Genomic DNA, 144179 nt, shown 5'->3' with positions numbered 1-144179 from the left:
CTAACGGTCCTCAACATGATCCCTGCCTGGGGAGGTGCGCTCACGCGCGCACACACACACACACACACAGACACACACACACACACAGACACACACACACACACACACACAGACACACACACACAGACACACACACACACACAGACACACACACACAGACACACACACACAGACACACACACACACACACACACACACACACACACACACACACACACACACACACACACACACACACACACACACACACACACACAGCTAAAGATGCAGGACTAATTGCTCTCTAATTTAAATAGTATGGTCCAAAGCTGACTGTTATAAAAATCCACACTTCCATGACATCAAACGTGGCACAGCATCAACCATGGAAAAAAACAACATTGCAGACTTGACCATTTTCCCCATGATTGGTTGTTGTGTCATATTCATTTCATGCTTAGATGATACTAACATTCCAAGGGTGGAGATTGGATATGCATGGGAGGGGAGGGGTGCTGCTGTAACTTCTAGAAAGGACCTTGTGGGAGTGGAAGGTTCTGTGACCTGAGTATTAGGAGCGCTGGGGTCCAGTGTGGCTGCACAGAGTGGCCAAGTGTAGTCCACTGTGGTCTAGGGGACAGTATGTAGTCCACTGTGGTCTAGGGGACAGTATGTAGTCCACTGTGGTCTAGGGGACAGTATGTAGTCCACTGTGGTCTAGGGGACAGTATGTAGTCCACTGTGGTCTAGGGGACAGTATGTAGTCCACTGTGGTCTAGGGGACAGTATGTAGTCCACTGTGGTCTAGGGGACAGTATGTAGTCCACTGTGGTCTAGGGGACAGTATGTAGTCCACTGTGGTCTAGGGGACAGTATGTAGTCCACTGTGGTCTAGGGGACAGTATGATGATGGGTTTCCTCCCAGAGCTGATTTCAGCTCAATTTGGGTTGAAAGTATTTTATTCAGCAGCCTGGCTGGCATGCTGCAATGGCCACTCTGCTTCAAAGCCTAATGGGGCTGGAGCTGATATACTCATGCAAATAGAGGGCTTCTGTGTGTGTGTGTGTGTGTGTGTGTGTGTGTGTGTGTGTACTTGCTTGTATGTGTGTATGTGCTTGTGTGTGTGTGTTTATGTGTCCCATTCTAGTGCTAATTACAGAGCAAAGACTTATATCTCTCTCTGGGGGGGAACCGAAAACTGCACACAGTTGGGGGAGGGGTGTCAAATCTGTGTGTATGCAATAACAGCTTATCTTCTGCAACGGAAAGTTACAAAGTCGTTTTCCATAAGCTTGGCTATTTGCCGGATGCATTTCATACTGGAGGGGGTGTGGAAAAGCAGCCAGTCAGCCAGGACCATAGAATCTATTTTGTCTTTATGGTGTGTGTGTGTGTGTGTGGGTGTGTGATCCTCTGCATCCCTCATCACAAAGTTCCTAGCCTCCTACCTCTCTAAAGTGAAAGCCCAGGCGGTTTGAAGAGGGAGGATTGTGTTGACTGACCCTAGTTCCTGGCCCATAGCTCAGGCTCCCTCTCTCTGCTCAGGACACAGTGTCCTGCCAGTGCTATCTTCTCCAAGCAGGCGCCTCTATGGTGCTTTGGTAACCCACGTTAGATGGCCCAGCTTATTGTGTTGACGGTGTCTTTGTATGTGTAATGTAACCCCCCCCCCCCCCGACACTGTGTTCCACCGCTGCCCCCGAGACCCCAATATCACCCTTTCTATTTACTGAGCCCTCTCCAGTGAATGTGATGTTCGCTAGAGAGGCTACTGCTCTGTCTCGCTCTCTGTCTCGCTCTCTGTCTCGCTCTCTGTCTCGCTCTCTGTCTCGTGCTCTGTCTCGCTCTCTGTCTCGTGCTCTGTCTCGCTCTCTGTCTCGCTCTCTGTCTCGCTCTCTGTCTCGTGCTCTGTCTCGCTCTCTGTCTCGCTCTCTGTCTCGCTCTCTGTCTCGCTCTCTGTCTCGCTCTCTGTCTCGCTCTCTGTCTCGCTCTCTGTCTCGCTCTCTGTCTCGCTCTCTGTCTTGCTCTCTGTCTCGCTCTCTGTCTCGCTCTCTCTTCCCTTTTCTCTCTCTCTCCCTACTCTCTTGATCGCTCTTTCCCTCTCTCTCATTTGTACTGTCTTGTCTCTCTCTTTTGATAGTGAGATATCCCCTGTGTAAGTCTGCCACCGTGAAACAGCCAGGTCCCAGCTGTTTCTCACAATGTTAAACCTGCCATCTCTTTCACACATAAACAAGGGAGGCGGTTCTGAGAGGAGAGGAGAGGAGTCTGAGGCCCATGTGGAAAATGTGATCAGATTCCCCCAGCCGTTGCCCCCCAGCCGTTGCCCCCCAAAAGACACCCCCACTCCCCCTCCCCCAGCCCCATAGAGCCCTGCTCTTTTCCACATGATCTGTTCTCCGGGCCTGTCCAGCAGGCTCCCGGCCAGGCGTTACGTCTCTGTCTCTCTCCCAGGCTTCTGCTATGCTGCCTGGAGCCCGCGCTCCTCCACTTCTCTCCGCTCGCCTCATTGTTATGACCAGCACAGGCAGGAAACGCTGGGAACTCGGCGAGGGGCTCTCGGAGCAAACTGGGGAGAGAAATGTTCCAGGATCAGCGTAAAGCTCCGACAATTGTTGTCGTGCCATTCAAATGTATCGCTAATAATGTTTTATGATGTAGTGCCTCTCTAGTTTGTGTATGTGTGTGTGCACGTGCGTGAGTGTGTGTGTACGTGTACGTGCATGCATATGTGTGACAGCGTCTCCAATTCACTGTCTAGTTCACTCTGAAGTCACAGTGAGTTTCCCTTATTGGGGACCGAGGCAGGCTGCCTAGTAATTTAAAGGCTCATCAGAGATTTCAGCTCAGTGGATTGCATTATAATCTAACTGGTTTAATGTAACAGAGCTCAGGGTGGGTCCACTGTAAAATGTATCATTTTCTAAATCGTTCGTCAGTTGTTACACTCGTATAACGAGACAGTGTTTTTCTTCCTGTTCAGTGCTCAATCAGACCCAGTTATTTATCGGTGGCCCCTTGGCCCCTGTGTTGTTTAAAGGCCCCGGAGTCTAGGAACCTGGGAACCGGGCTCTGTCGTTATTAACTAAATAACCACCCGTATCGGACGAGGGTTGCTCTGACTCTGTGAATATTTAAGTTGATTTTTATCTTTCATGGCGGCACAATTGATTCCACATTGGGCCACTCGAACCAAGACCCATTCTCTTCCCCAGATTATCCTCCCCTCCCCCACATTCTATCCCAGAGGCCAGACTTCCCAAGATCAGTCATCCCGATTGGCTCCTGCACGGCTATCAGTCAATTAGCTCCGGCCCCCCCACAGTTAGCACTAAAATGAACAGCGTGACTGCCAGTGCCATTTAAAGGAGAATCAAAGAAAACAATGTCCTTGAATCCAACTTTTCTCAAAGCTCCTCTAAACAAGCGAGGAGTTTGTATTAAAGGCAGAGAGCTGGTCTGAGATCAGTGTAAAAGAACATATTAGGGAATGACAGGCTGATTGATTAATTTATCTTGGGCGGAACGTTGGAGTCTAATGAAATAATGTTTGTTTAGGGGATGTTTTGAATAGAGCTGCCCAGTTAGCTTATGTTTTGGTAGGGTTAGCTGCTGCTCCTAACACTGAAGTGCCTGAGTCTAGCTCTTCTCTCGATTACATTGGTCTGTTCTCCCTGAACACATACTGGGTGGGAAAAGAAAGTGACTGTCACTCATTTGTTTGCTGTTTCCAAATGAGATATTTCATTAAAGCTAGTGTTACATCGACAAATGTTCATACGACATGGGACGGGATCCAATCCAAAACAGATTAACAACCTGCACACAGCGAAATACGTTTAAATGCAATTTGCCTGACGTTCACATTGATCATGTTCAACTCAAGCAGAAATCAACTTCAATGGCAGTCCACAGGCCTTTTGTCTGTGTTGGTTTCATCATGGTCTGTGCCCGGTTAGAGACAAGGTGCGGTTAATTACATAGCTCATACAGCTGAGCCCCCTTGTAACATTTGCCTTACGGAAATACTTTGGCCTGTATCTAACCATGCTGTATCTCTCTGTCCTCAGAGCTCCAGAGATCATCCTGGGCCTGCCGTTCTGTGAGGCCATCGACATGTGGTCCCTGGGCTGTGTCATCGCTGAGCTCTTCCTGGGCTGGCCCCTCTACCCAGGGGCCTCCGAGTACGACCAGGTAGGTCTGAGGGTCTGCCCATGGGGGGGGGGCATGGGTGGGTGACAACCAGGAATATAATGACTGATGCCTAAATGAGAGAAAGCCTCCAAGACAAGAGCTAGAAGAAGTTTCTGAATGCTACTATAAACAGGAAATGTAAAAGAGTTCTCAATTCAAAACACAATTTCAATCTATCAATGTGTGCATTCTACAATAGTGGCATACGAAGAGTCACTAGTCCACTTCTGGACGAGGACTGATAAATCACTACAAGTCATGCTTCCACTGTAGTAGTGTCAGAGAGGAGGGGAGAGGATCAATTTGAGAGCGTTGCAAATTAGACTAACTCTTAGATATGTTTCAGGACAGGAGGAAAATAACTGCTTGGTTTGTTCTGAGAGACAGAGCAATACTCGCTCAAGGCTTTCCCATAGAGCCTAATCTGAGTTTGTTAAAGAGAGAGAGAGAGAGAGAGAGAGAGAGAGAGAGAGAGAGAGAGAGCAACACAATTAGACCCAACCAAATCATGAGAAAACAAAAAGAGAATTACTTTACACATTGGAAAGAATTAATAAAAAAACAGAGCAAACTAGAATGCTATTTGGCCCTAAACAGAGAGTACACAGTGGCAGAATACCTGACCACTGTGACTGACCCAAATTTAAGGAAAGCTTTGACTATGTACAGACTCAGTGAGCATAGCCTTGCTATTGAGAAAGGCCGCCGTAGGCAGACCTGGCTCTCAAGAGAAGACAGGCTATGTGCACACTGCCCACAAAATGAGGTGGAAACTGAGCTGCACTTCCTAACCTCCTGCCAAATGTATGACCATATTAGAGACACATATTTCCCTCAGATTACACAGATCCACAAAAATTCGAAAACAAACCAAATGTTGATAAACTCCCTTATCTACTGGGTGAAATATCACAGTGTGCCATCACAGCACAAGTGAAGAACAAACACCATTGTAAATACAACCCTTATTTATGTTTATTTATTTTCCCATTTGTACATTAACTGTTTGCACATTGTTACGACACTGTATATAGACATAATATGACTTGAAATGTATTTATTCTTTTGGAACTTCTGAGTGTAATATTTACTGTTAATATTTATTGTTTATTTCACTTGTGTATACTATCTACTTCACTTGCTTTGGCAATGTTAACACGTTTCCCATGCCAATAAAGTCCTTAAATTGAATTGAAATGAGAGAGAGAGAGAGAGAGAGAGCGAGAGAGAGAGAGAGAGAGAGAGAGAGAGAGAGAGAGAGAGAGAGAGAGAGAGAGAGAGAGAGAGAGAGAGAGAGAGAGAGAGAGAGAGAAGAGGAGGAACAGAGAGAGAGCGAGAGAGAGAGAGAGAGAGAGAGAGAGAGAGAGAAGAGGAGGAACAGAGAGAGAGAGAGAGAGAGAGAGAGAGAGAGAGAAGAGGAGGAACAGAGAGAGAGAGAGAGAGAGAGAGAGAGAGAGAAGAGGAGGAACAGAGAGAGAGAGAGAGAGAGAGAGAGAGAGAGAGAGAAGAGGAGGAACAGAGAGAGAGAGAGAGAGAGAGAGAAATGAGAGGAACAGAGAGAAGTGTAGCTCTGGAGCACCGGTGCGCTGCTAATTGGTGCAAGTGGTTCAGTGGCATCTGCTGGAATAAGCAGGGATCAGGAGCTGCCTGTCTGTCAGGAGGAGACGAGACACCCCTACACACACACACACACACACACATGCATGCACACGCACACTCACACACACACACAACCAAGTAAGCATTTCACTGTTAGTCTACACCTGTTGTTTACGAAGCATATGACAAATACATTTGATTTGAACCACACACACACACACACATACATACACACATACACACACACACTCAAGCCTCATCCCCATTACTCACAGAACTAACTAAATCAAATACATTTCTATTAGTCACATGCTTTGTAAACAACAGGTGTAGACTAACAGTGAAATACTTAGTTATGGGCCCTTCCCAACAATGCAGAGAGAAAGAAAATAGAGAGATAATAGAACATTAAAACACGTAATAATACAAGTTATAATAAATACACAATGAGTAATGATAACTTGGCTATATACACGGGGCACCAGACACAAACACACCGACTCAGAGTTACATACAGGGTTTTTTACTGGGTAGGTCACATGGTGGGTAAACTTCATGACCATAGTCGTGAATCATAGCTAGGGCCAAGAGTTTTTCCTGACGATATGACCTTACCAGGATGACCCTGCCGTGAAAATGTGTCACAACTAAGGCATAATGGATTATACTGAATCTGGGTCTAGGCATATTCCCTCTGCAGTGAACATATTTAGGAGATGTGATTATTTTAGTCTTATCACCCTAAATATTTGTGCCAGCAATGATTTTCCAAGTCTGACTGAGTAACATTTTCAGTCAAATTAATTTGCGCCTAAAGGGCAAAACTCACAATATCCAATTAAGCGTGCCTTATTTTGCGTGTCTGCATTTGAATGCTGTTTGGCTGATTGTGTTTGAAACTCTGAATGAAAAGTTGATGTGTTATTTGATATTTTGTCCTGGTCCTCCTTTAGATCCGGTACATCTCTCAGACACAGGGGCTGCCAGCAGAGTACCTCCTGAGTGCAGGGACAAAGACTACTAGGTTCTTCAACCGAGTCACAGACTCTACCAACTATCCTCTGTGGAGACTGAAGGTAGGCCTCTATCACACACACACACACACACACACACACACACACACACACACACACACACACACACACACATTTGAGAAACACTAATTACGATTGCCCTTTTGTTGCATCAAAACTTTCCATACACATCAAAAGAGGAGTTGGGTTTCAGTGGAGTCGATAATGTAGAACTATATTTGCCCACCAAGTGACCTACCCAGTATGTCAATGATGTATTAAGTGCCTTGCAAAAAATGTATGTAAAGAAATCCACAGGAGCTGATTCGCTTGATCTGTTTCTACTGCAGCTTTCTGCCCCCCTCATTGTAGAACCTTTGACCCACATTTTTTATTTAACAATTGCTTCTGGTGCTATCCATAAGATCTGGAAGGGGCCGCATGTCCTCCCCCTTTACAAAGGTGGAGATCCTTCTGACCTAGATAACTACCCCCCAATTTCTAAACTATCTTGCCTTGCAAAAATATTAGAATCACTGGCAAACTCTCAGCTAATAACTTTTTTTGTACTTTGAATTTTACTCTTAATGTGTACCAGTCTGGTTTTATAGCACCGTTTCAGCATCTACACTTAAATTATACACTGCTCAAAAAAATAAAGGGAACACTAAAATAACACATCCTAGATCTGAATGAATGAAATAATCTACATAGTTGAATGTGCTGACAACAAAATCACACAAAAATTGGATTTGGAGTCACCCTCAAAATTAAAGTGGAAAACCACACTATAGGCTGATCCAACTTTGATGTAATGTCCTTAAAACAAGTCAAAATGAGGCTCAGTAGTGTGTGTGGCCTCCACGTGCCTGTATGACCTCCCTACAACGCCTGGGCATGCTCCTGATGAGGTGGCGGATGGTCTCCTGAGGGATCTCCTCCCAGACCTGGACTAAAGCATCCGCCAACTCCTGGACAGTCTGTGGTGCAACGTGGCGTTGGTGGATGGAGCGAGACATGATGTCCCAGATGTGCTCAATTGGATTCAGGTCTGTGGAACTGGCGGGCCAGTCCATAGCATCAATGCCTTCCTCTTGCAGGAACTGCTGACACACTCCAGCCATATGAGGTCTAGCATTGTCTTGCATTAGGAGGAACCCAGGGCCAACCGCACCAGCATATGGTCTCACAAGGGGTCTGAGGATCTCATCTCGGTACCTAATGGCAGTCAGGGGCTGTGCGGCCCCCCAAAGAAATGCCACCCCACACCATGACTGACCCACCGCCAAACCGGTCATGCTGGAGGATGTTGCAGGCAGCAGAACGTTCTCCACGGCGTCTCCAGACTCTGTCACGTCTGTCACATGTGCTCAGTGTGAACCTGCTTTCATCTGTGAAGAGCACAGGGCGCCAGTGGCGAATTTGCCAATCTTGGTGTTCTCTGGCAAATGCCAAACGTCCTGCACGGTGTTGGGCTGTAAGCACAACCCCCACCTGTGGACGTCGGGCCCTCATACCACCCTCATGGAGTCTGTTTCTGACCGTTTGAGCAGACACATGCACATTTGTGGCCTGCTGGAGGTCATTTTGCAGGGCTCTGGCAGTGCTCTTCCTGCTCCTCCTTGCACAAAGGCGGAGGTAGCAGTCCTGCTGCTGGGTTGTTGCCCTCCTACAGCCTCCTCCACGTCTCCTGATGTATTGGCCTGTCTCCTGGTAGCGCCTCCATGCTCTGGACACTACGCTGACAGACACAGCAAACCTTCTTGCCACAGCTCGCATTGATGTGCCATCCTGGATGAGCTGCACTACCTTAGCCACTTGTGTGGGTTGTAGACTCCGTCTCATGCTACCACTAGAGTGAAAGCACCGCCAGCTTTCAAATGTGACCAAAACATCAGCCAGGAAGCATAGGAACTGAGAAGTGGTCTGTGGTCACCACCTGCAAAACCAGTCCTTTATTGGGGGTGTCTTGCTAATTGCCTATAATTTCCACCTGTTGTCTATTCCATTTGCACAACAGCATGTAACATTTATTGTCAATCAGTGTTGCTTCCTAAGTGGACAGTTTGATTTCACAGAAGTGTGATTGACTTGGAGTTACATTGTGTTGTTTAAGTGTTCCCTTTATTTTTTTGAGCAGTGTATATTAAATTGCTTAGATCATAGGAATCACTGTACTGCCATATTTATAGACATTTTCAAGGCTTTTGAGACTGTCGACCATCCCCTACTCATTCAAAGGTTGTCTGAAATGGGCCTCGACCAGGCGTCGTGCAAGTGGTTTGGGAACTATCTGTCAAGTTACCTCGATATTACTAAAGGTGTCCTCTTTACTATTTATACTGTATAAATAATATTGGTCTCTCTGCAAAAACCTGTAACATTCATCTGAATGCAGATGAGCCTGTTATGTACGCTATTGCCCCTACGGCTGACCAGGCTATGTTGGAGCTGCAATCTGATTTTGTCGCCTTGCAGAAAGTCCTTTTTGATTTAAAATTACTTGCATGAAAAACTAAATGTATGCTGTTTTTTAATTCTCGTAAAAATAATTCAGATGGTCTACATATTTATGCATTGGATGGTTCTTTCATCGAGCAGGTTCCCGCATATAAATATCTGGGCTTTTGGATTGAGAATAATTTGACGTTTAAAAACCATACGTATGAGCTAGTTAAAAAGCTGTGATTTAATGCCTCTGCCTAAACAGCAGGAAGCAGATTGTACAGTCAACTTTCCTGCCAGTTCTTGACTATGGTGACACCATTTACCAGAATGCAGCAGCCACTACTCTTAAACCTTTGGATGCCGTCTACCATAGCACCCTTCGTTTTATCACAGGTGACAGTTTTAATACTCATCACTACATCCTGTATTAAAAGGTTGGCTGCTCCTCATTAAAGTCCCATAGATCACTTCACTATTCCCTTTTTGTTTACAAAGCTCTACTACACAAGCTTCCGACCTGCCTCACTTCACTGTTAAAATTAAAAAATATGAGACAGCAAACCCGTTCACAGGGATGGTTAACTCTCAAGGTTCCACAAGGACGTAACGATCTAGGTAAATCCGCCTTCGGTTTCAGTGCCCCCCATTTTTGGAAAAGCCTACAAAACTCTTGACTCTCTGGTGCCTCTAGAGCAGTTCAGGACTTTAATGTTGAATGAATTTAATGATAATTGCAACTGTTTGGATTGAATGTAAATAATTGTATGTGTGGTTTTTGAAGCTGTAGTGCTGATTCTGTAAATTATAGTTTATTTTATTTGTATTAATCATTTGTAATTTGTTGTATTGTTGTCCTTAGGGCACCATTGTAAATGAGATCCTGGTCTCAATGGGTTCCCCTGAATAAGTATGTTTTTAAAAAACGAGCTAGAGAAGTCCAGTGTGAGGCGTTGACAGGATAGACTCAACGCTGGCTCCAAAATAAAGTTGCTCTATGCTGGCCACTCAATAAGGTGCTGGACTGTTCAAGCACCAGCATTTTGTCCCCTTTGGGAGTATTTTGGAGTCATGCAGTGAATCTGCAGACATAGTTTTACTGTATTGAACATCCTGACTCCACAATACCAATATCTCAGCTGGATATGGCTATATTTACACCCTCACCGCTCTACTGCACTTAGCGATATTCTCTCCCAAGATTGATCAGGTCTCCTTGGAGACTCCCCACGAGTGCGTCCCAAATGGCTCCCTATAAATTGCCCAACCTTTGACCAGGGCCCATAGCTCTGGTTAAAAAGTAGTGCAATTTATAGGGATTAGGGAATAGGGTGCCATTTCTGACACACTCCATGTCTTTGTTCTTATCCATACAAAATGACACACAACAACATACCACATTGACATCCAATAATGTAGCTCCTTGCAACGTTGACCTTTCAGTAAGGATAGCTGATAACACCCTGTCTGTTGTGTATGTGTGTGTGTGTGTGTGTGCTCTTAAGTTATACAAGAGACTGTTACTGTGACATGGCTACAACTTCACATTTGTTCATGGTTGTTGGCAATGGAAAATCAGATAGCTAGTAACTGACAACTTTTTCCCTTTCGCTGAGACAGAAACAGGGACAGGCCTGTCAGAGGGATTGCTGAGCTTCGCTTCGACCTTGTCGTGTCTTTCCATTTTACAGCAGCCGTGATAATGATGATACTGTAATTAAAATGACTACAGCATGTTTGGTCAGAGAGTTTTCCTCTGCTAATAGGTCTGTAAGATTGGTGTGTGTGTGTGTGTGTGTGCATGCATACTGCATGTGTGTATGTGTGTTTCTATGCGTACACCTGTGTCCCTGATTGTGTTTGTGTCCATACACACATTTGTGTGTGTGTCTGCGCAGGTCTGTCTATTTCACCCTCCCCAGGCCTGCTCCCAGACATGGCTGTTAGATAAGTGTTTGTGTGTTACCTCAGGGTTGCTCAAAGGGCAAGTTCAGTCCTGCTAGCCAGCTCAGTCCTGTTGCCGTTAAACAAGTGTCTGTAATGAGGTACATGTAAATAGAGTATTTTCAGAGACTAGAGGAAGTCTTATGGGAACGGAATGGAACATCTGCTTCTTGTCTTCTCTCCACAGACACCCGAGGATCATGAAGGAGAGACAGCGATCAAGTCGAAGGAGGCCCGGAAGTACATCTTCAACTGCCTGGATGATATGGCGCAGGTTCAGAGCACTGTATATACAATACACACACATGCACGCATGCACACACACACAAACACAAACACACACACAGCGGAGCCCCTTGCATATGCAGTTGCACAGGGGAAATGAAACCGGCTGTGCTCTGACCGAAACCCTTCTTCATTTCAGATTATTTTCTTTTTTCTTCTTCTTCTCTAAAACCACCACTTAATAAATGACAGGCCGACAACGTAGACGAGCATTTGGTCAACTCGGTCACAGTATTTAATGTGTGTAGTTTGCTTTCTTATTTAAGCTGGGTGAATGTTGTGGCCATCACCTAACTGGATGCGTTTGTGTAGGACATGTACACAACAAGACAGAGAAGGCTAGAGGAGTTGCAGCGTGGGAACTAAGACAATAGCCTTTAGCCCTTAGCTAGGTCGTATTCATTAGGAAATCGTTTTAAAACATTTCGCAACGGAAAATGAAAATGATGGTTTCTTATTGGACAAGTCAAGGTAGTCCCTGCCTGTTTCAGTCCGTTTTCTTCCGTTTGGTGCCTAATGAACATGACCCTGTGGGAACCCATTTGTTTGGTAAAACAAAGAAAGGATGCATTACCATGTTACATAACCAGGAAGTGACTCATACAACTAAACCCTGGTGTAGAAAAGCACTGTCGCCAAACGGCTTATATCTTATGTGACTCTTCTCATAACATGTCTCCTCTCCCCAACTCTCATTCCGATTGCGGTGGGAAAGTTGACACAGACCTATGACATTTTTCAGATGATGATACGATAGTGTCTCTGCCCATATTTTGTTCTCACTGTCACCCGCCCAAACATACTAGTTTTAACAGCACAGATACTGTAGAGTACATACCGGTAATAATGGAAACGGTGATACATTTCCCAGGCATCTAAAATGTCTTGTTTCTTAAGGGGAGGATAAAGAGCTGTCAAGGTACATGACAGATAAAATCAGGTAAAATATGACTTGAGGTCTGCAATCTGATTGCAGTTTGCTCCGTACACCACACACGCACACACACACACACAAATCGCACATTAAGCCCTTGGGGTCGTCTACCTCATGCAGACCTACATGTGTTCACTTCACTGATTTCCCGTCTGGACTATTAGAGTTGACCAGTGCCCAGCCAGAGTGCTCCAGGTCTGGCATTATGTGCAGCCCCAGCGGAAGTGGTGCTTGGTGAACTTAGTGCCTCTGCCTGGGCTAGTTTAGGAGGCCATACTTCCAAGCTGCTCCTACTCCCATACACACAACACTGGTCTAATGAAATCAACATGCACAGGCCAGGTCCCTAAGGTCAGCACTTGCTCTGAGCCTCTCCCCATCCAACACACACACAAACACACGCCAGGTAGGCAGGTAGGCAGGCAGGCAGGCACACACACACACACACACACACACACAAGGTTACTAAAGGAAACAGAAAGTAGAAAGAGAAGCTCAGTCCTAATTGGGAGAAGAGCTCAGACCGACTCAGAATCTAGGGCCAGATAAATAAATTAGCAGTGTGGACATCTGTCTTCATTTCTATAATGGATAATATCTGAAGGCATAGAGGGACTGGAGAGAGAGACTTGGGTTGATTACCGGGACGTCTGCCAATGGTGACATTCTTGTTGCCTCCACACTGTCTTGGGAAATGTGGGGAGAGCTTAAAGTTCTGGAGGACCCATCTCCATTTGATCTCTAGTTAAGATCAGCTAAACTGGCTGCAGCCTGAATGGAGAACTAGATAGAGGGAGGCCAAGATATATTTAGGCGTGGGTATGTTTTCACCACACACAACTCTGAGACCCAGCATGACTTTACAATAATTGCTATCAGCGAAGCAATGGCCGAAATACATTCTCCTCGCATTCAGTTTCACTACTACTAACTACTCTCCCTTTCCTCTAAGTAATATTACTGACCTCAACTCAAATTAGATGCTGTTAGTTGTCCAACGTTAAACCTGATATTCTAAACTAGGGTTTTGAGGTTGTTCTGTACACATCATAGTCTTGCATGGTTAACTCCACCTCTCCTCAGGCACAGGCAGCCAGATGTGTCCCAGTGCTGCTTGGACATCTGCTGTCCTGTCCTCATGTTCTCTAGTGCCATGTCATGTCACAGCTCCTCAGCATAGAAACAGAAGCACTAGATTCTATTTCATATAATAACATCTGCTGTCCTGTCCTCGTGTTCTGGAGTGCCATGTCATAGGTCCTCAGGAGTTACTAGATTCTAGATTATATTTCTATGATAGCAGATTTGTCTCTGAGGCCATAAATATCCATTGACATGCGTATACAGACACTGCACTCGTCATGTAATATACACTGAACAAAAATATGAATGCAACATGCAACAATTTCAAAGATTTTACTGAGTTACAGTTTATATAAGGAAATCAGTCAATTGAAATACATTCATTTGGCCCTAATCTATGGATTTCACATGACTGGGAATACAGATATGCATCTGTTGGTCACTGATAACAAAATAAAAAAGGTAGGGGCGTGGATCAGAAAACCAGTCAGTATCTGGTGACCACCATTTGCCTCATGCAGCGCGACACATCTCCTTCACATAGAGTTGATCAAGCTGTTGATTGTGGCTTGTGGAATATTGTCCCACACCTCTTCAATGGCTGTGCGAAGTTGCTGGATATTGGCGGGAACTGGAACACGCTGTCATACACGTCGATCCAGAGTCAATGGGTAACATGTTTGGTGAGAATGCAGGCCGTGGAAGAACTGGGACATTTTCAGCTTCCAGGAATTGTGTACAGATCCTTGCGACACGGGGCCGTGCATTATCATGCTGAAACATGAGGTGATGGCGGCGGATGAATGGCACGACAATGGGCCTCAGGATCTCGTCACGGTATCTCTGTGCATTCAAATTGCCATCGATAAAATGAAATTGTGTTTGTTGTCCATAGCTTATGCCTGCCCATACCATAATCCCACCACCACCATGGGGCACTCTGTTCACAGCGTTGACATCAGCAAAACGCTCACCCACACGACGCCATACACGCTGTCTGCCATCTGCCTGGTACAGTTGAAACCAGGATTCACCCGTGAAGAGCACATTTCTCCAGCATGCCAGTGGCCATCGAAGGTGAACATTTGTCCACTGAAGTCGGTTACGACGCCGAACTGCAGTCAGGTCAAGACCCTGGTGAGGATGACGAGCACACAGATGAGCATCCCTCAGACGGTTTCTGACAGTTTGTGTAGAAATTCTTCGGTTGTGCAAACCCCAGTCTCATCAGCTGTCCGGGTGGCTGGTCTCAGATGATCTCGCAGGTGAAGAAGCCGGATGTGGAGGTCCTGGGCTGGCCTGGTTACACGTGGTCTGCGGTTGTGAGGCCTGTTGGACGTACTGACATATTCTCGATAAAAACAACATTGGAGGCGGCTTATGGTAGAGAAATTTAATTTAAATTCTCTGGCAACAACTCTGGTGGACATTCATGCAGTCAGCATGCCAATTGCAGGCTCCCTCAAAACATGAGACATCTGTGACAAAACTGCACATTTTAGAGTGACCTTTTATTGTATCCCAACACAAGGTGCACCTATGTAATGATCATGCTGTTTAATCAGCTTCTTGATATGCCACACCTGTCAGGTGGATGGATTATCTTGGCAAAATATAAATGCTCACTAACTGGGATGTGAACACATTTGTGCACAACATTTGAGAGAAATAAGCTTTTTGTGTGTATTGAACATTTCTGGGATCTTTTATTTCAGCTCATGAAACATGGGACCAACAGTCTACATATTTTTGGTTCAGTGTATAGGACTATGCTAAATTTCAGAGCTTTTTGTGTTGTGGCAGAATAAAGAGAAGTGATGATTATACTAAAAGTTTTCTACTGCCTTGCTGCTCTTTGACTTTATGATCTAGCACACTCATAGGGAGGCCTTGCTCCATCTCCGCATTTAATCAATACACTACAATAGAATGCATGGTATTCACCGTAACATTAACATATATACTGTACATTTCTGCTGTGCTACAGTGTTAGTATGGCGTTAGATTGCCTCGGCACACATACATAGGCAAGGCGACACATTTGCAATTCAACTGAGTGCATTTCCCAAAGTAATCTTTCCCTCTCGCAGAGGACAGCGTGATTATTCTCCCCACCTCATTCCAGAGATTATTCCTTTATGACGGCGAGTGGAGATGTGCGAAGCAGGGAGGGGTTAGGGACGAAGCCTGAATAACTTGCATAGGAACGAGAACTCAATTATATTGTTTGCCGTTGACTGGCAGTACATCAGATAGCCCCTGAAGCAGTGCTACAGGTAAGCTGTATCTTTTTGAAAATGGGCCCGCTATCTCGGCATAGCTATCGCAATAAACAAGCACGCCTGTCCCTGTCCCCCAAACTCAGACATGCCACTGAAGGCTGTGGGATGCTTCAGAGCGGCCTCAGCTTCTACCTCTACCTCTACCTCCCCCTCTACCTCCCCCTCTACCTCCCCCTCTACCTCTCCTTCTACCTCTACCTCCCCCTACCCCTCTACCTCTACCTCTACCTCTACCTCTACCTTCCCCTCTACCTCTACCTCTACCTCCCCCTCTACCTCTACCTCTACCACTACCTTCCCCTCTACCTCTACCTCTACCTCCCCCTCTACCTCTACCTCTACCACTACCTCTACCTCTACCTCTACCTCTACCTCTACCTCCCCCTCTACCTCTACCTCTACCTCTACCTCCCCCTCTACCTCTACCTCTACCTCCCCCTCTACCTCTTCCTCCCCCTCTACCTCTACCTCTACCTCCCCCTCTACCTCTACGTCCCCCTCTACCTCTACCTCTTCCTCCCCCTCTACCTCTACCTCTACCTCCCCCTCTACCTTCCCCTCTACCTCCCCCTCTGCCTCTACCTCCCCCTCTACCTCCCCCTCTACCTTCCCCTCTACCTCTACCTCTACCTTCCCCTCTACCTCTACCTCTACCTCTACCTCTACCTCTACCTCCCCTCTACCTCCCCCTCTACCTCTACCTCTACCTCTACCTCCCCCTCTACCTCCCCCTCTACCTCTACCTCTACCTCTACCTCTACCTCTACCTCCCCCTCTACCACCCCTCTACCTCTACCCCTACCTCTACCTCCCCCTCTACCTCTACCTCTACCTCTACCTCCCCCTCTACCTCTACCTCTACCTCTACCTCCCCCTCTACCTCTACCTTCCCCTCTACCTTCCCCTCTACCTCTACCTCTACCTCTACCGCTACCTCCCCCTCTACCTCTACCTCTACCTTCCCCTCTACCTTCCCCTCTACCTCTACCTCTACCTCTACCTCTACCTCCCCCTCTACCTCTACCTTCCCCTCTACCTCTACCTTCCCCTCTGCCTCTACCTCCCCCTCTACCTCTACCTCTACCTCCACCTCTACCTCTACCTCTACCCCCCCTACCTCTCCCTCTACCTCTACCCCCCCTCTACCTCTACCCCTTCCCCTCTAACTCTACCTCTCCCCCTCTACCTCCCCTCCCCCCTTCCCCTCTTTTAATAAGCAAACAGCAACATGTATCGGGTTAATTTTTCGTTTATTTTCGCTTCTCGGCAGTAGATCAAAATCTCAGCGACGGCGCCAGTGGAGTTTTCAAGCGGCTCCGCTCTTTGCTATGAATACCAGTGTAAATGTTTGTAATGTCAGTAAGGTGAAAGGGTATCACTATGCGCTGTGACACTGATGTTGACACCCTAACTTAACTGATGAAGCCTTCATGTGTGTTTATTAATAGTTCTATCCATGGGAAAGACTTCCTGTAGTTCGCAGCAATAGTATAGCCCTTGAACACTCAGGCTGCCTCTAAAATGGCACAGTATTCCCATAGGGCTCTTGTCAAAAGTAGCGCACTATATACAGAATAGGGTGCCAAAAGTAGTGCAGTATTTAGAGATTATAGGGTGCCATTTCAGACACAGCCTCAATAAACCCTTTAAGGTCAGGGGCAATCTGTGATTGCTACATCTGTTTTTGTACTTTTAAATGTATGATATATACCCATTGATTCTTGAAGACTATAACTTATAAATGCTCATGAGCTTAGTTAAATTATCTTACCCCATTTTATGGTTGCAATATGGTTAAAACTGTCATTTTTATCTCATGGATGGTTAGTCCTTGCATTCATAGCTCTGTCTATGAATTTAAGAGTGGTTAGATTTCTCCAGCATAATCCTTCAGCTATTTACCAATTCAGTGTTTGGGTGAGGCTTTGTTATTGTTTGAACTGCAGATTGCCCCTTTAAGGTCTGAGAATGGCCCTCTGAAATGCTAATCGCTAATGCTTATTCTGTATGCTGTCTGTCTGCAGGTGAATATGATGACAGATCTGGAGGGTAGCGACATGCTCGCGGAGAAGGCAGACAGGAGAGAGTTCATCGACTTGTTGACCAAGATGCTGACAATCGACGCGGACAAAAGGATCACCCCCATCGAAACCCTCAATCACCCCTTCATAACCATGACCCACCTCCTCCCCCACAGTACACAGTACGTCTATTCTAGAGATTCCACCCCATATCTCATGGAGATAGTTAGATAGGTAAAAGATAACTGGGCAAAATCACAATGAGGCAGTCTCATACTCACCTCTCTCCCTCCCTCTCTCTCACTCCAGTGTCAAGTCCTGCTTCCAGAACATGGACATCTGTAAGCGTCGTGTGGGCATGTACGACACGGTCAACCAGAGCAAGACCCCCTTCATCACCCACGTGGCCCCCAGCACCTCCACCAACCTCACCATGACCTTCAACAACCAGCTCAACACTGTGCACAGCCAGGTACCTACTGTACACAGTGTGGATGATTTTACTTAACATACTCATCACCATTCATACACAGGACGTACAATCAGCTACTGTTGGGGGTGACCAGCACTAACCATAACCAGGACATGTAACAAGCTAATACAGTACTAGAGACAGATCAGTACGTAGCGTATGCACCACTACCAGTGTGTAATACATCCTGCAAAAAATTATGTGTAATTAGGAAGTCCCCGGGATGCCACGAAATGGTCGCTTAAAGTCATCAGTACATTGTGTCACGTCCCCTGGAGGTTTTGTCTACTTCCCAGTTGGTCCCGGGGATGTCCCAGAGGACATTCTTTGGGACATTCTGTCATGGTCCCCTGGAGGTTTTGTCTACTTCCCAGTTGGTCCCGGGGATGTCCCAGAGGACATTCTTTGGGACGTTCTGTCATGGTCCCCTGGAGGTTTTGTCTAGTCCCCAGTCTGTCTCTTTTTGTCTGTGTGCTTTTCTCCTGTAAACTGCAAGATTAACTTCAAGCAAACCATTAGGAAATGTAGCTGGCGACATTCTTTCTATGATAAACATTAGAAATATGATGGCCATGCATTATTTTTGCAAAAAAGACGTGGTAAGCTAATTTACTTATGTGTGGCTGCTAGCCAAATAGCGTTACACTTTTCTGATGAAAATTAAGCTATTTTTGCCGAATGTGTTGCACTGATGTATTTTGAGTGAAGGAAAAATATAGTTTCACGCCACTGATCACTACTGAAGAAAAAAAAAACACTATTGACTTTCAATATAAAACGCAGGTTGAATGGTTTATAATGCAGATTTTAGTAAAATAAAAGTCCTGAGAATGTCCTAAAAAGGTCCTGACATGGTCCTCAGTGACGTCATGGGAACTTACAGGGAACTAGACAAAAGGTTCCCCAAAGAATGTTCCCTTGGGACCATCACGCTACGTCCTAAGGACTAGTAAAATGGACGTCCTGAGAACGTCCTTATAAGGTCCTGACATGGTCCTCAGTGACGCCAGAGGGGTAACGTTGCGCCGAAACCCTTAATGTACCTAATGGGAACGTCACCTAATGTCCTCAGGACGTCCCCTGTTTTCTGGGCAACCACTAGATTACTTGGTTAGTGTGTTTTTTCAGGCTAACACTTTACACAGCACAGTACGCACAATCAGCCCACCACTTTATTTGAAAGCAATGCATTGACCACTTGCAAGAAAACACTCCCTATAGTAGAATGCTAAAGGAGCCTATTAAGGCCAAGACAGCCAAGCTAGGTGTCTTTCTGTGCCTAAGGCCCATTGGGGACTGTCACAAACTGCTGAAGAGATACATGACAAACTTACACTTCCTGCTTGGCTTGCAGTTTAGTGCTTTTCAGGCCTTAAAAATCCCACCAGCCGGCTTCCTCCTCTTCCTCCTCTCCTCCTCCTGTTTCTCTCAATTTTTCCTTTGGTTCTTCAGCACTTCAGGCTTTGTGGGCTGTATGTGACTCTAAACTGCTGACTTTTGCTTCTGCTGGAATCATGAAATGGCTGCATACTTAAGTTTTTCCGATTGTGCTGAATTAGATTTGCAGCTCTCATTTTTCTGGTAAACAGTGTTCTTTATCACCAACAATATTGACAGGCACAGAACCCACTCTGTGCAGAACGAGGTCAAACCTAGACTGCGCTGTAATAAATAGCTTAACGTACATTTTTCTACTTCGTCATCAGAGCGACTTGGTTCAGTGTGATATGAGCAGCGCTAAGTAAGTGATTTATTTAGCCAGGGAACATTGAAATGTCTTCGAGTTTTTTATTTGCAGGCTCTCTCATTGTTGTGTATGATGAATTCCACACTTGCATATTGATTAACTTCTCTCCCCCGGTGTTCATCGAGCTCGCTAAGAAGTGCAAAATGAAAAATTAGCGTGCTGTTTCTGAATTCTTAACCACTCAGGCTTAATGAAAAGAGCTAATTAATCCGGGTGTTGTCGAACAAATAGTATTTCAGTTCAGATCTGAGCGCACTGCATGTCTTTAAAAGCATTTGTTCCTATCAAAGCTATCTTTAAGCCTTACTTAGGCCTCATTGATGGTCTCCCCATGTCCAAGGTCGTATTGATTAGGCACCAAACGGAAGAAAACAGACTAAAACAGGGAGGGACTACCTGAACTTGTCCATTAAGAACCCTCGTTTTCCGTTGCAAACTGTTTTGATACGGTATGCCCTAATGAATACGACCCAGGTTTACAACAGTTTACGCAATTAGCAAGTGCCTGACATCTTCGAAATATGGCTGCTCAAGGATAGAGATGTGGAGTCAAGGTAGTGAAGCCGAGAGACTAAATGTCAGTTTGCCCTGCAACTACTCTGCTCATTATTAGACTTTGTTAAGCAACATTACAATTTTAAGAGCATTGCATAAGCCTTGATTCTTTCACTTAGGAATCCAGTTGGCTCTTTCAATGTTGACCCTTCACAGAGATAATTGCGTGTCTTGAGTACTGGGTCCAGGATGATTTGGGTGCGTTGAGACATATTGTTGTGTAGCCAGGGCGAGGACAAAGACACTGAAGGGAGAAAGGATCTGTCATTTGGTCTCGTCTCTATATCACAGTCTCCTTTAACCTGGGTTTTATTCATTAGGCTCACTGTAGCAAAATGTAGCAAAACGTTTTGCAACGGAAAACAAAAACAAGTGTTTCTTATTGGACAAGCTCAGGTAGTCCCTCTTTGTTTCAGTCCAGTTTCATCTGTTTGGTGCCTTATGAATACATCCCAGATCAGAGTGTTTCTGTGTGGTTCCTACAGTGCTTCATTAAAGCCTCTGAGTGTGTATGTACATGTATGTGGATATTTAGTTGTGTACACAATACATTGAGAGAATCTCTATTGACATGCATACTTGTGGCAGCTCTAACAGTATATGTGTATGTATATGTGCAGTATGGACAAATAAGCCTCTGTGGCTCAATGTACTGTTTATGTACAGTAATTACAGCACTATCAAATAATAGGTTGGTGATGGAAGTGATTTGTAACATTGAGTGTTGACTCTTTGGCGAAGGTATTGATCACCAGCATTCTCTCTCTTTCCATCACATACTCTATTTCTCTCTTTCTCTCAGTTCTCTCACTCTATTCACTGAAATGCAGCATGTACAGTACGTTAAAGCTGTAGACATATTCTGAGAAATATCACACTAATATTTATAGTATTCTGAGAGATATTACAAAGCCCTAATTTTGTCCTTTGATGATAGTATCCCCCCCGCCCCCACCAACCTTCATAACCTTTTGACCTTACCACCACCACCCAACATTTCCTCAAGGCTTTTTGTTTCGATCGCATTGTTCCTTTAGGCCACCAACCTGGCTCCCTCCACCACCAGTGCCACCCTTTCCCTTGCCAACCCCGAAGTCTCCATACTAAACTACCAATCTGCACTCTACCAGCCCTCCGCGGCCTCTATGGCTGCCGTGGCCCAAAGGAGCATGCCTCTGCAGCCCGGGGCCCCTCAGCTCTGTGCTGCCCGGCCTGACCCCTTCCAGCAGGCCCTCATCGTCTGTCCACCAGGCTTCCAAGGTAAGAGATTAAACCAACACAGTGTATGCTGGTTAAAAAGGCCACAGTTCTAGAATCAGCTTACTCTATCCCTGATCTTAACCTTAACCATTGGGGGGTGAACAAATATCTGATCCTGTATCAGTGGTTAGGTGTCTGTAATGAGTGATTGTTTGCTGCCATCTTGGAACAGGTTTACTTTGAAAAAACATCAGATAAAAGATTTCAACAGGATTACCTCTATACATAAATGCTAAATGAGTGTATAAAAAATAGCCCCTATAGGCCTTTCTATAGTCAACAGTGCTTGACTTGGGCAGGAGCTCACCGGAGCTGAGTACCGGCACCTCAAATGTTCTACTGCTTGAGCTCCTGTTCGTCTTATAGAATATTAGCTCAAAAGTAAATATAAACAGTACCTGCACCCAAAATGAGTAACGACACCTATTTCAGTCCAAGTCAAGCACTGCCTGTCAAAGGCTCAGTCAGTTTCAGTAGAGTAGATCAGCACTGTCTGGCAACAGGGAGTTTTGTTTTCTCCTGAGGAGAGAAGGGCTTATCAAGCTGTGAGCAGGCACTGCACTACACTGGCTGTGTAGACCTTTTGTTCTGTAACTTCCACTGACCCCCCAAGGCAACGGCAGTCTTCATGTTTAAAAGAGATGCTATGATACATTTATGAGCTAATTAGTCATATAAAAATGCATTTATCTGTGATTTATGTTTTTGCACCACCACTCTGGTCTAACCTCTGTTTGTGAGGTTAAGACTGAAATAAACATTATTTTTGTTTGGTTTCTGTGGAACGGCGGATAAGAATTTCCATTTCCTGTTTGCGGCACTCAACCAACGGTTATACAGATGTAATTTATGTTGCCATTACTACCTTTTTGTTTTCAAGGTGAATCAGTAATTGAGTACAGTATCACTATAAACTAAAAAACTGTTTTAAAATGAGTATTTCTTAATTAACAATTTTGCCATCATTGTTTCTCCCAAGGTGCAGGCCTTTTTGTGTGACACGTAGAGTATTGTTGTTGTTATTGTTGTTGTTGACCTCATCTATGTTGTTGTGTGTGTCCTCAGGGCTGCAGGCCTCCCCGTCCAAACACACAGGCTACTCTGTGCGGATGGAGAACGCCGTTCCCATAGTGACGCAGGCCCCCGGCGCTCAGCCGCTGCAGATCCAGCCAGGCCTGTTGACACAGGTAGGGAGTAGTGACTCAGCCCGTCATCGTGGAGATCAGGGGGCCCACATATAGTCCCTTAATCCCAGCTAACAAGGAACGTAACTGAGACATTTGTAACATTCCCCTTACGTCTTCCAGAGGTACTGAATGTCAAAGCCCATTTGGTACATTATAGGCACATTCATAACATTTCTAATAAGTATTATAGAGGTTATAAATATCAGGTCGCTATACAGACATCATGGGAACATTAAAAACGTTACTTGGTAGTCCATGAAAGGTTCTGAATATCATGTTATTTTGGAGATATCCTAGGAACATTTCATAACGTTACATTTAGAGCTATGGTTTGTCTTCATATGACGTTACAATCGGAATGGTCCTCTGTAGCTCAGCTGATAGAGCACAGCGCTTGTAATGCCAGGGTAGTGGGTTTGATCCCCGGGACCACCCATACACAAAAATGTATGCACGCATGACTGTAAGTCGCTTTGGATAAAAGCGTCTGCTAAATGGTATATTATTATTAAATACATTTTTGAACATCGTCTGTAAGTTTCACTATAACGTTATTATGACTTATGTGGGGACTAAAATAACTTTGTGGTCACGTCCTGGAACTTAATTTTGTTAGCTGGGATTGCATCTCTGAACTCATAATGATAGCTCATCTTTGTTTCCCTGGTGCACAATACACCGAACCTATTCTATTTATTGGGAGACATGAATGTCTCCCTAAACACACATATGTCTATGGCTAAAAGGGTCTTTTGTATGCTTTTGTTGATGAAAGCTACTTTGGAAATGTTAGGTCGTACCTCTGTATCCTTTACCTATATCAGTGTAACAGGCTAGCCTTTGATCGAGGCAGGGAGTCAGTCTATGTGTTCTTGTGACCATTCTGCACCTGCTGGTAGCTGCTTTGCCTGAGTGAGTTAAATCCCACCCTCCCTTTCTCCTGGAGGCAGAGGCTGCCATGGTTTGATGAACAAGACAGAGAATTAGTTTGTTCGCATTCAGAGTTCTTACTAAAAGCCTTAGCAATGGAGCTGTAGTAGGCTTACCAGCTAATGTACAGTCGTTTGAAAGAACATACATAGCAATGCATTATTCCTACAGTAGACTATAAATTAGTAAAGTAGAGTAGTAGACCACCTCCCCCTCTGGTTTCTGGAAATTTCCATAAGCGCTTTAAAGTCCTAGGGGTAAGAAGGCTTCCCTTATCTCTTGTTAATCAAGCGGTAGCCAGCTAGCGAGGCTCTCTGTGCTGTGTGGAAGACTAATCTGTCAGATACCAAATGATGATTAGCTTTAGGGCTGCTTCCAAGTCAGGCGCTCTGAAATTATTGGCCTCAGAAGAGAGGGACAGATTAAGAAACGCTTGAGGGTTTTGAGGGGTTTGCTCAACTCCAAAAGGCTGCTAAGGTCACCCTATACCCTATAGCATTAACTTAATTTATAGCATGAATTCTGAAAGACTGCCTCAAAAGAAGCTTTCATAAAATATTTCACAGTATATTAAATTCTACAGTACAAAGCATGTGGTTTATACAGACCAGTAGCACATCCAATACGTGGAAGTACTGGATCTAAATCCCTCATTCTCTTTGCTCTGGGAGGTCTCTAGTGGGCGTGGGTGAGTTTAGCCTTCAGGCCTTTCTGCAGCCGCAGCCCACCCTCGGCCCAGGTTGGGATCACTCTCCCTGGGTGTCTGTAGAGCAGAGCTCAGGCTGGGTGGTGGAGCTGTAGAGGAGGGCCCCAGGCAGCCAGCCCAGGCAGCCAGGCAGGACCTTTATCTGGATCAGGAATGCAGAAAATTTGGAAACAATTGGGGAGTGAGAGCCAGGGCTTTCAGAGCCCTGAGGTGACAAAGGTTTTTTTCCTCGGGGAGAAGACGTTGGTGGTGGGAGGTGGGGAACTAGCTAGTACCGCTGCTGCTGGGGTGATGTGCCTGAGAGGAAAATAAAAAGGCCTCTTAACCGGGTTAGGGGTAGACAGGCCGATTACACAACACAGACGCCCGGCGAGAGAGGAATGCAGAGTGCCAGGAATGGAGGGAGCAGGATGGATGAAGAGATAGAGGGAGGAGAGAAGGCGATGGAAGTATTAGTGGCTCTTAATGGGTTCTGGCATGTTGATAAAAAGACTTGAGACGTGAATATAACAATGGGAGATGTAAAGGGAGTCTGTAAGTGGCTTAGGTTGTCTTCTATTGGCCAGTTTTCATGCTTTTCCATTGGCTGTGCCTGTGTCCTTTATCCATCCACAGCCCGGTCATGTTTTGTTGACCGAAAGATGCCTCCCTCCCCCTTCACCCACTGACTGTTTTTGTTTGAAGTTAATCATCTCTCACAACGTACCTCAGACAAAACAATTCCACTCCCACAAACTAGCGGTCATACACTGTTAAACCCTACAATCATTTTTTTACAGTAGAGTATAGCAGTTACATTGTGCCAAGAAATGCAGACAAAACCAGAAGAAAACATCTTGAGATGTATGCTTTGCACTCTGTATGAGCCCAGCCCAGATATAAGCCTAAGCATTGAGTGCTTTGTCCTCAGTGTGTGCTGTGCTGTGTGCTGCAACACATACTGATGCTGCCGAGGTAAATAGAATGTGCAAATGCTATTAAAGGAACATTTCATTAGAACTCCACATTAAAGTGCTAATCAATAGAGCTGCATTAAACTATTAGGGCTGCAGACACACACTCACACTCACACACACACATACACAGCTCCATCTCTGGAAACTCTCTGCATGTTGCACCAGTAATACAAAGCAGCTCCTTTCACAGCAACAATGTGAATATAATTAAAACCGGAACTGATTTGGATAATGCCAAACACTTCAGCACACACACAGGGACCAGGAAGGGAGAGGCAACACATATTTATCAAACATCCAAAGTCTTATCTATGCTCTGTTGATGTGTGCTGTCTGCAAGGCCAGAGAATTCAACTGGCTTTGTTTAACTAGCCAAACACTGGGCAGTTGTTCTGCTTGTATCTGCACCCCATTGGCTGTTTTGTGTTTTTACAGGGATTCCTTATCTTTTGTTACACTTTAGCGCATTCAATTATTTTCTCTTGTTTTCCCTGTTGCTTTAATCTCTGGAATTAAAACAATGGGAGATAAAACAAAACATATTTTTAGGATGTGTTCTTCCTACCTAAGACTGATTATAAACTGGGTGGTTCGAGCCCTGAATGCTGATTGGCTGACAGCCATGGTATATCAGACCGTATACCATGGGTATGACAAAACATTTATTTTTACTGCTCTAATTACGTTGGTAACCAGTTTATAATAGCAATAAGGCACCTCGGGGGTTTGTGATATATGGCCAATATACCACGGCTAAGGGTGTTGCGTCGTGCGTAAGAACAGCCCTTAGCAGTGGTATATTGGCCATATACCACACCTCTGGCCTTATTGCTTAATTATACCTCACATGATTGAAGCGCAGGGTTGTTTAGAGATATGATAGAATATGATAGAATATAGATAGTGTTCTATTTAATTCTGTGGCTGTCCAGAATTCTTCTTCTTCTCCTCCTAACTCTCCCCTCTTTCCCCCTGTCTCCCCCCCAGCAGGCCTGGCCCAGTGGCACCCAGCAGATACTCCTACCCCCGGCCTGGCAGCAGCTTACCCACACCTCGGTCCAGCACGCCACCGTCATCCCAGACTCCATGATGGCCTCACAGCCCCTGGCTAACTGGAGGTAAGGAACATGCCTCCTCCTTATGTAGCACAATGTAAATTGTATAATTTTTGGAAATCCAGTGGGCATCTGAAAAAATGCAAGACACTACCATAACAAATAAATAAATCAAAACCTATAGGACCAGAATAGACATTAAAGATTAGACTTGGTCTCACATACCAGTTGTGTACAGTATAAGCCTGGCATATCTATAAGTGAAGCCAAATGACAACGGTACAGCAGTTTCATTGTAGCCTGCAATCCTATTTTATATCCTCAATTTCACCACGATGAGACAGAGCGTATCACTTTGGATTCCAGGCTAGTTTCATTGACCAACTGTGTATAAAAGCCTGGTCAACAGCGGAAGTTTGGATGTATACAAAGTGCAGAGAGGATCAGCACAGCAGTGTCCTGATTGACAGAGGAGCAGGGCCTTGTGACAGGCTCTCAAAGGGCTGCTATGAATCACAGTCTATAAGTGAACAACGAGGCTTTTATAAGGGCACATTTACCTCAGGGAGATGAGATGTATGCACATAAAAGGACATCATCCCACGCATGGCGTGTCACATGGATCACATGTTAGATGGATGGTGCCTGCAGGAAGATAAGCAGGATGCAGGTATATGAGTGTGTTTGCGTGCGTGTGGAATTTAGCAGTGCCCGTCTAAGGACAGAGTGGTGGCCAGACACGTCTCTCAATTTCTCTCTATCCCTCCCCCTCTCACAATTAAATTAAATTCAATTTAAGGGCTTTATTGGCATGGGAAACGTATGTTAACATTGCCTCTCTCTCCGCCCACAGCTCCATTGTCCTCACAAAGATGATTGTGAAAGTGTCACACTTCTCTGCAGAGCTATCCCTCTACAGCTTCTGCTGTCAGCTCCCCATGCCCTCCCCTCTCTTCCTCTCTCTTTATCCCTCTCTCTCTTTTCTCCCCTCTGTCTCATGCGGTGACTGCTGCCACCCACAGGCTCCTCTGAGAAATACACATGCTTTGTCTAAACTCTAGTCCCTTATATGAAGCAGTGTGTGTGTATGTGCAGTTATAGAGATTAAAGTGGGGCAAGTTCACAATGACGGTGTTTCTCCAGATATAATATTCATATTTAAACTTAAACACATACACATAGAATACAGGTTCAGAGTAGTGATGGGACATTCTGTTGTGTTCCAGGAATTCTCACCAGCACAGCGGCCATTACAATCCCATCATGCAACAGCCGGCACTGCTGACTGGCCACGTCACCCTACCATCCAACCAGAACCAGCCTCTCAATGTGGGCGTGGCCCATGTGATGAGGCAACCGTTGACCAATAACAACAACTCTTCTTCCAAAAAGAACAAGCAGCATCAGATGACTGCCAGGTAAGCACAACTAGGATCTCCTACACAACTAGGACCTCCTACACAGCTAGGATCTCCTACACAACTCGTTTTCTCAACTAGGATCTCTTAAGGTCTGAACACAAAACAGTCAGTGACCGGCCATCACCTGCAGTTGACCGGTGCTTCTGACTTTCAACCTTCAACCAATCAGAACACAAGGTTGCTTTCCCCATGCGAAGACGAAAGAAATGCAAATAATCTGTTGGCTGTTGCCTGGCCAGTGTCTTAAGTATTGTTATTATGTACATACACAGGACCTTTTAATTATGTAAGAAGTATATAGTAGATGCCATCTGCTATTAGGCTGTAGTTGTTGCCAGAGCAACCTAACCTAATAATGGCTCATCCCTCTCTCATCTCTCTCCCGCCAGGAATGTGTCTGCCTACGAAGTGTCCTCCTCCCAGGCTGTACTATCCCCACAGCGCTCCAAGCGGGTGAAGGAGAACACCCCTCCACGCTGTGCTGTGCTCCAGAACAACGGCCCCTCCTCCGGCTCCGGCTGTGGACCCCCCCAGGGCTGCGGAGGGTGGGGAGCGGGCGAAGCAGAGCAGGCCTCCAGCACCACCCAGGACCACCACCAGCACCACAACAGGCCGCGTCAGACCATCATCATCCCTGATACACCCAGCCCCGCCGTCAGTATAATCACCATCAGCAGTGACACGGACGAGGAGGATGATCACAAGCAGAGCAACACCAACCATACCAGGTACAGGTCAGACATTTTGGGTCAGACATGACACACAAGCAGAGCAACACCAACCATACCAGGTACAGGTCAGACATTTTGGGTCAGACATGACACACAAGCAGAGCTCTGGGAGCTAGGGTTTAGTACACAACAGGAGGCCATTTTTAGTGCATGTTTAGTGTCAGTATTGACAGAGTTGGGTTTGATTTCATTTCAGTTCCAGCCAATTCCACCCGGCACAGCCAGAAGTGGACTGGCCACACCTCAGAACCTGGTTCCTCTCTAGGTTTCTTCCTAGGTTCCTGCCTTTCTAGGGAGTTTTTCCTAGCCACCGTGCTTCTACATCTGCATTGCTGCTCTTTGGGGTTTTGGGATGGGTATCTGTATAAGCACTTTGTGACAACTGCTGATGTAAAAAGGGCTTTATAAATGCATTTGATTGATTGATTGAATTCAGTAATAAGATTGGACATGATTGGCATAAGGGAATTTATCATTGAATTGATCTGAATTCACAAGTTATTATGGAATCGACACAAACATTGGTCAGTAGGTTAGTAGGCTGATGAGTACTATATGTAGCATTAAATAGAGTGCATCCTCCTCATTGCAGCTTGTCCAAGCATAGGAAGAACGTCATCAGCTGTGTCACGGTACACGACTCCCCCGACTCGGACTTGTCCAGTAACAACAGTCCCTACGCTGTAGAGTCCAGGCTGCCCAACAACAACGGCTACCATGACTCCAAGACCACCCTACTGGACAACTACAGCAACGGCAACAACCCTCGCACCATCATCATCCCCCCTCTGAAGAGCCAGTCCAGCGAGGTGCTGAGTGAGTGTGAGCGCCTGATGCCAGGTATCTACACAGATATCTACACAGGTACCTACAGAGATCCACACACCCACGTAGACAAGGAGGGATGGTTGATACTCATCTAGAGTATAGGAAATACTATATATAGATAGCTTTTTATTTTAGTTGAATATGATCATTATTTGAAACAAATTGTTTCAAATGTATCAATTATTATCATTGTCGGTACTCCAGTTGACCCTTCGCTAAGCCCCGCCCCATTGGTTACTGTTGCTACCTCGGTCAACGATTGGTGTTTTGTGTTTGTATACTGTACTCATATGTTATTTTCTTGACCTGGTTTGACCTTTTGATCTTGTACCATTTTATGCTTCAGATGCAATGAATCATCAGAATTCGGCGTACAAGTTCAAAACCTCCAATGGCGTGGGTATGATGTCTGGCAACAACCACCTTTCGGGGGGCATGGCTTACCGACAGCAGCGCTTGGGGCCACACCCCTTCCAGCAGCAGCAGCCTCTCAATCTCAGCCAGGTATGGAGAGAGAGCCAAGTAAGAACCCATCTAAATTATCTCTATCATTTACTGTGTGGAAAGTTTGTCTCTGTGAGACTGGAATTTGGATTTCACTGACTCCATCCTCGTGTCTCTCCCTCTCAAGGCCCAGCAGCACATGGTAGCTGAGAGGAACGGAGGCCACCGGCGCCAGCAGGCTTACATCACCCCCACCATCGCAGCCCAGGCCCCCTACTCCTTCCACCACCACAACAGCCCCTCTCACACTGCCAATGTGCACACCCACCTGGCTGCCACCCACCTGCCCGGCCAGCCCCACCTTTATACCTACACCGCTGCGCCCGTCGCCCTGGGCTCCACAGGCACCGTGGCCCACCTGGTGGCAACTCAGGGCTCGGCCCGCCACACGGTCCAGCACGCCACGTACCACACACCGGGCATCGTCCACCAGGTGCCCGTCAGCATGGGGCATGGCGTGCTGCCCTCGCCCACCCTCCACCACAGCCAGTACCAGGCCCAGTTTGCTCACCAGACGTACATCAGCGCCTCGCCTGCCTCCACTGTCTACACTGGATATCCGTTGAGCCCCACCAAGGTGAACCAGTACCCTTACCTCTAGAGCCAAGCCAACACACTGGAGACCCAGACCTCCCCAGACCACAGCACTGCTGATGCTGCTCACCCCATGTCCTCCCTCCCTATCCCCACTCCACGGACAGAGAGATAGAGAGAGAGACATGCATTCTTTATGAAACTGTCACGTTTAACTTGAAGATATAACGACAGAGAGGAAAAGGGAAATAAACTGCCCCTCTAAGGGAAAGGAGGGGTGGATTCTTTCTCCAAAAGGGCCAGTTTTGCTTTGTTTTCTCTCTAGGTGTATTTCTTTTTCTCATTCTTTTACAGCAAGGTCTTCATAACGGGCCTTTGGGAGAGATGGAGGGTTTCTGTTCTTCTAAAACAGCTTTCTGTTTTGTTTTTCTTTCTTGAATTGGGAACTGACTGTTTTAACAAGGGGCCCCTTTCTGGATGTTGGAATTCCCAATGTGAGAATTCCCATGAGAATTCCCGTGAGGAGTTGGGAATGAAGGTGAAATACGGAAACCTGCTGCTCTTCAAAGAAGAAGAAAAATAACGATGGCCTTGAACTGTCTTAAACATTTCCAAATCATTCAATGTGTGGGGGAGAGAGAACAAAGCACCCCTCCGCCCCCACCCCTCCTTCTCCAACAGACAACCGGAGTCAGGAGTCTTCTGGAAATATAACCAACGAAAGACAAAAAAACATTCTAATGTATTTATAGGTATTTTCCCTTAGTTTTTTCGTTCTCACCTTTTTGAGGAGACTTATGTTTTTGGTATAGGAGTCTTAGCTGGGCCCTGTTTTTAGAATGTAGCAGTCTGCACCCATATTATTTTATGAAGAGCTTTTTCTGATACCAATAGAATTGATTTGTTTCTCGTTTTTCAATGTGATTTCACAAAGTGGTTAGAATAACATAGGCATGTACAACGTGATTGTCTGTGTGTGCGTGTGCTACTGTCAGCCATGTGTGTGTAGTCCATCTCCTCTTGCACCTTTGTGCTATAATTTTCTGAATCCTCCGCAGTCTTAGGTTTGACCATTGTTCCCTTGTAGTGCCTTACAGATATAACGACACAGTTTATGTCGCTGGAACCTTGAGAACTAACAGACTAGCTGGAACTGGTTCCTTGGTTTGACATGTTATTGTCGGGGCAGTTTTGATTTCTTTTCCAGGTGTAGGCTTATTTCCTAGCTCTGTTTCCTATCCTTATGACAGTATACTACAGAGTTCAGAGGTCAGAGTTCATATTTGCCTGACCTTTGGCTTTTTTGTTAAGTGTGCATGAGTTTAACTTGCTTAGGGTACTGAACCAAAGTCGTTAGATCAATCCTCGTTATGTTGTGTGCTGGATATTAATGTTAATATGTGTACAGTATAGCTGTAAGCCTTTATCACCGTGGGATCCATACATACGATGGCTTAAGTTTGAGATGTGTTACTTTGTTTTTATATCACACAAGGTAATTGGTTCACAGGAATGATAGAACAGAGAAGTATTAGCACAAGGATTCATTTTGGGGTCATGGAAAATGCAGAAATACAAGAATGTGACTGTCAAAAACATTTATGTGATGAGTTCAACATAGGGCGAGGGTGACAGTCCAGAGTTCGACAAAAAATAGGAATCTAAGGTTAAAAGCTAAGCCAGTAGAAAGGCCTGATGGGAAGTTGTGGTTGCTATGGCTGAGATCTTGAGAAGGCCAGTGAGAGAGAGTCTGGTTGGTTGCAGTGAGGAAGCAGAGTATTGAAGGCTGGTGAGATGGGTTGCTTGGTAGGAGTCAGACCTGGGTTGAAATAATATTTGAAATCTTTCAAATACTTTGAACATTTGTTATAGCCTGCCTGGATTGCCAGATGGGCTGGGTTTCCAGTTTAGCAACTATTCCATTGCACCAGGCAAACACAATCAAGCCCAACTAAAGTGTTTGAAATGATTTATAATAGGATTTAAACCCAGGTCTGAGTAAGTGAGGGGCTAGTAGAAAGCATTGGGTTGGTATGGGTAGGAACTGAGGATGGCAGAGTGCTAGGGTGGCATTCCTCATGTTAATGGGACTAAAAGAATAGCATGTTGGCACTGAGCAGGTTGGTAGCAACAGTGAGCCCGGTGGGCAGGAGTTACAGGGGCACTACATGAATGCACACCTAACTCTGATACAAGTTGTTGTGTTGTTGTTGTTGTTGTTGTTGTCTTGCAAAGATAAATGGAAGTTATTTAGTATTTTCTGCTCTGAGGATTGTGTAGCACCTCTCAGCAGAGAGGGAGAGACGTGAACGGAACAGTGTACACCTGGAAGGTCTTCCTATGAAACGAGCTTCATTTGTTAACACTATCTCCTTTCTGTCTTGGGAATCATGTGTTCACAGACATCACACCACCAGAAAGGGATACCTGATATGTACTAAGAGAACTGATTGGCCTATTGCTTCTATGTGTTTGCTACTTAATTTAACATCCATTTTATTTCTCGTAGCCAATGATATATTAATAATCTCTCTTGTTATACTGTCCTCGTGAAGTGGGCACATCAGAACTGCTTGTGGTTTTAGCAAGAGCCTTCCTCCTTATCCAGTCATATCATGCCATAGTACTTGCATTTGAAGTGATTATTTTACTTTTACGTTACTATTGAACTTTTTTAATGGCTGTAGGTACAGTATATATTGTGTTATTTTACAGATAGTTGCAATCATTCTTCTGGATGTCTTTATCAGTGCAAGTGTTTTTATGATTTATTAGGCTAATTTCTATTTTGATTTGTAACTGGGAGTTGCTGTACATTGATGTTAAGTGTTCCTAGGAGGGTGTGTATACCTGTGTAAAGTGTTCAGGCACCGTTGACAATAATAAGGTTGTAAAGTTGATGATAATCCATTGGGGCCCTTATAGGTACTGTAGGTAATTTAGGCTTGAGTGTGTCAGACCCAGGTTTGCTCCCCAAACCAAACCTAAAACAACAACATCTTGGTGTATAGACACAGTACAGTAGGTATACATTTCTGGTTACATCGTTTTCTTTCTGTTATGTGTTGTACCTTTGTTTGTACGTTTTTTGTTGATTTCCATAAGGCCTGTGGGCCTAAGCACACACATAAGAGAGATGCTTTTCCACACAAGAGTTTGGCTCCTCCATAAAGAGGCAGACTACTGAAACATTCCACTGCAGGGAGAATCCAGAATCCATACTGCACACCCGACAGCCCCTATAGCTCTCTGATCACTTGTCATTTGGGGACTTTTCTTTCTTCCCACCAAAGAAATTCAACATGTTGATGATGTACAGTACAAACACAAACAATCCCCTATGTGGTCTGGCAATAACTTCTGGTCAGAACATGTACCTTTAATGCATTTAAGTGTGCTTTGAGGGCTATTGAGGAGTTCTTAGCAAATGTTTGTTTGTGTGTGAGACGTGCACATATAGTACTGTAGAAAGACATACAGTATGTGCACAACACACACATATGAATGATTAGAGTTGCCACAATATCTGCTTATGGTTGAGCTATTTTGAAGGAGTTTACTGCCAATTGCAGTCCACCATTCTCAAACATCTATGATTTGAAAAATGTTTTATTTGATATCTGTCACTCATTGCCCCCTAAATGTACCAATTGAATCCTATAACTTCTCCGAATTGTTTTATATCAGTGTTTTTTACGTTGTTAAAGTTGTATTTTAGCTTTATTAATGTTGTCAGCAAATGAATAATAAAAAATAAAAAAAAACATGTTATAAGTTAGTGTGCCATGGAATGACCTATAGAGTGAAATGAATAAAAATAATTACCAATAATACCTTTAAAGTAATGGTCCCTAGCACAAAATGAATGTAATATGTGACCTGCTTCATCTGAAATGCTTTAGATATTTCTGCTTGAGCGACCATTAGTTAAAGTAAATATTTGATTTCTACATTATTTGTTGCCATGCAAGATGCAATAAGTCTGTGATTCCAGCAAAAACAAATTGACTCAACATAAATTCATTAAAAAAAGTCAACATTTGTATTCCGATATGGGTTTTTCAAATATGAGGTATTCGATTTCATTCTATTTTTTTCCTGTATAATCTAGCCCTTTGAACCCTACACTCAATTTTTTTCAATGGACTTGCTATATTTTGAATGCGATAACATTTATTTTAATGTGTAAAATATGTTAGTATCGTACTATTTTGTTTAACATGTGTTATGTGTTTTTTTAAGGAAAATAAGAATCCGAAATGTGAGCATCAACATAGATCCAGTGACCTTACAATTACCAAAATGTGCTTCTTTAGAGTGTCAAGAAATTATTGTGGTAATGAAGTTGGTTTACTTTTGAACATTGTCTCTCCCCTGCTACAGTAGCCATTTCAATGTTAGAATACTGCCTTCCAAATAACTTAACGATACCCTCAGAGCTTTAATATGTGGTTTCAATTAAAGAGAGCTGTGTAAAGCGGCCTCTTTGTGAAGCCTGTTATTTTTACGGCTTTGTTCTTGAAATACTCAAGCTACACAAGAAGTGTTCAGCTTCAAACTTTTCCCACAGTGTGTTTGCGAGTACTCTTCCTGGAGCTTTGTTTGAAATATTGTGAAACATTCCTGAAGGCATGGCACACATTGCCAGTTAGTCTTCTCAGGCCAAACCCATCTGAAATGACTTGAATCATTTTAACACCTTACTAGAAGAGAATAACAATCTTACAACCTCTCCACCCCTTTGAAAAATTTTGCAATCATTTCATGAGAGCTTTGCATAGCACATTCTCCCAAAGAAGCAGGGAGGTGGGAAAAGTACTTGTTTTAGGATGATTTATGTTATATATGTGACAGAAACTCCATAAACCAGTAATAACACATTCTTAAAGCCCTTCTGTAGTAGAGTTGTTCTGTATGTGTTTGTATGTTTGTCAAGGGAATCACCTCCTTCATTGTTTTTTTCTTTGGGGATTCAGGCTGAATTGGATAAGGGTTTGATGCTGTCAGTAATGGAATATGTCAAGTGTTGTTATCATTTGGCCCGTTTTTGTACACATGTACTTAAGAACCAAAATGTATTTTATGATCATTTTTTTCTTTTCTCAACTCTTGCTAAAGACATGTTAGAGGTCTCTTTTTTGATTATGCACTAACAGTTTGAAACAATTTGGTTTAAAAGTTTATTCTTTAGCTATTTCTTTCCAGCTCAAATTGGAAATGAGCATTGTAGTAATGTCCTTGAGAGGAAGGGTTCTTGCCTAATGAATTCCCATAGACAAAGCCCAACACAAACCTTCACAGATGACAGAGGGACGAGATGAGATTTAGCAGTAAACCGCTGTAACTGTCATAATGTAGCCATTTTGCAGTCCTCTTGATCGTGATTTAGATTTTGTACTTGCACAACAGCATTCACAAAGTCTGAAGACCTAAAAAAGCATCAAACCCTGACCCCGTTGTGTGTCCATTGTTGTATGGTTTGTTAATGATGTTAAAATCTCATAAGTTGTTATTCAGGCTATTGTGTGCTGCAGTATTTCCTAGTATACTTCTTTGCTAATTGTCTCTCATTTACGTTTATTGGGGATTTTTTGAGAAGTGTTTGTTGTCTCCTTATTTCAATCTGTTAATGTAGTGTTATATGTACCCTATTCCTTAGACTAATATTACTGAGTATGTTATGAGAATGGATATTTTACTGGCTTTATAGAATGTTTAAATATAATAATGAGAATAAGAAGAATGACTAATTAAACTCCTAACAAGTTGAGTAATTGGCTATTAAGCGCTTGTGTTACCATTAAGATGTTGTGTGCTTCTCTTAATCATTTTCGTTGTAGAAAAATTGAGTGAATTTATAATAGGCTTCGAAAAACTAATGATAGCATTGTACATTTACAGGAGGATTTTAACCGACAACTTGGTCATAGAAAAAAATAATTATTTTAATTGTCCTCTTTACTAACTGTAGGGTGAGAAGGGGCTTGCGTTGTGGTGAACTATGTTATAGCTTGTTATTCACTGTTACTTTTGATCATTTTTTCGGTCTCCGAGGTGAATCGAGTTATTAATGAGAATTTGTATGCTCACATATGCATATTGTATATGTGTAGAAATGTAATCACACTTTGTCTTGGATTTACATTAAACTGTTAAGTCACGGCACCAGTCTCCTGTGTCATACAATGATCATTATTTGTATCTGTCGTGTGTGTGTGTGTGTGTGTGTGTGCGTGTGTGTGTGTGCATGGGTGTGCGTGCGTGCGTGTGTGTTATACACTGCGGGGTGCATTGGTGGTGGTGTGTGTGGGGGGTTGTGAAGAAATTAAATGCAATAGGGATATTCCACATAAATAGGAAAGGGATATTCCACATAATAGTAAAGAGATATTCCACATAAATAATACTTTTCATAAAATGTTTATACACATTTGCTATTGCAGTGAGAAATACAGTTTATCAATTTGGCAAATTGATGGATGGTTTTGACAGACAAAAGGATGCACCTGACGTAACCTGAAAGACACTTCACTGAATGAGAAGTCCAATGAGTTGATGGTTGATGTTTCACTGCAATTGGAGTAAAATACATAAATGAATCACCAATTTCAGCCATCGATCTATTTTGAGCCAAATGTCTCTGTATTTTTTAAAACTAGTTCAGTGAGTGCAATGAACTTTACCCTAGAAACCCTATTACCCTAGCCTAGAAAATATATAACTAGCTCAGTAGATTACTTCAGTATCAGAGGTACAGTAGCCAGACTGAGCTCAAGTTTCAAATCCATCCTTGATGTAAATGTTCTACTGAACATTGTATGCCACTAGATGGCAATGATGAACCATATATTCTTGCTGTGCTACTTGATTATGGTCAAATCAAGTGTTTTCCTATATTTGCATAGTTAAATCAAAATGTTTAATAGTCTTGTCTATATTTGTTGACATGCGCTGTTTATTCTAATATCACAATATCCCAGCCCATAAGTTGGCTATTGATTTTGCGAACAAATATTTGAAATAGGGGAGAAAAAAAAAATGGTATACATTTACATTTGAGTAATTTAGCTCTTACCTTCCCTGACGATGCTTTAAGGAAAATAAAAGTTCAACATTTTCTGTATGATATAGTTCATAATTTATCCTTCAGTCTGTTTCTGTCTGCCTATTTAATTTGATCCCATAAAGATCGCTCAAGGGTTTGGGTGCATCGCGACGTTGCCGTGAAACCACAGACGCCGACAGATATTGACAACCCAATAGGACCATTGAATGGGACAACCTAACACCCTATTTGAAGGATTGCATCTGCAGCCAATGACCGTGGGACCTGAGAAAATAAATATCTAATAAGGGTTCTGGGGGAGGAGTTATAGCAATCCTCATTCCTCTGAACGAGTGGTCACTGAAAGAGCGAGAGATGCCTAATGAAAACGGAAAGGAAAATTATATTTTTCCATGATCTTAAACTAACTATCTAGCTATTTCAAGTGGTATTTAGCTAGATATTCCGGTTCATGTTATTGTTTTTATGGATATGAAAACGTCCTGACAAAGAGAAACAGAGAACGTGAAGCTCGGTTTTGGTAAGAGGATGTGCTCTGCTATGTGATTGGGACACTGTAAATGCATGGGATAGATTGGCACAGGATTCCCGTTATCTCTTTGAACTACGAGCCCTAGCAAGCTAGCTAGCTAAACTGTTTTAAAACATGTCCATGGTTTGTTTCAGTTGTTGAATATTGACTCAAGATTGTTTATGAGAAAAACAAAGTATAACTTGTTTTATTTAATCATAAGATATATGACATTCATGTAGGAAACGGGTCGGGATAGGACGGAGGATAAGGAGACAACCTCATGACGAGACAGCCAGCCAGGCAGCAGGCTAGCTAACTAACGTTAGTGAAGTGAACCAGAATAAACTCCCATTGAGACCCGTTAGGCATAGCCGCTGGAAGTAGTTTGTTGGTGGGGGTGATGCGATTTTTGACTGGGGGAGCAGAATATTTTTTGTTGTTGCCTGAAGTCTATATCAGTCAGTTAATACAGGACTAGTAAAGGCCCAGTGCAATACTTTTGTGAAATTACTCAATTACTGTATTGTGCATTGTTTTTCTTCATGGTGATGGATAGTCTACAGGTACCCTAGATGACCAGCCTATGTACAATACACAAATGTACATTTACATTAAGTGGTTTGTAAGGATGGTACATTAATACTGCACAAAAAAGGGGTTGTTTTCCATGTTATTTGATCAAGAAAAATATTTAATTTGATGTGGATGTTTTGTATCTTTGTCCATAACTTTGCACCTTTTGATGGACAGGGTTTTGTTCTTTCTGGATTCCATTAGAATGAAAAATCGCAGAGAAAGGGACAGGGCAACAACTCTTACAATTCCAGCTATTGAATCCAAGCAACTGAACTTACTGTCTGAATAGCTTGCTAGCTAGCTACCTAGTAAATAAGAATATTAGTATTTACTAGTGCTGCCAGTCAGACACACATATTCACAATTGTTATGTTACATTGTAAGTGGTTTTGGCACGTGCTGGTGAATTCCCCAACACTTTCAATTTACTGTAGCTAATCCCTGACTTGCGCTTACATCACCTTTGCCAAGTGCCTGGCCTGTTAGAGCAGATGGGTGTCTTCTTAATGAGTTGCAAGTGCAAGTCCCCAATATAAAAGGTTAACGCAGGAGAGAACAAAGGACCTAGCCAGGCAGCTGAACTCTTTCCCTCCAGCCAGGGTTGACCTAACTAGCATGCCTGCATCCAGCCTAGCTCCTGTAAGTCGCTCTGGTTAAGAGCGTCTGCTAAATGACTAAAATGTAAATGTAAATGTAGCACACCGTCAGGTCAGGGTCGTTAAGATGGAGTGATTTTCCGATAAACAGAAAGCTTTTAGCCTAATGTGTATTGTCTTTCTGAATTGTGTGTTCATATTTTTTGGGCTGCATATTTTTTGCCTATATTCTTTGCTTTGTTATGTCCTCAGAATGGTAGACAGACTGACATCTGTATATGCTCACATAATGTTTGGAATTTTTCTGACATAATTGTTTATTTTTGCACACAGCTCAATCACCCCTCTCTTACCGAAAGCAGATAGATAATATGGAAGAAGGGGCACATTGAGGGAGATCACACAAGCAAGACCTGCATTCTCAAGCTCGCTGTATCTACTGGGATGAATATTCTCTTCATAAGTGGATAAAATGCCCTGACTTCCATGCAATGGAGGGTTTAAGCTTCTCTATGGGTTCAATGGTGATTCCCAAGACCTTGCTGCGCATGCAAGGCTTTGGTGCAGCGGTCCTGGGGCTGATGGTGTTGGTTACGATGATCACAGCAGGTTCACCTGCAGCAGGTAAGCAGGCACCTCTCTCACAGACAGCATGTACCACCAATTTGTACTGTGCTGATGTCATGTAACAACCCTATACAGTCATGATGTAACAACCATGGACCAATAAGCCCCATTTCAATGGGTTTTGATGGTCATATGAGGAAGGCAAGTCAATCTTGACTATAGATAGCCCATCTACTGTGTGTTATTACCCACATAGCATGTTACTTTCCAGTAGTATGTACAGTTATATTAATGTTTGATAACTTCACATAGGACAGGCAAGTATCTTATGGCTGGTAACAAACCGGTGGCAAATCAACAGGTGGGAAATGCTATGGAATGTTAAGTGAAAATGTCAGTGTAATAACCCTCAGTTTAATAACGTTTAACAGCTTACTCAAAGTTGGTGAAATATCACATTATATGAGGCTGTCATTTAGCCTGTGTCAATACAAACAGAAAAGCAATTGTGAGCTTGGGGGCATTGTTTTAATTGTGCTGAGTAACAAGAGGAGTAGGACAAGGCCACTGCTCGTTGGAGTCACATTATGGTCTGAATCAGGCAGTAGCATTCTTAAGTGGCTGTCACACACAAGAGTAATTCAGAGATAGATAGTGCACACTCACATTTTAATGGCGCTATTGTCAATGCCTAACAAAAAGAGTGACAGGCATTTTACTGTCCTGTTTTGCTTGACTTGCTCTTCTATATGACCCTTTTTTCCATAATGTATCTATATCTAGGCTAATACAATATTGTTACTATTAGTAATTACAGCATTACTATACAGGTATAACATTATTGAATGATGTCCTTTGCAAGGTAGCCTATTGCCTGATCTTAAAGCCGCAATATGTAACCTTTTGGGCGACCCAACCAAATTCACATAGTGTTATAGATCTGTCATTCCCATTGAAAGCAAGTCTAAGAAGCGGTAGATCTGTTCTATGTGCGCTATTTCTATGCTTCCCATACTTAAGTTTCATTTTTGTGTCTTTTACTTTCGGTTTTGTACACCAGCTTCAAAACAGCTGAAAATACAATATTTTTGGTTTTGGAAAATATATTTCACAGCGGTTTAGATGGTACAATGAATCTATACACTATACTTGGTTGTTTTGTCACATAAACTGACATTTAGCGAACTATTAGAATTCTAGCAACCAGGAAATGGCAGAGCAATTTCTGCATAGTGCATCTTTAAGCCTGAATTTAAGCAAACATTATTATTATATTTCTGTGGCCTGAAGATGCACATTGAAATGCCTGTCTTTGTGTTTATTTAAAAGACCTAGGCAAGTAGCTGTTATTCTTGGCTATTTCCATCAGATATACAGTACCAGTCAAAACTTTGGACACACCTACTCATTCCAGGGTTTTTCTAGATTTTTTACTATTTTCTACATTGTAGAATAATAGTGAAGACATCAAAACTATGAAATAACACATATGGAATCATGTAGTAACCAAAAAAGTGTTAAACAAATAAAAATATATTTTATATTTGAGATTCTTCAAAGTAGCCATCCTTTGCCTTGATGACAGCTTTGCACACTCTTGGCATTCTCTCAACCAGCTTAATGAGGTAGTCACCTGGAATGCATTTAAATTAACAGGTGTGCTTTCTTAAAAGTTAATTTGTGGAATTTCTTTCCTTCTTAATGAGTTTGAGCCAATCAGTTGTGTTGTGACAAGGTAGGGGTGGTATCCAGAAGATAGCCCTATTTGGTAAAATACCAAGTCCATATTATGGCAAGAACATGTCAATTAAGCAAAGAGAAACGACAGTCCATCATTACTTTAAGACATGAAGGTCAGTCAATCCGGAAAATTTCAAGAACCATCAAGCGCTATGATGAAACTGGCTCTCATGAGGACCACCACAGGAAAGGAAGACCCAGAGTTACCTCTGCTGCAGAGGATAAGTTCCTTAGAGTTACGAGCTTCAGAAATCGGCAATTAACAGCACCTCACGGAGTTCAAGTAACAGACACATCTCAACATCCACTGTTCAGAGGAGACTGCGTGAATCAGGCCTTCATGGTTGAATTGCTGCAAAGAAACCATTACTAAAGGACACCAATAATAAGAAGAGACTTGCTTGTGCCAAGAAACACGAGCAATGGACATTAGACCGGTGGAAATCTGTCCTTTGGTCTGATGAGTCCAAATTTGAGATTTTTGGATCCAACTGCCATGTCTTTGTGAGACGCAGAGTAGGTGAACGGATGATCTCCGCATGTGTGGTTCCCACCGTGATGCATTGAGGAGGAGGTGTGATGGTGCTTTGCTGGTGACACTGTTGGTGATTTATTTAGAATTCAAGGCACACTTAACCACCATGGCTACCACAGCATTCTGCAGCGATACACCATCCCATCTGGTTTGCGCTTAGTGGGACTATGATTTGTTTTTCAACAGGACAATGACCTAAAACACACCTCCAGGCTGTGTAAGGGGCTATTTGACCAAGAAGGAGAGTGATGGAGGGCTGCATCAGATGACCTGGCCTCCACAATCACCCGACCTTAACCCAATTGAGATGGTTTGGGATGAGATGGACCGCAGAGTGAAGGAAAAGCAGCCAACAAGTGCTCAGCATATGTGGGAACTCCTTCAAGACTGTTGGAAAAGCATTCCAGGTGACTACCTCATGAAGCTGGTTGAGAGAATGCAAAGCTGTCATCAAGGCAAAGGGTGGCTACTTTGAAGAATCTCAATTATAAAATATATTTTGATTTGTTTAACACTTTTTTGGTTACTACATGATTCCATATGTCTTATTTCATAGTGTTGATGTCTTCACTATTATTCTACAATGTAGAAAATAGTAAAAATAAAGAAAAACCCTGGAATGAGTAGGTATGTCCAAACTTTTGATTGGTCCTGTAAATATAACAGATTTCCTAGCATTTTCTTTGAAATGAAGAATAATGCATCCCTAGTGCAAACTAGGGAGTAGGCCTACATTCTCTTTGTGTTCACTCTTAGAAAAAAAGGTGCTATCTAGAACCTAAAAGGGTTCTTTGGCTGTCCCAATAGGAGAACCATTTGAAGAACCATTTTTGGTTCCAGGTAGAACCCTTTTGGTTCCAGGTAGAACCTTTTTGGGTTCCACATAGGGTTCAGCATGGAACCCTAAAGGGTTCTACCTGGAACCAAAAAAGGTTATCCTATGGGGGCAGCCGAAGAACCATTTTGGAACCTTTTTTCTAAGAGTGTAGCCTAGGTTAGACTAATAGCCTACATGAGTTAGGCTATAGCCTAGTTGGAACGAGGGGCTTTGAAGATGTAATGATGGAAAAGACTGCAGTTAACACACAAGAATCAGAAGTGTGCATTTAGAAGACTGATTTCATTAGCTTATATGATTATCATATGACTGCTCATAACTTCTGATTTCAAAGCAATGAGGTTAGCCTATCCATAATGACTTGATTTGGCTGTGAAACAGTCTGCATCATTTATGCTAACTTGCGCAGTTTATTTGATATGAAAGTGATGTCATTTCAAGATCCAAAACGGAATGGATTAGTTTTCCCTCAAGGCTTCAACAATGACAGCTTTTATGAATTCTCTGATCCTATTTTAGGGTTGCACTGGCTTTTTTTAATGATTCTATTATTATACCTACTGTGTTAGAAATATATACAATACATTATTGATATTCCAGTTAGACCTACTCTTAGCAGTTTGCTTTTAGTTCTTGGTCTTGTCTTGGTGTTATGATGCGATTAGGCTATTACTTCATTTATAGGCTAGTTATATCTGTAGCATGTTATGCGATCTTTCTATTTGACTGTATGACAAATATTTTTTGTTGAGTGTTGCGCAGCTTTTCCTACTAACAAAAGCTCATTAAGAACTGCTACCCTGGAGGTTCTGGAGCTTCTCATTCATATTTAAGTGGGTTTGTTAAAGTTGGCCCGTGGCATATCTCAGAGGATTGGATTCGGGTCACTTACCGAAAATAACACAATCATCGTTATTTTGTCCTATTCTGCTTGTACACTCACAATATCAGCAACAAAATCAAGACCGACCAAGAATAGATAAGCTACTATTTTTGTAACTTGTCAGACCTTGATCAATGTTGGGGCTCAGACAATCTTTGCTGAGTAGGCCTACCTGCCTATTTAGGAAATTAAGGACATTTTGCAGATTTGAACACAGTTTCTCTGTATTTCACTGAATGACAAACCTTTGGCAAACCATTGTCAATAGTTCATTTCGTTAGTGTCTTCTGATGAGTGATGTGACTCCACCACCCTGTATTTAGTGGATCCAGGGGCACCGCCTGCATGATGGTGTGATTTACATAGTGTGGACAGAGGGCTTGTTTGATGCTGGTCCTCCTAATAAAGAGACGATTCAGAGATGAGGGTTGGCATGGTCCCTAAGTAGAATCTTGACTTAAACCAATTTCCTGTCATGAGTAGAAAGAGAGAAAGGACCCAATCCTCCCATGTAATAGGCTGTTTACTCTAGGCTACTTTATAGATCATGTCCTGAGCTACCCTCCCCTCCTCTCCATCTATCATGTGCCATGAAAAAGGCTTTTTAAAGAGCTGTCAAAAACAAATGAAACTATGGTAATAGGATTTAATTTGGAACGCCTGAGGGAAGCCTTCCCCCCAGGAAATCAGGAATTATAAAATCTCATTCAGCTCTAATCATGGCCACACTTCCCCGGCCATTGGCCAGTCACAACAACTCACTTATTTTCCAACTGTCAACTAATAGCGGTTTGAACCATTAAACACCTGTTAAACATATTGTTCACTGGCAGACAGAGGGGTATCCTATTCCCCTTGCCTCCCATTGCAGTAGTGTTGGACTGTGATGAGAGAGAGAGAGAGAGAGAGAGAGAGAGAGAGAGAGAGAGAGAGAGAGAGAGAGAGAGAGAGAATGGGAAGAGGGAGAGAGAGAGAGAGAGAGAGAGAGAGAGAATGGGAAGAGGGAGAGAGAGAGAGAGAGAGAGAGAGAGAGACTAGCTGCCTGTAGTGAGTGTGTTGAGGATGGTCTGACGACAATGTTTAGCCTAAACAATTCTCCCGGGACACAGAGAAAGAGCTTTTGGGTAAATCCAAAAGATTCACTTGAGCTTTGCCCAGTGCTGGTTCTGATCTCCTATTATTAGTTCCTACTCTTTTTCTGCTCAATACCTCCCTAACAATCGACAAGTGCCTCGTTTTGATTGCTTTGTAGTTATGAAATTGTTTAACGCTGCTAGGTGCCAAGCAAGCTGTGTTAAAACTACAGTATTGGCTATCCAACAGTGTTTGTCTCGCCTTCTTGACATCCAAGAGGCCCTCAGAAACATACCCATCTGCACTAAAGAGGTTATCAGAGGTGTGAGGAGATGGGAGGTCTTTAAATAATAATAATATGCCATTTAGCAGACGCTTTTATCCAAAGCGACTTACAGTCATGCGTGCATACATTTATTTGTGTATGGGTGGTCCCGGGGATCTAGATGTGCCTCAGATGTGTCTATAGATGTGTGCCATAGCCCAGATATAGCCTATACAGTGGGGAGAACAAGTATTTGATACACTGCCGATTTTGCAGGTTTTCCTACTTACAAAGCATGTAGAGGTCTGTAATTTTTATCATAGGTACACTTCAATATTGAGAGATGGAATCTAAAAAAAAAATCCAGAAAATCACATTGTATGATTTTTAAGGAATGAATTTGCATTTCATTGCATGACATAAGTATTTGATCACCTACCAACCAGTAAGAATTCCGGCTCTCACAGACCTGTTCGTTTTTCTTTAAGAAGCCCTCCTGTTCTCCACTCATTACCTGTATTAACTGCACCTGTTTGAACTCGTTACCTGTATAAAAGACACCTGTCCACACACTCAATCAAACAGACTCCAACCTCTCCACAATGGCCAAGACCAGAGAGCTGTGTAAGGACATCAGTGATAAAATTGTAGACCTGCACAAGGCTGAGATGGGCTACAGGACAATAGGCAATCAGCTTGGTGAGAAGGCAACAACTGTTGGCGCAATTATTCGAAAATGGAGGAAGTTCAAGATGACGGTCAATCACTCCATGCAAGATCTCACCTCGTGGGGCATCAATGATCATGAGGAAGGTGAGGGATCAGCCCAGAACTACACGGCAGGACCTGGTCAATGACCTGAAGAGAGCTGGGACCACAGTCTCAAAGAAAACCATTTGTAACACACTACGCCATCATGGTTTAAAATCCTGCAGCGCACGCAAGGTCCCCCTGCTCAAGCCAGCGCATGTCCAGGCCCGTCTGAAGTTTGCCAATGACCATCTGGATGATCCAGAGGAGGAATGGGAGAAGGTCATGTGGTCTGATGAGACACAAATAGAGCTTTTTGGTTTAAACTCCACTCGCCGTGTTTGGAGGAAGAAGAAGGATGAGTACAACCCCAAGAACACCATCCCAACCGTGAAGCATGGAGGTGGAAACATCATTATTTGGGGATGCTTTTCTGCAAAGGGGACAGGATGACTGCACCGTATTGAGGGGAGGATGGATGGGGCCAGGTATCGTGAGATCTTGGCCAACAACCTCCATCCCTCAGTAAGAGCATTGAAGATGGGTCGTGGCTGGGTCTTCCAGCATGACAACGACCCGAAACACACAGCCAGGGCAACTAAGGAGTGGCTCCGTAAGAAGCATCTCAAGGTCCTGGAGTGGCCTAGCCAGTCTCCAGACCTGAACCCAATAGATCATCTTTGGAGGGAGCTGAAAGTCCGTATTGCCCAGCGACAGCCCCGAAACCTGAAGGATCTGGAGAAGGTCTGTATGGAGGAGTGGGCCAAAATCCCTGCTGCAGTGTGTGCAAACCAGGTCAAGACCTACAGGAAACGTATGATCTCTGTAATTGCAAACAAAGGTTTCTGTACCAAATATTAAGTTCTGCTTTTCTGATGTATCAAATACTTATGTCATGCAATAAAATGCAAAGATTTACTTAAAAATCATACAATGTGATTTTCTGGATTTTTGTTTTAGATTCCGTCTCTCACAGTTGAAGTGTACCTATAATACAAATTACAGACCTCTACATGCTTTGTAAGTAGGAAAACCTGCAAAATCGGCAGTGTATCAAATACTTGTTCTCCCCACTGTATATACAGTTGAAGTCAGAAGTTTACATACACCTTAGCCAAATACATTTAAACTCAGTTTTTCACAATTCCTGACATTTAATCCTAGTAGAAATTCCCTGTTTTAGGTCAGTTAGGATCACCACTATATTTTAAGAATGTGAAATATCAGAATAATTGTCAAGAGTGCTGTAGGTGGGTGTAGTGGTGGAATCAAGCGCAGGACACCGAAGTATAGTCCAAAAGACTTTAGTAATATTTCCAACAAGGAAAATAAGAACACACTTGCCCGAAGGCGAAATTACGCACGAAGGCGACAAAATAACGGCGCACCAAACATGTGCGAAAGATGCTCCAACGTAGTGGAGAGAAGCTCAACCGAGCGAGAAATGCAACAAACAAGCAACACTACGACAGCAAGTAATACAATAACACACAACACTAGACAAACACAACGAGAAACTTATAGGACACTAATTACGCTAAACGAGAAACAGGTGTCACAACAAACAGACAAAAGCAAACGAACATGAAACATACAACGGTGGCAGCTAGTATTCCGGAGACAACGAACGCCGAAGCCTGCCCGAACAAGGAAGAGAGGCAGCCTCGGCCGAAACCGTGACAGTACCCCCCCCTTGACGCGCGGCTCCAGACGTGCGCCGACTCCGGCCTCGGGGACGACCAGGAGGACGCGGAGCAGGGTGCGTCGGGTGCCCACGATGGAATTCCGTCAGGAGAGACGGGTCCAAAATGTCTCTCCTCGGCACCCAGCACCGTTCCTCCGGACCGTACCCCTCCCACTCCACTAGATATTGGAGACCCCCCATCCGACGTCTCGAATCCAAGATGGACTTCACGGAGTACGCCGGTGCCCCCTCGATGTCCAATGGGGGCGGAGGAGTCTCCCTGATCTCACTTTCTTGGAGTGGGCCAGCTACCACCGGCCTGAGAAGAGACACATGGAACGAGGGGTTAATACTTTTATATTCAACAGGTAGTTGTAATTTGTAACACACCTCGTTCAACCTTCTCAGGACTTTAAATGGCCCTACAAACCGCCGACCCAGTTTCCGACAGGGCAGGCGGAGGGGCAGGTTTCTGGTAGAGAGCCAGACTCGATCACCAGGTGCGTACACCGGTCCCTCACTGCGGTGGAGATCGGCGCTCGCCTTATGACGTCGGAGGGCCCGCTGCAGGTGGACGTGTGCAGCGTTCCATGTCTCCTCCGAGCGCCGTGCCCACTCATCCACCGCAGGAGCCTCGATCTGGCTCTGCTGCCAAGGTGCCAGAACCGGCTGGTAACCTAACACACATTGGAAAGGGGTTAGGTTAGTGGAGGAATGGCGTAGGGAATTCTGGGCCATCTCGGCCCAGGGAACGGAGCTTGCCCACTCCTCCGGCCGGTCCTGGCAGTATGTTCTAAGAAACCTACCCACATCCTGGTTCACGCGTTCCACCTGCCCATTACTCTCCGGGTGGTAACCCGAGGTGAGACTCACCGAGACCCCCAACCGCTCCATAAAGGCTCTCCAGACCCTGGAGGTAAATTGGGGACCTCGATCAGACACAATATCCTCGGGTACCCCGTAGTGCCGGAACACATGGGTGAATAGTGCCTCGGCAGTTTGCAGGGCGGTAGGAAGGCCCGGCATGGGGAGCAAACGACAGGCCTTAGAAAACCGGTCCACAACGACCAGTATAGTGGTATTCCCCTGAGAAGGAGGAAGGTCAGTAAGGAAATCCACCGAGAGGTGAGACCATGGTCGTTGTGGAACGGGCAGGGGTAGTAACTTACCCCTAGGCAGATGTCTAGGCGCCTTACACTGGGCGCACACCGAGCAGGAGGAAACATAAACCCTCACATCCCTTGCCAACGTGGGCCACCAGTACTTGGCACTAAGACAGTGCACTGTCCGGCCGATACCAGGGTGTCCAGAGGAGGGTGACGTGTGAGCCCAATAGATCAATCGATCCCGAACCTCGAGCGGAACGTACTTCCGACCCTCCGGGCATTGTGGTGGACTAGGGTCGGTGCGTAACGCCCGCTCGAGCTCAGCATCGACCTCCCACACTACCGGTGCCACCAGACACGACTCCGGCAGTATGGGAGTGGGCTCCACGGACCTCTCCTCCGTGTCATACCGCCGAGACAGTGCATCTGCCTTACCGTTCTGTGACCCAGGGATGTACGTGATCTTAAATGTAAACCGGGTCAAAAACATATTCCATCTCGCCTGGCGAGGGTTCAGCCTCCTCGCTGCCCGGATGTACTCCAGGTTACGGTGGTCCGTCAAAATGAGGAAAGGGTGTTGAGCCCCCTCAAGCCAGTGCCTCCACACCTTTAGGGCCTGTACCACGGCTAACAGCTCCCTGTCCCCTACGTCATAGTTTCGCTCCGCCGGACTGAGCTTCTTGGAATAAAAAGCACAGGGGCGGAGTTTAGGTGGCGCGCCTGACCGTTGTGAAAGCACGGCTCCTATACCGGCCTCAGACGCGTCCACCTCTACCTGAAATGGCAAAGAGGGATCCGGATGCGCCAGCACCGGGGCCGAGGTAAACAGGTCCTTCAGCCTCCCAAACGCCCTGTCCGCCTCGGCAGACCACTGCAGACGCACCGGACCCCCCTTCAAAAGAGACGTGATGGGAGCTGCCACCTGTCCAAAACCCCGGATAAACCTCCGGTAGTAATTCGCAAACCCCAAAAACTGCTGCACCTCCTTCACAGTGGTTGGTGTTTGCCAATTACGCACGGCTGACACCCGGTCTACCTCCATCTTCACCCCTGACGCAGACAACTGATAAACCAAAAAGGAGACCGACTCCTGGAAAAACAGACACTTCTCTGCCTTAACATACAGGTCGTGCTCCACCAGCCTCCGCAACACTCTGCGCACCAGGGCCACATGCTCGACACAGGTAGGCGAGTACACGAGAATGTCATCTATGTACACAACCACCCCCTGCCCCTGCATGTCCCTGAAGATCTCATCCACGAATGATTGGAAAACTGACGGAGCGTTCATCAACCCGTATGGCATGACAAGATACTCGTAATGGCCCGAGGTGGTACTAAAGGCTGTCTTCCATTCATCGCCCTCCCTGATGCGCACCAAGTTGTACGCGCTCCTGAGATCTAATTTAGTGAAGAAACGCGCCCCATGCAATGACTCAGTCATGGTCGCAATCAGCGGGAGTGGATAACTGTACTTCACCGTGATCTGATTGAGACCACGATAATCGATGCACGGGCGTAAACCACCATCCTTTTTCTTCACAAAAAAGAAACTCGAGGACGCAGGGGAAGTGGAAGGCCGTATGTATCCTTGTCTCAGAGATTCGTCTATGTAAGTCTCCATAGCTTTCTTCTCCTCCTGAGACAGAGGATACACATGGCTCCGTGGGAGCGCAGCTCCTGCCTGGAGGTCTATCGCACAATCTCCCTGCCTATGGGGCGGCAACTGCGTCGCCCTCGACTTACTAAACGCAATAGCCAAATCCCCATACTCAGGGGGAACGTGCAATGCGGGCACCTGGTTTGGACTCTCCACCGAGGTAGCCCCTACGGAAACGCCCAAACATCGACCCACACACTGGGCAGACCACTCCATCAGAGCCCTCTCCTGCCACGAAATAAATGGGTTATGGGTACTCAACCAGGGCATGCCCAGCACCACCGGATACGCAGGCGAGTCAATCAGAAATAGCTGAATCATCTCCTGATGACCCCCCTGCGCACACATCCTAAGTGGCGCCGTGACTTCCCTGATCAAGCCCGCACCCAACGGACGGCTATCTAGGGCATGAACGGGGAAAGGGACATCAACAGGAAGAAGGGGAATCCCTAACGCTAAACAAAACTTCTTATCAACAAAATTCCCAGCCGCGCCTGAATCTACCAGCGCCTTATGCTGGGAATGAGGTGCTACCTGTGGAAAACTCACAGGTATACAGAAATGTGCAACAGAGAGCTCTGGGTGAGTGGGGCGCCTACTCACCTGGAAGGAATCCCCAGTGCGGGACCTGTCGTCCTCTCCCCTAGGAGGCCATCCCCAGCACCTAGCCGCGGTGTGTCCTCCCCGACCACAGTTGGTGCAGGAGATAGACCCCCTAGAAAGCCGACCCCTCCTCTCTCTAGCGCCAGCGCCCCCGAGCTCCATGGGGCACGGCTCGGAGGCGCTGGAGGGTGAAATGGACGGACCCCCCTCGGGACGTCCGCGGGTAGCTAGCAGGTTATCCAGCCTGATGGACATGTCGACCAACTGATCGAACGAGAGGCTGGTGTCCCTACAGGCCAGCTCCCGACGGACGTCCTCTCGTAGACTACATCTGTAGTGATCGACGAGAGCCCGCTCATTCCACCCTGCATCTGCCGCTAGAGTACGGAATTCTAGAGCGAACTCCTGGGCACTCCTCCTCTCCTGCCGGAGGAAGACCAGACGCTCCCCCGCCGCTCTCCCCTCCGGGGGATGGTCAAACACCGCCCTGAAGCGGCGGGAGAACTCGTCGTATGTGATGGTGTCCGCGTCGATCCTCCTCCACTCCGCGTTGGCCCATTCCAACGCCTTCCCGGAAAGGCAGGAGATCAGGGCGGACACGCTCTCATGTCCCGAGGGCGCCGGGTGCACGGTGGCCAGGTACAGCTCCACCTGGAGAAGGAATCCCTGACACCCGGCCGCGGTCCCATCGTAGGCCCTCGGGAGCGAGAGTCGGACTCCTCGGGGTTCCGGTGCGGGAATGGGCTGACTGGCCGATGGTGCTGGCAGGGAGGATGGCGGTGGAGGCGTCCCCCAGCTCGGATGGTGGTGATCACCTCCTGCAGTGCGGTCCCCATCTGCAGGATCTGGTCACTTGGTTCCCGGACCTTGTCCTCCAGCGTCGCCTGGGCTGCTGCGGCTCCTGCTGATTCCATTCTTACGGTGTGTTATTCTGTCAAGAGTGCTGTAGGTGGGTGTAGTGGTGGAATCAAGCGCAGGACACCGAAGTATAGTCCAAAAGACTTTAGTAATATTTCCAACAAGGAAAATAAGAACACACTTGCCCGAAGGCGAAATTACGCACGAAGGCGACAAAATAACGGCGCACCAAACATGTGCGAAAGATGCTCCAACGTAGTGGAGAGAAGCTCAACCGAGCGAGAAATGCAACAAACAAGCAACACTACGACAGCAAGTAATACAATAACACACAACACTAGACAAACACAACGAGAAACTTATAGGACACTAATTACGCTAAACGAGAAACAGGTGTCACAACAAACAGACAAAAGCAAACGAACATGAAACATACAACGGTGGCAGCTAGTATTCCGGAGACAACGAACGCCGAAGCCTGCCCGAACAAGGAAGAGAGGCAGCCTCGGCCGAAACCGTGACAATAATAGTAGAGAGAATGATTTATTTCAGTTTTTATTTATTTCATCACATTCCCAGTGGGTCAGAAGTTTACATACACTCAATTAGTATTTGGTAGCATTGCCTTTAAATTGTTTAACTTGGGTCAAACGTTTCGGGTAGCCTTCCACAAGCTTCCCACAATAAGTTGGGTGAATTTTGGCCCATTCCTCCTGACAGAGCTGGTGTAACTGAGTCATGTTTGTAGGCCTCCTTGCTCGCACACGCTTTTTCAATTCTGCCAACAAATGTTCTATAGGATTGAGGTAAGGGCTTTGTGATGGTCACTCCAATACCTTGACTTTGTTATCCTTAAGCCATTTTGCCACAACTTTGGAAGTATGCTTGGGGTCCATGGGGCGGCGCACAATTGGCCCAGCGTCGTCCAGGGTAGGGGAGGGAATGGCCGGCAGGGGATGTAGCTCAGTTGGTAGAGCATGGCGTTTGCAACGCCAGGGTTGTGGGTTCGATAAAATAATGTATGTGCTCTGGATAAGAGCGTCTGCTAAATGACTAAAATGTAAATGTATGTCATTGTCCATTTGGAAGACCCATTTTTCTTGAGATGTTGCTTCAATATATCCACATAATTTTCCTTCCTCATGATGCCATCTATTTTGTGAAATGCACCAGTCCCTCCTGCAGCAAAGCACCACCACAGCATGATGCTGCCACTCCTGTGCTTCACGGTTGGGATGGTGTTTTTCGGCTTACAAGACCTCCAAACATAACGATGGTCATTATGGCCAAACAGTTCTATTTTTGTTTCATCAGACCAGAGGACATTTCTCCAAAAAGTACGATCTTTGTCCCCATGTGCAGTTGCAAACCGTAGTCTGGCTTTTTTATGGCGGTTTTGGAGCAGTGGCTTCTTCCTTGCTGAGCGGCCTTTCAGGTTATGTCGATATAGGACTCGTTTTACTGTGGATATAGATACTTTTGTACCTGTTTCCTTCAGCATCTTCACAAGGTCCTTTGCTGTTGTTCTGGGATTGATTTGCACTTTTCGCACCAAAGTACGTTCATCTCTAGGAGACAGAACGCGTCTTCTTCCTGAGCGGTATGACGGCTGCGTGGTCCCATGGTGTTTATACTTGCGTACTATTGTTTGTACAGATGAACGTGGTACCTCCAGGCGTTTGGAAATTGCTCCCAAGGTTGAACCAGACTTGTGGAGGTCTACAATGTATTTTCTGAGGTCTTGGCTGATTTCTTTTGATTTTCCCATGATGTCAAGCAAAGAGGCACTGAGTTTGAAGGTAGGCCTTGAAATACATCCACAGTTACACCTCCAATTAACTCAAATTATGTCAATTAGCCTATCAGAAGCTTCTAAAGCCATGACATCATTTTCTGGAATTTTCTAAGCTGTTTAAAGGCACAGTCAACTTAGTGACCCACTTCTGACCCACTGGAATTGTGATACAGTGAATTATAAGTGAAATAATCTGTCTGTAAACAATTGTTGGAAAAATTACTTGTGTCATGCACAAAGTAGATGTCCTAACCGACTTGCCAAAACTATATTTTGTTAACAAGACATTTGTGGAGTGGTTGAAAAACGAGTTTTAATGATTCTGACCTAAGTGTATGTAAACTTACGACTTCAGCGGTAGCTAGTTCCTGTCTGCAGATAAGGGGACCCCGACTCTAGCTGATAACTGTGATAACTGATTCTGGCCCTCTGGATCTCTGCAGATGATGCAAACCCAGGCCCAGGCTTATTCCCATGAGGGGGAAATTACATTGGTGGAAGAAGGGGTTGTGCTGTGCAGAGAGAGATTCATCAAAGTGGTTTCCTCTCCTGCTGCAAGTGAGCTGTAGGAAGAGAGATGCTGGTTTTATAATCAAGGCCCGTGGAGGGAAATTAATATGTGCCTATCTTCGCTCATTTGCTGATTTCAGCAAGCAAACCACTTTACACTTAGGATCTGCCGACATGGAGCAAGGCTTCGCTAGGGCTGGGATGATTCCCCTTGGCAGGGAGAGCAGAGAATCACTGTAAGTGCATATTTATCATCCATGCCTTGGACTGCCTTCAGACAAACGAAAGCTCTGGTCTGCGTTTTTTTGCCTGTGTTCTGAATGTAACTCTCTTTGCGTGGCCTTCTGAAAATGAACAATGTAAGAGGGGGCCTTGGTCTTTGAGTCTGATGTAGAAGGTAGGGCCCTATAAAATCTGTTACGTTTAGTTTTTCCCCAAATTCTGTTTCTCCCATTCTTTTCAGGTTTTTGCTCTCAAAGTCACACTTTTTAAATAGAAAAACAACAACATTGGATGTTGTAAGTCCACAACAATACTTTAACCAAATCAGGAGTACACTTTTGAGGTCTGGGAAAAATCTAATACATTTAAATTTTTGGGTGTAGTTACCCTTTAAGTCAACTATGCACCAGCCAGAGACCATTGTTTGGTTAGCAATGTTTCTGTAGCGCTCATGTGATTGCAGAGTTTGCTAAACAAATGGCCACTGGATTGATGCAAATAATCATGATATCATTCTGCATAGGCTTCTTTGTAGTTAACATTTAATTGAGAAGGTTTTTGGGAACCTTTCCATCTACCAGAAGACGGTTGTCATTACATTAGCATCATCACTAACGGCTACACAAAATGGTAGACAAACGTGCACACCTGGACAAGGGCATTCCTGTGCCGTTGCCTCTTCAGAAAGTTGAAGGAAAATACGAATCACTGATGCATTTTGTTTATGTTTTATGATAATCTTGTGCAAATTAATTATATTTTTTATTTTAATGAATGACTTTTCTAATAAGTTCAATACATTTAGTTGATTTCCTGCTAAGTTCAATACATTTGTTAATATTGTTGAATTCAGTTTTAATATCTGGATTCCGTGATTCCATCCGCCAACTCCACAATGCGGATTTTATAGACCCTAATGGTAGAACTAGGCAATTTACAGTAATATCATATGCATAGGCTATTTACTCACCCATCACTATTATCATAAAGTAAAGACATGGTTGAATGATCCTTCAAGACAGCAACATGCAGCATTGCTATTATCCTAACTCATAAACAAGCTAGCCTCAGCCAGTACTTAGCTAGGCTAGTTGTTTCAGTTTACCCTGCCTTTGACATCTTTGAAGCTTGGATGTTACTGTAATCTGTGTTCTTGGTAGGAAGAAAGAATATAACACAAACTCATCTTCTTCCGTCAAGGGCTAGTCCCTCTGGGACTGGCAGAGCAGAGCAGCACTCTTATAAATAAGTATTCTTTATCATGCTGCTGCTTTGCTTTCCACTTGACCAGCTCCTGCTTGGCTGTAGGTCAAATCAAATCAAATCAAAGGTTATTGGTCACATACACATGTTTAGCAGATGTTATTGCGGGTGTAGCGAAATGCTTGTGTTTCTAGCTCCAACAGTGCACTAATATCTAACAATTCACAACAATACACATAACCTAAAAGTAAAATAATGGAATTAAGAAATATATAAATATTAGGATGAGCAATGTCGGAGTGGCATAGACTAAAATACAGTAGAATAGAATACAGTATATACATATGAGATGAGTAAAGCAAAAATATGTAAACATTATTAAAGTGACTAGTGTTCCATTATTAAAGTGGCCAGCCTCTAAGGTGGAGGGTTACGTAACCGGGTGGAAGCCGCCTAGTGATGGCTACTTAACAGTCTGATGGCCTTGAGATAGAAGCTGTTTTTCAGTCTCTCTGTCCCAGCTTTGATGCACCTGTACTGACCTCACCTTCTGGATGATAGCGGGGTGAACAGGTAGTGGCTCGGGTGGTTGTTATCCTTGATGATCTTTTTGGCCTTCCTGTGACATCGGGTGCTGAAGGTGTCCTGGAGAGCAGGTAATTTGCCCCCGGTGATGTGTTGGGCAGACCGCACCACCCTCTGGAGAGCCTTGCGGTTGCGGGCGGTGCAGTTGCCGTACCAGGCGGTGATACAGCCCGACAGGATGCTCTTAATTGTGCATCTGTAAAAGTTTGTGAGGGTTTTAGGTGTATCCCCTTCTTCGCCACACTGTCTGTGTGGGTGGACCATTTCAGATCGTCAATGATGTGTACGCTGAGGAACTTTAAGCTTTCCACCTTCTCCACTGCGATCCCGTCGATGTGGATAGGGGCGTGCGCCCTCTGCTGTTTCCTAAAGTCCACGATCAGCTCGTTTGTTTTGTTGACGTTGAATGAGAGATTATTTTCCTGGCACCACACCTCCTTCCTGTAGGCTGTCTCGTCATCGTTGGTAATCAGGCCTACTACTGTTGTGTCGTCTGCAAACTTGATGATTGAGTTGGAGGCGTGCGTGGCCACGCAGTCATGGGTGAACAGGGAGTACAGGAGGGGGCTGAGCACACACCCTTGTGGGGCCCCTGTGTTGAGGATCAGTAAAGTGGAGGTGTTGTTTCCTACCTTCACCACCTGGGGGTGGCCCGTCAGGAAGTCCAGGATCCAATTGCACAGGGCGGGGTTCAGACCCAGGGCCCTGAGCTTAATGATGAGCTTGGAGGGTACTATGGTGTTGAATGCTGAGCTATAGTCAATGAACAGCATTCTTACATAGGTATTCCTCTTGTCCAGATGGGATAGGGCAGTGTGCAGTACGATGGCGATTGCATCGTCTTTGGATCTATTGGAGCGGTAAGCAAATTGAAGTGGGTCTAGGGTGTCAGGTAAGGTAGAGGTGATATGATCCTTAACTAGCCTCTCAAAGCACTTCATGATGACAGAAGTGAGTGCTACGGGGCGATAGTCATTTAGTTACCTTTGCTTTCTTTGGTACAGGAACGATGGTGGACATCTTGACGCAAGTGGGGACAGAAGACTGGGATAGGGAGAGATTGAATATGTCCGTAAACACTCCAGCCAGCTGTTCTGCGCATGCTCTGAGGACGCAGTTAGGGATGCGTCTGGGCCAGCAGCCTTGCGAGGGTTAACACGCTTAAATGTCTTACTCACATTGGTCACGGAGAAGGAGAGCCCACAGTCCTTGGTAGCGGGCCGCATCGGTGGCACTGTGTTATCCTTAAAGCGGGCGAAGAAGGTGTTTAGCTTGTCCGGAAGCAAGACGTCGGTGTCCGCGACCTGGCAAGTTTCCCCTTTGCAGTCCATGATTGTCTTTAGACCTTTACACATACGTCTCGTGTCTGAGCCGTTGAATTGCGACTCCACTTTGTCTTTATACTGACGTTTTGCCTGTTTGATTGCCTTACGGAGGGAATAACTATACTGTTTGTGTTCGCCCATATTCCCAGTCACCTTGCCATCGTTAAATGCAGTGGTTCGCACTTTCAGTTTTGCGCAAATGCTGCCATCTATCCACGGTTTCTGGTTTGGGTAGGTTTTAATAGTCATAGTGGGTACAACATCTCCTATACACTTCCTGATGAACTCAGTCACCGTATCCGTGTATTCGTCAATGTTATTCTCAGAGGCTACCTGGAACATATCCCAGTCCGCGTGATCAAAACAATCTTGAAGCATGGATTACGATTGGTCAGACCAGAGTTGAATAGTCCTTAGCACGGGTACTTCCTGTTTGAGTTTCTGCCTATAGGAAGGTAGGAGCAAAATGGAGTCATGATCAGATTTGCTGAAGGGAGGGCAGGGGAGGGCCTTGTAGGCATTTCGAAAAGCTGAGTAGCAGTGGTCTAATGTTTTCTCAGAGCGAGTGCTACAGTCAATGTGTTGGTAGAACTTCGGTAGCGTTTTCCACAAATTTGCTTTGTTAAAATCCCCAGCTACAATAAATGAGGCCTCAGGATATGTGGTTTCCAGTTTGCATAATGTCCAGTGTAGTTCTTTGAGGGCCGTAGTGGTATCGGCTTGAGGGGGAATATACACAGCTGTGACTATAACCGACGAGAATTCTCTTGGGAGGTAGTGCCTTTATTGTGGAGCAGTCTTAACAGTGACAACTTGAATCACATCGTCCCAGAGTCTGGCAAGTAGAAGTAGAACCAGTAGTGAGCGAATGAGCCCCTGCTATCTCCTGCCTTCTCCCCAGCGGCTGATGGGGACCACAGATGTACATCACCATCATATTCAGATCACCATCGTATTCAGCAGACTCATTTTCTACCCTCACTGCTGAAAGACACAGTAGATTCAGCAGCAGCAGTGCCACTTTGAATTAGGCGTTAATGAAGTGGTTTTGATGATGAAATCACCATACTGAGTAGTCTACCCCAGACTAATTTTCCCTCTGGTGTTATCATTTTACAGCCACACAGAGCAGCTCAGCTCCCTCAGACTTCTTCATATCAGTTTTCTGCACACTGGCAACATTGTTTCCCCCCCACTGAAACAGATGGTTAAAGTGACAATGAACTGACCTTGAACTGGCTATCCTTTAGGCTAACTCTGAATCAGTATTTTCTTAGTATACTTAGTATTTCAAGACCATTAGCAGTATAGGGTGGAATATTGGCTACAGTGCTCTATTTCAGCTATCTGTGGGTCTGGCCTCCCTTTGTGTGGAGACCTGCACATCATCCTTACTAGTAGTTATCACAATACAGTTCACGTCAGCACAGTGAAAAGTGATGACAACAGTTCCATGCTCTGTTTCTGCAGTCAGCTATCAGCCCACAGCTTTTCCTCCTTCAGGCTCAGAGAAAAAAGTTTCTAGGTCAAATGGACCATGGTGACTCTGGTATAATTGTTCCCCCAGACACAGCAGAATAATTGTTCTACTTAGCTTCATTTTTTACATTTTAGTCAGTTAGCAGACGCTCTCATCTTTTTAAGTGGGAGAACTTGCACAATTGGTGGCTGACTAAATACTTTTTTTCCCCACTGTAGGTCCTAGTTCTGCTCTTTCCTTGTCTCTGTGAATGAAATCTGGGCTGTACGTTCTCCAGCAGCATCACACTATAGGCTACCCAGGCAACAACAAAACGGTCCAAACTAGACTAAGCTCTGGCTAATTATGAGTAGCGTCCATTGCCATGTGAAATGTGATCTGTGCGGGATGACAATGGAGACATTCATTATTCATGAGAGCAGGGAGCCAGAGACAGATCAATGGCAGCAGCCATCAAAAGCCAAACATTGGGGTGCTGATGCTGTCGCCAGGCCCCGTAGCACAACCAAACAGTTCTATTGAACCACAACCCCAGTATGGCTATCTTTTTCTGCCCTTTGAAGCTGTGCTGCATTCTATGGCATAGGGATCGCTTTTGAGGAGAGAGGTCTGTTTTGGTTTGGTCAAGGACAGGTCAATGCAATGTAATGGGATTTAGAAGTATGCCACAATTCACAAGATGATATTACAATAATCTATAGGCCTAGGCTATAAACAAATTACATGTATTTGTTATGAATATGAATACTGTAAGTAGGTAGGCATCATTTTATATTTTTGTGAAAATGTTCCCTAAATCTATGGCCTACCTCTTAAGCCTGTCACATGCTTCATAGTCGAAACAGTCAGCTCTTATATTATGACAACATTTTGTGACGTTTTTTGTTTGTTTTGGTGTTCGGCAGGGGTCTACGCCCCTTCGTCAGTGATTGGTCAACAGTACTACTCCTAGTAGGAGTGGGAACCATGGACGGGATTCTTCAATTAAGTGTTTGTTGTCATTCAACGAGAGACGACTAGTTTTCATGCAAATGTTTTCACTTGTGAAGTACTGCACCTAACATCTTAATTAGATGTAAAATAGTGTGACTAAGACCTCCTCTGCAAAAGCGTCTAAATTAATTACAGATTTCTTGATTTATCTTAATTGAATTATTAATTCAGACTATTTTGAGGAAGTGTATACTGGCTATGTTGTTGCTACAGCGTCTCAATAGTAATATTGACGCTTTTTTCTCGTTTTTCAAGCGAAGGTCTTTTAAGGGAGTATGCGAGGCACAGACGTTCGCTTCGCCAGCCAAGTTCTGCTAGGAGCAAACCAAACCTAGTATGCGGGTGCGTTTAGTTGTGTTATGGACGGTATAACACTGCCCCTCAAGCTACAGTAAGAGCATGAAAGCTTATTACCAGGACATTTTCAGCCATATTACCTGCAATATAACTAGCAGTATATAGCATAGGTAACAGGCTGAAGCTGGTGTGTGAAGGTACCACAGTGTCTTTGGACCTCTGCTAGTGATTGGTGAGCACCATTTGTCTCTATTTGTAACGAGGCAATTTTCCACTGCAGTTCTTCAGTCCCACAAAATGTTCACCTCTAAATATTGTTTATTGTACTTACGATGATTGACAGTGATCCAGGGCAATCAAGGACTCACAGGTGGGTGGTCTTTGGCTGGACATGGGCGTGTAGTAGGTTACAATGTTTTAAATGTCATGTAACAAATGAAAGGGACATTTATATTTTATTTTTATGTTTTATATATAGACGTTGGTGGGTAATATCAGTAGACCTACTGTATATGTCCAGGTCTGAACTGCGTGGTCCTGGCCTTTGTTTCCTGTTGTATTTCTGCTACAGTGTATTCCACAGTGAAAGTCTCTCTCTCTCTCTCTCTCTCTCTCTCTCTCTCTCTCTCTCTCTCTCTCTCTCTCTCTCTCTCTCTCTCTCTCTCTCTCTCTCTCTCTCTCTCTCTCTCTCTCTCTCTCTCTCTCTCTCAATTCAATTTCAATTCAATTTCAATTTAAGGGCTTTATTGGCATGGGAAGCATACGTTAACATTGCCAAAGCAAGTGAAGTAGATAGTAAACAAAAGTGAAATAAACAATAAATATTAACAGTAAACATTACACTCAGAAGTTCCAAAATAATAAAGACATTTCAAATGTCATATTATGTATATATACAGTGTTGTTTCTCGCTCTGCAGATAAGACCATAATGTCTCAGTTTGTAATCAAACCTGAAAACAAACTGACTACTCCACGTCTCCAACACCATCATTAAGTTTGCCGACGACACAACAGTGGTAGGCCTGATCACCGACAACGATGAGACAGCCTATAGGGAGGAGGTCAGAGATCTGGCCGTGTGGTGCCAGGACAACAACCTCTCCCTCAACGTGACCAAGACAAAGGAGATGATTGTGGACTACAGGAAAAAAAAGAGGACTGAGCACGCCCCCATTCTCATCGACGGGGCTGTAGTGGAACAGGTTGAGAGCTTCAAGTTCCTTGGTGTCCACATCACCAACGAACTATCATGGTCCAAACACACCAAGACAGTCGTGAAGAGGGCACGACAAAGCCTATTCCCCCTCAGGAGACTAAAAAGATTTGGCATGGGTCCTCAGATCCTCAAAAAATTATACAGCTGCACCATCGAGAGCATCCTGACTGGTTGCATCACTGCCTGGTATGGCAACTGCTTGGCCTCCGACCGCAAGGCACTACAGAGGGTAGTGCGTACGGCCCAGTACATCACTGGGGCAAAGCTTCCTGCCATCCAGGACCTCTATACCAGGCGGTGTCAGAGGAAGGCCCTCAAAATTGTCAAAGACTCCAGCCACCCTAGTCATAGACTGTTCTCTCTGCTACCGCACGGCAAGCGGTACCGGAGTGCCAAGTCTAGGTCCAAAAGACTTCTCAACAGCTTCTACCCCCAAGCCATAAGACTCCTGAACAGCTAATCATGGCTATCCGGACTATTTGCACTGCCCCCCCATCCCATCCTTTTTACGCTGCTGCTACTCTGTTAAGTATTTATGCATAGTCACTTTAACTCTACCCACATGTACATATTACCTCAACTACCTCAACTAGCCGGTGCCCCCGCACATTGACTCTGCAACGGTACCCCCCTGTATATATAGCCTCCCTACTGTCACTTTATTTTACTTCTGCTCTTTTTTTTCTCAACACTTTTTTTTGTTGTTGTTTTATTTTTACTTTTTTTGTTTAAAATAAATGCACTGTTGGTTAAGGGCTGTAAGTAAGCATTTCACTGTAATGTCTGCACCTGTTGTATTCGGCGCATGTGACCAATAAAATTTGATTTGATTTGATTTACTCCGAATGGAAGCCTGGCTTTGTCAGTCAGATAACAGAGAGATTGTGATGTCATTGGTGTAAGTAGGGTAAAGAACAACATTTGAGAACTCTAACTTCAACCTTTCAGATCAGTTGAACATAGACTTTGAAATGCACAGGGTGTCTTTTGTTTTTCATTAACACAATCATAGTTTTACGCTCCTGTTATCACACAGGCATAGAGAAATACCCCAAATAAATGTGGTTGCTTTCAATGGGGTGTGAAAAGAAACAAACCACTGTTGTGAACTTTGTGTGAGGCAAAGTTCCAAATTTGGCAGAAGGCTACACTAAGGCCATATTGCTCTGGGTGCAAATCATTCTACGCTTCAATGAACGGCCACAAATTATTTATATATTTCTCTCAGCAGATGGTGCCGCTCGGTCCGGCCTCTTTTGAGATACTATGGGGTAAATTGTACAATGTTGTTTTGGTTCCTCATCCACCCTGGCCTGCACCCTTAAGTAGCCAGACTCACACAGCCGCCCAACATAGCAATAAACCACCCTCTCAGGCTTATATAGCCGACTTCATTGATTAAGAATGATTTCCTTTATGAGGTAATGTGTTTTTCTGTCCCAGTAAGTGTTTGCTCTCTTAGGAGCAGGTCTGAGAATCCCCAGTCTTATCCAGGGCCAGGCTGAGGCAGAGGAGAGGAGAGGAGAGTGCAATGACACAGTCCTCAGGGCTTCTCTAGTTACAAGCCTCCCTTTGCCTTTCTGTCTTTCGAAGAAAATCTGGGCCGGGGAGAGTGGAGGGGAAGGAGGGGATGGAGGGGGGTGGGGAGTGGGAGAAGACGCATGGGGAACTTCAGTGTTCTCCAATGAATTACACGATACTCCGGCAATGGAAAAGTCTGCTTCTCTGGAGAAAACCACTAGGAAATAATTTGGTTGCTAACTAAACTAACTCCTCTACCTCCCTCTTTTTCTTCCTCCTCTCTCTCTCCCACTTTCTGTATCTCTCTTCCTCTCTCCCGGTCTCCCTCTCACACAGACTCCCCTCCCCCTCTTCCTCTCTCTCTGTCTTATCTTAAAATGGATTCCCAGAGGATAAAACACAAGGGCTCCATGAATATTTGATGAAATGCAGGCATGACCTCAGTCAGGTCTACACTCATGCTCCATCCGGCAGGGCAGCCCAGACGGGAGCACTTGGCTGGACTAGGGTTGCAAAGGGAGGGTATATTACTGGAAACTTTTGAAGTTTACCAGTAAACTACCAGAATTGTGGTATCTTTCAAGGATTTTATGTAATCTATCACAAGACATCTAGTGGCCCTTTTGGGTACTTCAGATTATCACAGGCATCTGTAATTATCTCTGGTCCTCTGTGAGGCCTTATCACATGAATATACAATATGAAATAATTACATAAGATGATTTGTTTTAAAAAATTGAATGACAAAGCTGTTAAACATTATCCTAAATACAAACCATCAACTTAGTGAATACCATTGGTGTTTCAGCATGAAATATCCTTTGTATTTGTTTTTCACACTGTTATTTATTTGACTGTCAATATGTATTTGTTGTCAATGTTTTTGCATCAAACTGGTGGCAGTTGTGAAAAAAGTTAATAGTTGGACGAGTTGCAGAGGTAATTGAAAATAATGCCATTGTTGATTAGATGCTTTTTAAATTAATTTGGCTATTTTCTCTTGAACCATATGGTCTATCCTAAATATGAATACATTTTTTAAAAGTTATTCAAGTATAAATTACAAAAGTTACGATAGATTGCCATAGATTTTCTGTTAATTACCAAAATTACTGAAGATTCCTTTAACTTTAGTAAATTACTGGTAGCTTTGCAATCCTACATTTACATTTACATCATTTAGCAGATCCTAGCCAATCCTAGGCTGGACTATGAAAACGACTCTGTAACTGCAAAGCTATGTGGTCATCTGTCACGGACCCTAGCTAGCTGTCATTTTCAGTGATGTAATTCACCATGGCCTGTTAAACTGTTGATAGTGCCAAGCTAATTGTCATTGATAGTGTTTTATTGTAGACCTTCTACTGCCAGAGGTATGAGGTGCTTTAAGGATAGAAACTTCATTTTTGTCTGTAAAGGACATCACTTATTTTTACTCCTCTTTTGTTGCTTATAAAAAGGGATGTATATAAGTGATTTGTTACAACACTGCCGAGAAGACTAACCAGCAGTACTATTTTATCTCACTTGTTCACGTTCTTCGCTCCTCTAGAAAAGGCTTGAACTGTTTTCTATTCTAATTTCAACCTTGTCATGAGGACTTGAATCAGCATACAATCTTGGTTTTATCGTTACATCCATAAGCTAAGCAAATGTGAGCAGTGAGTGAGCATGTGGGAAAGCAATTGACCAACGATAACGGCGATCCTATAACATGAAACTATTGACTTTTAGTGGGGGTCTGCTCAGTGCTCAGCTGTTTCTCCCTGGGCTCTAGATCTAATGAAAGCCAACTAATAAAAACAATGGAATCTTTCCCACCTCAAAAGCTCCCCAGATAAAGCAAACGTGAACACAGACATGTCTTGATTGTTCTATTGCACTCTGGGTTTGTAGCCGACTGCCAGCCTCGGAAGAGCCAGTCACGCAAGGGGCTCTGCTCAAAACAGAACCATGTGTGGGCTTGTAGTTAGCATTAATACGAAAATACCGCTTCCTTCTCCCACCCCTTCCTTTTTTCAAATTGCACAACCCATTAAATGACTTATTTTTTGCTATAAGGAGCCTGGCAAACAAAGGATATGATTTCATTGGGGGGGGGGGGACCTGTAATTGGTATCTCAGCTTTCCCAGCAGCTCATATAAGCTAGGACCATGTCTATGTCTTTGTGTGTTTCATAGCTGCTTGGCTGAAACTGAATTTGTAATCTGACTCTGATAATGAAAGGTGGGGTGCCCCATATGTTGGTACTGGATGGTTCAGTGGTATTCTGCTCGGAGCTGTGTGTATATGTGTGTGTGTGTGTGTGTGTGTGTGTGTGTGTGTGTGTGTGCGTACTTGTGTGTGTGTGTTTATTTAGTGAGTTTTGTTATTGCCTCAAACCCAGGCTCACACTGGTTGCCTTTGGCTCCGCAGTACCAGTCTCCCTGTCTGAGCTACATCATGTTCTCAGCTTAGGGAAGCCTGATGAAGACAATTTAGAGTTGCGAATGCTACACTCATTTTGTGAAAATAGATTATTAGTCTCATCTAAAAACATATGTTCCCACACAGACTTGGCTGTAGATATACAATACCTGCTTTCACAGACACCAAAACTATTTCTGCTCAATGTTCTTAGCATAGGAAAGCCTGATGAAGACAACGTAGAGTTGTGAATGCAATTATATAGATCTAAAAGGCACCATTTATCGTCCTTTGCGTTTCACAAATATTGAGAAGTTTTTTTATATTGTCCTGCAAATGGCAGAACAGAAAAACACTGCATAACTGGGAATAGTGTTGCTTTTTCCATCTAGCCTACAGCAGTGGGCAACTGGGTATGGGTGTGTAGAGAGAATGGGATGGGTTGTGATTGAATCACTGACATCACAGACATCAGAGATAGGCTTTCTGCAGACAGGCCTTATCAGGTTAGTTCTATTTTGGATCTTGGATCGGTAGGACGTGTGGGAGGGGTAAATTACATTTTGGTTCGCTCGAATGATTCATATTGATTTGATCTCAACACAGCATCTTGGTTTGTGCCCAAGAAAGAAACTCTAGTAAAGGGGAGCACTGTATGAAAAGCCATCTGTGTAAAAAGTATAGCCCACCCACTGGGCACACTAAGTCATGTCAGATGTCAGATCTTTTGTTTATTTATACAACAGATTAATGTGTTATCACTGTGCTTCATCTAATAGCATAACCAAATTATCTGGATTGCAGCTGAGTAGAAAAGTATATGGTGAAAGTGATCAATGCTGTTCGAGATTCTGCACAGATTATTTCAGCAATTGTGAAGATCTCCACAGACCTGCAACGACCTATGCATGCTATTTTGATTTTTTTTTTTGCCATGGATGTGTTACTCATTTTAAGTTTCAACGTTACATTAGTTTGTAAGGCTATTTACTGTATTACAAAAGTAATTTTTAATTGTGTTTGGTTGACAACGCAAACAAATATCAACATTTAAAGGAGATGTATTTGCTGCTTGGATAGTTCCATCTGAGCCAATGGCTAAATCCCATTCGTTAACTTTTATTTTTGGTTAAGTTGGAGACATGAATCCAAGATATAATTTGTTAACTTGTCGACAAGTTAATATGCTATTTATTCTATTTCAAAAGTGAGATTGAATTGTGTTTGTTTGTCAACACAACCAAATATAAACATTTGAACAAGATTTATCTTCTGCTTAGAGAGTTCCATCTGTGCCACTGACTTATTCTGGCTTTAATTCCAGTTTGTCTACAAATTAATAATTGATAATTGATATGTTGGATTCACATCTCCATCTCAACCAAATAGGACTGAATCAAATCAAATCAAACTTTAAATTAACTTTAAAGAAAGTTTGATTTGATTTAGTCCTATTCTTTAACTTTGATTTTTGGTTTAGATCGAGATGTGAATCCAGCGTATAAATTATTAATTTGAATACAAACTGGAATTAAAGCCAGACTAATTAGTGGCACAGATGGAACTAACTCCTTAAAATGTTTATTATTTGGTTGTGTTGACAACCATACACAATTCAATATCACTAAATATCATAATATTTGATATCAACCAGAGTTTAAAAACCTAGGCCTATTGTATTGTCTATTTTTTGTTGAATTGAAACAATAGCTGTTGATGACTTTACAAATGCTATATGCCAAAATACACTGAACAAAATTATATACGCAACATGCAACAATTTCTAAGATTTTACTGAGTTACAGTTCATTTAAGGAAATTAATTAATTTAAGGAAATTAATTAATTAGGCCCTAATCTATGGATTTCACATGACTGGGAATACAGATATGCATCTGTTGGTCTCAGATACCTTTAAAAAAAGGTAAGGGCGTGGATTAGAAAACCAGTCGGTATCTGGTGACACCACCATTTGCCTCATGCAGCGTGACAAATCTCCTTCGCATAGAGTTGATCAAGCTGTTGATTGTGGCCTGTGGAATGTTGTCCCATTCCTCTTCAATGGCTGGACATTGGCGGGAACTGGAAAATGCTGTCGTAAACGTTGATCCAGAGCATTCCAAACATGATCAATGGGTGACATGTCTGGTGAGTATGCAGGCCATGGAGGAACTGGGACATTTTCAGCTTCCAGGAATTGTGTACAGATCCTTGCGTCAGGATCTTGTCACGACATCTCTGCATTCAAATTGCCATTGATAAAATGCAATTGTGTTCGTTGTCCATAGTTTATGCCTGCCCATACCATAACCCCACCGCCACCATGGGGCACTCTGTTCACAACGTTGACCTCAGCAAACCGCTCGCCCACACGATGCCATACACACTGTCTGCCATCTGCAGTTGAAACCAGGATTCATCCATGAAGAGCACCCTTCTCCAGTGTGTCAGTGGCCATCGACGGTAAGCATTTGACCACTGAAGTCGGTTACGATGCCGAACTGCAGTCAAGGTCAAGACCCTGGTGAGGACGACGAGCACGCAGATGAGCTTCCCTGAGACGATTTCTGACAGTTTGTGCACAAATTCTTCGGTTGTGCAAACCCACAGTTTCATCAGCTGTCCGGGTGGCTGGTCTCATACGATCCCCCAGGTGAAGAAGCCGGATGTGGAGGTGCTGGGCTGGCGTGGTTACACGTGGTCTGCGGTTGTGAGGCCGGTTGGACGTACTGCCAAATTCTGTAAAACGACGTTGGAGACAGTTTATGGTAGAGAAATTAACATTACATTCTCTGGCAACAGCTCTGGTGGACATTCCTGCAGTCAGCATGCCAATTGCAATCTCCCTCAAATCTTGAGACATCTGTGGCATTGTGTTTACAAAACTGCACATTTCAGAGTGGCCTTTTATTGTCCCCAGCACAAGGTGCACCTGATCCTGCTGTTTAATCAGCTTATTGATATGCCACACCTGTCAGGTGGATGGATTATCTTGGCAAAGGAGAAAATGCTCACTAACATGGATGTAAACAAATTTGTGAATTAAATAAGCTTTTTTACATGTTCTGTTCATATTTTTGTTCAGTGTAGATTTGGATAGAATTTTGATTAACCACATGACAATGATTTTGAGATACGAAGACGTTATAATACATCTAATGAAAATGTTCCACGGAAATGTGCATATGAAAATCATAACTGGTACGCAACGCAGATCGGTAGAAATTGTAAGATAAATTGTCATTCCACATGAGAAAGTTTGCCGAGTCCTCGTGTAGCCTATTACTGGCAACTTCAGGAGAGTAACGGCAGAATCTGTGAAAGCCAGTAGGAGCGGGTGGAGGATGGTCAGGACAGGTTAATGTTTTTTTCTTCTGGTTATCTTGATTTCTGGCTCCCTCTTGAGTCATTTGTGTATTATTTCATCAAACAGTTAGCTTAAAGCATCAGACAAGCTCAATGCATATATTTATTAAAACACATAGGATGTGTCTATAAATGGAAAAATACACAACTTTTTGTTGAACAAGATTTGTTTTAGTTGGGGACAGCCCTATAAAGGATTCCCATATGGGTATAAATTACTGCTAAAGGACAATAGGACACACAAGCGAGTATAAATTAGTTAACAGTTGAGTCATCTACTTTATGAAATTACGGCCTGATATGCTCGCGTCGGTGAATTCAAAGTCAATTGCGCTGCTTTCATGTGTCACATTTACAGTGCAGAGGAGGCCTATTACAGCAATATTTGAGCAGTAGCTTAGGCTGGCTACTCAACTACAAGACATTTTGAGTGCACCATACAGCAATGCTGCATTCATCCGCATTACATGTTTTAAGTTTAAATGTTACAACCTAGCTACGTTTTTGATATTTGGAGTTATTAAATACTTTTTGATTAGGGTCGCAGCATATTATGCACATCTGCAAGCATAGCAGCAAAGGCTGGACAAATATTATTTATCTCTTCTTTTGTTTTAATATGTTAAAATGCTATATACAGCATCCTATGTAGATAAGTGGACATTATAAAGGGCCATATTTTTTTCTAATAAAACAATGGCCAGTTTGAGTCGCAATTGTAGGCCTATGCACGTTTTTTTGTTAAGTTGACAGTCCCCGAAATCGGGCACTAGAATTACTTTTAAAAAATATGTACACTACAGGTCAAAAGTTTTAGAACACCTACTCATTCAAGGGTTTTTCTTGATTTTTTACTATTTTCTACATTGTAGAATAATAGTGAAGACATCAAAACTATGAAATAACACATATGGAATCATGTAGTAACCAAAAAAGTGTTAAACAAATCAAAATATATTTTATATTTGAGATTCTTCAAATAGCCACCCTTTACCTTGATGACAGCTTTGCACACTCTTGTCATTCTCTCAACCAGGTTCACCTGGAATGCTTTTCCAACAGTCTTGAAGGAGTTCCCACATATGCTGAGCACTTGTTGGCTGCTTTTACTTCACTCTGCGGTCCGACTCATCCCAAACCATCTCAATTTGGTTGAGGTCAGGGGATTGTGGAGGCCAGGTCATCTGATGGAGCACTCCATCACTCTCCTTCTTGGTAAAATAGTCCTTAAACAGACTGGAGGTGTGTTGGGTCATTGTCCTGTTGAAAAACAAATGATAGTCCCACTAAGCCCAAACCAGATAGGATGGCGTATCGCTGCAGAATGCTGTGGTAGCCATGCTGGTTAAGTGTGCCTTGAATTCTAAATAAATCACAGACAGTGTCACCAGCAAAGCAACCCCACACCATAACACCTCCTCCTCCATGCTTTACGGTGGGAAATACACATGCGGAGATAATCCGTTCACCCACACCGCGTCTCACAAAGACACTGCGGTTGGAACCAAAAATCTCCAATGTGGATTCCAGACCAAAGGACACATTTCCACCAGTCTAATGTCCATTGCTCGTGTTTCTTGGCCCAAGCAAGTCTCTTCTTCTTATTGGTGTCCTTTAGTAGTGGTTTCTTTGCAGCAATTCGACCATGAAGACCTGATTCACACAGTTTCCTCTGAACAGTTGATGTTGAGATGTGTCTGTTACTTGAACTCTGTGAAGCATTTATTTGGGCTACAATTTCTGAGGCTGGTAACTCTAATGAACCTATCCTCTGCAGCAGAGGTAACTCTGGGTCTTCCATTCATGTGGCGGTCCTCATGAGAGCCAGTTTCATCATAGCGCTTGATGTTTTCGCCTAACAGATATGGGAGTTTATCAATGTTTGATTTGTTTTCAAATTCTTTATGAGTCTGTGTGATCTGTGGGAAATATGTGTCTCTAGTGTGGTCATACATTTGTCAGGAGGTTAGGAAGTGTAGCTCAGTTTCCACCTTTTGTGGGCAGTGGGCACATAGCCTGTCATCTCTCGAGAGCCAGGTCTGCCAATGGCGGCCTCTCTCAGTAGCAAGGCTATGCTCACTGAGTCTGTACATAGTCAAGGATTTTATTAATTTAGGGTCAGTCACAGTGGTCAGGTATTCTGCCACTGTGTACTCTCGGTTTAGTGCCAGAGAGCATTCCAATGTGCTCTGTTTTTCCAGTGTGTCAAATAGTTATCATTTTGCTTTCTCATAATGTGGTTGGGTCTAAATGTGTTTCTGTCCTGTGGTTCTGGCTGGCTGGGTAGACTCTTCTCTAGGCTCATCTCTCTGCAGGTGAGGGCTTTGTGGTGGAATGTGTGGGCATCACTTCCTTTTAGGTGGTTGTAGAATTTAACAGCTCTTTTCTGGATTTTGATAACTAGCGGGTATAGTCCTAATTCTGCTCTGCGTGCATTGTTTTGGGTTTTGCGTTGTACACAAAGTATATTTTTGAAGAATTCTGCATGCAGAGTCTCAATTGGGTGTTTGTCCCATTTTGTGTCCCACTTTCTCTCTCTCTCTCTCTCTCTCTGGCTGTGTGTATCTCTTGTTATGTTATTAAGATGACAAGAAATAGTAGGATAAGCCATCGGCAGCACTGATAATCCTCCTGTTGTGCAGGCCACCTGCCAGCTACTCCGATGCTCAAATTGATTGAGTAATTCTGTCATATGAATGGACCTGTGTTGCTAGTAGACGCGTTATGATCAAATCAGCTACTCTTTCATCCACAAAGTCTTTAGAAGGAGTGAGGAGGCAGACCAATATTTGTTATGAAGACAATTTGTGCCAGTGTGTAGATGTCGTGTGTTGATGCAAATGAGACACCTCAAGGCCCCACCACGTGTAGTCTCCCGAGTGGCGCAATGGTCTAAGGCACTGCATAACAGTGCTAGCTGTGCCACTAGAGATCCTGGTTTGAATCCAGGCTCTGTCATAGCCGGCCGTGACCGGGAGACCCTTGGGGCGGCGCACAATTGGCCCAGCGTCGTCCAGGGTAGGGGAGGGAATGGCTGGCAGGGATGTAGCTCAGTTGGTAGAGCATGGCGTTTGCCGTGGGTTCGTTTCCCATGGGGGGGCAGTATGAAGAATAATGTATGCGCTCACTAACTGTAAGTCGCTCTGGATAAGAGCGTCTGCTAAATGACTAAAATGTAAAAATGTGCAGCAGGAATCTCATTATTATTATGATTTTTCATGTAATTAATAAATGAACCTCCCACCACATTAATTCAAGAATGCTGTCAGCCTCTAATGAAATTGGGCTTATTTTGTGGATGACGAAACAAATATAGGCCTAGACGTTTTAATTATTTGATTATTTATCAATAGTATTTAGCCAAACCGTTACCATACAATTGTCCTTGTACAGTATAATAGTCTACATTCCTTGTTGACCTTCCGTTTGAACATTATGTTAATTTCACCACAAGTTACACAAAGAAACATGCGTCATTGGCATCATTGATGTCGTATTTTGATAAAAACAGGACATTTCTTTATCAAATGCTACTTTGAGAGCATGACTCATCATGATTAGGCTTATTTCACAAATGAAGTGTACTTCATCAAGCCTGTCCTATGGCACACTTCTCTTGCCAGTTCACAAACTTGACATTTGTGCTGTGATGATGGGATATTTGAAGGTGTCCGTCACTCCAAGGGGGCCTCTGTGTGTGCGTTCCATGCCTGTTAAATTGATGAAACCCAGTGGTGCGCAACACGCTCGTGTTTCAGCAAGCAGGTGGCAGCGGTACTCTGTCCAGCAAGCCTTTGTCCAGCCGTACCTACTGTAATGTCAACCCAGGTCACCTGTCCGTCTGCTGGCTGTTGCGTTGACATCTGCTTGTGACCCCCTCGGTCAAATTACCCACAGGGCACAGACGTCAGTTCAACATCTAGTTTTGATTTACATTTGGTTGAGTTGTCAACTAACGTGAATTCAACATGAAATGAAGAAAAAAAATCACCATGTCATTGGATTTAGGTTAAAAGTTGGGTGAAGAAAACACTAAATGTTGATTAATTTTACGTTGATTAATTTGTGCAAATACAATTAGTTTTCCACATTGATTCAACGTCATCACATAGATTTTTTGGGGTAGAAATGACATGGAAACAATGTTGATTCAACCAGTTTTTGCTCAGTGGGTAAAACATTGCCTTGTTAATTATTAACATCAGCAAAATTGGGCATCAAAATTCTGTTGTTTGCTGGGCTATTGACCCGCCACTGTGTTGAACCAACTCATTTAATTTTTATATTTTGGGGATCATTTGTGAGAAGGAGGCAGTGAGACTTTAAAGAAAGTATCACTGCCTCCTCACAAATGATCCAAAAAATATAAAAATTAAATAAAGTTGGTTCAACACAGTGGCGGGTCATTTTGACCCTAGGACAACGGGAGAGTTAAAAAAAAATCCCTTGTCCTTGGCGATAACAAGCATACCCATAACATGATGCAGCCACCACCATGCTTGAAAATATAAAGAGTGGTACTCAGTGATTGTTGGATTTGTCCCAAACATAACGCTTTGTATTCAGGACATAAAGTTCATTTCTTTGCCACGTTTTGCAGTTTGACTTTAGTGCTTTATTGCAAACAGGATGCATGTTTTGGAATATTTTTTATTCTGTCCAGGCATCCTTCTTTTCACTCTGTCATTGAGGTTAGTATTGTGGAGTAACAACAATGTTGTTGATCCATCCTCAGTTTTCTCCTATCACAGACATTAAACTCTGTAACTGTTTTAAAGTCACCATTGGCCTCATGGTGAAATCCGACAACTTAGTTAGGAAGGACGCCTGTATCTTTGTTGTGACTGGGTGTATTGATACACCATCTAAAGTGTAATGAATAACTTCACCATGCTCAAAGGGATATTCAATGTCTGCTTTTTTTATTTTCTTACCCATCTACCAATAGGTGCACTTCTTTGGAAAGCATTGGAAAACCTGCCTGATCTTTGTGGCTGAATCTGGATTTGAAATTCACTGCTCGACTCAGGGGCCTTACAGATAATTGTATGTTTTTTTTATTTATTTCACCTTTATTTAACCAGGTAAGCCAGTTGAGAACAAGTTCTCATTTACAACTGCGACCTGGCCAAGATAAAGCAAAGCAGAGCGATAAAAACAACAACAACACAGAGTTACACATGGAATAAACAAAACATACAGTCAATAACACAATAGAAAATCTATATACAGTGTGTGCAAATGTAGTAAGTTATGGAGGTAAGGCAATAAATAGGCCATAGTGCAAAATAATTACTATTTAGTATTAACACTGGAGTGATAGATGTGCAGAAGATGATGTGCAAATAGAGGTACTGGGGTGCAAATGAGCAAAATAAATAACCATGTAAATAACAATATGGGGATGAGGTAGTTGGGTGGGCTAATTACAGATGGGCTGTGTACAGGTGCAGTGATCGGTAAGCTGCTCTGACAACTGATGCTTAATGTTAGTGAGGGAGGTAAGTGTCTCCAGCATTAGATATTTTTGCAGTTCGTTCCAGTCATTTGCAGCAGAGAACTGGAAGGAATGGCGGCCAAAGGAGGTGTTGGCTTTGGGGATGACCAGTGAGATATACAGTTGAAGTCAGAAGTTTACATACACCTTAGCCAAATAAATTAAACTCAGTTTTTCACAATTCCTGACATGTAATCCTAGTAAACATTCCCTGTCTTAGGTCAGTTAGGATCACCACTTTATTTTAAGAATGTGAAATGTCAGAATAATAGTAGAGAGAATGATTTATTTCAGCTTTTATTTCTTTCATCACATTCCCAGTGGGTCAGAAGTTTACATACACTCAATTAGTATTTGGTAGCGTTCCCTTTAAATTATTTAACGTGGGTCAAACGTTTCGGGTAGCCTTCCACAAGCTTCCCACAATAAGTTGGGTGAATTTTGGCCCATTCCTCCTGACAGAGCTGGTGTAACTGAGTCAGGTTTGTAGGACTCCTTGCTCGCACACGCTTTTTAGGTTCTGCCCACAAATGTTCTATAGGAATGAGGTCAGGGCTTTGTGATGGCCACTCCAATACCTTGACTTTGTTGTCCTTAAGCCATTTTGCCACAACTTTGGAAGTATGCGTGGGGTCATTGTCCATTTGGAAGACCCATTTGCGACCAAGCTTTAACTTCCTGACTGATGTCTTGACATGTTGCTTCCATATATCCACATAATTTTCCTTCATCATGATGCCATCTATTTTGTGAAGTGCACCAGTCCCTCCTGCAGCAAAGCACCCCCACAGCATGATGTTGCCACCCCCGTGCTTCACGGTTGGGATGGTGTTCTTCGGCTTGCAAGCTACCCCCTTTTTCCTCCAAACATAACGATGGTCATTATGGCCAAACAGTTCTATTTTTGTTTCATCAGACCAGAGGACATTTCTCCAAAAAGTATGATCTTTGTCCCCATGTGCAGTACCTGTTTCCTCCAGCATCCTCACAAGGTCCTTTGCTGTTGTTCTGGGATTGATTTGCACTTTTCGCACCAAAGTACGTTCATCTCTAGGAGACAGAACGCGTCTCCTTCCTGAGCAGTATGACGGCTACGTGGTCCCATGGTGTTTATACTTGCGTACTATTGTTTGTACAGATGAACGTGGTACCTTCAGGCATTTGGAAATTGCTCCCAAGGATGAACCAGACTTGTGGAGGTCTACACATTTTCCCTGAGGTCTTGGCTGATTTCTTTTGATTTTCCCATGATGTCAAGCAAAGAGGCACTGAGTTTGAAGGTAGGCCTTGAAATAAAAAATGTTTTGTGCCATTCTAAGTAAACAATTATTCCACCCATAGGCTATATGTAAAGACCAGATTAAATTAAGAATAGTCTGATGGGTGAGAATATTATCAAGTGCTTGTCAAATTATGAATGAGAGACTGATGAAGTGTCTGCAGCCTGCGCAAGAAACAGAGCAGAACTCATGCCTTTCATGTTACATTTTTCAAATCATAATTAGAGTCGCATCATGCAGCCTTAGAATGTATTAGAAATCAAAACATATAGCCTAACATTTGTATCACAACTAAAGTTGCATGAATAACTCTAAATTAAGCATAAAGGAGGACCTGTTTCTTTGTTAACTGCTCAACACAGAATAGCTCCACTTGGAGAAACCATCCTTTCTATTTTATTCAGCTATGTTCAATATTCTTCATACTATAAAATAGTTCCACGGAATTCTAAGCAAATCTCGTCTGCTAAATGAACTAGTGTAGCCCACAGCCATATGGCATAGCCAGATCAGGGCCTAACATAAGGAAAACTCAGAATATGTTATTGTAAGGGATGGTGTGAGGTATGTCCCAGGTGCGGTGCAGGATAGACAGTAGGCAGTAGGCAAGGATGGTGAAACAAGGATCTTTCCTGGTGGTCCAAAAGCCAGGATACAAAACAACGGACTATACACGAAACAAATGAGGAGCACATAGGTCTCCAAAAAACAGGCTGACAGCAAACAATACGAAACACTAACTCTGACTGGAAAAACACAATGACACAGGGAGAACACTTCTCGAGTACCTGTAACTCCGTCACGTGATCAGACACTGATACGTACTGCTTGACATCAAGGAACTAGCAGAGAAAACTGAGCAAGGGAACACAGGGAAGTGAGGGCATAAATACACAAGTGAATCAGATAGCCACAGGTGACACCAATAGGCATATAATTAGTCCCGACTGTGAGTGAGGAGGTGGCTATGGTTGTCGGAGGATGACACCTAGTGGGTCGCTCCGGAACTGCGACCCACTCCAGTAACAGTGCCCCCCCGACGAACATCCCCAGCTGTTCACCTCGGCGCCTCTGGGTGGAGGCGACGGAATGCTGTATCAACCCTGGGTCCAGAATGTCCCTCCTGGGCACCACGGACCGCTCCCCCAGCCCATAACCCTCCCAGTCCAACAGAAATAGGAGACCCCTCCCCACCCGCCGGCAGTCCAGGATCCGGTCCACCGTAAAAGCTGGCTGTCCTTTGACAAGGCGCTGCGGGGGAACAGGACGAGGAGGGGGAGCCAGGGGACAGGTGGCGACAGGCTTGAGGAGGGACACATGGAATGTGGGATGCACCCGCATGGTGGGGGGAAGTTGCAGGCGGTAGGTCACTGGGTTGACTTGCCGGACCACTCTGAATGGCCCGACGGGACGGCCGCCTCCTTCTTTTCTCGGGGAATAGGGGCGCTTGGGGATAGGCAGGGGTCGGAGCGGTTTGTAGGCTATGTGTTGAAGCCCGGAGATGCTCAACATGTTTATGTTAATTAACAGTCAATTACCGTGAGACCGGCAGTTATTTGCATGACAATCACTGGCTGACAAAAGTTAATGACCGCCACAGCCCTATGCCCTAGGATAGCATTTAGCATGTTTTCCTCTTAGGTGAGCCAGCCACTGTCTAGATCTAACATATTGACTGAATGTGAGCAATGAAGGAAAACAGAGATGAGTTCCAAAAGAGCGCCTTGATTGAGTTCAAGTTCATCTCCACAAACAAAGTTCAGATGCATCTTAGTCCCGTGTAGCTCAGTTGGTAGAGCATGGCGTTTGCAACGCCAGGGTTGTGGGTTCGTTTCCCACGGGGGACCAGTATGAAAAAAAAATGTATGCACTCACTAACTGTAAGTCGTTCTGGATAAGAGCGTCTGCTAAATGACTAAAATGTAAAAATGTAGATGTCTAAGCAGCTGTGGTTATTTGGCTGGATCTCTCAGTGGTCGTTGCTAGTTTGGGCTGTATGTGTTTAAGAGTTTTCCTCTGTCTTTCTTTTGTATAAATAGATGTCAGCTGGTACTGTGGTTGTTTTGATGTGTAGAGACCTCGTACAGAGAGCAGAGACATGGCAGGCGGTTGCTGAGTCACTCCATATGATGAGTCTGGTTGTGTGCTGCTAGCGATGCTTAGTCAGGGTCTGAACTGTGAAGTCCCTCTAATGGACGCTCAAGCATGAGTCACACAGACAGTATAAAACATTTACAGTAGAACAGCATACTGAAGCCCATAGCCCAATCAAGCTCACTTCACTACTTTAACACCCAACAGAATAGATGAAGATTCCTGTTAAGTTTACATTAGATAGGCCTACATTACAGAAGTATTACAGAAAGTCAGACCTTTTTTCGAACATACTTTGCTTTCTTTATTGTGTCCTCTACCTAGTCATCTCAAATGAAACTGTGGACAACTCAACGTTTCTCCATCTCTCCCATAAAATCAATAAGATCTCTAGGCTACACTTTCTGAAAGGGGATATTTGGAGAGGATGGATGCCTACTAGAAGTCAGCTGGGTCTACCACAGACAGCTACAGAATTGTGCTCCCTACCATCCATTGCCAAATTTCACTCTGTTGAATATCTACCATCTCACTTGTCATTCTTCACAGAGCCAGATAGTCACCATGCTGCTCGAAGGGCACGTTACCTGCACAGGATGTTGGTGGCACCTTAACTGTGGAGAACAGGCTCGTGGTAATGGCTAGAGCGGTTGAGTTGAATGGTATCAAATTCATCAAACACATGGTTTCCAGGTGTTTGATGCTGTTCCATTCCGCTCCGTTCCGGACATTATTATGAGCCATTCCCTCAGCAGCCTCCTGTGGTTACCTGCCATGAGTTCACCTCTGTGTAAATAAAACCTGATACTCACACACTCACAGTATTCCTCCAGAAGGCTCATGTTGACAATCTACTTTCTTCAACATACCATCTCAGTTACCATTAGGAGACCACCTCAACTCAGCTGTCTGATCTGCCTAGTAGTCTAACTCTGATGACATAAAGTACATCTCTTGTCTGACTGCAGGGAAATACAGCTTTCTGGTTCTCAAAGATCCCTGATGCAACATCACAAGCCTCTGTTTGGACTTTAAGCGCGATGCTAATGGAAAATGTATAGAACACGTTTTAGAATATAAACTAGGCAAACTGATACAGCTCTTTGGAAAGCCTACTACTATGAATTATTCAAAGTGTTGTAGCGTTGCACCCGTGGCTTCCTGGCAGCACACACACAGATTCTGCCCCGGAAACACACGCACACACATACACAACACATAATACACGTCACACACGTGTATTAGACTGTGACTTGTGTAATCACGGCAGTTCCCAATTAAATCATGCATGATGCTTAAGTTATGCATGAAGCAAATTACTGAATGAAGGCCATTGGCACTCTCTAGTCTGGCAAATTCGTCAGAAACGTACTCAGTGCATCAGCAAAGACATATTGTCCGTTACAGCACTGCAGTGCCCAACAAAACCCCACTCTACAAAATCACTAGACTTTGTCCTTGTAGGTTTGTGATGGCTTTTAAATAAAATATACACTTGCTTGTGATGAAGGAGAACAGGGACATTCGAAGGTCAAGCACCAGCAAATGTTATGGTAACTAGCTACTAGTGTGCTTCAGTAAGTAGCTCACTTTGAACCCTTAAGCTAGAATGACCTGAGGTTTTTACTATGGAACATATGGTCCCCATACATCATCAAATCAAATCAAATCAAATTTTATTGGTCACATGCGCCGAATACAACAGGTGCAGACATTACAGTGAAATGCTTACTTACAGCCCTTAACCAACAGTGCATTTATTTTAAACAAAAAAGTAAGAATAAAACAACAACAAAAAAGTGTTGAGAAAAAAAGAGCAGAAGTAAAAATATAGTGACAGTAGGGAAGCTATATATACAATAGAATAAAGTGACAGTAGGGAGGCTATATATACAGGGGGGTACCGTTGCATAGTCAATGTGCGGGGGCACCGGCTAGTTGAGGTAGTTGAGGTAATATGTACATGTGGGTAGAGTTAAAGTGACTATGCATAAATACTTAACAGAGTAGCAGCAGCGTAAAAAGTATGGGGTGGGGGGGCAGTGCAAATAGTCCGGGTAGCCATGATTAGCTGTTCAGGAGTCTTATGGCTTGGGGGTAGAAGCTGTTGAGAAGTCTTTTGGACCTAGACTTGGCACTCCGGTACCGCTTGCCGTGCGGTAGCAGAGAGAACAGTCTATGACTAGGGTGACTGGAGTCTTTGACAATTTTGAGGGCCTTCCTCTGACACCGCCTGGTATAGAGGTCCTGGATGGCAGGGAGCTTTGCCCCTGTGATGTACTGGGCCGTACGCACTACCCTCTGTAGTGCCTTGCGGTCAGAGGCCAAGCAGTTGCCATACCAGGCGGTGATGCAACCAGTCAGGATGCTCTCGATGGTGCAGCTGTAGAATTTTTTGAGGATCTGAGGACCCATGCCAAATCTTTTTAGTCTCCTGAGGGGGAATAGGCTTTGTCGTGCCCTCTTCACGACTGTCTTGGTGTGTTTGGACCATGATAGTTCGTTGGTGATGTGGACACCAAGGAACTTGAAGCTCTCAACCTGTTCCACTACAGCCCCGTCGATGAGAATGGGGGCGTGCTCAGTCCTCTTTTTTTTCCTGTAGTCCACAATCATCTCCTTTGTCTTGGTCACGTTGAGGGAGAGGTTGTTGTCCTGGCACCACACGGCCAGATCTCTGACCTCCTCCCTATAGGCTGTCTCATCGTTGTCGGTGATCAGGCCTACCACTGTTGTGTCGTCGGCAAACTTAATGATGGTGTTGGAGTTGTGCCTGGCCATGCAGTCATGGGTGAACAGAGAGTACAGGAGGGGACTGAGCACGCACCCCTGAGGGGCCCCCGTGTTGAGGATCAGTGTGGCAGATGTGTTGTTACCTACCCTTACCACCTGGGGGCGGCCCGTCAGGAAGTCCAGGATCCAGTTGCAGAGGGAGGTGTTTAGTCCCAGGATCCTTAGCTTAGTGATGAGCTTTGAGGGCACTATGGTGTTGAATGCTGAGCTGTAGTCAATGAATAGCATTCTCACGTAGGTGTTCCTCTTGTCCAGGTGGGAAAGGGCAGTGTGGAGTGCGATAGAGATTGCATCATCTGTGGATCTGTTGGGGCGGTATGCAAATTGGAGTGGGTCTAGGGTTTCTGGGATTATGCTGTTGATGTGAGCCATGACCAGTCTTTTTCATCATCCACACACAACATTAATTAGGCTATACAAGCAAATTGTATGATCATACACACAAATGGCATTATAGTACACCGTCACAAAATGTGCACTGAGAGATAACCTAACCCATTGTTCACTGCTGTGGATTACACTAAAGCTGTTCCATGAGGGTTCTGGGGATAACTTTTTTGTCATTGTTGTGTGCATCCATCCACACTGACTGTATCAATGGTTTGTTGATCTGAATTGATTTTTCCATTTTATAGCCACTTTGGCAAATGGTACTGCGTTAGTTAGACTAGTGATTAGCCTGACACCTAAGGCACTGTAGTGATTTTGTAGAAGTGCACACAATGTCGCAGCCTGTAATTGGTATTGTACATTTTATGTAACGTTGTTGGTTGGAGTCTTTTTGCACATAGCCTACTTTGAGTAGGCCGGTCTATCAGGCTTACAGTAAGTTGACATTTCATTATTTTCTAAATGCAATCCGTTACAGTTACTAGGTGCCTGTCCAGAATTGTAGCATAAGCCTAATCAGCAGTGTAACGTTTGGATTACCCAAAATCAGTAATGTAATTTGATTACTTTCAGTTACTTTTGGATTACTTCCCCCTTAAGAGGCATTAGAAGAAGACCAAAAGAATCCATCAAACACATTTGGTGTTTGGTGTGTCATCATAGTGGTCTCTGATTGGTGGTCATCATAGTGGTCTCTGACTTGTGGTCAGACTCGCTCAGGTGGAACAAACTTAAACTTGCGCCTTTTTTCCGATGCTAAATTGAATGTCATTGAGAAAACAGAAAGGTGTCGTAATGTATTTTTATTTCAGCACACATCCTTTCTGAATGTAATAGTAATCCAAGAAGTAATCATCTAGTTTTTCCAAAAGTATCTGTAATCTGATTACCATATCTTTGCTGTTAACGTAACTGATTACACTCAGTTTTTTGTAATCTGATTACATGTAACTGATTAGGCCTACTCCCCAACCCTGACCACAACAGATGAAGAATAGATGTTGTGCCTTTAGTGTCCATTAATCATCCCATAACCTTTGCTCTAGAGGTGAGGATCAGGTTAGGCCCATATGGAGCCCTCCGATGAAAAATGGTAATCCTATATTATGTCCTTGGGACCATTCATGATTCGTCTCATTAATTTGTATGTTAATTATTGTCAGTCACAGATCAATGTTTATTCTAGGGAGAAAAGTAGCCTACTAATTAAGGCTAAAGAGCGTGACAGAACATATTTGAGACCATAGCTGTCCTATTGATGTGATGTAGGAAATGTCTATAATTATATGCCTGTGTGGAAATACCACCGTCGTTTTTCATCTTTGAGTCACTAGGCTAAATCTGTTGACTTTATCCAGTGTTGTTTGATTTGATCCTGCAATTTTGTTCAACATTTATAGCGTACTTTGTTCTCTGAAGAGTGATGGATGGCTTCCTTCCTGGTCATTTCCAAAGGTTGTTGTTGCCAAAACTCACTGGGCAAGAAAATGAAATGAAAAAGGTTCACTGTGTATCAACAACAAGTCTTCAATGAGAATGAGATCATATCGCTCTCTTAGTCAATTTGAAGAGCATGCTATTTTCCACAGTACTTTATGTGTCTCAATGATCATCAAATATTTCAGTGCAGTCTTAGTTAGGCTACTCAGTTTCTACAGATAACTTATCTGATCTATAATTTGCCATTATCAATGTTCATGTTTGATGTTGTTGTTTATTTTTCAGTAAACTGGTCTTCATTGGATCCCACCATGTTGGAAGAGTTTCAGGAAAAAGCATCAAGCTGGACTGAATCACCCTCAGCCTTATTAGTTTCACACACTGAGGCCTCTGAGCACCCAGACGAGACTACAACTACAGCGCTGCCTTCACCTGGTCACCTACCACCTGAATCTACACTAACACTTACTCAATGGGGTCTTTCAGCTTTTCAGAACTCCAAATCATTGACTTCTAGAGATCCCCTGCCCATTGGTCCAGACCCTCTCTCCACTCCCCCTTTAAGCTCCTCAGAGCATGTGATTGGCCTTCAGCAACAACCTAAAGGCCCTACCAGACTCTCAAGGGAGCTGAAGCTCTCTGGTCCTAACTCAACCATGGCAGTTGTCTCTCCAACCCTTGTTAAAGTACCACACCAGAAGCCTCTCGGACCACAGTCCAATACATCCACAACACCCTTGTATTTCTCTACAGCCACCAGTTGGACTACATCGGTACAGTTAATTGTCCCAAACTCTAATGAGAGAGCTCCAGATGAACCTCCATTATTATCCCCCAGCAACCAGCAAGACCCATCAAAACAGACAACTCCTGCATTTATGACTTCACTTCCTGTTGGACCCCTCGACCAGCCTAGACTGCCTGTTGACGATCTGGTAGATGTAGAAGCCCAGTCAGACCAAGCCAGGCCAGAGTCTAAACCTAATCCAGACGTGTCCCAGAGATTAGGAGATCTCTTGCTGGATTCCAAACTGCCCCTAGATCCCTCAAGTAGATTAATCTATCTGGATCACCTTCGCCCCAGCAGTGAGCTCATGCAGAAGGACAATGCTGTTCAAGATATCCACATGCTCCCGAAACCATCGCCTGAGATGCAGCTGGCTCCCAGTTACGTGCCTTTTCTGAGCCCTCACACCACGTCCTCCTCGGCCGAGCCCACCATGGTCCCTCCTGAGGACATCTTTCCCACCAACACCATGGAGGTGGACTGGGGCTCCGGAGACTTCATGGAGACCATGTCCTTCATGGGCTCGGAAGGGGATGACTTCTTCTTGGTCACCAACCTGCCCACGGACATGTACGACCTGGAGGACTCCAACGTGGAAAGCTACGACACCTCCTTCCCCTCCAGGGTCGGCGTGTCCTTCTCCTCGATGCGTCACATGACGTCTTCACCTAGTCTCACAACAACAGTTTACAGCTCTAGTGTTAGAAGTGTGGCACCCACGTCCGTTCCTCTCTCCATCCATCCCTCTCCCAGTCACCCCACGCTCGCCTCAAGACAAACACCAACACCTCAAGGTGGTTTACCAGAAGGTTCTGACGTTGACTGGACAGATAACTTCACAGTTGAACCAACAGACCTTCTCTTACCGGACATGAACAGCCTGGAGTACTACACCATCCAGCTGACCAAGGATGACTCAGAAGAACACAGAGGCACTAACGTGACCACCACCTCCAGGCATTTCTCCCTGATGTCCATCAGCACCACACACATCATGGCCACCAGCACCTTCACTGTGGACCTCAGCCACATGCTCACAGCCTTCTATGGAGTGGATGGAGTGGAGGTCCAGCCTTCTGACAACACTACCTGGATCGAAGAGTCCTCCACTGATATCTCCAGCTCAGAGCCACTCAATACGACCACAGCAGACACCACAGAGATGACTCCTCTGAATGTCTCAGTGCCATTCCTGGAGCCTTCTGTAGCGCCAACCCCCTCCATGGACCTCTCGTCCTCTCTGTGGGGTGTCACTGGTCAGGTGTCCTCCGGTGAATGGACAAGCCCCGTGACCACCTCCAGTGTCGGACTGGACAGCAGCTCTGTCTTAGTGTCTGTGCAGCCTAGTGTTACGGCCTCTGAGACAGACATCCAGTGGTACGTCTCTCCCACCACCACAGAGACGGCCCTCCTCAGCACCTCTCTCGTAACTCCTGTGATGACCACCTCTATCGCCTTCTCCCCAGTTCCCGGCCAGACAGAATTACCACCAAATATCACTTCAGGCCCCACAGAACCAGCCACCAACGCCACCACCATCCCCCCGGTGTCAGTCATGGCTGACCAAGCCGTTGATACTGATAGTCCTGTCACAGCAGTGACCAACGACAGCCAGACTACAGTTAGCAGTGTAGACATCTCCACAACTGATCCTGCCACCACCACCACCACTACTACTACAACCATCACCACTGAGGCCTCTACAACCACCTCTCTGGCCACTACCACCACCACCACCCTCTTAAACAGAACTACTACTAAGAGCCCTCCTACAACCATAGGTCGCCAGTACCTCTGTAACGTCACCAAGCCTGTGTACTTTGTTAAAGTCGGTAAGTTGTATTACCTCTTTGTCGTATTAATATACTTTTTTAATGCAGAAACATTATGTGGAATGTCAACTTTATCAATGTTACTAAGATATAATTAACAACTCTGAAGTGTTATTCTTTCCCTTTTAGTATGAAAGTCATGGTTTGTGATGTAATGTTTTGACAATATTGTACACTAAATTAATCTAAAACAGCATTTATCAATGAGATGTACTACCTATGTGTGGTTCCACCCTCCTCTGCAGGTTTTCCGGCTGGGGCCACTGTTGGATATGCCAAATCCCAAATCCGAGATGTCCTGAAGACTGAATTCAATAAGTCAATTGAACTGCAGGTAGATTATCATGAAGCAGCATGGGGCATTTTTTACATTTTAGTCATTTAGCAGATGCTCTTATCCAGAGCTACTTACAGTTAGTGAGTGCATACATTTTTTATACTGGCCCCCCGTGGGAAACGAACCCACAACCCTGGCGTTGCAAACGCCATGCTCTACCAACTGAGCTACACGGGACTATACATTTTTTTTCTGTTTGGTTTTACTGCAGTATTTTCTGGATCATTGGTAAATACATGTCCAAAGAATATCTCTCAGATATAGGACAGATAAATACATGTCTAAAAAATATCTCTCCGATATAGTACAGATAAATACATGTCCTAAAAATATCTCTCAGATATAGGACAAACACTTAGAACAAACTTCCTTTGGATTTGTTTTGGGGACTATCTGTTGTTCCATGTAGTGAATCTGTTATTCAATGCGTTTGTATTGGCTAATAGCAGTAAGGCCAAATGCAATGCTTAATCAATATATATATATAAATGTAAAAAATATATATATTTCAAGGGGTTTTAAAATTAAAAATCAAATAGCTAAATGTTCTTTGGTATGACCTTCTTAAAACAATTCCATATGTTAGCTTAGTAGACCTCCCCCCCCTTAGACAGGGCTTAGACTGTAGAGGGTTAATACAGTACTGCTGTATTTTTATTGGGGTTTATTCTTCACTTCAATACCTCAAATAAGAGTGAACTGAAAAAGCAGCCATTTTCTTCAGTCTTTACAGAGGTAAAGTTATGTTAGGCTATACAGTGCCTTCGGAAAGTATTCAGACCCCTTGACTTTTTTCCACATTTTGTTACGTTATAGCCTTATTCTTATTAATTTTTTTATAACCCATAATGACAAAGCGAAAACAGTTTTTTAGAAATTTTGGCAAATGTATTAAATATTAAAAACAGAAATACCTTATTTACATAAGTATTCAGACCCTTTGCTATGAGCTCAGGTGCATCCTGTTTCCATTGATAATCCTTGAGATGTTTCTACAACTTGATTGGAGTCCACCTGTGGTAAATTCAATTGATTGGACATGATCTGGAAAGGCACAGACCTGTCTATCTAAGGTCCCACAGTTAACAGTGCATGTCAGAGCAAAAACCAAGCCATGAGGTCGAAGGAATTGTCTGTAGAGCTCTGGGACAGGATTGTGTCGAGGCACAGATCTGGGGAAGGGTACCAAAACATTTCTGCAGCATTGAAGGTCCCCAAGAACACAGTGGCCTCCATCATTCTTAAATGGAAGAAGTTTGGAACCACCAGTTTGGCTGCCCGGCCAAACTGAGCAATCGGGGGAGAAGGGCTTTGGTCAGGGCGGTGGCCAAGAACCTGATGGTCACTCTGACAGAGCTCTAGAGTTCCTCTGTGGAGATGGGAGAACCTTCCAGAAGGACAACCATCTCTGCAGCACTCCACCAATCAGGCCTTTATGGTAGAGTGGCCAGACGGAAGCCACTCCTCAGTGAAAGGCACATTACAGCCCGCTTGGAGTTTGGCAAAAGGCACCTAAAGACTCTCAGACCATGAGAAACAAGATTCTCTGGTCTGATGAAACCAAGATTGAACTCTTTGGCCTGAATGCCAAACGTCACCTCTGGAGTAAACCTGGCACCATCCCTACGGTGAAGCATGGTGATGGCAGCATCATGCTGTTGGGATGTTTTTCAGCGGCAGGGACTGGGAGACTAGTCAGGATCGAGGCAAAGAAGAAGTACAGAGAGATCCTTGATGAAAACCTGCTCCAGAGCGCTCCGCACCTCAGACTGGGGCGAAGGTTCACCTTCCAACAGGACAACGACCCTAAGCACACAGCCAAGACAACGCAGGAGAGCCTTCGGGACAAGTCTCTGAATGTCCTTGAGTGGCCCAGCCAGAGCCCGGACTTGAACCTGATCGGACATCTCTGGAGAGACCTGAAAATAGCTGTGCCGCAACACTCCCCATCCAACCTGACAGAGCTTGAGAGGATTTGCAGAGAAGAATGGGAGAAACTCCCCAAATATAGGTGTGCCAAGCTTGTAGCGTCATACCCAATAATACTCAATGCTGTAATCGCTGCCAAAGGTGCTTCAACAAAGTACTGAGTAAAGGGTCTGAATTCTTATGTAAATGTAATATTTCCATTTTTTTGTTGTAATACATTTGCAAAAATTTATAAAAACCGTTTTTTGCTTTGTCATTATGGGGTATTGTGTGTAGATTGGTGAGCGAAAAAAACAATTTCATCAATTTTAGAATAAGGCTGTAACGTAACAAAATGTGGAAAAAGTCAAGGGGTCTGAAAACTTTCCTAAGGCACTGTAAATGAGCCCATAGACTTAGTCTGACAGAGCTAACCTCAAAGTGCTGGCACTGTTGTTAGCTTTTCATTAGAAAGCGCAGGCTCCCTAAGAAACCGCCTAACAGCTGCAACATGCTCTGAGTTTTAATCAAGCGCTAGGGAACTGCAGCTGTGGGTATGAGGCTGTTATGTTGTGTAATGGCACTGGTCATGTGTGTGGGGGTATTGGGATGGGACACACCAGGAAGGACAGCCCACTTCCTATGGACTCTTTATCTCCAGGCTCTTTGATAAACAAACAAGACTAATGACTAACTACACACCCAACACTTCATGGCCCAGCAGAGAGGCAGTGACCTTAAGACACTGTCTCTACCTTTAACGATTTAAATGTTGTACAGTGCAAAAGGAAAAAGTAGTGTGCATACAGTACCTCGTAGTTCAACCAAGGTGCCAGAATTGAGGAACAAACTGAATGTATAAGATATATTCATTTGTAGTCCTGTGTAGCTCAGTTGGTTCCCATGGGAGACCAGTACAAAAAAAAATGTATAAAAATGTATGCACTCACTACTGTAAGTTGCTCTGGATAAGTGTGTCTGCTCAATGAAGTGAAAATAAATAAGCACTTGGAGGATGGTAGAAATTGACAGAAAGACTGAATTTAAATGCATCTAAGCTCCATCATTGAAAGTGAATGAATAACTCTAGGAGATAAATTATAATGATGTTTTTTCTGTGTCTTGTTAAAGGTTGCTAAGAATCCTCCAGACTTTGTGTTCCGGGCAGTGTCGGGTCCTGTGGTGTACACGGCCATATCAATCATCAACGCCCTGCGCCAGTCAAGTCGACGCTTCCTGTCCATCTCACACTACTGGAAGGTACCAGACCACCAGTACCAGGTACACTCAGGTAAGAGCACTATTTTGTATCGAACTATACAAGCTACTTTTGAAATGGAGATTTGAATAGTGCATATCCAGTATGTACTATGTTGTTAGGGTGTGTCTGAATGTAGACATAAATCTTCTCTTCTGTTTCCCCATCCAGTGCTGCAGTTTGTGCCCAGGCACATTGACGTGCGCGTCTGCAACTTCAGCGAGCGCATTGAGAAAGGCCTGACAATGGCGTACGCCGAAGTGCGCCGGCGCTCGCAGGAGTCCACGAACTTCACTGTGGATGTAAGTAGAGACTGACTGAATACAGTGTAGCACTCCAGTCAACTAGAACAGAGTTGAGCTTCCTCCTGGTCAACTAGAACAGAGTTGAGCTTCCTCCAGGCAACTAGAACAGAGTTGAGCTTCCTCCAGGCAACTAGAACAGAGTTGAGCTTCCTCCGGTCAACTAGAACAGAGTTGAGCTTCTTCTAATGCTCTGTTTTCATTAGCAGTCACGTACTCCTTCCTGGGTTTTCACCCCCAGTCCCAACTCCTTGGCACTGATCGTCTGGAATCACCTCTAATCGCAACCCATTTCTGTCAGGAACCCTTAGCTCACACATTTGTTATTACTAAAGACCACTGGCCGTGTACTTTAGCTATGCTCTTACTGCTAGAGCTCTCTAAGAGCAGCGTCTGCTGAAATAAATCTGGAAGTGGAAAGGAAAAGAGAGAAAAGCTCTGGTTTTCCAAGAGAGTCAATTGGCTGAGGCCAAGAAATTAGAAAGAAAGTTAGAAACGAATTGGGTTACTGTATGCAAATGTAGGACATAGGCCCCTGAAACTCAACTCTGGACCCTGAAGCCAGTTCCACTGATTGTTTTCATTGTCCTCCTCTAATCAGGGACTGATTTAGACTTGGGTGCAATTAATTATCAGGCAGAACAGAAAACCAGCAGGCTCCGGACCACGTAGGTAAGAGTTGAAACCCCTGGTCTAGGCTATCTCTGCAGTCTTAATTGGCGCTGCTTGTTTGCTGACTTCGACAAACATAGACTGGGACTGCCTCTAACGATCGTTGCACCAGCAGTACGCTGATTGCAGCAGCAGTAGTGGCTTGCTTTGGATTGGAGAGAGAGAGAGGCAGGAGCTGCTTGACTTAAAGCTTGTGAAGCGACAGGGAGTAATGGCTGAAATGTATGGTTGCGTGACTGTGTGTTCTGCAGTAACACAACCTAAGTGCCAATCTCAGTCTCCAGCACACAAGTCTTTTGATCAGTGGTCACCCATTCAAGACCAAAATTACTAGCTTAGGTTTATTGATTCAGGTTTTTGCAGAGGTTGTCCACTATTCAAGTATACAGACGGTTGAGAAAGTGCTTATTTGGCTGTTCACGTTTGCCATTCTTGAATGTAGCAAGCCAAAAGGTTATGGAAAGTTTTCAGACACATAGGTTTCATACTCAGTAAATTAACAGATTACACTGGATAATAAATTCATATCTGGAGAATGCCATTTTAATTATGTCTGGTCATTTAATTTTCAATTCCCTTTCTATTTCAATTCCGCAAATGAAATGAGATCCATCTGACCCAAGCTCTTCTGCTGTATATTCACACTGGTTGAATCAAAGTTGTTTCCACGTCATTTCACTGAAGTTACGTTAAAGGGTAACTCTCAACCCCAATTTCAGCCTTTGCCTAACCTCTTCAAATGTTAAAAAAATGCATTCAGGTGAGACGTTGTTGGTGGGGGGAATTGCTCATACATATTCATTGTGGGGGTGGGTAAACGTAGTTCTACCTGATCAACACTCTCACTAAATCGTACTTACCAGAAGTCCACTGGCACGCTCTGATAATAAAATGATGTGCATCGCGAGCAAGTACAGCTCTGGACAGTTAGCTTTCAGTTGTAAAGCACTGTGTTCTTGACATCTATTGACGCTTGCGGTTTAAGTTTGAATCCCCTATGGAGCGGCAAAATGTTTTGGTTGTAATGTAGACTCAGATTTATTGTGTTGGGAAGAAAATTGCAATCATCACCTTGAAAATGAAAATTAGGGGCTCAATTAAATCCGACCCGCATTTCAGTATTTACGCTGTAACTATTTTTCCAATAGTCAAATTAACTCACAGATTGGTCTTGGGTACTGTATAAAAACCTACAACTACTACCAGGGCGACCCCTCTAACAGGTATGATTTCACTTTTCAGAATTAGAAGTGTGTGGGCAGGGGATAAATATTGTAAAAAAAGTAAAAGACAACTGTCTCATTTGGGATTAGAACTCACAACCTTTGAATTATAAGGCAACTGTTTTAGCAGAATGTGCCACCAATCAGTCAGAAGTTATGGAAAAATACAACTAGTTGATATGACCACCATTGTGATCTAGTTCTTGTTACAATGGATGTAGCTACGAATATAAATGTTAATTCCCAATGGCCTACATGTTTTTTCCTTCGTAAAAGCACATAGATGTGTATGAAACGATAAGCTTTTTTTATTTATTTTGTGTAAAGTCAGTAGTCTAGTCAAAGAAGCATCATTAACATTTAACATTTAAGTCATTTAGCAGATGCTCTTATCCAGAGCGATTTACAAATTGGTGCGTTCAACTTAGGATAGCCAGTGGGACAACCACCCTTTTTTCCCTTCTTTTTTAAAATTGTTAAATGGGGAGGGGGGGGGGGGGATTACTGTTATACTATTCCAGGTATTCCTTAAAGAGGTAGGGTTTCAAGTGTCTCCGGAAGGTGGTCAGTGACTCCGCTGTCCTGGCATCGTGGGGGAGCTTGTTCCACCATTGGGGTGCCAGAGCAGCGAATAGCTTTGACTGGGCTGAGCGGGAACTGTGCTTCCGTAGAGGTAGGGGGGCTAGCAGGCCAGAGGTGGATAAACGTAGTGTCCTCGTTTGGGTGTAGGGTCTGATCAGCTCCGTAGGCAAGCACCATGGTTTTGTAGTAGATGCGAGCTTCAACTGGAAGCCAGTGGAGTGTGCGGAGGAGCGGGGTGACATGAGAGAACTTGGGAAGGTTTAACACCAGACGGGCTGCAGCGTTCTGGATAAATTGTAGGGGTTTAATGGCACAGGCAGGGAGCCCAGCCGACAGCGAGTTGCAGTAATCCAGACGGGAGATGACAAGTGCCTGGATTAGGACCTGTGCCGCTTTCTGTGTAAGGTAGGGTCGTACTCTGCGAAAGTTGTAGAGCATGAACCTGCAGGATCGGGTCGCCGCTTTGATGTTAGTGGAGAACGACAGGGTGTTGTCCAGGGTCACGCCAAGGTTCCTTGCACTCTGGGTGGAGGACACATTTACATTACATTTTAGTCATTTAGCAGACGCTCTTATCCAGACAATGGAGTTGTCAACCGTGATGGCGAGATCATGGAGCGGGCAGTCCTTCCCCGGGAGGAAGAGCAGCTCCGTCTTGCCGAGGTTCAGCTTGAGGTGGTGATCCGACATCCACACTGATATGTCCGCCAGACATGCAGAGATGCGATTTGCCACCTGGTTATCAGAAGGGGGAAAGGAGAAAATTAATTGTGTGTCGTCTGCGTAGCAATGATAGGAGAGACAATGTGAGGATATGACAGAGCCAAGTGACTTGGTGTATAGACAGAGAATAGGAGAGGGCCTAGAACTGAGCCCTGGGGGACACCAGTGGTGAGAGCACGTGGTGCGGAGACAGATTCTCGTCACGCCACCTGGTAGGAGCGACCTGTCAGGTAGGACGCAATCCAAGAGTGAGCAGCGCCGGAGATGCCCAACTCGGAAATGGTGGAGAGGAGGATCTGATGGTTCACAGTATCAAAGGCAGCAGATAGGTCTAGAAGGATAAGAGCAGAGGAGAGAGAGTTAGCTGTAGCAGTGCGGAGAGCCTCCGTGACACAGAGAAGAGCAGTCTCAGTTGAATGACCAGTCTTGAAACCTGACTGGTTTGGATCAAGAAGGTCATTCTGAGAGAGATAGCAAGAGAGTTGGCTAAAGACGGCACGCTCAATAGTTTTGGAGAGAAAAGAAAGAAGGGATACTGGTCTGTAGTTGTTGACATCAGAGGGATCGAGTGTTGGTTTTTTGAGAAGGGGTGCAACTCTCGCTCTCTTGAAGACGGAAGGGACATAGCCAGCGGTCAAGGATGAGTTGATGAGCGAGGTGAGGTAAGGGAGAAGGTCACTGGAGATGGTCTGGAGAAGAGAGGGTAGCATAGGCTGAGATTAACTCTGCCTTGTTGGCCGCAGAACGGCAGTTCCAGAGGCTGCCGGAGACCTGGAACTCCACATGGGTCGTGCGCGCAGGGACCACCAGATTAGAGTGGCAGCAGCCACGCGGTGTGAACCGTTTGTATGGCCTGTGCAGAGAGGAGAGAACAGGGATAGACAGACACATAGTTGACAGGCTACAGAAAAGACTACAATAATGCAAAAGAGATTGGAATAAAATTAACTAAACATCTGGGGAAGCGAGAGAGCGGGGCCTCCCTCACTTACCTTTCACTGAAACACTCAAATATAACTCTCCCAACTTCCACTTTAGAAATTATAATTGTTGTAAACTACAGCGGTTCAATGTTTTCTAGGAATAGACTCTAACTTAGTTTATTCAGCTAGCTAACTTGGTACAGTATTCTTCCATGAAAACCGCCCAGGGCACCGTATCCTATGACGCTATAGCTAACTAGAATGCTAGTATCCAATAACACACGGTTTAGCACCAATAATTGGTTACAACAAACTATCAATAGTGTGTTAACACACTAAACAGATCATTCGTGTCCGTGTCTAGTTCCTTTCATAACGCAGAAATAATTAAACGTTGGCTAGCTAGCACAAAGTCAGTCATGCTAGCTACACAAGTGGACTACACATCTCGGATGTTCAGAAAGTGAAGCTTTACGTTGCAAAATTCTCATTGACTAAAATGATATTGTATTTAGTTGCTACTGTACTGCTAGCTGGTAGTGTTGGTTAGCTAGCGATGGCTGCGGTGTTGACTTTGTTTGAAAAACAGCGTCGCTGCGAACGAATGTAGCTGGCTAGCTAACCTCGATAGTTTCTCTATACTACACCTTTATCTTTGATACAAAGACAACTATGTAGCTAGCTAACATTACACTAATCAAATCGTTCCATTGTAATTTAATGTGTGTCATATTACCTGCGGAGCGAAGTACAGCATGACTACTCACTCCAACTCCATCTCCACAGAGTATATTGGTCACACTCTACTTACCAAGACCATTGCTAAATAAGGCGCGCTGTCACTTGCTTTTATAGTAAGCCTTGAGGTGGTACCTCAAGCCTTGAGGTGGTATTTCACACCAAACCCCTCCCTTGAGATGATGTAGAGGCACTTTCTCAAGGTGCCTCTACATCATGATTTATATGGTGGAGTTGAACCGCTAGGGGCAAAGAGAGCTAGATTTACTACTAAAAGACCAAAATATATAACTTTTGCAACAAACTGTCAAAATGAAGACCAGAATTGATGTGTTTCACTAGAACTAAGCCTAAAACATCTGGTTTTCGGAAAAAAAAATTGTTTCCATGAAAGTTACTCTTTAAAACAAGGTGGTATAGACGTTAAATTGACGAACATCACTCTGCAGTGTGTGCTCAATAAACGTGGTTTATTGGTGACAAGGTTTGTTGTGCAGAGTCTCTTTTTTACCATTTACTGAACTTTTGATATCCATCACCAGCTCAAAGACGTGTGCATATGTAATATTTTCCTAGATTGTGAACATCACCATGAACCAGCCAAGTAGTCAGCAGAGGGAGCCGGTGGACGTGACCTTCGCGGTGCGTGGCGCCATTGGCTACCTGAAGGGGTCAGAGGTCAGCAACCACCTGAGGCTGCTCAACATGGTGGAGTTCAGCTACTACCTGGGCTTCCCTGTGCTGCAGATCGCAGAGCGTGAGTCTATTATCATACTGTAGATTGGGATTTTATGCAAAACGACACTCCTGTGAAGTTCCCTTAGGGAAAAATAAAGGTATTCTAATCAAATGTATTCTATTAGTCAATCTGCTTCACCTTCTATACACCTATTTATACCTCAATATAGAGTATTTTCAGGTTGTCTGTACTTGCCTGATTTCCCTCTCTTCTTTCCCAATAGCTTTCCACTACCCGGAGTTGAACACCACCCAGTTGCTTCGCTCGTCTTGGGTTAGAACAGGTATGCTTGCCAACACCTCTAACATTAAATCAGCATTTCCCAAACTCTGTCCTGGGGACCCAACGGGATGCACGTTTTGGTTGTTGGAATTATTAGTTCATTATTTGAATCAGCTGTGTGGTGCTAGGGAAAATACCAAAACGTGCACCCCTTGGGGTCCCCATGACTGACTTTGGGAAACGCTGCTTTTAAGTATTCCATCCAATCTAAATCTCAACTGCAGCGAGTGGATGGATTGAAAGACATACACATGCAGGGCCTATGTTATGGCTGTGTGATTGGCTCTGTATTGCCTGTCCTGTGAGTGATATCATAACTCTCTGTTTCTTGTCCTTGACCAGTGTTGCTTGGTGTGCTGGACCAGGGGGTGGACGAGCGGACCTTCCGGGCCAAGATGGAACGTGGTGTGGCCCTGCTGCTAGGAGAGGTGCTGGGGGCGGCTAGGCGCACCAAGAGGGCCACCAGCGTGGGTAACCACAGTGTTCAGGTAACCACATCAGAGCAACTATACCCCTCAAATTCAAATTTTGGCCTTCCACTCCTTCTTTCATTGTTCCCCTCTAATCATGGACTGATTTAGACCTGGGACACCAGGTAGGTGCAATTCATTATCAGGTAGAACAGATAACCAGTAGTATTCCGGACCTCATAGGGAAAGTTTTGAATACCCCTGTACTATACTATACACAGGTAGATGTGTGTGTACAGTTTATCTGAGGTAAGGGTGACCTGAGTGTGTACTACACTCTTAGAAAAAAGGGTTCCAAAAGGGTTCTTCGGCTGTCTCCATAGGAGAACCCTTTTTGGTTCCAGGTAGAACCCTTTTTGGTTTCAGTTAGATCCCTTTTGGGTTCCATGTAGAACCCTCTGTGGAAAGGGTTCTACTTGGAATCCAAAAGGGTTCTACCTGGAACCCAAAATAGTTCTCCTATGGGGACAGCTGAAGAACCCTTTTAGGTTCTAGATAACACCTTTTTTTCTAAAAGTGTACTGCTACTCAGAGACATATACAGTATAAGTCATAAACACACACACACACACGCGTCTACACATGTCCGTGCACGCACACACACGCACACACTATGCATTACATTTGAGAATCAAATTACAGTTATCTCGTGCTGTGCTTGACCATAGCTCTAAGTACAGCAAGTACAGCTCTCACTCTGCGGTAATAACCCCTAGTCTAGGCTGCCCTAGGCACTGTGTTACTGAAGAGAGTAAGTCTGGGTCGTGTGTGATCTGACACAGAAAAACAACCTGGGTTCCCTCAGCCAGCCTCTAAACCACATCCAGTCTCCAAGTTTTTTAGAGTGGAATGATGAACAGTGTGTGGCACCACCTGAACCACCCCCTTCTAAAACACACACACACATACACACATGGGTTTATAATAACTCCAGCTGCCAGGCAGCGAGAGAGAGATAATTAATAATTTATCTGCTATTAGCAACTGGTGCACACAGCATTCGAGTAACGGGTCTTGAAAGAAAAACAATTTGACTTGGTGGTTGGTCTTTGAGTGGCTGGCGCTGTGATGAAAACTGTAGGTGGGGTTGCCATGGATACTTTGGCCTATCCTGTCCTCTGAATGTTGTTGTGAAGAGAGGGGAGAGAGGGGAGTAGAGCAGGTGCTGTGGAGCGCCACAAAAGGCAGAGCTTGATTAGTAAAGCAGTGGTGCTCTGGGTAGAAAAGACTACAAGCCCTTGATAATGAGTCTCGCTGTTCCGATTCATAGAGAGCTCACCACAAGGAATAATATCAACTGAATTAGTAGGACGGAAGCTTTCACCAGTTGATGTGACTAACACTGTACTAGTCCACTCTGTTTGCAACCACATGCACCAATACCCCTTCTACAGACTACTGCTACATTATTATTGGGTAATGGTGAAAGAAAAGTAGAGGCAGAATGTAAACCACCTATTCCACATTTAAACCACTGGAAGCTAGTACCAGGCATTGTCACAGCAGAGCTACAGTGCCTTGCCAAAGTATTCAGACCCCTTGGATTTCTTCACCTTTTATTGTGTTACAAAGTGGGATTAAAATTGACTTAATTGACATTTTTTGGTCTACAATTTACAAAAAATACTCTATAATGTCGAAGTGGAAGAAAAATTCTAACATTTTTAAAAAGATTAATTTAAAATATAGTCTTTGAAAAAGTGTTCCGCTCCCTGAGTCAATACATTTTAGAAACACCTTTGGAATCGATTACAGCTGTGAGTCTTCTTGGGTAAGTCTATAAGAGCTTTGCACACCTGGATTGCGCAATATTTGCCCATTATTCCTAAAAACAAAAAGGTCAGCCAAACATAAGGCTTTGCATTCAGGCCCAAAAGTTTTGCACTATTACTTTAATGCCTTGTTGCATGTTTTGGAATATTTATATTCTGTATATTTGTGTTCTTCTTTTCATTATTGTAGAGTCACTACAATGTTGTTGATCCATCCTCCATTTCTCCCATCACAGCCATTGAACTCTGTAGCTGTTTTAAAATCACCAATGGCCTCATGGTGAAATCCCTGAGCAGTCTCATTCCGGTCCTGCAGCTCAGTTCAGAAGGACGACTGTATCTTTGATGTGTCTGGATGGTTTAATACATAATAGACAGCATAATTATTAACTAGACCATGCTTAAAGATATATTCAATTTCTGATTTGTTATTGTAACCCATCTACCAATCACTGCCCTTCTTTATGAGGCTTTCGAAAGCTCCCTGGTCTTTGTAGTTGAATCTGTCCTTGATATTTAATACTTGACTGAGGGACCATACATATGTTATATGTATGGGGGAAAGAGGAAGGGTTAGTCATTCAAAAATCATGTCAACCCCTATTATTTCACACAGTGATCCATGTGTAGCCCCGTGTAGCTCAGTTGGTAGAGCATGGTGCTTGCAACGCCAGGGTTGTGGGTTCGTTTCCCACGGGGGGCCAGTATGAAAAAATGTATGCACTCACTAACTGTAAGTCGCTCTGGATAAGAGCATCTGCTAAATGACTAAAATGTAAATGTAACTTATTATATGATTTGTTAAGCCAGATGTTATTCCTGAACTAATTTAGGCTTGCCTAAACAAAGGGGCTGAATACTTATGCAACAACTATATTTTAGTTTTGATGTATCTTTGACATTACAGAGTATTATGTGTAGATTGGTCACAAAAAAATACAATTATCAATTTTAATCCCACTTTGTAACACAATACAATTGGAAGGAATCTAAGGGGTCTGAATACTTTTGCAAGGCACTGTATATAGTCTACAACTGCTGATATTAACAGTAACACACATCTTCTTCCCTCCAGATTGTGAGTACGACCATGCTGGTGGGAGCGGACCACCCCCTGGAAATTGTGTACTTTGTGGAGGGTCCCAGCGGGGAGCGGCAGCCTGCCATCACTACAGCCAACATGCTGAACCGCCTTGACGTGCAGAGGGCAGCCATCATACTGGGATACAGAGTGCAGGGCATCCTGGCTACACGTGAGTTTGAGTCTGCCATAGCCTGGTCCCAGATCACTTTATGCTGTCTTGACAACTCCTATGGTCTTGACATAGGAGTTAGCAAGACAGCACAAACTCATCTGGGACCAGGCTAAGTCTGCCTGCCCAGGCAGGGCTCACCTTTAATGGAGTTAAAATGAGCTGAGCTCAGTTGAATTATAATATGTATGAAGGATTTTTATTTATTTTTATTTTTTTACCTTTATTTAACCAGGTAAGCCAGTTGAGAACAAGTTCTTATTTACAACTGCGACCTGGCCAAGATAAAGCAAAAGCAGTGCGATAAAAACAACAACACAGAGTTACATATGGGGTAAACAAAACATAAAGTCAAAAATACAACAGAAAAAATATATACAGTGTGTGCGAATGTAGTAACTTATGGAGGTAAGGCAATAAATAGGCCATAGTGCAAAATAGTTACAATTTCGTATTAACACTGGAATGATAGATGTGCAAAAGATGATGTGCAAATAGAGATACTGGGGTGCAAATTAGCAAAATAAATAACAATATGGGGATGAGGTAGTTGGGTGGGCTAATTTCAGAAAGGCTGTGTACAGGTGCAGTGATCGGTAAGCTGCTCTGACAACTGACGCTTAAAGTTAGTGAGGGAAATAAGAGTCTCCAGCTTCAGAGATTTTTGCAGTTCGTTCCAGTCATTGGCAGCAGAGAACTGGAAGGAATGGCGGAGCACCTAATCATAGTACAGTAAATCTGCAAAATAAAGAATTATACTAACTAATTGCTTTCTCAGTATATGTTGGTGTGTATTTATAGCAGTGTTTCAACTAATTACTAATTACAATATTGCATGCTTTCTCAAACAGCTGTAACTGTATATGCATTCGTATATATGCATTCCTTTCTTGAGTTGGGCTCTGGGATGTAACAACCGTTGAGCATCTGAGCTTATGGTTGATTGTGGAGGAAAGGGGTTGAGTGTGTTAGAGTATGTGCGTGTGTGTGTATCCCACATCTGCTGCAAGGGGGAAAGGATGTTAGGGAGAATATAGGATGATCCACAATAATTGTTTGCTAAAATAATAATTGCTTGACAAAAATGTAATGTAATACAATGGCAATCCGGGTTATAGGTAACAATCCTACGCATGAACTGCTGACATTATTACGCATATTAATTGTTAATTGAAGATCCAAGATGGCATAGCAGTGCGGTCGAGTTCTTTGTTGTGTGTCTGGACCTCAGGGGGTGCCACAGGGTTCAATTCTCGGGCCGACTCTATTCTCTGTGTATATCAATGATGTTGCTCTTGCTGCTGGTGAAGCTCGGATCCACCTCTATGCGGACGAAACCATTTTGTATACATCTGGCCCTTCATTGGACACTGTGTTAACAAACCTCCAAACGAGCTTCAACGCCATACAACACTCCTTCCGTAGCCTCCAACTACTCTTAAACACTAGTAAAACTAAATGCATGCTCTTCAACCGAACGCTGCTTGCACCCGCCCACCCGACTAGAATCACTACTCTCAGCGGGTCTGACCTAGAGTATGTGGACAACTACAAATACCTAGGTGTCTGGTTAGACTGTAAACTCTCCTTCCAGACTCACATTAAGCATCTCCAATGAAAAGTTAGATCTAGAATCGGCTTCCTATTTTGCAACAAAGCCTCCTTCACTCATGCTGCCAAACATGCCCTCGTAAAACTGACTATCCTACCGATCCTTGACTTCGGCGATGTAATTTACAAAATAGCCTCCAACACTCTACTCACCAAATTGGATGTAGTCTATCACAGTGCCATCCATTTTGTCACCAAAGCCCCATATACTACCCACCATTGTGACCTGTACGCTCTTGTTGGCTGGCCCTCACTACATATTCGTCGCCAAACCCACTGGCTCCAGGTCATCTATAAATCACTGCTAGGCAAATCCCCGTCTTACCTTAGCTCACTGGTCACCATAGCAACACACACCGGTAGTCTGCGCTCCAGCAGGTAGTGGTGCGCGCCGCCATTCCTTCCAGTTCTCTGCTGCCAATGACTGGAACGAACTGCAAAAATCTCTGAAGCTGGAGACTCTAATCTCCCTCACTAACTTTAAGCGTCAGTTGTCAAGTATGTAAGCTTACCGATCAATGCACCTGTACACAGCCATTCTGAAATTAGCCCACCCAACTACCTCATCCCCATATTGTTATTTATTTTGATAATTTGCAACCCAGTATCTCTATTTGCACATCATCTTTTGCACATCTATCATTCCAGTGTTAATACGAAATTGTAACTATTTTGCACTATGGCCTATTTATTGCCTTACCTCCATAACTTACTACATTAGCACACACTGTATATATATTTTCTGTTTGTATTCTTGACTATGTTTTGTTTACCCCGTATGTAACTCTGTGTTGTTGTTTTTATCGCACTGCTTTGCTTTATCTTGGCCAGGTCGCAGTTGTAAATGAGAACTTGTTCTCAACTGGCTTACCTGGTTAAATAAAGGTGAAATAAAATAAAAAGAATGATAGAAATTAAGATATGCAAGATATTTGAATATACATATATTTTTAAATAGCTATGTACAGCTGTGGAAAAAATTAAGAGACCACTGCAAATGTTCCTTAAATCAGCATCTCTACATGTATGACAGCCATTCCATTCCAGTGTCTGTTGAATTCCAACACAGGCACACGTCATTCTACTGAATTAGGTACTGATTAGCTGATCACATGAACCAAATCTTATTTAACGAGGAAAAGTATAAAAACCACTGCTGTGGTCATCACTATCCGCTTGCAATAGGACCAGCTGGATGGCAAAAACAGTGCTAATAGTACCTCAAAAATAATATTAATCAAAAAATAACTATTGACCAAGCCAAAAGAGTTGAAAAGGAACGTTTTGAGTGAGGAAAAGAAAGGTTCAATTCTGGCTTTACTGGCAGAGTGATACAGTGAGCGTCAGGTTGCTTCCATCCTTAAAATTTCAAAGACGGCGGTTCATAAGAACAAGGTCAAGCAGCAGACATTGGGGACAACAAATCTACAGAGGGCGAAAACGACTCTCTACTGACCGGGATGACCGCCAACTCATTCTAATGTCACTCATTCTAATGTCACCCCAAAGGTGCGGACTGCGACCGCGCCACACAAACACAACAGGGTAGGGGCCGGGTGGGCATTCCGCCACCACTTTCTCTCCACCTCCCCGTTGCGCCCCTGGTCTAGTCTGGCACCGCTGACTGGAGCTGGACCCGACGACGGTGGATCAAACCGTACAGGCTCCGGAACAGGCACGGGCCGTGCCGGACTGGACACACGCACCACTGGCTTGGTGCGGGGAGCAGGAACGGGCCGGACCGGGCTGACGACGCGCACCACTGGCTTGGTGCGGGGAGCAGGAACGGGCCGGACTGTGCTGACGACGCGCACCACTGGCTTGGTGCGGGGAGCAGGAGCGGGCCGGACTGGGCTGACGACGCGCACCACTGGCTTGGTGCGGGGAGCAGGAATGGGCCGGACCGGGCTGACGACGCGCACCACTGGCTTGGCGCGAGGGACAGGAACAGGCCGGACCAGGCTGGCAACGCGCACCACTGGCTTGGTGCGAGGGACAGGAACAGGCCGGGCTGGACTGGGAACACGCACCACTTCCTTGGTGCGGGGAGCAGGAACAGGCCGGACCGGGCTGGCGACGCGCACCACTGGCTTGGTGCGAGGGACAGGAACAGGCCGGACCGGGCTGGGAACACACACCACTGGCTTGGTGCGGGGAGCAGGACAGGCCGGGCTTGACTGGGAACACGCACCACTGGCTTGGTGCAGGGAGCCGGAACGGGCCGGGCCGGACTGTGGAGGCGGACTGGAGGTCTGGAGCGGAGAGCTGACACAACCCGTCCTGGCTGAATGCCTACTTCCACACAATATGTGTGAGGCATCAGCACAGGACGTACGGAGCTGTGCACTCGTACTGGCGATACAGCACGTGGCACAGGCGCAGGATATACGGGACCGAGGAGGCGTACTGCAGGCCACGAGCGTTGAGCCGGCACACCCCGTCCTGGCTGAATGCCCAATTTAGCACGACACGTGCGTGGTGCTAGCACAGGACGCACAGGATACGGAGCCTGCCCAGTCACACGCTTCCTAGCATGAGTACGGGGAGTTGGCTCTGCTCTAACACTAGGCTCCGCCAACCACCCTTTTAGACCCCCCCCAAAAAAAGTATTGGGGCTGTCTCTCGGGCTTCCTCCTCGGCCGGTACCCTCTGCGTTGCCGCTGCTCCTCTCTATAGCGCGCCTCCACAGTCTCCTCCCAAGGACGGCGATCCATTCCGGCCTGAATCTCTTCCCAAGTCCAGGATCCCTTCCCGTCCAGGATCTCCTCCCAAGTCCAGGCTGTCTGTTCCTGGACACGCTGCTTGGTCCTCTTTTGGTGGGATCTTCTGTCACGATCGTGTACGGATGAGACGGACCAAGGCGCAGCGTGATAAGCGTACATTTTATTTAGTACTTAACACGAACACAAAACAACAAACAAACGATACGTGAATTCCTAGGTTACACAAAACAAACCTTTACGGAACAAGATCCCACACCGACTAGTGCCAAACTGGCTGCCTAAGTATGGTCCCCAATCAGAGACAACGAGCTACAGCTGCCTCTGATTGGAAACCACCCTGGCCAACATAGATCAAAACGATCTAGAACCTACAACATAGGAAATATAATATAGAAACAAAATGTTCCTTTAGAGGCCGTGCAATTCAGAACTCATCTGGAAAACAAAAGCAATTTAGGTCAAAAGAGTCCATACTAACAAAGGAAATAGAAGGTCTAACAGAACAGATAGATAGCAATAAAAACTGTAACATAGAGGCTCAGAATAAATTAGAGGAAAAATAAAAATAAATGGAGAAACTTATTCAAGAAAGATCAAGTGTAATATATTATTAAAATAAAGTAAACTGGATGGAAAAATGCTGCAATTTCTTTTTTAATCTACAACATAGAAATGCTACCAAAAATAATTTACTGAAACTGATTACAAATGACGGAGTCACCTATGATTCACCAAATTATATTTTGAAGGAGAAAGCAAAGTACTTTAAGTATATGTTTTCATTTCATTTGCCTCAATCTCCTCTAACTGAAGCTAATTGTAGAGATTTTTTTCTATTGATAATGTAAAATTAACAGCCATACAGAAAGACTCATGTGAAGGTGAAATTAGGAGGAACTTCTGGATGCAATTAAAGACTTTAAGTCCGGGAAAACTCCAGGTATAGTGCATAGAATTAAAAAGGTATTGTTGGACATTATTCATTCTAATCAGACAGGTTTTTTACATGGACGATACATTGGAGATAATATAAGGCAAGTACTGGAAACAATAGAACAATATGAAAAATCTGGGAAACCAGGCCTGCTATTCATAGCAGACTTTGAAAAGGCATTTGATAAAGTACGACTGGGGTTTATATATAAATGCCTGGAACATTTCAATTTTGGAGAATCTCTTATAAAATGGGTTAAAATCATGTATAGTAACCCTAGGTGTAAAATAGTAAATAATGGCTATTTCTCAGAAAGTTTTAAACTGTCAAGAGGAGTGAAACAAGGTTGTCCACTATCGGCATATCTATTTATTATGGCCATCGAAATGTTAGCTATTAAAATCAGATCCAACAATAATATCAAGGGATTAGAAATCCAGGGCTTAAAAACAAAGGTGCCATTGTACGCTGATTATTCATGTTTTCTTTTAAATCCACAACTTGAATCCCTCCACAGCCTCATAGAGGATCTAGATACATTTTCTAACCTCTTTGGATTACAACCAAATTATGATAAATGTACTATTTTACATATTGGATCACTAAAAAATACAATTTTTACATTACCATGTAGTTTACCAATAAAATGGTCTGATGGTGATGTGGATATACTCAGAATACATATCCCAAATGAAATAAATGAGCTCACTCCAATACATTTTTATAGAAAGTTAGCAAAAATAGATAAGATCTTGCTACCATGGAAAGGTAAATACCTGTCAATTTGTGGAAAAAATCACCCTTTTTTTGCTCGCAAATATATATACAGTGAGGGAATAAAGTATTTGATCCCCTGCTTATTTTGTACGTTTGCCCACTGACAAAGACATGATCAGTCTATAAATTTAATGGTAGGTTTATTTGAACAGTGAGAGACAGAATAACAACAACAAAATCCAGAAAAATGCATGACAAAAATGTTATAAATTGATTTGCATTTTAATGAGGGAAATAAGTATTTGACCCCTCTGCAAAACATGACTTAGTACTTGGTGGCAAAACCCTTGTTGGCAATCACAGAGGTCAGACGTTTCTTGTAGTTGGCCACCAGGTTTGCACACATCTCAGGAGGGATTTTGTCCCACTCCTCTTTGCAGATCTTCTCCAAGTCATTAAGGTTTCGAAGCTGACATTTGGCAACTAGAACCATCAGCTCCCTCCACAGATTTTCTATGGGATTAAGGTCTGGAGACTGGCTAGGCCACTCCAGGACCTTAATGTGCTTCTTCTTGAGCCACTCCTTTGTTGCCTTGGCCGTGTGTTTTGGGTCATTGTCATGCTGGAATACCCATCCACAACCCATTTTCAATGCCCTGGCTGAGGGAAGGAGGTTCTCCCCCAAGATTTGACGGTACATGGCCCCGTCCATCGTCCTTTTGATGCGGTGAAGTTGTCCTGTCCCCTTAGCAGAAAAACACCCCCAAAGCATAATGCTCCCACCTCCATGTTTGACGGTGGGGATGGTGTTCTTGGGGTCATAGGCAGCATTCCTCGTCCTCCAAACACGGCGAGTTGAGTTGATGGCAAAGAGCTCGATTTTGGTCTCATCTGACCACAACACTTTCACCCAGTTCTCCTCTGAATCATTCAGATGTTCATTGGCAAACTTCAGACGGGCCTGTATATGTGCTTTCTTGAGCAGGGGGACCTTGCGGGTGCTGCAGGATTTCAGTCCTTCACGGCGTAGTGTGTTACCAATTGTTTTCTTGGTGACTATGGTCCCAGCTGCCTTGAGATCATTGACAAGATCCTCCCGTGTAGTTCTGGGCTGATTCCTCACCGTTCTCATGATCATTGCAACTCCACGAGGTGAGATCTTGCATGGAGCCCCAGGCCGAGGGAGATTGACAGTTCTTTTGTGTTTCTTCCATTTGCGAATAATAGCACCAACTGTTGTCACCTTCTCACCAAGCTGCTTGGCGATGGTCTTGTAGCCCATTCCAGCCTTGTGTAGGTCTACAATCTTGTCTGACATCCTTGGAGAGCTTTTTGGTCTTGGCCATGCTGGAGAGTTTGGAATCTGATTGATTGCTTCTGTGGACAGGTGTCTTTTTATACAGGTAACAAACTGAGATTAGGAATACTCCCTTTAAGAGTGTGCTCCTAATCTCAGCTCATTGCCTGTATAAAAGACACCTGGGAGCCAGACATCTTTCTTATTGAGAGGGGGTCAAATACTTATGTCCCTCATTGAAATGCAAATCAATTTATAACATTTTTGACATGTGTTTTTCAGGATTTTTTTGTTGTTATTCTGTCTCTCACTGTTCAAATAAACCTACCATTAAAATTATAAACCGATCATGTCTTTGTCAGTGGGCAAACGTACAAAATCAGCAGGGGATCAAATACTTTTTTCCCTCACTGTATATATATATATATATAGATATATATTTGCGAGCAAAAAAACATATGGGGGATTGGAAGTGATGCAGACAATTACAAGTTACAATCTATATGCAATATTAAAGCTGATCTACCCCCTATTAAAAAACTGAATTACTTTATCCTATAGACTGCGCCAAATGCCTATCCACCTCATTATATATCCATGTTCGGGATGAAAGCCTAACTAACACACAGAGCACCTCAGGGGACTTCTGTCCCTGCTTCATGACTGCTCTTATGGCAGCTGAGGGTTCTCCCAAGGGATACAACAAGCCTTAATTAAGCCTAATCAAGTCACTTCATTGCAGCAGAAGAACCGGCAGCCTAAAGATGTTGTGTGTACCATGCAGTGCATCTACTGTAGCTGTTTATAAATGAACTTGGTGTGGAAGTTTGGATTTCTGATGAGGATGGGGATATATAAACACAGACAGATGCACACACACACACACACACACACACACACACACACACACACACACACACACACACACACACACACACACACACACACACACACAGAGACAGGCAGGCAGACACATGCATGTAATTGCACATACATGATGTACACACACTCCATGATGTTCTATATCATTTTATATGTTAAGTATGTCTCTATGGCCCTCTCCCTCTGTCCTGTAGCTGTGGAGAAGGTGGCGGGGTACCCTCCCCCAGACACGGAGAACACCAGCATGTGGATCATCATCGGTGTGGTGGTGCCTCTAGGCGTGGTCATCGTCATCATCTCCATCCTCTACTGGAAGCTGTGTCGCACCGACAAGCTGGAGTTCCAGCCTGACGCCATGACCACTGTCCAGCAGAGACAGAAGGTGATCAAAAATCAAATACAAATAAGAGACAGAAGGTGAGGGAGGAGATGAGGAGGGACGATGGGCCAGGAGCATGGTCCGAGAGTCCCCCGTTTCTCTATGTGTGTTTCTTCACCTCTTTTAACCTGCTTTCGTCTCTGGATGTGTTGGGTCTTACATGTTTATGTTGCCTGTCTCTTTGTCCATAATCACTGTCTTATATGTCAAACTCTACACAGACTATGGGTTGTAGGATTACGGTTTCAGTCTTTTCTGTTCTGAACATGTTCTCACTGTATATATCCATCTACAGCACCTCTGTGCGTAGAACACTGAACTGTTAGTTATCTCTTACACTGACAGCAATTTTTCACACACAGCATGGAGAGATATGTGTTATCAGCCAGTCGGCTCCTCTGTGTCTCTCCACTGTTTGTGTTATACGGTTATCGCCCCTCTAAAGGACATATCTATATCTAGGCCTCTATATCTTCCTGGCAGTGCACTCCACTGGACCACTTCTTTTTCTCCATGTCTTTATGAGACACCCCTTCTTGTTATTATTGAAGGGCTGTAGTTCTCACTCTGTGAGGAGTTGTGGTAGTCTCAGGTTGGGTCTCTGGGGCAAATCCTACATTTAACTAAAATGTTTTGGTGTCAATGGGAGACTAAGTGAAAATGTGACTTCAGTGGGAGTTTAGCCCCTGTGCTGATAGGCTATACTGTATGGGAACTTAGAGTAGTAGTACTATCTCCCTCCCCTGCTGCCCAGTGATCCAGTGTCATAATGGAAAGGATCACATGCTCTATATGTGGCAGCAGCCCATGCAGGAGAGAGGATCACAAGCTCCCTATGTGGCAGGCAGCCCAACAGTAATTGGCTCTCACTGCCGTAAGGCACAGCAGCTGTGTTCTTGCCCATGGCTGCCCCCGCAGCTCCACACAGCTCTGTAAGATCCCCCTGGCTGACAGCAACACACACGTACGCACACTCACATATACATATGCACGCGCACACACAGACACCCTGCATAATACACACTCATTGCTATCCAGACAACCAGGATCTGCTCTGCCTACTGCTGCTGCTGCTGGGGGCTGGCTTATGTCTATCCTTACACACACACACAGAGAGACGTAGGTGGCTGCCTCTCGTATACTGTTAGGCCCTGCTATTATCAGTCTGTCTGGTCTGTCTGTGTTGTTATTAGGGGTTATCCTGTCTCTCTGATGGATCAGTCTGTCTGGTCTGTCTGTGTTGTTATTAGGGGTTATCCTGTCTCTCTGTTGGATCAGTCTGTCTGGTCTGTCTGTGTTGTTATTAGGGGTTATCCTGTCTCTCTGTTGGATCAGTCTGTCTGGTCTGTCTGTGTTGTTATTAGGGGTTATCCTGTCTCTCTGTTGGATCAGTCTGTCTGGTCTGTCTGTGTTGTTATTAGGGGTTATCCTGTCTCTCTGTTGGATCAGTCTGTCTGGGCTGTCTGTGTTGTTATTAGGGGTTATCCTGTCTCTCTGATGGATCAGTCTGTCTGGTCTGTCTGTGTTGTTATTAGGGGTTATCCTGTCTCTCTGATGGATCAGTCTGTCTGGGCTGTCTGTGTTGTTATTAGGGGTTATCCTGTCTCTCTGATGGATCAGTCTGTCTGGGCTGTCTGTGTTGTTATTAGGGGTTATCCTGTCTCTCTGATGGATCAGTCTGTCTGGGCTGTCTGTGTTGTTATTAGGGGTTATCCTGTCTCTCTGTTGGATCAGTCTGTCTGGTCTGTCTGTGTTGTTATTAGGGGTTATCCTGTCTCTCTGATGGATCAGTCTGTCTGGTCTGTCTGTGTTGTTATTAGGGGTTATCCTGTCTCTCTGATGGATCAGTCTGTCTGTGCTGTCTGTGTTGTTATTAGGGGTTATCCTGTCTCTCTGATGGATCAGTCTGTCTGGTCTGTCTGTGTTGTTATTAGGGGTTATCCTGTCTCTCTGTTGGATCAGTCTGTCTGGTCTGTCTGTGTTGTTATTAGGGGTTATCCTGTCTCTCTGTTGGATCAGTCTGTCTGGTCTGTCTGTGTTGTTATTAGGGGTTATCCTGTCTCTCTGATGGATCAGTCTGTCTGGTCTGTCTGTGTTGTTATTAGGGGTTATCCTGTCTCTCTGATGGATCAGTCTGTCTGGTCTGTCTGTGTTGTTATTAGGGGTTATCCTGTCTCTCTGATGGATCAGTCTGTCTGGTCTGTCTGTGTTGTTATTAGGGGTTATCCTGTCTCTCTGATGGATCAGTCTGTCTGGTCTGTCTGTGTTGTTATTAGGGGTTATCCTGTCTCTCTGTTGGATCAGTCTGTCTGGTCTGTCTGTGTTGTTATTAGGGGTAATCCTGTCTCTCTGTTGGATCAGTCTGTCTGGTCTGTCTGTGTTGTTATTAGGGGTTATCCTGTCTCTCTGATGGATCAGTCTGTCTGGTCTGTCTGTGTTGTTATTAGGGGTTATCCTGTCTCTCTGATGGATCAGTCTGTCTGCCTTCTTTTCCTCCGCCTCCAACCTCTCCGTCCAACTGGGCCGTTTGGCTCCAGGGCTCATGCTGGAGTGAGGCAGCCGTACACTGATGTGCAGAAACATCTATCGTTCCCTACCTCTGCCTAATACCTGTTATCACCCACCCACCCACCCATCACATAACACATCCCCTCTGTCCACTTCTATTTCTTTTTCCTGTTTCTGTTCAGTCCACTCAATCGTTCAGGGAATCATCGTTCAGGGAATCAAGGTCTCCTCTTCCAATCAAGAGGCAAATAACCATTAGTGAGAGTGAGGAGGAAGAGGAGGAGGAGGAAGAAGAAGAGGAGGAGGAGGAAGATGAGGAAGAAGAGGAGGAGGAGGAAGATGAGAAAAAGGGGAAGGTACAGAGTAGAAGCTAGTAGTTTGTAGAACACCCTGAAGAGAATGGGTTGTGTAGTGTGTAGAGGACTTGAATCCATTGGTTGTTGTGAGTAGAGGATGGTAGCATATTGTCCCTGTACTAAAGGGGCAATGAAGTCCCATGGTAGTGAGTGGAACACCCAGAGACCTTGTCAACTCATCACATGTATCAATCTCCATCCACTACATCTGCTCAGGGGCCAAAGCTTCCTCCTCCCAAGCCAAAACCAAAGCAGAAAAGTGAGAGCTATGAGGAGGAAGAGGAGGAGGAGGAGGAAGAAGAAGAGGAGGAGGAGGAAGATGAGGAAGAAGAGGAGGAGGAGGAAGATGAGAAAAAGGGGAAGGTACAGAGTAGAAGCTAGTAGTTTGTAGAACACCCTGAAGAGAATGGGTTGTGTAGTGTGTAGAGGACTTGAATCCATTGGTTGTTGTGAGTAGAGGATGGTAGCATATTGTCCCTGTACTAAAGGGGCAATGAAGTCCCATGGTAGTGAGTGGAACACCCAGAGACCTTGTCAACTCATCACATGTATCAATCTCCATCCACTACATCTGCTCAGGGGCCAAAGCTTCCTCCTCCCAAGCCAAAACCAAAGCAGAAAAGTGAGAGCTATGAGGAGGAAGAGGAGGAGGAGGAGGAGGAAGAAGAAGAGGAGGAGGAGGAAGAAGAGGAGGAGGAAGAGAAAAATGGGAAAAATAAAACAGTGTTGAAAGGGAAGAAGGAAAAGCAGAAGGTACAATGAACCGTAGAAAGAAAGTAGTCCTCTCCCTATTAGACGTGTTTCCAGGCTTTAGAGAGCAGTTGGTCAGACACTGTGAATTCACCAGAGATGGTAGCTAGTTTGGCCCAGTCATGTTTTATAGAAAAACGAAGGATTTGTTGAGCACTTGTCTTCAATGTTTTTGATGCTTATCATCATTGCAGTTTTAGAAGTCTCATCCAAATAGGCCGTATATTGGATGGATACCATACTACCATACTATAATTAAGCAATAAGGCCCGAGGAGGTGTGGTATATGGCCAATATACCATGGCTAAGGGCTGTTCTTATGCAAGACGCAACGCGGAGTGGCTGGATACAGCCCTTAGCCATGGTAAATTGGCCATATATCGCAAACACCCGAGGTGCCTTATTGCTATTATAAACTGGTTACCAACTTAATTCGACCAGTAAAAATAAATGTTTTGTCATACCCATGGTATACGGTCTGATATACCATGGCTGTTAGCCAATCAGCATTCAGGGCTCGAACCACCCAGTTTATAATGTACAGTATCAGTCTTTAGTAAGTACTGTAGTTCCCATTAGACTAGGCCAAGGTATTCAATATTTGTTTCTCTCTTTTGATTTCTCCCAACATAGTGAATAGCGTGTGAGTAGAATCAGTAGCATAGCCTAGATCTGTGTGGGGTGCGGGTGTTTTTATCTAGCTATTCAGTGAGTTGGTGACAGTAAGACCAGTGGATGCTTACTGCTTAGCATCCCCAGTTTATCATACTGGAGAGCTTTCCCTCTCAAAGACAAAGCTTATTTACATGCAGAATAGAGAGAGATAGAGAGAAACTGAGAGAAAGACAGAGAGAGAGAGAAGGAGAGAGGCAGAGCAGCACACAGCTTCTCAGTGGACCCAGTGGATTAGCAGTAAACGCACATCGCACAAGCCTCTCGTGAAGCCATCCATGTTTCGCTCCATCAGAGCAGTACGTTTTAGAGAAAGCTGTGTGATCCACCAGAATAATCAATTCCCATATGTCAATGTAATGTATGCTGTTGAGGGTTATAGTGTGGTACGGTGGCAGTGTCAACCAGTCTCCTCTTCTTCATTCAATATTCAATAAGGAATCCCTGTGACTTGACTGATTTCTTAACACCAGAAACCTACTTACTGCACACACATACATAACACAGCTCAGGTCTCTCTGTCTATCCCTGTGTTGTGAGACAGCCCCTGAGGCATTGGACTCCAGGGCACAGCACTCTGCTCGAACCCCCCTTGAAGAGAGCAGACAGACAGACAGACAGTCCTGTGTTTACCCCACTTTACTATCACTCTGCTTTTTATTCATTCATGCCTTTCTGACTCTCCCTGCGCTCTCCCCATCACCCAGTCAGCCCAGTCACTCACTACTCACTACCCCTCCATCGCTCTGTCACTTCGCTCGCTCGCTTCTCTCTCTCCTGAGGGGAAATGCAGCCTGCCTGGCCTACTTCTGTCCGTCTGTCCGTCTGTCTGTCTATCCTCCTCCCGCTGCGGTCGTATATCTGTCTGATGACACCTTCCCTCGACTCTAAAAGCAGCTGGCAAATCAATGACTGTGATTTTTTTATGCTCCCTCTCACCCCCTCTCTCAATCATTCCATTTTCCCTGTTGCTATTATATATCCTCTTCCTCGCTCCCTCCACCCTCTGGTTATCTCTCTCTCCCTCCTCTCTCCATCCCTTCCTCCTCTTTGTGCCCTCTATCCTCCTCCTCCTCCTCCTCCTCCTCCTCCTCCTCGTCAGCTCCAGGCTCCCAGTGTGAAGGGCTTTGACTTTGCCAAGCTGCACCTGGGCCAGCACAGTAAGGATGACATCATGGTAATCCAGGAGCCTGGCGCCCCCGGCCCTCCCCTGCCCAACCCCAGCGCCAAGGAAGCCGCCTCGGAGAACGGCGACTTCCCCACCCCTAAGTCAAAGGGGACCTCCGTCTCCTCCACCAAGGCGTCCCGCAGCGCACGCAGACGGGGAAGGTCAGTAGCCCCCCCCCCACAGTGTGTGTATGTGGCTATGTAGCTCTGCCTCATTCACCTCAGGAGATTCTAGTAGACATGTTTTGAAAGATGTTCCATTCACAACAGCCAATCTTAATAAATTATTAATGCAATACGGTACATTAGACATTAGTCAAATAGTCTATATTTTGCATTAGTAGGTAATGGTTTTATATATTGTGATAGAGAATGGACGCTCTGACTGAAAGATAATTTATCCTCGCTAATTGCTTTAGCTAATAGCAGATCATTTAGGCTTGAATGCAGGAGTGGCAGTCAGCACTCTGAATCCAGTGGTGAGTGTGATAGTTTGCTGTCACATTGTCACTAATGTAGCGCATTAGAGTGGTAATGATTGAAAGAGAAGAGTTTATATCGACATTTCCTCGACTCTGGAGAGCTGTTCGACCAAGTTGGATAGGAATTTAATTATACTGTCAATGGGAATAATCCTAGTGATAGATTATAACAAAAAGCTTATTTCTTTCAAGAAAAAGCCATTACAAACGTATTTCCCCCTGGAATTGATTAATTAACAACTACTATTCATCCACTGTAGTTTTAATTCTATATAGTATATACAGCTTCAGAATAGTGTACACATGTGTACGCATGTTTGTGTGTGTGTGTGTGTGTGTGTGTGTGCGGGCTCGCGTGTTTGTACGAACATGACAAGTTTGTGTGTGTGTGTGTGTGTATGCACACTTACTGTACATGTGTGTGCACATGTACGTCTATTTGCTTCCGTGACACGTGTGTGTGTGGGTTTCCGGGGACAGGATCTCTCCATCGGACGGGGACTCCATGGTAAGCGCTGGGTCCAGTGATCGTGAGAGGGAGTCAACCGAGGAGAACCTGAGAGCCATCGCCACCCCAAACGACAGCAAGCAGGCCCGCAAGATCCCCATCAATGTTTTAAATGGCAAGTGTCCATGGCAACACTGGCTCACATCCATGCTCCAAGTACACAGAGAGAAGAGGAGGTGGGGCAGGGGAGCAGAGAGAAAGAGAGAAAGGCCAACTCATGTTGAGAGGAAAAACAAGGGAAATAGAGAAACAAGCAACTGATAGACAGAGCAGGAGCGAAGGAGAGACAGAGAGAGACAGAGAGCAAGAGAAGGGGGAGAGACAGAGTTAGCGTGATAGTGAGGGAGGTAGTGTGTCTGACAGCCTGTTGAAAGGCCTGTGTAATGCCCCTCTGGCCTGGTTGCTGGGTTGGACACTGTGCAGACAGAGACAGAGCCAATGCCAGCCAGGCACACACTGAACCTGACTCACCACAGAGGAATGGCTCCAGCAGTACGATCTCACAGCACTTCCTCCTGCACTCTGCAGTACGTACACACACACACACACACACACACATACAAACGCACTCACACACACACACACACTGTCGGACTCTCACACAGACACACACTCACACAGTCTCACAAACATGCACGCATAGTCGCGCGTGCACACACACACACACACACACACACACTACCTCTCAGAGCTGCTACTCAGCCTGCTAAATACAGGTTCCGTCCCTTCTCTCCACAGTCTAAACAGGCTTAGCTGAGGCCAGGAGACAAAACGTTATCAGCACTGGAATTCCTTCTTCTAAATGACCCTCAGCCTTCCCTCTGCTATGGATGGTCAAAGACCTGACATAGCACTCAGAGTAGTGTATACACACCAGTGATGATGTAGTGTAGAGCTATGTCAGACTCCTCCAGTATTGGCTCTATATTGCCTGGGTCTATCGCTGACGTAGTCCTGTAGAAATGGTAGGGATAGACTTTAGCCTATATGGATATATTCTAAACAGAATTACCTTGTCATCCGTTTAACTTGAATCTTTCTGTCTGTCTGCTGTTTTCCCGTAACTGCACTTTCTCTGTCTTGTCTGTTGTGGCTTTCAGGGAAGAATAGAATTGGTAAGAGTTTTTCTTTCTGTCAGTTCGACTTCTGTCGGTGTTGAAGTAGACATGAGGCTTTTGTGACTTGTAGCTGCTGTCTGTGTGACTGTGATGTGTCGTCCATTTTGTTGTGATTGCTTTGTGTCGTGCTTCTCATCAATCATCACTATTCAGATGTCAGATGTGTCGTCCCAGAGATGGGGAGCAATGAATGTTCTTGAACAACAGTAGTTTTAACGTTAGCTTTGCCATGAACTTGCCTTTTTCTTGTTGTAGCTCCCAACAAAAAAAAAAAAACATTATTAGTATTATCTTACATTGGAATACATATAAAAACATATCTTCATCATGTTAAAAGTAGTAATCCATTTGAATGTATTTTCATGCATGTAAAGTACACTATTCAGTCAATCCATTTCAAAGGATCTGCCCCCTGGTGGTGAAAATAGTTACCTGACACCTGTAAGTTTTATCACTCAAACTTCCAGACTTGCCTGGCTGTGATGTTGACCTTAGTCTTCCTCCCTGATCTCCCTCAGGTCCTCCACCCATGAACGGCCATGACGAGCAGCTCTCGTCGGCCTCCATCTTTGAGCATGTGGACCGCATGTCGCGCTCGGCCGACGGCACCCGCCACTTGTCCAATAAGATCCAGCTGATCGCCATGCAGCCCATGGCCTTCCCAGCCCAGCACCACGGCGCCACTATCAACGGTAACAACGGCAGAGGGCAAGAGACACACAACATCTTCAACAAGGAGGTGAGACACTGACCCTCTAGGACCCACTTACACCCTTCCTCAGACACGTATTCAGGTTACAGTAATGTCATTCATTACCTTACATGGGGAGCATGTATGAACAGTAGACTCTAATGTGAGTGTCTCTGATCCTCTCTAGTCTCCCCACTGTCTGGACATCCACAAGGGTTCTTCAGCTGTCTCCATAGGAGAACCCTTTTTGGTTCCAGGTAGAACACTTTTTGGTTCCAGGTAGAACCCTTTTGGGTTCCATGCAGTTCTACATGGAACCCAAAAGGACTTTGAACTTTGTAGTTCTACATGGAACCCAAAAGGGTTATACCTGGAACCAAAAGGGCTTCTTCAAAGGGTTCTCCAATGGCAGGGGTGTCAAACTCATTCCACTGAGGGCCGAGTGTCTGCAGGTTTTTGTTTTTTCCTTTCAATTAAGACCTAGACAACCAGGTGAGGGGAGTTCCTTACTAATTACCTTAATTCATTGATCAAGTACAAGGGAGGAGCAAAAACCCACAGACACTCGGCCCTCCGTGGAATGAGTTTGACGCTCGTGTCCTATGAGGACAGCCGAAGAACCCTTTAAGGTTCTAGATTGCACCTTTTTCTCTAAGAGTGTACAGACAAAAGAGATGTTATCTCAGTCAGACTAACCTGTATAAATCAAGGTCAAATGAAGTATTCAGTATATATAGTAAAGCTGCATCTGGCCAAGTGTGTCACTGCAGTCATATCTGATATCTGTTATTAAGATCCAGGTGGCGTTGAGGCACAAGTCTGAGATCGAGCACCACCGTAATAAGATCCGTCTGCGGGCCAAGAGGAAGGGTCACTATGACTTCCCTGCCATGGACGACCTGGTGGACAACGGTCTGACCACTGACCCCAAGGACCAGGACCGTATCTACCACAAGGCCCAGATGCAGATCGACAAGATCCTGGACCCCGACATCCACATACCCTCGCTGTTCATGGAGCCTAAAAAGAGGTCAGGGGTTATTTGGGGTTGGGGAGGGGTAGGGTGCACACAGGGAGGGGGTGTGTATGCGTGCGTGTGCAGTAAATGTACCTGAGGGAACTGCAGTATGTCTGTATGTTTCTCATTATAAAAGACACCGCTATTCAGAACTGTTTCTCAAGGGAATGTCATCTAGCTATTTTTCACTGATGACTGACTGAGAAAATTCCTCTTTGGAGCTGTACGCCATCCAGAAACGTCTAGACTAATTTGTTTTGTTTAGATAACTTTGAACTTTGGAGAAACTTTCAGGGTGTTTTTTTCAATTGTTCTGCATTGCATGCTTTTTGCAGTCACAATGAGGAGAAATCTCCTACCGGTATGAGACTATTTTGGACAGTGGAAAAGTATAACGAGTTTTTAAAATACGCCTTCAGTTTGCCAACATTTTAGAGAGAAAGATAAAGATATCTCAGTTGAATAATCAGTCACGTTTGATGTCTATTCAGATTGCCGGGCCTCCATTCCATTCCAAACGACCAGTAGATAAGAGTCCAGGCCTAAACGTTTTGATTCTGTCTCTGCGTCGGAAATGTATAGCACACTACTTTTGAGTGCAGGTAAAAAGTAGTGAACTATAGGGAATATGGTGCCATTTCAGTGTTTGGCAATGTGTGTTTTCCCTTCCATAATAATGTATGTGCTGCTACTCTGTATTGACATGTGTCTCTCTCTCAGTGGCAGGGGGAAGCGTTCTCCCAAGCAGAAGAAGAAGCACCAGCTGAACGGCAGCCTGACAGACGCAGACAAGGACCGCCTCATCTCCAACGACAGTGATGGCACCTACAGGAAATACCCTGGCGTCAACAACGTGGCCTATGTGGTGGGTAGACCTGTCGAACATATTGCAATAACACACACAAACACAAACACAAATCAATATTCCAATAGAAATCTCAAACATAGAGAGTAAAAGGGTACTTTAAAAGTCAATATCATGTTGTTAACGGAGAGGGGACAGATGTAACGTACATAAAACATTTATGTTCCTTTTTGCATTGTTACAAAGCATAAAACAGAATCACATTTTTGCAATTCTTTCTTTCCAACTGCAAACTGATCTGAATGAAGTCATAATGTGTATAATGGCTTTGGCTAATGACCATCTTTCTCCGCCCCTCTTCACGTTAGTACCACATTAGTAAAATCTAGTCTCTTATTGTTTCCAGTCGGACCCTGACCAGGCCCCAGAGTCCGGGACCCCCTCCCCCAACGACGACGTCTTCCTGGGCCCCATCTCGCCCCCTCCGGGGCATGCCCCTCCCCCTCCCCCCTACATGCCCCCCCAGCCCTCCATTGAAGAGGCCCGGCAGCAGATGCACTCTCTGCTGGACGATGCCTTTGCCCTGGTCTCCCCCACCTCCCAGGGCAGCACGGCCGGCCTCACCCTACCTGGTGTCAACTCCAACCTCCCCAGCTCCAGCCCCCCACCCCGCGGTGGAGCCCGCCCCTGGGGCTCGTCTTACCCAGCACTCAGCCCCTTCTCCTCGGTGAGTCTGTATGGCCTCCCCTGCACAGATCTATTAACACCTCTGGTCCTACTGACAGCTCTCCTGCTCGGTCCTTGTCCTGCTACAGACGAGTGCAATTGACGCCAAAGTGTTTCTTGTAAATTCGAGGTTTTGTGGGATTTCACAGGCTTTCGTAAGCTTGAGGTGTGGCAGTGTACCGTTTTACTAATGTAATATGGATAACTGTTACATACTTCATAATAGACACTTTATGCTCACTATCTTTCCTCTTTTACCTAGCCACTCTCAGGTTTACACTGTCACATAGACTCTCCACACAGACACACTGTATTTACAACATGTTCAGTTAAGGTTTAATTAGGTCTTCTTAGTTACTAATCTGTTAAGGAAGTCTCCATCTGTGTCCCCTACCAACCCCCGTGACCCCACTCAGCTCTACATTACTACAGCACATAAGACTTTCATACAGCTATAGGCTACTACAGTACATTAAATGAGCCATAAGCCTGCTAAGTAATACTATAGCTACATATGTTCCTAGCAAACTCCTAAGTCATAGGACATATGAGCTGCACAGCCCTACCATATGAGACGTAAGCCTGCTGGTGGTTTGGTCATTTGCCATAAGGTACAACAAAACACTTGTCATTTACACTACAGTACAGTCCTCTGTTTAACATGCAATGCAGCAACCCTTTGACTGTGCTTAACAAAAAGGACTAGTTTGTTATTGCCCTCAAGGCAGTACCATACTAATTCATTAAACGGTAAGCTCTGAATAGTTGGGTATTATGGGGAAATATAAGATACTGCATTGTGTTATATGGGGTTATATGAGATTACTGCTTTAGCATGGGTTCCGATTAGATGAACACTGATTATATTAGGAAGATTTACAATATAATATACATTAAAATGTGAGGAAGGAGCTGTTTATCATGAATTATATATATTAATCTGGGAGTTTCCAGTCCAGATGCAACCGCTTCAAACAAATGCCAACACTATATTTATAATGCAATAGTAGTGGATATGCCAGTGCTTTAAATGTACACTACATTCCTTTCTTAAATAGAAAACCTTCTGCTGTTTAAAGTTTATTTTAGGGCATTTGAGGCAAGACCAGACCAAATATGTTACAGGATAAATTTGATAAGAGCAAATAAAGGCTAGTCTCTTCAGCTGTTCTAAATGAATATGTTCTTTGACCTTTCCTATTTTGTTTTATAAAGTTCACTCCCAGTCATTTTAAATTCATACAGACATCTTAGTAGAGTAATAGCTCTGTTGTCTAAAACCAGCCCAATAAAGCCAGTCAGCTACCTCAGGTGTAGAGAGAGCTCTACATTCATCTGTGGTCCCATAAAAGCCATTCTCACTGCTTGTTCTGGTTCAGTGCATTCATGTGCTCTGAAAGGTCACGTTGTTAGAGCAGGAAAACAACATCCATAGCCCATAGGCTATTTCTCCAATTTCCCCTGCAAAACACCAAAGCTTAGTGTGCTGTACAATGTTAGACTCTCAGCCAAAATGTATCATGGTGTAATGTAAAATTCAGTCAACAGAAATAGCAATATTAGGCGCCAGCTTTTTATGTGGAAAGTGCTTTATCTATAATAATAATAATAATAATATGCCATTTAGCAGACGCTTTTATCCAAAGCGACTTACAGTCATATCTAGATACAGTGAGGGAAAAAAGTATTTGATCCCCTGCTGATTTTGTACGTTTGCCCACTGACAAAGAAATGATCAGTCTATAATTTGAATGGTAGGTTTATTTGAACAGTGAGAGACAGAATAGCAACAAAAAAATCCAGAAAAACACATGTCAAAAATGTTATGAATTGATTTGCATTTTAATGAGGGAAATAAGTATTTGACCCACTCTCAATCAGAAAGATTTCTGGCTCCCAGGTGTCTTTTATACAGGTAACAAGCTGAGATTAGGAGTACACTCTTAAAGGGAGTGCTCCTAATCTCAGTTTGTTACCTGTATAAAAGACACCTGTCCACAGAAGCAATCAATCAATCAGATTCCAAACTCTCCACCATGGCCAAGACCAAAGAGCTCTCCAAGGATGTCAGGGACAAGATTGTTGACCTACACAAGGCTGGAATGGGCTACAAGACCATCGCCAAGCAGCTTGGTGAGAAGGTGACAACAGTTGGTGCGATTATTCGCAAATGGAAGAAACACAAAAGAACTGTCAATCTCCCTCGGCCTGGGGCTCCATGCAAGATCTCACCTCGTGGAGTTGCAATGATCATGAGAACGGTGAGGAATCAGCCCAGAACTACACGGGAGGATCTTGTCAATGATCTCAAGACAGCTGTGACCATAGTCACCAAGAAAACAATTGGTAACACACTACGCCATGAAGGACTGAAATCCTGCAGCGCCCGCAAGGTCCCCCTGTTCAAGAAAGCACATATACATGCCCGTCTGAAGTTTGCCAATGAACATCTGAATGATTCAGAGGAGAACTGAGTGAAAGTGTTGTCGTCAGATGAGACCAAAATGGAGCTCTTTGGCATCAACTCAACTCGCCGTTTTTGGAGGAGGAGGAATGCTGCCTATGACCCCAAGAACACCATCCCCACCGTCAAACATGGAGGTGGAAACATTATCCTTTGGGGGTGTTTTTCTGCTAAGGGGACAGGACAACTTCACAGCATCAAAGGGACGAAGGACAGGGCCATGTACAGTCAAATCTTGGGTGAGAACCTCTTTCCCTCAGCCAGGGCATTGAAAACACACGGCCAAGGCAACAAAGGAGTGGCTCAAGAAGAAGCACATTAAGGTCCTGGAGTGGCCTAGCCAGTCTCCAGACCTTAATCCCATAGAAAATCTTTGGAGGGAGCTGAAGGTTCGAGTTGCCAAACGTCAGCCTCGAAACCTTAATGACTTGGAGAAGATCTCCAAAGAGGAGTGGGACAAAATCCCTCCTGAGATGTGCGCAAACCTGGTGGCCAACTACAAGAAACGTCTGACCTCTATGATTGCCAACACGGGTTTTGCCACCAAGTACTATGTCATGTTTTGCAGAGGGGTCAAATACTTATTTCCCTCATTAAAATGCAAATCAATTTATAACATTTTTGACATGCATTTTTCTGGATTTTGTTGTTGTTATTCTGTCTCTCACTGTTCAAATAAACCTACCATTAAAATGATAGACTGATCATGTCTTTGTCAGTGGGCAAACGTACAAAATCAAATACTTTTTTCCCTCACTTTATATACTGTGTTATTGGGTGATATCTGTTTTGATTGTACATGATCTGCAAGCTTCAGTGAGGTCCCTGTAGTCTTTACTTATCCATCCCAGTGTCTGTGTGTCTTTGTCCTGACAAAATGCATGTCTCTCTCCTCAGAGATACGCTGAGTTAGGAATGCCCCCTCCTTCAGTCCAAGGCTTACTACAGAGGTGAGTAGCTAACCATAGTGATACAATACAATGCATTGTGTGATATAATGTAATAGTACGTGTAGCTAGCTAACTCTGAGAGAATAGGGAGAGCATTTTCAGTGTTGTCATGGTTTTCCCCACGACTGTAGGCTACATTACATTTACATTTTAGTCATTTAGCAGACGCTCTTATCCAGAGCGACTTACAGGAGCAATTAGGGTTAAGTGCCTTGCTCAAGGGCACGTCGACAGATTTTTCACCTTGTCGGCTCTGGGATCTGGATCATCTTTAATGCAGTGTTTTCCAACTCTGGTCCTCCAGTACCCTCTACAGTACACATTTATGTTGTAGCCCTGGACAAAAACACCTGATTCAACTTGTCAAGGGCTTGATGATTAGTTGACAAGTAGAATCAGCTGTGCTTGTCTGGGGCCACAACAAAAAGATGTACTGTTGGGGTACTGGAGGACCTGAGTTAGGGACCACTGGATCCAGTCTCCTAACTGCGCAATACAAAACAGACATGGTGGCGATTGCTTTGGTCGATCTTCTTTTGATTTACACACAAACATACACACACATACATAGATGTAGATACACACACATACACACACACACACACACACACACACACATAGATGTAGATACACACACACACACACATAGATGTAGATACACACACACACACACACATAGATGTAGATACACACGCACACACACTGAAACAATGACCAACGTCTACAGCTGATGCACATCATAGAAGCTATGATGTTTTACAGTAGGACCTCTATTTGACATTTGTACTGTATTTCAGACAGGGCCAGGGCTCCAGCTACCTGCCACCAGGTGACCCAGGACACGTTGACCAGCTCCCCCCAGACAGCCACTATTCCACCAGGGGCCTGTACACTGAAGACCTCCCCTTCTCTGCCAGGCCACGACCAGTAGGGGGCACCACAGGTACACACGCCCACACACACACACACACACACACACACACACACACACACACACACACACACACACACACACACACACACACACACACACACACACACACACACACAGACACACACACACACATACACACACAGCTCAACAGTCACTGGATGTATGCCAGTTTGTCTAACCCAGACAACTCACCTCTCTCCCATGAACCTGTCAGCCTCAAAGAGCCTGGTCTCTATTGAATTATTAAAGAGTGGGGTTCTTGGTGTGCTGTGAGAGTTACACTAATATAAATGGACTCTGCCTTATGGAGTGCTGCTGCTGCACAGAGAATGCATTTCAACTGTAGGAATTGCATCAAAGTATATTACAGACCAGTAAGGATTAAATGTCAGAGATGCCTGAGGGTTGAAATGTATGTTTTTGCGTCCGTGTGTGTGTGTGTGTGTGTGTGTGTGTGTGTGTGTGTGTGTGTGCATACGTGCATCTGTATGTAGGTGCCCAGTTCCATCACCTGACCCAGATGGGTCTTGGGAGCCGGGTCAACGGGGGATACCCGGCGGGGGGTAGGGCCCCTCCAGGTCAGACTGGCGGTTCAGGGTGGGGACCGTACGCTGACGATGACTTCAGACCCACCAGAGACCCTGTGAGTCCTGCTCTGACCTCACACCGCCTTATGAGACTTACTGTACCTCTGCTTTTAATCCTTTCCTCTTCCAGCTAGCTTCTCTAGATCTCCAAATATACAGTACAAGGGCATGCTCTTGTTCTTCTAGACTCTATGTTGCTGCATATCAGTTTGAGTTCTGTAGTTATGGATGTTGGTTCACTGTACAGATGAAGAATCTTAATTTGATTACCCTGTTGCAGGAGAACTTGCCTGCATCGCAGGAAATGTAAAACGTGTAGTGTATTTGAGGTTTAAAAAGGCTTCTGAAGTTTGTAATTTTCACTTTGAAATGTCAGACGAAAAATGTATCAACCCAAACATTTTATTTTCATGAATTATAATCCACATAATATTTCACATTTCCTGTTGCTGCAGAATACTTTCCTGCTGTAGAAAACTGGCGCAAATTAAGATCCTGCATCTGTAGTCCTTTTACCTCCCAGCTGTCAATCTGTAGAGATGAACGTTCCCATGATATATTGAGAACTGTAGTGAAATAGGCAATGTAAAAACACACACTCTCCTCTTTTCTCCTAAAACGTATTTATCTTCTCTTTTTCCTCTTCTTCTTTCCTTCCTTCCCTGTGTGCGTCAGGTTCTTCTGGGCTACCCTGACTCCTCCTCCTCTATGTTCCAGATGCCTAGTAGAAGTGCACTAAGGGAGCCCTCTGCCACCCTGGCCCACCTGGACACCCACACCACCGGGTTCGGCTACCCTCCAGAGGAGTCCTCCTCTCCGCCCAACCACTCATCTGCTTCCCTTATCAAGGCCATCAGGGAGGAGCTGCTGCGCCTCTCCCAGAAACAGCAAGCCGTGCCCAGCTACCACAGCTGATCACAGACAGCCGCCAGAGTTATTCTGACTCTTAACCTCTAATACTACATCCACCAGTCATACCACTGCCCCTGCCTGCCTGCTCCAACCTATCAATGCTTCCCATGGAAGTTCCGTTGTACAGGAGGATAAATACAAGACTGTACTGTCTTGGGGCGGCAGGTAGCCTAGTGGTTAGAGCATTGGGCCAGTAACCGAAAGGTTGCTGGTTCGAATACCTGAGCCAACAAGGTGAAAAATCTGTCGATGTGCCCTTGAGCAAGGCACTTTGCCCTCATTTGCTCCAGGGGCGCCGTACTAAAATGGCTGACCCTGTAAAACAACACATTTCACTACACCTATCTGCTGGGCTGGGTAGAATGAGGAGGTTGTTTCATATATGCCAGCTGGTAGCCTAAGCATGGATAGAGTCATTATATTAATTAACTGGATCTTAGCCTCTGGCTTTCTTAACTCAGACTGTCCTATGGCATACACTATACTGGACCAAGTGACCCTAGTGGTTAGAGAGAGAAGGTGAATGGTCCCCTGCTCTCCAGCGTTGGCCAAGGTATCTCTGCCAAAGCCTGGCCACGACTGCTGATCCCTGCCCAGTTTTCTATTTGAGGTGTTGTTGCTTTCTTTCTTTTTAAACAGCATTCTAGACTCTCTGTGTGATGATAATAATGTGGTTTGATTCTCTCTCTCATCCTGCCTTGACATCCTAACAACATTTTACAGTACAGTGGAATTTCTCTACCAGTAGGACATCTGTTATTTAGGCTCAAAACATTGATACCATGTTACCTTTAACAATGAGGCTTCTTACCATTACCATGCAGGTATTGTTTGGTTTTTGAAGAGCTTCTTACTTCTCCTCCATCTTCCCCTGGTGCTTCTTTCTACACTTTGTGTTTTCCGCCATGATATTGATATGCGCAAATCTGTAAAAACACGTCCCAGGTGCAGGATTAAGTTGTTCTACATTGTTTTCCGCCATGAGCCACACAATGCCTTGTGTTGTGACAGCGTGAGTGAGTTCAACTGTCTCAATCTACTGTACAGCTAAGGTCAGAGTTCAGAGCAGACAACACTAGACACAGACAGACAGAGACCTGCAATAATCATACTGCAGCAACTCCCATGCATAACTTTACCAATGCAGTAGTTGAACCAGAGATATTTAATGATAGAGCGCTGTTAGGTTTAGTTTGTAACTCACCCCCCTATACATGAGCCTTGTTTTGATTTTGTTATCAACAGCTTCAGCACAATGTCCACATGTTTGTCCTAATATATCCAGGTTACTGATGATGCTACCGTATTAAGACTCTTTAAATGCCAATGTATGGTAAACTACACGGAACAAAATATAGACGCAACATGCAACAATTTCAAAGATTTTACTGAGTTACAGTTCATTTAAGGATATCAGTCAATCGAAATAAATTCATTAGGACCTAATCTATGGATTTCACATGACTGGGAGTACAGATATGCATCTGTACTCCCAGTCACAGAGACAGTACCTTAAAAAAAAAGCTAGGGGCATGGATCAGAAAACCAGTCAGTATCTGGTGTGACCACCATTTGCCTCATGAGGTGCGACACATCTCCTTTGCATGGAGTTGATCTGGCTGTTGATTGTGGCCTGTGGAATGTTGTCCCACTCCTCTTCAATGGCAGTGCGAAGTTGCTGGATATTGGCGGGAACTGGAACAAACTGTCGGACACGTCGATCCAGAGCATCCCAAACATGCTCAATGGGTGACGTGTCTGGTGAGTATGCAGGCCATGGAAGAACTGGGACATTTTAATCTTCCAGGAATTGTGTACAGATCCTTGTGACATGGGGCCGTGCATCATTATGCTGAAACATGAGGTGATGATGGCGGATGAATGGCACGACAATGGGCCTCAGGATCTCGTCACGGTATCTCTGTGCATTCAAATTGCCATCACTAAAATGCAATTGTGTCGTTGTCCGTAGCTTATGCCTACCCATACCATAACCCCACCGCCACCATGGGGCACTCTGTTCACAACGTTGACATCAGCAAACCGCTGGCTCACACGACGCAATACACACTGTCTGCCATCTGCCTAGTACAGTTGAAAGCGGGATTCATCCCTAAAGAGCACACTTCTCCAGCGTGAGCATTTGCCCACTGAAGTCGGTTACGACGCTGAACTGCAGTCAGGTCAAGACCCTGGTGAGGACGACAAGCACGCAGATGAGCTTCCCTGAGACGGTTTCTGACAGTTTGTGCAGAAATTATTTGGTTGTGCAAACTCAAAGTTTATTCAGCTGTCCGGTGGCTGGTCACAGACAATCCCGCTGGTGAAGAAGCCGGATGTGGAGGTCCTGGGCTGGCTTGGTTACAAGTGGTCTGCGGTTGTGAGGCTGGTTGGACGTACTGCCAAATTCTCTAAAACAACATTGGAGGCGGCTTATGGTAGAGAAATGAACATTCAAATCTCTGGCAACTGCTCTGGGGGACATTCCTTCAGTCAGCATGCCAATTGCACACCTCAAAACTTGAGACATCTGTGGCATTGTGTTGTGTGACGAAACTGCACATTGTAGAGTGGCCTTTTATTGTACCAAGCACAAGGTGCTGTTTAATCAGCTTATTGATATTCTACATCTGTCAGGTGGATGGATTATCTTGGCAAAGGAGAAATGCTCACTAACAGGGATGTAAACAAATTTGTGCACAACTTTTGAGAGAAATACGCTTTTTGTGTGTATGGAAATATTTTATTTCAGCTCATGAAACATGGGACCAACACTTTACATGTTGCGTTTATATTTTTGTTCAGTATATACAGTATGACCACAGTATTATAGTTTTTCTATAGATATTATACTAAGGTCATGTATTGAGCTTACAGGACCAAATATCTATAATAATTAATTTATGAATTAATTTGTGGCATTTTATAATGTTTTCTGACTGGCAGGCCTAAATCTAAATGATTGACAGTACTGTACTAGGGGATTGTCTATTCTATTTTATGAAGTGGATAGATTCGACCACGCATTCTGATCTATTCAATGCACTGTATGCACACTACTGGGTGCACCTTGGCTTTTCACAGTGAATATCCTTCAGGTCACACCAACTAAAATGTAGTTGAAAGATTCATAGGTCATTCAGTTAAAGATTCATAGGTCAGTTCAATGAAGCATTGTTTTGCTAAAGGAAATGCAGTATTTTGCCTGCTGAGAAACAGGGCCAGTGGTCACACACTGTCAGTCTAGGGGTATTCGTATTTCATTTCCTCCTTTTTCAATGCAGTATTGAAAGGTTCAACGCTGTTCATTTTCCACCGCATTTTCAGAGTTTGAAAGGAATTGTAATTGTTCACAGTTTACTGTTCACAGTTAACCTGTCAGCGTAAGATGTTTTGTGTATTTTATGTAATTTTTATTGTTGAATGACCTTGCCTCATGTTTTTTGTTCCTCCTCGATGTGTCTTTGTTCAATTTTTTATTTATTTAATTTTGTTCAATAACATTCTCGACAGAAACTCCCTACACATTGCAATGCTGTGGGGATTTAAGTGATATTTTATTTAAATGAAATAAAAGAGAAAGTATTGATTTTGGTTGTAGGGTTATTCACTGACTTGGGCGAAGTAATAATTTAGCAGTGTTGAACATTGTCCCAAATATGTCCCAAAGGTTAACTCCATAACACAAAAGCAAACAGAGAAAATATGGAACCAAAGCTACTGTGCTGTACACACACTACTATTCCACTGAGCACACACTGGTTGAATCAACATATTTTCCACGTCATTTCAATGAAATTACGTTGAACCAACATGGAATAGATGTTGAATTGACGTCTGTGCCCAGTGGGATCGCTCCTCATGGCCAACATGTGCCTTATGGATCCTCCCTTTGGTGGTCTCACACTGTCTACCATCCTGTCTCACACTACCTGCTTGCCTGTCTGTCTGTCTGTCAGATAGAGTCTTAACCAGGCTCTGTTAACTCCAACAAGCACTGACTGTATGGGATCATAGTACAGTACCGTATGGCATTTTATAACTACTGTAGTCTCAAGGTTGTTAAAGGATATTCTCTCAACAATGGTTCTATAGGTCTTAGCAGGTGGTGCTACAGTATGTGTTGTAGCATCATCAAAGAAGCCCAGTGCTTATTTAACACTGTTTCTGGATATAGTCTAAGATTTACACCCATGCAGTTGGATTATAAACTGAGTTACCTGAAGTGATTTCACCCCTGGTTGGTGTGATTGGCTTCATTCACAACACTGTACTGTCCTATATGCCTCCACCTGATGGTACTGTAACCCCAATGCACATCAGATATCATTCATGTATGTGCCCTTTATGTTTGACTGTTGCGTCTTGTTTTATTGTGAAGGTCATACTTTATGTTGGCTGGCCCAACTATGTTTTACGTGTTGTATTTGTTGAGTTGCATGTGTCATTCATGTAAGGCTGTGTGTAGTTTGTTTCCCATTTTGTGTTGCCCATGCTGTTCCGAAAAAACGATAGCTTTTAAAAACCAATGAAACCTAAGTTGCATGTGTCCTAAGTTATTTAATACTGTAATATTCTAACACCATGCATATTACATGCAACAATGATTAGGAAGCAGAACATATTGCATTCTCACATAATAATAATAATATGCCATTTAGCAGACGCTTTTATCCAAAGCGACTTACAGTCATGCGTGCATACATTTTTGTGTATGGGTGGTCCTGGGGATCGAACCCACTACCCTGCCGTTACAAGCGCTGTGCTCTACCAGCTGAGCTACAGAGGACCACCCATATCTGCTTATCGTTGTAATTTTTGGTCCCTTGAAAGTAGTTTGTTAAATGATCATTATGTATTTTGCAGAGCACACCATTTCTCTGTGTATGCAGTTTATTTGTTAATACAGTGTTCTTAGCAATGCTGTTTTCTCCAGGGGAGGTCCATCACATTTTGTTCTTCATAGGCTTCTACAGTAGTCTGAAGATGAGAAGTACCAGATTCAACCACAGGGTGATGCCATTTCATAACAAAAGACCATGTGGTAAGGTTTGTTCAGTTCTAGACAAAGAGAATGCTCCTCTGTTGCAGGTGATGTCATCTCTCTTGCAGGACAGTTGAGTGTGCGTGTGTGTTCGCTTGTGTGTTCGTGTTTGAGTAAATGTGTATTTGTGTGTGTGGCATCATTTACCACAGACACTTGAGAATGTACACAATGTTCTCTGTTTAAAGACGCCCTCCAGCAATTTTTTAACTTTGTTGAAAAGTGATATCCCAAGTTTAAATACAGTAAAATACACACAACTGCGAACTTCAAGGAGTAGGGCATTGAAATTAGTTTTTTAAAACCTTTATTTAACTAGGCAAGTCAGTTAAGAACAAATTATTATTTACAATGACGGCCTACCCCGGCCAAACCCTCTCCTAACCCGGACGTGCGCCGCCCTATGGGACTCCCGAGCACCATGGCAACAATGAGGAAGTGATGAGAATGGGTTATGTATGAATGGTTGAATGAGCATAAGTAACTGTAACCTCCAGGCATCATAATGCCATTTTCAACCACAGTGATAAACAGTGCAGGTGGAAAACTGCTGAGTTGAATTATAACAAAATGGTGGTTGTGTTGGAATTAATAGAATGTCATAAGAGACTTGTGGAATAAGCAAAGGTGTCAAATTGATGACTGTTTAAAATGTACCAATGGAAATCCATTCCACTAACTACTAAGTCAACCCAAGCCTATTATAATGTACTGTTGGTTTACTGTAGGGCAATTCCACATGCTTCGTAAACAACAGGTGTAGAATAACAGTGAAATGTTTACTCACTTACTTTACTGGTTGGCATACACTTTAAAATGGATGCCAACCAAAAACCATTGATTTCAAAGTATACCAAGCCATACAACTCTATGCACTAAGACTACTTTGAACAATTTACACAGCATGACCATGGGACTATAAGGCTCTATCTGCGCAAAGCATAGTTCTGAGATATTTAGCATCAAAGTTTTCACATCCCAGATCTCAGAACTGTTCTGTAGTGAATTGTTCTTTCATAACCCATTAAGGTCCTCACTTTGAAGGTACCTAAAGAGTATCAAAATCCTGAGACATTTGTTAATCAGTTTTTTAGGGGGGTGTAATCACAGATATAACTTTCTGGCTCTGAAATGTCAATCTGTTTTCAGCCATAAGGTACTATCTGGCACTTCTGAATTAGACATGTTCAGTTTGTAAGAAATCTGGAGCTATTTGAATACATAAACGATAGAATAACACTATTTTACCAAGATAGAGTCAGAACAGATCATCAAATACATGAAGAAATGTATTATGATCATAAGACAAATTACTGTTATCACTGAACAATGATGTGACAGCAAAGACTCACTGGGCACAGACGTCAATTCAACGTCTATTCCACGTTGGCTCAACGTAATTTCATTTAAATAATGCGGAAACAACATTGATTCAACCGGTGTGTTCTGATTGGTCAGTCTGTATTTGTTCAGGCTTGTGATTGGATTACAGATCGAACCTTATAGCTCCAAGTTCAAATGGGTTTATGCAGATAGAACTTTCTAGTTCTTCATTTTCTTTCACAAAAAATGTACTTTTTCAAAAATCTAACTTCAGAGACATATGAACAACCATCAATTATATGTGACTAACTAATGCGACAAAAACTCTATTAAATATCTGCTCCTAATTAAGATTCAAAGATGTCAGCAGAAAGAATGTGATGTCAGCTATGACATGACACCTTGACTTTGAAAAAATCTGTTTTGGTTATTGAGCTTCAGTAAGTGAAGTGGATTTACATCTGGTAACAGAATTATGCTAAAAGCCGGGAGAGGTAACATTAACTGGAGAGAGAGAGAGAAGAGAGAGGTAGAGAGAGAAAGAGGGAAGGTTTGTCCAGACTGTTTTCACACTCTTGCTTTGACCACCAGATGACAGAAAGAAAAGAAAACATTTATGAGCTGAACATAACAGTATGCCAGTGGAAGGGAGGACAGTAGAAGGTGACTTAACTGTGGTTTGTGACTACTATGATTTCCCATTATAGCCAATTCCATTACAGATTTTTGGGGTAATTCTGTTACTGATTTTTAATCAATTAATAATCCATTAAAAAAAAATTAAAAACAGAAGGTAAATCATTTCTCCAAAACTAAATATGTGTTGATATTAGTTGTCAGGGGTATTTACTTCAACATCATTGTGTTTTGATGAATTTCTATAAACTTTTAAGACTTTTTCTGGTAGATGTTTTCTAAGACCCGTTTTCCATCTGTTTGACCAGAAATCAAAGCCACTACTTATGCCTCATTTTTAAGATGGACAATGGTTGAACACTGTATCTACAGTATGCCTTAATTTACCAAAAATATAGACTCTTCGCTTTGATTTGACACCCAATTTGATATGCTCCTATGAACTTCACATGTTGGTGCTCGTGGGTAGTCTAGGTACCAGTCTTTTTAGCTAACATTCCACTCCTTGCCACTCTTGTCATTTGCCAAAGTGGAATGTAATAGCTGAACATAGATGGAAACTAGGCTAGCTTATGGGTCCTTTTGCATAGAAATGACCAGTACCTTTCAATTGTTTCACTTTTGATTTGTGGTTGCTTGGACACAGACCCCCTAGAGCTCCCAACCTCTCACTGTATTTACCTTGTCATTCACAGGGTTTGTAGCATTGACAGTAGCACTAATCTGCTCCTATGTTGTAACCTGCACCTACAACACAGTCGGCTTAGGTGCTTTAGCATGGTAGAGAGGAAGGAGGGGTGAATGGGGATGAATTAGTGATTTGGATGACAGTCTACCAGTCTGTCATGTAGAACATTCCCTTGAGGGTTTGCTGATGGTATTTCCTGGGATTGTGTTGGGCTTAATCTCATTGGTCATCAGACCAGTCCCCTATCTAATCCCATCACAGACCATGTGTGAGTCCCAAATGGCACCCTTTTCCCTACATAGTGCTTTAGACCAGAGCCCTAGGTGCACTAGGGAATAGTGTGCTATTTGGGATGTAGCACATAATAAGACCGGTCTGGTGATGGGGGGCACTTTCTGACTGACCACTTCATGCAATGGTATTGAACTGAGCTGAGTAGTACAGTTTTACAACCCACACCCTGTCAATGTTTGGAGCCTGTTCACACACACACACACTCATGCACGAACGCACGCACACTGACACTGTCACACACACAAACACACACACACACACACACACAAAGACATCTCACTCAAAAAATACAATTTGTATTGTTTAAATGTATTTTGCAACCTAAACTTATCAATTTACCAATTACCGATTTGATCTTATTCTATCATATCTAATCTATTTAATCTAATATCTAATATTATCTTATTTTACTACTGCTACTTTTACAAAGTAAATCACTTGAGCTGTCAATCAGGAGGGTGAGGTCAGTCACTCTGAGAGACAGGATGCCACAGCCAACTCCGACACAGCCTGGTCCTCAGAGCTCACAAGCTGCCTGCACTGTGGAGGCTCCATCTCTTCCTCCCCTTCCTACTCTTCATCAGTGTCCTCACCCTCAGCCCGAGCCTCTCTGAGTCTCTTGTAGAACTTAGCGATGTGCCTCATCTCCTTGAGGTAGTAGGCCAGAAGCCATGTCTGCTGCTCAGACAGGAGCTGGTTGTAGTAGTACTGGATCCCAGCTATCTGTCTGCATTAGGGTTGAATGGCGGGAACCCGGTTACCGAGATTTACCGCCCAAAACCACTCCCCTTTCTCTGTAAATAACTGCAAGAATGTGTCTCTAAATTTACACATCTCCATCTCTCTTTCGGGGGTCACCTTATTTTTTAATTGTAAAGATTTATTTTTTTATTTTTGCAGCTGCAGAGTTTTAAAACAGCCTGTCACTCGAATATCGTTGTTTTAAATCAGTACATGCATGAGCACTCTCTTGCAGTCTTTCTCTCTCTCCATCAATTCCATTCAATTCCATCCAAAATAGATAATCCTGTTCAAGATTGATATACATTACCAGTCAAAAGTTTGGACACACCTGCTCATTCAAGGGTTTTTCTTTATTTTTACTATTTTCTACATTGTAGAATAATAGTGAAGACATCAAAACTATGAAATAACACATATGGAATCATGTGGTAACCAAAAAAGTGTTAAACAAATCAAAGTATATTTTATATTTGCGATTCTTCAAAATAGCCACCCTTTGCCTTGATGACAGCTTTGCACACTCTTGGTATTCTCTCAACCAGCTTCATGAGGTAGTCACCTGGAATGCATTTCAACATGTGTGCCTTCTTAAAAGTTAATTTGTGGAATTTATTTCCTTCTTAATGCGTTTGAGCCAATCAGTTGTGTTGTGACAAGGTAGGGGTGGTATACAGAAGATATCCCTATTTGGTAAAAGACCAAGTCCATATTATGGCAAGAACAGCTCAAATAAGCAAAGAGAAACGACAGTCCATCATTACTTTAAGACATGAAGGTCAGTCAATCCGGGAACATTTCAAGAACTTTGAAAGTTTCTTCAAGTGCTGTCGCAAAAACCATCAAACGCTATGATGAAACTAGCTCTCATGAGGACCGCCACAGGAAAAAGACCCAGAGTTACCTCTGCTGCGAAGGATAAGTTCATTAGCGTTACCAGCCTCAGAAATTGCAGCCCAAATAAATGCTTCACAGAGTTCAAGTAACAGACACATCTCAACATCAACTGTTCAGAGGAGATTGCTTGAATCAGGCCTTCGTGGTTGAATTGCTGCAAAAAAAACACTACTAAGAAGAAGAGACTTGCTTGGGCCAAGAAACACGAGCAATGGACATTAGACCGTTGAAAATCTGTCCTTTCCTCCTCTAAGGAGCCTCCACTGGTGGACAACATCTTGGAACAGCTTCCAGTCAGTGTTTCCTACATGGACAATATGATAGAACAGCTCAAAGCCGACAGTGTGTGCTCAAAAGTCATGGCAATGTCTCAGGATGGATGGCCTGAGTTCAACGGATGCGAAGGACCACTGAAACTGTACTGGGCAGAACGCGCTTTTCTCACAGTGCACGCCGGTCTCCTATTGAAAGGAACGAGACTTGTTATTTCCTCAGCCTTACGAAACGATGTCCTCAACAAGCTGCACGAGGGTCATCAAGGTAGACTCCACCAATTGGGACATTTTCAAAGATGACAATTCCACCAATTACGACTACACTGACATGGTCACATCTTACATCAGTGTATGTGAGGAAAACTGCATTCCCACCAGCACTTTTGTCACATTCAGCAATGACAAACCTTGGTTCAATGCAAAGCTGAAAGGCCTACACTCTGCCAAAGAGGAGGCACATAGGAGTGGCGTTAGGAGTGGCAATATGGACCAGTACAGACTGGCACAGCAGCAACTGAATAAGGGGATTAAGGCAGCCAAAAAACAATACAAGGAGAGGCTAGAACAACAATTCTCCACCAATGACTGCTCGTCTGTCTGGAAGGGTCTTCGTAAGATCACAAACTACAAACAAAAGACCCCCATGTTCAGACAAACCCCTGCTTGTCCCAGGTTGCCCTCCCCTACCCCATGTCATCAGAGCAAGAAGTCAGCTGGCTTTTTAAGAAACAGGACTGTAGGGAACCTGCAGGCCCAGACCAGGTCTCCCCAGCCACACTAAAACACTGTGCTGACCAGCTCTAACCCTTTATACATGGAGCTCTTCAATCAATCACTTGAGCTATGCACTGTTTTAAATCATCCATCATCGTGCCTGTGCCTAACAAGAAAGTATCCTACCTGAATGACTACAGACCTGTAGCACTCACTTCAGTCATCATGAAGTCCTTCGAGGGCCTCATCCTATCCCACCTCAAAGACATCACTGATGCCCTCCTTGACCCCCTGCAGTTTGCTTACAGAGCCAAATCGAATCAAATCACATTTTATTTGTCACATACGCCGAATACAACAAGTGTAGACCTTACCGTGAAATGCGTACTTACAAGCCCTTAACCAACAATGCAGTTCAAGAAATAGAGTTAAGAAAATATTTACTAAATAAACTAAAGTAAAAAATAAAATAAAAAGTAACAGAATAAAATAACAATAACGAGGCTATATACAGGGGGTACCGGTACCGAGTCAATGTGCAGGGGTAAAGGTTAGTCAAGGTAATTTGTACATGTGGGTAGGGGTAAAGTGACTATGCATAGATAATAAACAGCGAGTAGCCTCAGTGTAAAAACAAAGGGGGGGGGGGGTTAATGTAAATAGTCCAGGTGACCATTTGATTAATTGTTCAGCAGTCTTATGGCTTGGGGGTAGAAGCTGTTAAGGAGCCTTTTGGACCTAGACTTGGCGCTCCGGTACCGTTTGCCGTGCGGTAGCAGAGAGAACAGTCTATGACCTGGGTGACTGGAGTCTTTGACAATTTTTTTAGCCTTCCTCTGACACCACCTAGTATATAAATTAGGTCCTGGATGGCAGGAAGCTTGGCCCCAGTGATGTACAAGGCCGTACGCACTACCCTCTGTAGCGCCTTACGGTCGGATGGCGAGCAGTTGCCATACCAGGCGGTGATGCAACCAGTCAGGATGCTCTCGATGGTGCGGCTGTAGAACAATATGAGGATCTGGGGACCCGTGCCAAATCTTTTCAGTCTCCTGAGGGGGAAAAGGTGTTGTCGTGCCCTCTTCACGACTGTCTTGGTGTGTTTGGACCATGATAGTTTGTTGGTGATGTGGACACCAAGGAACTTGAAACTCTCGACCCACTCGACTACAGCCCCGTCGATGTGAATGGTGGCGTGTTCGGTCCTCCTTTTCCTGTAGTCCACGATCATCTCCTTTGTCTTGCTCACGTTGAGGGAGAGGTTGTTGTCCTGGCATCACACTGCCAGGTCTCTGACCTCTTTCCTATAGGCTGTCTCATCGTTGTCAGTGATCAGGCCTACAGTGCCTTGCAAAAGTATTCATCCCCCTTGGCGTTTTTCCTATTTTGTTGCATTACAACCTGTAATTTAAATGGATTTTTATTTGGATTTCATGTAATGGACATACAATACACAAAATAGTCCAAATTGGTGAAGTGGAATGAAAAAACAAACTTCTAAAAAATAAATAACGGAAAAGTGGTGCGTACATATGTATTCACCCCCTTTGCTATGAAGGCCCTAAATAAGATCTGGTGCAACCAATTACCTTCAGAAGTCACATAATTAGTTAAATAAAGTCCACCTGTGTGCAATCTAACTGTCACATGATCTGTCACATGATCTCAGTATATATACACCTGTTCTGAAAGGCCCCAGAGTCTGCAACACCACTAAGCAAGGGACACCACCAAGCAAGTGGCACCATGAAGACCAAGGAGCTCTCCAAACAGGTCAGGGACAAAGTTGTGGAGAAGTACAGATAAGGGTTGGGTTATAAAAAAATATCAGAAACTTTGAACATCCCACGGAGCACCATTAAATCCATTATTAAAAAATGGAAAGAATATGGCACCACAAAAACCTGCCAAGAGAGGGCCGCACACCAAAACTCACGCATTAATCAGAGAGGCAACAAAGAGACCAAAGATAACCCTGAAGGAGCTGTAAAGCTCTACAGCGGAGATTGGAATATCTGTCCATAGGACCACTTTAAGGCGTACACTCCACAGAGCTGGGCTTTACGGAAGAGTGGCCAGAAAAAAGCCATTGCTTCAAGAAATAAATACGCAAACACGTTTGATGTTCGCCAAAAGGCATCTGGGAGACTCCCCAAACATATGGAAGAAGGTACTCTGGTCAGATGAGACTACAATTGAGCTTTTTGGCCTAGACCTGATTTGAGACTGGGACGGAGGTTCAACTTCCAGCAGGACAATGACCCTAAGCATACTGCTAAAGCAACACTCGAGTGGTTTAAGGGGAAACATTTAAATGTCTTGGAATGGCCTAGTCAAATCCCAGACCTCAATCCAATTGTCACGATCGCCGTTAAGAGATGAGGACCAAGGCGCAGCGTTGCAGACGAACATACTCTTTATTTATGATACACGATCAAAAAACAACAAAACGATAACGTGACAGTCAATGGTTAAACACAAACCAACACGAACAAGATCCCACAACCACTGTGGGCAAACAGCCTGTTTAAATGTGGTTCCCAATCAGAGACAACCAGCCACAGCTGACACTCGTTGCCTCTGATTGAGAACCACACAGGCCAACATAGAAATGGAATACATAGATCTACACACCCTGGCTCAACATAACAGTGTCCCCAGAGCCAGGGCGTGACAGTACCCCCCCCCTAAAGGCGCGGACTCCGACCGCGCCAACTAAATACCACAGGGGAGGGACCGGGTGGGCACTCCGCCTTGGCGGCGGATCCGGCTCCAGGCCTGATCCCCACTCCCTCTCCAATCCCCCAAAGTACCCCTGGTCCGGTCTGGCCCCGCTGACCGGAGCTGGACTGCACACTGATGGAGCGGATTGCTCTAGCTCCAGCGTAACGCATCTGACCGGTGCCGGACCAGGCACCAGTGGAACAGGCACGGGCCGTGCCGGACTGACGACGCCCACCACTGGCTTGGTGTGGAGAACAGGCACGGGCCGTGCTGGACTGACGACGCACACCACTGGCTTGGTGTGAGGAGCAGGAGCGGGCCGAACCGGGCTGGCGACGCGCACCATTGGCTTGGTGCGGGAAGCAGGAGCGGACTGGACCGGGCTGACGATGCGCACCCCTGGCTTGGTGCGTGGAGCAGGAATGGACCGGACCGGGCTGACGATGCGCACCCCTGGCTTAGTGCGTGGAGCAGCAACGGGCCGGACCGGGCTGACGATACGCACCCCTGGCTTGGTGCGTGGAGCAGGAACGGGCTGGACCGGGCTGACGACTCGCACCCCTGGCTTGGTGCGAGTGGCAGGAACAGGACGGACCGGGCTGGCGACGCGCACCATAGGCTTGGTGCGGGGAGCAGGAACAGGCCGGGTCGGGCTGGCGAAGCGCACCATAGGCTTGGTGCAAGGAGCAGGAACAGGCCGGGCCGAGCTGGCGACGCGCACCGTAGGCTTGGTGCGAGGGGCAGGAGCAGGCCGGGCCGGGCTGGCGACGCGCACCGTAGGCTTGGTGCGAGGGGCAGGAGCAGGCCGGGCCGGGCTGGCGACGTGCACCGTAGGCTTGGTGCGAGGGGCAGGAGCAGGCCGGGCCGGGCTGGCGACGCGCACCATAGGCTTGGTGCGGGGAGCAGGAACAGGCCGGGTCGGGCTGGCGAAGCGCACCATAGGCTTGGTGCAAGGAGCAGGAACAGGCCGGGCCGAGCTGGCGACGCGCACCGTAGGCTTGGTGCGAGGGGCAGGAGCAGGCCGGGCCGGGCTGGCGACGCGCACCGTAGGCTTAATGCGAGGGGCAGGAGCAGGCCGGGCCGGGCTGGCGACGCGCACCGTAGGCTTGGTGCGAGGGGCAGGAACAGGCCGGGCTGGGCTGGCGACGCGCACCGTACACTTGGTGCAGGGAGCAGGAACAGACCGGACCGTACTGGGGACACACACCACTGGCCCTACACCGGGATCTGGAACGGGCCGGACCGGACTGGTAACACACCCCAGTACCTCTCGCCGTGCCTCTACACCTTCCATCCCCTCTTCGACCAGTGGCCCCCGTAACCTGGCGGCCTCCTCTGCCAACCCGCTGGGCCGCTCTATCGCGGCCTCCTGCTGCCCCGACGTCGTGAGCCCCCCCCTAAAGATTTTCTGGGGGTCTCTCTTCCCCGTGGGCCAGGCCTCTATAGTTCTCGCCCAACTCTCGCTCTTCTGCTTCCAACTCCCGCCATTCAGCTCCTCATTTGGCTTGACCCAGTCGAAGCTCTTCCTCCACTGTTCCCAAGTCCACCCTCTCTGCTCCTCACTAGGCTTGACCCAGTCGAGGTTGCCACGGAGATCTGCTAGCGATTCCCCTGGCGATGGCTCCTGGACACGCTGCTTGGTCCAGTTTTGGTGGGATCTTCTGTCACGATCGCCGTTAAGAGATGAGGACCAAGGCGCAGCGTTGCAGACGAACATACTCTTTATTTATGATACACGATCAAAGAACAACAAAACGATAACGTGACAGTCAATGGTCAAACACAAACCAACACGAACAAGATCCCACAACCACTGTGGGCAAACAGCCTGTTTAAATGTGGTTCCCAATCAGAGACAACCAGCCACAGCTGACACTCGTTGCCTCTGATTGAGAACCACACAGGCCAACATAGAAATGGAATACATAGATCTACACACCCTGGCTCAACATAACAGCGTTCCCAGAGCCAGGGCGTGACACCAATTGAGAATCTGTGGTATGACTTAAAGATTGTTGTACACCAGCTGAACCCATCCAACTTGAAGGAGTTGGAGCAGTTTTGCCTTGAAGAATGGCTAGATGTGCCTAGCCTATAGAGACATACCCCAAGAGACTTGCAGCTGTAATTGCTGCAAAAGGTGGCTCTACAAAGTATTGACTTTGGGGGGGTGAATAGTTATGCATGTTCAAGTTTTTTTTGGTCTTATTTCTTGTTAGTTTCACAAAAACAAATATTTTGCTTCTTCAAAGTGGTAGGCATATTGTGTAAATCAAATGATACAACCCCCCAAAAAAAACAATTTTAATTCCAGGTTGTAAGGCAACAAAATAGGAAAAATGCCAAGGGGGGGGGGGGGGGGGGGTGAACACTTTCGCAAGCCACTGTACCTCTGTTGTGTCGTCAGCAAACTTAATAATAATAATAATAATATGCCATTTAGCAGACGCTTTTATCCAACGCGACTTACAGTCATGTGTGCATATATTTTTACGTATGGGTGGTCCCGGGGATCGAACCCACTACCCTGGCGTTACAAGCACCATGCTCTACCAATTGAGCTACAGAGGACCACTGATGGTGTTGGAGTCGTGCTTGCCCATGCAGTCGTGGGTGAACAGGGAGTACAGGACGGGACTAAGCACGCACCCTTGAAGGGCCCCTGTGTTGAGGATCAGCGTGTTAGATGTGTTCTTGCCTACCCTTACCACCTGGGGGCAGACCGTCAGGAAGTCCAGGATCCAGTTGCAGAGGGAGGTGTTTAGTCCAAGGGTCCTCTAATGGAAATGTTGTACTTGTGCTTTTCTTATAACTCATTTCGGTGTTCTATTCATGTTCTGTTCTAATAACCAATTTCTGGGTTCATGCAAGTGACTGATTGAACGAATCCTCACTTATCAGTCTCTGCAATTTGGCAGTACGTCCAGACCTTGTTTTGAGAACGAAAGATATCTCAGTTTCAAGGTCTCAGCTTAGAGAGAAGAAGCCTCGTGAGGTATTGGTCGGTCACATGAATGAAGCAAACGTTAATTAATTATGAATGATGAATAAGCTAAATCATGCGAATATGACTTGTCTGCAGTATATAAGGGAACTAACAGGACTGCCCCGTTAGAGCTCCTGATTGACATGTGTACTATGGTGCATTGAGTTGTTGGAACCTCTCCAGCACGCTGATAATAAAGGATGATTCATTTAAGGTTGACTTTGAGTGTCCCTGGTGGTAATTTCCACGACATTGTTCTGAATTTCCACGACAGTCCTTAGCTTGGTGATGAGCTTTGTGGGCACATGGTGTTGAACGCTGAGCTGTAGTCAATGAACAGCATTCTCACATAGATGTTCCATTTGTCCAGGTGGGAAAGGGCAGTGTGGAGTGCGATTGAGATTGCGTCATCTGTGGATCTGTTGGGGCTGTATGCGAATTTGAGTGGGTCTAGGGTTTCCGGTTTGATGGTGTTGATGTGAGCCATGACCAGCCTTTCAAAGCACTTCATGGCTACTGACGTGAGTGCTACGGGGCGGTAGTCATTTAGGCAGGTTACCTTCGCTTTCTTGGTCACAGGGACTATGGTGGTCTGCTTGAAACATGTAGGTATTACAGACTCGGTCAGGGAGAGGTTGAAAATGTCAGTGAAGACACTTGCCAGTTGATCCGCGCATGCTCTGAGTACACGTCCTGGTAATACGTCTGGCCCCGCGGCCTTGTGAATGTTGACCTGTTTAAAGGTCTTGCTCACATCGACTACGGAGAGCTTGATCACACAGTCGTCCGGAACAGCTGGTGCTCTCATGCATGCTTTGGTGTTGCTTGCCTCGAAGTGATCATAAAAGGCATTTCGCTCGTCTGGTAGGCTCGTGTCACTGGGCAGCTCGCGGCTGGGTTTACCTTTGTAGTCCATAATAGTTTGCAAGCCCTGCCACATCCAACGAGTGTCAGAGCTGGTGTAGTAGGATTCAATCTTAGTCCTGTATTGACGCTTTGCCTGTGTAATGGTTTGTCTGAAAGCATAGCGGGATTTCTTATAAGTGTCCGGATTAGTGTCCCGCTCCTTGAAAGCGGCAGCTTTAGCCTTTAGCGGATGTTGCCTGTGATCCATGGCTTTTGGTTGGGATATGTACGTACGGACACTGTGGGGATGACGTCGTCAATACACTTATTGATGAAGCCAGTGAATGAGGTGGTATACTCCTCAATGCCATTGGATGAATCCCAGAACATATTCCAGTCTGTGCTAACAAAACATTCCTGTAGCGTAGCATCTGCGTCATCTGACCACTTCCGTATTGAGCGAGTCACTGGTACTTTTTGCTTGTCAGCAGAAATACAAAAAGTAAAACTACAAAAAGGCATGCCTAAACTAAGAATTCCAAATTAAATTAAAAGGCCTTATGGTAAGCAACTGAACCTGTAGCATCATTGCTTGCAAGCTGGGACATGCTTGCAAGCCGGGACAGCATCCCTTCCTCTGCATATATTCTGCATATTCCCTCTGTAAATTGTATATCCTCACTGTAAATCAGCTTTACTCCAGAGTTTTATGTATTATGTTCACTGTATTTATATTGGATATCCTGTATGTTGACTATGTTGACTTTGGGTCTGTATTCTGTCTGTACATTGTCTATTGCTGGCAGCATCTATTCACTAAGTCAAATTCCAGTTATGTGTAAATGTACTTCGCATATAAAGTGATTCTGATTCATTTGAGAGTGGTTATATTTCTCCAGGCCCATCCCTCAGCTTTTTACCAAAACGGAGGCGGGTTGACCGCTTGGTTATTATTTCAATTAAGGATTCTAGCTTTAAATGATGGTGATGCAATCAAATTCAATGTATTTTTGCAATGTAGAATATCATTGCAAAAGAGTTTAACACTGACCATCATGTCAAATTTACTTTAACACTAAGAAATCACCCTGACATTTTGTGTTATACAGTACATGCAGCAATTAACCAAATACTACCCCACCAGTTTGACCAAGTACTATCCCACCAGTTTGACCAAGTACTACCCCACCAGTTTGACCAAGTACTACCCCACCAGTTTGACCAAGTACTACCCCACCAGTTTGACCAAGTACTACCCCACCAGCTTGACCAAATACTACCCCACCAGTTTGACCAAATACTTCCCCACCAGTTTGACCAAATGCTTCCCCACCAGTTTGACCAAATACTACCCCACCAGTTTGACCAAATACTACCCCACCAGTTTGACCAAGTACTACCCCACCAGTTTGACCAAATACTACTCCAGCAGTTTGACCAAATACTACCCCACCAGTTTGACCAAGTACTACCCCACCAGTTTGACCAAGTACTACCCCACCAGTTTGACCAAATACTACTCCAGCAGTTTGACCAAATACTACCCCAACAGTTTGTACTTTACCTTTATCTGAATCCTTATCACCAGAATACCTCTCTAACACCAGTAGACTTGACCATGACTCTCTTCAGGGAACCTGTGCCAGTGTTGTTGGCCAGTATTCTACTGATTCTCCCCATCAGATGTTGTGCTGGATCTCTCTCTAATCCCCCACCTGAACTGATCTCCGGGCCCTGCTAAGCTCTTTAAGTCTAGGCCCTAGCTCTACAACACAATGTCCAACTCTAAGCTCTCTTCACAGCGCCACGGATTACCCTTCTGTTGCTCAGATTGTTTTCTTGGCAATCTGGTTGTGTTAGAAACTGATTGACCAGTACCTGATTGATCAGTACTGATTGACCAGTACTCTAACTTTTGACATTGTCAAAGTTACAGTAACATACTCAGTGCTTGAGTTGGACCGAAATAGCTGCCAGTACAAATTTTGGGTGCCGGTACTGTTTACATTTAGGTGTAGGAGCTCCACAATACTTTTGAGCTAATATTTTATAAGAGGAACAAGAGCTCAAGCAGTAGGACATTTGAGGTGCCGGTACTCAGCTCAGGTGAGCTCCTGCCCAAATCAAGCACTGAACATACTGCACCACCATGTCAAGCAGTACATGTGCAATGTAGTCTTGACAACAAATTCATATTTTGGTGCCTGTAAGGCCTGAACCCAGTATTAGCACATACAGTGGGTTTATTTATTCTGCACATGTGTGTAGTCATAAATAAATTGTCTTCACATGTTGCCCCATGTGTTAGAATCCCCAGCTCTGGGATGGTGAAACTCTAGTGCTCTATTTGTCCTCTGTGTTCAGGAGTCAAGACTAAGAAGTGGCCAACCACACCCTCCTCAGCCCAGCCCTGTCCTCCTGCTGATCCTGCTCTGGGTCCTGGAGTGGCCTGGACCCCTGTAGTAATCCTGTCTGTCTTTCTGTCTGTCTGTCTGTCTGTCTGTCTGTCTGTCTGTCTGTCTGTGAGGTGGTCGTGGCCCATAGGAGAAGAAGAGGAAGAGAGCAGACTGGGTTATTCTGGCTCATGATGGGGTAATTACTTCCACGGTACTGGGTGGTGGTGGGGATGGGGGAGGAAGAGGAGGAGGGGAGGGGGGAGATAGATAGAGATGGCAGCGTGACTGACTGCTCCATTGTGGGAGGAGCCACCCCTTTAGCTAGGCGGATCTGTCCCTGACCTTGGAGAAAGGAGAGAGAAAGAGAGAGAGAGAGAGAGAGAGAGAGTGCAGAGGCGTCAGCATACTGCCACAGCTCCAGCAGCACTGCAGAGCTCTCTGTGTGGTGATATTCTTCCTATGAGAATGAAAGACAGGAGGAAGAGTGGGAGTGAGTGAGAGAAGCGTCTGGCAGCCACCCAGTCAAACAGTAATACAGAGTAAAGGGGGAGATAGCAGTCTTTTCACTGAGCCTCAGCACAGGATCCAGTACTGTAAGTCTGTGTGTCATTCCTCTGTGATTGCCATAGTGCTGTGTTGTGTAGCTGTTTGCATGTTGTATGTTGTGTGTTACTGTGTAGAGTATGCTATTGTATGTTCTTTACATTATTATTATAATGTTTATGTTGCTGTATGTTGTTATGTTCCGAAGGAGAGCAATGGCACAAGTATTTATGGACGCGACAGAGATAACAGTTGCTTAACAGAGACTGGGTGGGTGTCTTGATGCGCCATGCTTTTGTAACCATGGGATGTGTTTTGTGTGTGTGTGCATGTGTGTGCATGTGTGCGTTCGTGCATGTATATGTGCATGCTTGTGTGTGTGGGCGGGAAGATGTGTGTGCGTGTGTGTACATGCATGCTTGTGTGTGTGGGTTGGAGGGTGTGTGTGTCTGCCTCTGTGTGTACGATTGTTTGTACATGTTTATGACTGTGTGAATGTGGCAAGTGTGTTGACTATGTGGCAAATTCTTGTGAAACAGAATCGTTGTTGTGGAATAACAGTAATAAATAAGTGTGTAATGATGGCATTCTCTGGGATATGGTTTACGCAGTGGCATGTCTATGGCCAGACTGCAGCAGAGAAACACCCTTGTTGTTGTGCTTGTACACTCTTAGAAGAACCCT

General features: G+C 44.4%; 2 protein-coding genes across 8 annotated transcripts in view; both read left to right on the top strand.

The window, feature by feature from the left end:
* LOC311137065 (homeodomain-interacting protein kinase 2-like) overlaps positions 1-36837 on the top strand; it is a 96856-nt gene extending 60019 nt beyond the window's left edge. The window contains exons 3-15 of one of the 7 annotated variants that reach the window (XM_084171394.1): positions 4051-4174; positions 6727-6849; positions 11363-11449; positions 17784-17962; positions 18090-18252; positions 21592-21814; positions 22880-23001; positions 26581-26711; positions 27875-28066; positions 28459-28797; positions 29393-29640; positions 29975-30150; positions 30260-36837. In XM_084171394.1, the coding sequence (XP_084027520.1) occupies positions 4051-4174; positions 6727-6849; positions 11363-11449; positions 17784-17962; positions 18090-18252; positions 21592-21814; positions 22880-23001; positions 26581-26711; positions 27875-28066; positions 28459-28797; positions 29393-29640; positions 29975-30150; positions 30260-30733 (2581 nt within the window). In that variant the 3' untranslated portion in view covers positions 30734-36837. Of the gene's footprint in view, positions 1-4050; positions 4175-6726; positions 6850-11362; positions 11462-17783; positions 17963-18089; positions 18253-21591; positions 21815-22879; positions 23002-26580; positions 26712-27874; positions 28067-28458; positions 28798-29392; positions 29665-29974; positions 30151-30259 lie in introns of all 7 variants that reach the window. The other 6 variants (XM_084171393.1, XM_084171391.1, XM_084171390.1 and 3 more) reach the window with 6 other exon arrangements.
* A 3072-nt stretch (positions 36838-39909) lies between these two features.
* LOC311137396 (UPF0606 protein KIAA1549-like) lies at positions 39910-126975 on the top strand (the record flags this gene model as incomplete). Its single annotated transcript, XM_084171861.1, has 20 exons — positions 39910-40042; positions 82682-85015; positions 85261-85349; positions 88392-88551; positions 88690-88820; positions 94258-94438; positions 94644-94703; positions 95045-95190; positions 98020-98197; positions 106556-106743; positions 112129-112355; positions 113156-113298; positions 114820-115040; positions 115787-116022; positions 116731-116875; positions 117222-117542; positions 120903-120955; positions 121753-121898; positions 122384-122532; positions 123152-126975. 20 exons carry the CDS (start codon positions 39910-39912, stop codon positions 123389-123391), a joined length of 5481 nt encoding a protein of 1826 aa, XP_084027987.1. The 3' UTR covers positions 123392-126975.
* Positions 126976-144179: the final 17204 nt, after the last annotated feature.

This window comes from Coregonus lavaretus, assembly GCF_964263955.1.
Source record: "Coregonus lavaretus genome assembly, chromosome: 11".
NCBI lineage: Eukaryota > Metazoa > Chordata > Actinopteri > Salmoniformes > Salmonidae > Coregonus > Coregonus lavaretus.
The sequence above is the reverse complement of the archived record's forward strand: the minus strand, read 5'-3'. Positions and strand labels throughout refer to the sequence as shown.